At 34.7% G+C, this 135,703-nt stretch overlaps 20 protein-coding genes and 1 non-coding gene across 50 annotated transcripts; 9 read left to right on the forward strand and 12 right to left on the reverse strand.

Annotated features, from left to right (window-relative positions):
- The first annotated feature begins 482 nt into the window (after positions 1-482).
- Positions 483-4,321, forward strand: LOC102626494 (anthranilate phosphoribosyltransferase, chloroplastic). Its single transcript, XM_006476741.3, has 10 exons — positions 483-808; positions 891-1,034; positions 1,367-1,528; positions 1,626-1,709; positions 2,304-2,492; positions 3,124-3,214; positions 3,363-3,422; positions 3,534-3,652; positions 3,797-3,931; positions 4,047-4,321. The coding sequence occupies exons 1-10, from the start codon at positions 578-580 to the stop codon at positions 4,071-4,073; spliced, it is 1,242 nt and encodes a 413-aa protein (XP_006476804.2). The 5' UTR covers positions 483-577; the 3' UTR covers positions 4,074-4,321.
- A 1,283-nt stretch (positions 4,322-5,604) lies between these two features.
- LOC102626795 (glutaredoxin) lies at positions 5,605-7,161 on the reverse strand. Its single transcript, XM_006476742.4, has 4 exons — positions 6,988-7,161; positions 6,608-6,696; positions 6,233-6,331; positions 5,605-6,142 (listed from the first exon to the last, which is right to left on the reverse strand). Exons 1-4 carry the CDS (start codon positions 7,083-7,085, stop codon positions 6,063-6,065), a joined length of 366 nt encoding a protein of 121 aa, XP_006476805.2. The 5' UTR covers positions 7,086-7,161; the 3' UTR covers positions 5,605-6,062.
- A 2,064-nt stretch (positions 7,162-9,225) lies between these two features.
- On the reverse strand, positions 9,226-15,543 carry LOC102627072 (uncharacterized). Of its 5 annotated transcripts, none has more exons than XM_006476743.4 (13): positions 15,009-15,543; positions 14,414-14,549; positions 13,899-14,035; positions 13,566-13,767; positions 13,115-13,353; positions 12,870-12,981; positions 12,434-12,578; positions 12,150-12,292; positions 11,851-12,020; positions 11,366-11,674; positions 11,217-11,269; positions 10,805-11,019; positions 9,226-10,569 (listed from the first exon to the last, which is right to left on the reverse strand). In XM_006476743.4, the coding sequence occupies exons 1-13, from the start codon at positions 15,210-15,212 to the stop codon at positions 9,395-9,397; spliced, it is 3,240 nt and encodes a 1,079-aa protein (XP_006476806.2). In that variant the 5' UTR covers positions 15,213-15,543; the 3' UTR covers positions 9,226-9,394. The 5 variants fall into 5 exon arrangements, with proteins under 5 accessions (XP_006476806.2, XP_024954949.2, XP_052294567.1 ...); XM_025099181.2 differs by having other exon boundaries at positions 14,469-14,549; positions 15,009-15,067; XM_052438607.1 differs by having other exon boundaries at positions 13,895-14,035; positions 14,469-14,549; positions 15,009-15,067.
- A 5,003-nt stretch (positions 15,544-20,546) lies between these two features.
- On the reverse strand, positions 20,547-22,531 carry LOC102627551 (uncharacterized). 2 transcript variants are annotated; one of them, XM_006476746.3, is made up of 4 exons: positions 22,444-22,531; positions 22,148-22,329; positions 21,709-22,023; positions 20,547-21,538 (listed from the first exon to the last, which is right to left on the reverse strand). In XM_006476746.3, exons 3-4 carry the CDS (start codon positions 22,019-22,021, stop codon positions 20,817-20,819), a joined length of 1,035 nt encoding a protein of 344 aa, XP_006476809.2. In that variant the 5' UTR covers positions 22,022-22,023; positions 22,148-22,329; positions 22,444-22,531; the 3' UTR covers positions 20,547-20,816. The 2 variants fall into 2 exon arrangements, with proteins under 2 accessions (XP_006476809.2, XP_006476808.2); XM_006476745.4 differs by lacking the exon at positions 22,444-22,531 and having other exon boundaries at positions 22,148-22,426.
- A 7,407-nt stretch (positions 22,532-29,938) lies between these two features.
- Positions 29,939-36,295, forward strand: LOC102630848 (homeobox protein knotted-1-like 6). Its single transcript, XM_025098445.2, has 5 exons — positions 29,939-30,820; positions 30,958-31,083; positions 31,221-31,350; positions 35,686-35,933; positions 36,028-36,295. The coding sequence occupies exons 1-5, from the start codon at positions 30,401-30,403 to the stop codon at positions 36,184-36,186; spliced, it is 1,083 nt and encodes a 360-aa protein (XP_024954213.2). The 5' UTR covers positions 29,939-30,400; the 3' UTR covers positions 36,187-36,295.
- Positions 36,296-38,521: 2,226 nt separating this feature from the next.
- LOC102631157 (cysteine-rich receptor-like protein kinase 1) lies at positions 38,522-42,158 on the forward strand. 2 transcript variants are annotated; one of them, XM_052438306.1, is made up of 6 exons: positions 38,522-39,970; positions 40,061-40,171; positions 40,264-40,605; positions 40,701-40,935; positions 41,022-41,199; positions 41,298-42,158. In XM_052438306.1, exons 1-6 carry the CDS (start codon positions 39,184-39,186, stop codon positions 41,634-41,636), a joined length of 1,992 nt encoding a protein of 663 aa, XP_052294266.1. In that variant the 5' UTR covers positions 38,522-39,183; the 3' UTR covers positions 41,637-42,158. The 2 variants fall into 2 exon arrangements, with proteins under 2 accessions (XP_052294266.1, XP_006477547.2); XM_006477484.2 differs by having other exon boundaries at positions 38,524-39,970; positions 41,022-41,166.
- A 1,693-nt stretch (positions 42,159-43,851) lies between these two features.
- Positions 43,852-48,922, forward strand: LOC102628048 (serine/threonine protein phosphatase 2A 55 kDa regulatory subunit B beta isoform). 5 transcript variants are annotated; one of them, XR_008053534.1, is made up of 14 exons: positions 43,852-44,138; positions 44,222-44,325; positions 44,407-44,517; positions 44,765-44,884; positions 45,196-45,357; positions 45,475-45,566; positions 45,859-45,977; positions 46,183-46,306; positions 46,446-46,607; positions 46,788-46,856; positions 47,654-47,745; positions 47,832-47,909; positions 48,481-48,557; positions 48,678-48,712. XR_008053534.1 is itself a non-coding variant. In XM_006476748.3 (14 exons), the coding sequence occupies exons 1-14, from the start codon at positions 44,045-44,047 to the stop codon at positions 48,812-48,814; spliced, it is 1,500 nt and encodes a 499-aa protein (XP_006476811.2). In that variant the 5' UTR covers positions 43,853-44,044; the 3' UTR covers positions 48,815-48,922. The 5 variants fall into 5 exon arrangements, 3 of the variants coding, with proteins under 3 accessions (XP_006476811.2, XP_006476810.2, XP_006476812.2); XR_003065668.2 differs by having other exon boundaries at positions 43,853-44,138; positions 46,446-46,572; positions 47,873-47,909; positions 48,678-48,749; XM_006476748.3 differs by having other exon boundaries at positions 43,853-44,138; positions 47,873-47,909; positions 48,678-48,922.
- Positions 48,923-56,858: 7,936 nt separating this feature from the next.
- On the forward strand, positions 56,859-69,384 carry LOC102629094 (protein MICRORCHIDIA 6). Of its 2 annotated transcripts, none has more exons than XM_006476752.4 (20): positions 56,859-57,135; positions 61,577-61,951; positions 62,241-62,315; positions 62,415-62,449; positions 62,994-63,072; positions 63,185-63,274; positions 63,358-63,433; positions 64,317-64,398; positions 64,470-64,598; positions 65,363-65,461; positions 65,559-65,660; positions 65,755-65,901; positions 66,049-66,141; positions 66,692-66,749; positions 66,855-66,966; positions 67,387-67,637; positions 67,722-67,831; positions 68,385-68,464; positions 68,731-68,773; positions 68,911-69,384. In XM_006476752.4, the coding sequence occupies exons 1-20, from the start codon at positions 57,129-57,131 to the stop codon at positions 69,004-69,006; spliced, it is 2,139 nt and encodes a 712-aa protein (XP_006476815.2). In that variant the 5' UTR covers positions 56,859-57,128; the 3' UTR covers positions 69,007-69,384. The 2 variants fall into 2 exon arrangements, with proteins under 2 accessions (XP_006476815.2, XP_006476816.2); XM_006476753.4 differs by having other exon boundaries at positions 64,320-64,398.
- A 3,453-nt stretch (positions 69,385-72,837) lies between these two features.
- LOC102629573 (LRR receptor-like serine/threonine-protein kinase GSO1) lies at positions 72,838-76,546 on the reverse strand. Of its 2 annotated transcripts, XM_006476755.4 has the most exons (2): positions 75,536-75,675; positions 72,838-75,335 (listed from the first exon to the last, which is right to left on the reverse strand). In XM_006476755.4, exon 2 carries the CDS (start codon positions 75,333-75,335, stop codon positions 73,005-73,007), a length of 2,331 nt encoding a protein of 776 aa, XP_006476818.2. In that variant the 5' UTR covers positions 75,536-75,675; the 3' UTR covers positions 72,838-73,004. The 2 variants fall into 2 exon arrangements, with proteins under 2 accessions (XP_006476818.2, XP_006476817.2); XM_006476754.4 differs by having other exon boundaries at positions 72,838-76,546.
- Positions 76,547-77,260: 714 nt separating this feature from the next.
- Positions 77,261-82,036, reverse strand: LOC102630236 (uncharacterized). 5 transcript variants are annotated; one of them, XM_006476758.4, is made up of 6 exons: positions 81,357-82,036; positions 80,582-80,648; positions 79,937-80,335; positions 79,382-79,725; positions 78,841-79,022; positions 77,261-77,820 (listed from the first exon to the last, which is right to left on the reverse strand). In XM_006476758.4, exons 1-6 carry the CDS (start codon positions 81,438-81,440, stop codon positions 77,796-77,798), a joined length of 1,101 nt encoding a protein of 366 aa, XP_006476821.2. In that variant the 5' UTR covers positions 81,441-82,036; the 3' UTR covers positions 77,261-77,795. The 5 variants fall into 5 exon arrangements, with proteins under 5 accessions (XP_006476821.2, XP_006476822.2, XP_024954382.2 ...); XM_006476759.4 differs by having other exon boundaries at positions 77,262-77,817; XM_025098614.2 differs by lacking the exon at positions 77,261-77,820 and adding an exon at positions 77,986-78,004.
- A 138-nt stretch (positions 82,037-82,174) lies between these two features.
- On the reverse strand, positions 82,175-86,131 carry LOC102631155 (uncharacterized). Of its 6 annotated transcripts, none has more exons than XM_006476762.4 (5): positions 85,972-86,131; positions 85,330-85,397; positions 84,329-84,462; positions 83,557-84,018; positions 82,175-82,887 (listed from the first exon to the last, which is right to left on the reverse strand). In XM_006476762.4, exons 2-5 carry the CDS (start codon positions 85,354-85,356, stop codon positions 82,494-82,496), a joined length of 1,017 nt encoding a protein of 338 aa, XP_006476825.2. In that variant the 5' UTR covers positions 85,357-85,397; positions 85,972-86,131; the 3' UTR covers positions 82,175-82,493. The 6 variants fall into 6 exon arrangements, with proteins under 6 accessions (XP_006476825.2, XP_024954383.2, XP_006476824.2 ...); XM_025098615.2 differs by having other exon boundaries at positions 85,926-86,122; XM_006476761.4 differs by having other exon boundaries at positions 85,918-86,122.
- An 834-nt stretch (positions 86,132-86,965) lies between these two features.
- On the reverse strand, positions 86,966-96,428 carry LOC102631465 (protein MODIFIER OF SNC1 1). Of its 3 annotated transcripts, XR_003065572.2 has the most exons (11): positions 96,159-96,428; positions 95,140-95,216; positions 94,455-94,535; positions 94,286-94,330; positions 93,728-94,103; positions 92,748-92,850; positions 91,950-92,030; positions 90,481-91,816; positions 90,135-90,399; positions 87,406-90,053; positions 86,966-87,321 (listed from the first exon to the last, which is right to left on the reverse strand). XR_003065572.2 is itself a non-coding variant. In XM_015529819.3 (10 exons), exons 2-10 carry the CDS (start codon positions 95,169-95,171, stop codon positions 87,495-87,497), a joined length of 4,878 nt encoding a protein of 1,625 aa, XP_015385305.2. In that variant the 5' UTR covers positions 95,172-95,216; positions 96,159-96,428; the 3' UTR covers positions 86,966-87,494. The 3 variants fall into 3 exon arrangements, 2 of the variants coding, with proteins under 2 accessions (XP_015385305.2, XP_015385306.2); XM_015529819.3 differs by having other exon boundaries at positions 86,966-90,053; XM_015529820.3 differs by having other exon boundaries at positions 86,966-90,053; positions 96,114-96,428.
- Positions 96,429-96,946: 518 nt separating this feature from the next.
- LOC102607240 (probable apyrase 7) lies at positions 96,947-101,499 on the forward strand. 3 transcript variants are annotated; one of them, XM_006476767.4, is made up of 4 exons: positions 96,947-98,482; positions 99,408-99,990; positions 100,066-100,258; positions 100,457-101,499. In XM_006476767.4, exons 1-2 carry the CDS (start codon positions 97,336-97,338, stop codon positions 99,950-99,952), a joined length of 1,692 nt encoding a protein of 563 aa, XP_006476830.2. In that variant the 5' UTR covers positions 96,947-97,335; the 3' UTR covers positions 99,953-99,990; positions 100,066-100,258; positions 100,457-101,499. The 3 variants fall into 3 exon arrangements, with proteins under 3 accessions (XP_006476830.2, XP_006476829.2, XP_006476828.2); XM_006476766.4 differs by having other exon boundaries at positions 100,100-100,258; XM_006476765.4 differs by having other exon boundaries at positions 99,408-100,258.
- Positions 100,624-101,978, reverse strand: LOC102606954 (uncharacterized). Its single transcript, XM_006476764.4, has 2 exons — positions 101,714-101,978; positions 100,624-101,352 (listed from the first exon to the last, which is right to left on the reverse strand). The coding sequence occupies exons 1-2, from the start codon at positions 101,914-101,916 to the stop codon at positions 100,899-100,901; spliced, it is 657 nt and encodes a 218-aa protein (XP_006476827.2). The 5' UTR covers positions 101,917-101,978; the 3' UTR covers positions 100,624-100,898.
- Positions 101,979-104,769: 2,791 nt separating this feature from the next.
- On the forward strand, positions 104,770-104,965 carry LOC112498436 (U2 spliceosomal RNA). Its single transcript, XR_003065752.2, has one exon. It is a non-coding gene; the product is annotated as a U2 spliceosomal RNA (small nuclear RNA).
- A 58-nt stretch (positions 104,966-105,023) lies between these two features.
- On the reverse strand, positions 105,024-107,620 carry LOC102608422 (CRAL-TRIO domain-containing protein C3H8.02). Of its 2 annotated transcripts, XM_006476771.4 has the most exons (6): positions 107,287-107,606; positions 106,729-106,881; positions 106,415-106,561; positions 105,945-106,097; positions 105,490-105,612; positions 105,024-105,388 (listed from the first exon to the last, which is right to left on the reverse strand). In XM_006476771.4, exons 1-6 carry the CDS (start codon positions 107,413-107,415, stop codon positions 105,311-105,313), a joined length of 783 nt encoding a protein of 260 aa, XP_006476834.2. In that variant the 5' UTR covers positions 107,416-107,606; the 3' UTR covers positions 105,024-105,310. The 2 variants fall into 2 exon arrangements, with proteins under 2 accessions (XP_006476834.2, XP_024954920.2); XM_025099152.2 differs by lacking the exon at positions 105,945-106,097 and having other exon boundaries at positions 107,287-107,620.
- A 149-nt stretch (positions 107,621-107,769) lies between these two features.
- LOC102608128 (plant UBX domain-containing protein 10-like) lies at positions 107,770-110,043 on the reverse strand. 2 transcript variants are annotated; one of them, XM_015529914.3, is made up of 4 exons: positions 109,372-110,043; positions 108,756-108,968; positions 108,383-108,589; positions 107,770-108,258 (listed from the first exon to the last, which is right to left on the reverse strand). In XM_015529914.3, exons 1-4 carry the CDS (start codon positions 109,942-109,944, stop codon positions 108,028-108,030), a joined length of 1,224 nt encoding a protein of 407 aa, XP_015385400.2. In that variant the 5' UTR covers positions 109,945-110,043; the 3' UTR covers positions 107,770-108,027. The 2 variants fall into 2 exon arrangements, with proteins under 2 accessions (XP_015385400.2, XP_006476832.2); XM_006476769.4 differs by having other exon boundaries at positions 108,383-108,574; positions 109,372-110,038.
- Positions 110,044-115,997: 5,954 nt separating this feature from the next.
- On the forward strand, positions 115,998-119,266 carry LOC102609103 (uncharacterized). Its single transcript, XM_006476773.4, has 7 exons — positions 115,998-116,807; positions 116,917-117,003; positions 117,110-117,322; positions 117,487-117,651; positions 117,751-117,804; positions 117,894-118,040; positions 118,685-119,266. Exons 1-7 carry the CDS (start codon positions 116,493-116,495, stop codon positions 119,060-119,062), a joined length of 1,359 nt encoding a protein of 452 aa, XP_006476836.2. The 5' UTR covers positions 115,998-116,492; the 3' UTR covers positions 119,063-119,266.
- A 1,140-nt stretch (positions 119,267-120,406) lies between these two features.
- On the reverse strand, positions 120,407-124,164 carry LOC102609392 (arginine-specific demethylase JMJ20). 2 transcript variants are annotated; one of them, XR_370484.4, is made up of 10 exons: positions 123,836-124,164; positions 123,284-123,454; positions 122,957-123,119; positions 122,662-122,779; positions 122,375-122,444; positions 122,199-122,279; positions 121,776-121,832; positions 121,542-121,653; positions 120,770-121,421; positions 120,407-120,616 (listed from the first exon to the last, which is right to left on the reverse strand). XR_370484.4 is itself a non-coding variant. In XM_006476774.4 (9 exons), the coding sequence occupies exons 1-9, from the start codon at positions 124,046-124,048 to the stop codon at positions 120,955-120,957; spliced, it is 1,452 nt and encodes a 483-aa protein (XP_006476837.2). In that variant the 5' UTR covers positions 124,049-124,164; the 3' UTR covers positions 120,631-120,954. The 2 variants fall into 2 exon arrangements, 1 of the variants encoding a protein (XP_006476837.2); XM_006476774.4 differs by lacking the exon at positions 120,407-120,616 and having other exon boundaries at positions 120,631-121,421.
- A 211-nt stretch (positions 124,165-124,375) lies between these two features.
- Positions 124,376-129,003, forward strand: LOC102609758 (cell division cycle protein 48 homolog). Of its 2 annotated transcripts, none has more exons than XM_052436502.1 (9): positions 124,376-124,608; positions 125,060-125,259; positions 125,342-125,570; positions 125,682-126,448; positions 126,558-126,779; positions 127,073-127,144; positions 127,242-127,523; positions 127,992-128,351; positions 128,467-129,003. In XM_052436502.1, the coding sequence occupies exons 2-9, from the start codon at positions 125,077-125,079 to the stop codon at positions 128,758-128,760; spliced, it is 2,409 nt and encodes an 802-aa protein (XP_052292462.1). In that variant the 5' UTR covers positions 124,376-124,608; positions 125,060-125,076; the 3' UTR covers positions 128,761-129,003. The 2 variants fall into 2 exon arrangements, with proteins under 2 accessions (XP_052292462.1, XP_006476838.2); XM_006476775.4 differs by having other exon boundaries at positions 125,094-125,259.
- Positions 129,004-130,169: 1,166 nt separating this feature from the next.
- LOC102610072 (leucine-rich repeat receptor-like serine/threonine-protein kinase RGI4) lies at positions 130,170-134,795 on the reverse strand. The gene is made up of 2 exons (XM_006476776.4): positions 131,381-134,795; positions 130,170-130,893 (listed from the first exon to the last, which is right to left on the reverse strand). The coding sequence occupies exons 1-2, from the start codon at positions 134,232-134,234 to the stop codon at positions 130,394-130,396; spliced, it is 3,354 nt and encodes a 1,117-aa protein (XP_006476839.2). The 5' UTR covers positions 134,235-134,795; the 3' UTR covers positions 130,170-130,393.
- Positions 134,796-135,703: the final 908 nt, after the last annotated feature.

The following is a 135,703-nucleotide window of genomic DNA, read 5'->3' on the forward strand; positions in this document are numbered from 1 at the left end:
GGAACTTACTCCTTTCTGTGTGCTTGCTCATTGATTACGTTTTAATCCGGTTGTTTTTTGTCCCCGATAAAATAATAACTCGTGAGTCTTCTTGACTCTTGATTATGGGTGTGTTTGAAATTAAAATATTGTAACTTTTAAATTATAATTATTGTAAAAAAAAATTATAATTATAAAATAAAAATTAATAATATGTAATAAATATAAATTTTAAATAATAATTTTAATAAAATTATTAAATATATAAAAAAATTTTCATGATACAAATAAAAAATCACATTAACATAACTTTTAAATTATAATAATTAATATTTATTAAATATTTTAATACTATAACTTAAAAATTAAACTGTCCAACTTCAATTCCAAAAGCACCCGTAACTTTTTGTTTCTCGTCGTGCGCGGCCCGCCACTCTCTCATTGCTTGGCATCTCCGCCACTCGTTTTCTTCAAACCATTTTTTAGTGTGAACCGACCAAACACGTCAATTTTTGTTTTATCCAGAAAAAAAAAAAGAAAGGGAAAAAAAACACCAAACACCGACCACTCTGTTTTCTATTTTAACCACAGTTTGCACATGGAGAATGCAACAACAATGACAATGAGAGCGTTGTTGAATTTAACTGCAGTTTCTTCCTCTCCATTTAATAATAATCACCCAAATCACCGGCCTTCCTTACCGTCGCTTCGAAACTGTGGATTTACGACTGCGGGTAATAATCCGAGATGCAGAGAATTAACTGCTATTCAAACCCCTCAGCCGGCTGTTTCTGATAATACTCGTCCTCTAACGCCCTGCTTTAATGAGGTACTACAGTACAATAACCTCTACTTTTTTTTTTCTTTTCAAATTTTTAGTTTTCCGTTTTTGATTTGTTCTGTTTGGCAAGTTGATCGATTGCTTGATAAGTCGAGTGGATTTAACGGAGGCGGAGGCTCAAGCTTCGCTGGATTATTTGTTGAATGAAGCTGATGAGGCCTTGATTAGTGCTTTTCTTGTTTTGCTCAGAGCCAAAGGAGAAACATTTGGAGAGGTACATTTTTTTTTTTTTTTTATTGTTACGGTTCAACGGGGGTCACACTACAGTCAACTGCGGTTACAATTAAGCAATTAAATTCATGTCGCATCATCTTTTATATGTCAAGCAAAATGTTCCTTTTTCTTTTTTCTCTTTTTAAATATTTCTCTTAGTTGTTAAAACAATTGGAAATCGTGGAGAAGGAAACCAACTGCAAGAAGACACCAAATTTCTCAGTTTTTAGCCCCCTTTTTTTTTTTTTTTGGTGCATTGGCTTTTGGAAATGGGTAAATCAATTTAGGCGGAAATAAACAAGAAAATAATTTCAAAAAAATTTGTGCAAATAGATTGTGGGATTGGCCAGGGCGATGATAAAGTATGCTACGAAGGTGGAAGGGCTGGGTGATGCAGTTGACATTGTGGGTACAGGAGGTGATGGTGCAAACACAGTGAACATTTCAACTGGTGCTTCAATTCTTGCTGCAGCTTGTGGTGCAAAAGTTGCCAAGGTGACAATTTTCTTCATCCGTGACCTTTTGTGATACTATGTTTTCTTTTTTGACCTTTTTCTTTTCACATAATATTTTGTGGGTTGTTATATCTCAGCAAGGGAGTCGGTCTAGTTCTTCTGCATGTGGAAGTGCTGATGTGTTAGAAGCTTTGGGTGTCGTTATTGACTTGGACCCAGAGGTAGGTGCAATATGAATTAAGTAATTTATTATTATATGTGCCCTTTCGTGCGAGTAGTTGTTCCTGAATGTGGCTGTGGCATTCTGGCTGTTTTTGGAGAGGGACATATGTGTTAAATGCTACAAGAAGTCAATTACGACATGAATATCGTTTTTTTTTTTAATTTTTTGGGCTTGTGAATGCAAGCTGGACTGTGCTTATTCTAATAGCTATTAGTTGGTGGAATTCAAAGGATACAAAGTGGTCAAGGTCCCAACATGGCATCATTTTTGGATTTATTAATCTCCTTTGTTTGTTAACATGAGGCCATTGTGGGCATACTTGGATCAAAACCTTACCGAGAATAATTTATTTGCTTTGTCTTCTTCATGCAGCTAATCTGGTTTTTTTCTTCAAGTGGATTGTTCCCTACATGGTTCATATTTCATAAACTAAAAGATAGGTTGAAAATATGTGCATTAAGTTCGAGGTCTGCTTGACCTACTGAACGTAAAAATAGATAACAAACTGGTACAATAATGATATGCATTATTTGACATTCTTATGTTGGTGGAATTTTTTTTTTTTTTTTAATTTTTTGGTTCTTGAAAACAGGGTGTAAGAAGGTGTGTGGATGAGGCAGGAATTGGTTTCATGATGTCGACAAAGTATCACCCTGCAATGAAGTTTGTCAGGCCAGTGAGGAAAAAGCTCAAAGTAAAAACTGTATTCAATATATTGGGTCCTATGTTGAATCCTGCATGTGTGCCATTCGCTGTGGTTGGTGTTTACAATGAAAACTTGGTAAGTGTCTCTGGTGCATTCTAGCCTTAGTAGAATACTATTATCCTATAGGAAGATTTCTTAATAATTCAACATCATTATCTGAGAGATTTCTTAGTCATAGGCTTCTTTGAGCTATTCGAACTTTTTAACTTGTTCATTCTTAAAATCCTATGCTTTCAAAAATCGCCTGCAGGCTTCTCTCTAATTTGTAGAAAATGTTTTGGGCAACAAGTGTAAGCCTTGATAGTTTGAAACCTCATGTGATTAAATATGGAAGCTTCTCTCGGCTTCAATTTTTTCTTTACTTTTCAATTTCCTAGGTTAATGAACGAGACTAAACTAACAGAAAAATTATAAGGTTTTTTATTTTTCCCTGAATTTTTGTAAAAGTTTTTAATATGTGTCAGATTAGTTCATATATGCATGTATTTCATGATGCTTTCTTTTCATTGATTCCACCTCTATGAGGATATTAGTATAGATTTTGCTTTGAGTAATATCTTTATAATATATTGTCAGTTGTTTGAATTGTATCATGTAAAATAGTAGACATATATGTGTTAGGAGTTTGGCCATGTATTTTGAGTAACTTGCCATTTGTATCCATGAAATTCTCCCTCATTGGAGCTCTCTTCTGTTTGTTGGATAGGTACTCAAAATGGCCAATGCACTGCAACGATTTGGCCTGAAAAGAGCATTGGTTGTTCACTCAGAGGGTTTGGATGAGATGAGTCCCCTTGGTAAGCTTTCTGCTGTCGGGTAGTCAGCATATGTTTATTTAGCATTCATAGATTTTAGCTTTATTTGATTCTTATAAGCTTTTACATTTGGTTTTTCCTAATCTTGTGCTTAAATTTCATATGATTCAAACATAATGATTGAATACAGGACCTGGTCTGATCCTTGATGTCACCCAAGAAAAAATTGAGAGATTCTCATTTGATCCATGTAAGGATCTTGTCACTGACCTATTTTATTTCCTCTTCATTAATAGTTTCCTCATTGTATCAATACTTGATTACCCTACTAAAATGACTGAATGAGTATGGTATTTTATAGTGGACTACGGCATTCCTCGCTGCACTTTAGAAAGCTTGCAAGGTGGAGGCCCAGCATATAATGCAGAGGTCTTAAGGCGTGTACTGTCTGGAGAAAGAGGGGCAATAGCTGATGCATTAGTCAGTTTTCTCCTCTAACACTCCCAATCTCAACTGGCTGCTCTCTCTTTGTCTCTGTGTGTGTGTGTGCGCGCACGCACGCGTGATCCTTATGTAAGAAGAACAAATGGACTTATTAAATTTAATCTGATAATGATTGGACAGATCCTAAATGCTGCAGCAGCACTCTTGGTCAGTTGCAAAGTGAACACCTTGGCTGAGGGTGTAGCCCTGGCGCGTGAAATTCAATTATCAGGGAAAGCTCTTAATACGCTGGATTTATGGATAGAAGTCTCAAAGGTAAATAAAACCTGTTCCTGAGTTGGCTGCTTCTTTAGGTATTGAAAACATAATGAATCCATTTTGTTCTTTCCACTTTATTAAAGCAGAGCATTAAACAGATATGTCTTTGTAGGGGGCGCCAGCATTTGCTTGTGCATGAGTAATGGAGTTTTGAAGACTAAGAAAGACTTCATTGCAGTACCATGAATAACAGGTAGGTCAAAAGTTGGCTTGCTTATGCACGTCTCGTCGATCAACTATTAGAAGAAATTAGAAGGTCCCTAAAATTAATATTGTTTATTGTAGTGTATCAAAAGTATTGGCTTATGGAATGTATTATGTTATGTTGAATACATTTTTTGGCACAAAGTCAAATGAAGTATAATTATTTTTGCTATTATCATAAAATTAGGTATTTAGTTCTTTTACCATTTTATAGAATAATATACAATTGTATAAGATATATTTGATGATTAAGTTAAATGGCCAGAGTTCACCGTCCTAATCAAATAGTCTGTGAAGTTAACGCCGCAAGTTCTGGAATCCTCGTATTATAGGCTATGGCTATGTTGGATCAAATCTACAGTGGATCACGAATCTAAACCACACACACGCAAAGTGATAAATATTAAAAAATTCATTATAACTTTGATTGTGTTGTTATGAAGGGGTGTTTTACCTTAGAGCAATTCCAACATAGTCAAATCCTTTATTATATCATATTCCATTTGCAGTTGACAAAATGGATTATTGTATTGGTTTTGTGTCGTGTTAAATTTAAATTGATCCAAATATTATTTAATTAATAATCGTGTTAAAATATTAAAATTCAAACCCAACATAAAAGATAAACTAGTGACTCAACACACATTTAATGATCATGTAATCGTATTACCCAACATAATACAATCCAATAACTTGCTTAATACATATTAAACACATTTAACATCAAATGTTGTTTGCACATTTATCACAAACTGAAATTTTTTATATATCTAAATAATATTGTGTATTGATATTTTAAGAGATATACGTCTATTAAAATATTATACCATGTTATCTATAATCATATAAAATTAAACACATTATAAATGTTCATCCTTTACCATAAAAAAAAAAAAGAAAAAAGAAAAAAAAGAAAATCATGTCCAATGTTTGAGTTCTAATGACAAGACTTTGCATATTAATTTGTAATTAAAACATAAATATAAATTAAAATTTGTAAATATGAATTAATTTTGATTAATTATTTAATAATTGTGTCAGTAAACAGATAAATAAGTTAAGAAATTAAACCCCTTATTGACACGAAAAAAATCGCATTGACTGAACCAAACTCATTTAATAATCGTGTCAATTGTCACAATTCAAATTCATTTATTCTAATTATATTCGTTCAGTAAACAAGTTGTGTCAAATTTTGCGAGCTCTAACCCACATACTCAAAAATACTTTATTAAATTTATGAGTTGATATTCTACCCTACAAACCCATCAAAGTGCACAAACATATTTCGAAGATAAGTTCCTTTCATTTCATTTTCATTTATTTTCTCACCTCCACGCCCGTGAAATGGAAATTATTTTAGTTTATTACGTTATTTCACAGCTATTTCTATTACAATTTTCTTTTAGTGAAAATATGGGATTGAAGAGCGCCCTTTCCCTTGCGTACATATAATCCTCCCTCAATTAAACAATGAAAAGAGATGTATTCCAAAAGTTAATAGAAGTAAACTACAGAGAAGAAATTGATCATGCTCTTTTCTTTTCCTGATATATAAATATGCAACTTAACTTTTCTACCGCATGCTAGTTGAACTTGAAAGCCAGCGTTGCCGGTTGCGATAAAATGTGAATGAACCAGAGGCGCTAGTTGGTGTCTCACCAACAATACAAACCTCTGAAGCCGCTTCCCGGTCGAATGCTTCCCTCCTTATACAGAGAGCAGCAACGCATGCATATCTCTCATTTTACTTTACAATCAAGCAGAGAAATGTCTATAAAACACACACACACACACACAAATAAAGTGGACATCGATTGTTACTTTTACACACCATATAATTGGTCACTTTAATATTGTTGCATTTCTTCACTTCAGCCCATGTACACGAACTTGTGGTTCTGATCTTAACGGAGCAAAATTATCATTTGTCAGCAAGGGCGAGGGCACCGGCATCACGAAGAAGGGGGACCAGCTTTCCTCCTTGGTGCTTCTCTACTACAGCTGCAATGATTTTTTTAAGAAACAAATCAGTTATGGATTATTTGCAGAGAGAATAGGTGTTAGCAATGAAGAGAAGTAGAATGGGCGTACTGTCGCAGCCACCGATGTGTTTTCCCCCAATGAACACATTGGGTACGGTTCTCTGCCCAGTCCACTCTGCCAGAGCTGCTTGAATTTTACTTCCATCACCTTCAAGAATCAAAACATGCAAGGATTTCAAGAATTTGTTGTTTGTTGAAGAAAACAAAACTAGACAAAAAGCATATGATTCCAATGGAGGGCTGCAAGCCTCATTCACATAGACAGCACATTCATTCATTCAACATACATAACCAGACTGTCAGCATAATCAGCGAGAGAGAGAGAGAGAGATTTCTTCATTCACAACATCAAATATTTCAAAGGCAACAAAGAAAAAAAGCAAGCAAGCGGTCTGAAAAATACAGAGAGTCTGTTTGCTCTTACTTTCAATATCCAATTCTACGACTTTGAAACTCGTTCCAAGCTGTTTAAGCAACTCCTTCACCCTTGTACAATAACCACAGTAGGTTTTGCTGCGAATAGAGGAACAATACGAACGAACATTCGTAACAAGATCGAATAATCAATACTCAAAAATTTTTCTTGATCTCGTAGAACATAATTCCCAAAATCGAATAATAATATTTATTTCAAAATGGATTTGGAGCTTAGACTAATATTCGACCAAACGTAATCGATTCATAGAGGCTACAAAAAAACGAGCCGATAAACAGAGGTATCTCCGAGGTCGTTAATCCGATTAATACAAATAAAATTTTCAAAAAGAAAGAAATCCAAAGTCAAAATAAACAGGAATTGCACACCTGAAGACGACGACGGGATTGGAGGAGACGATTTCCTTGGCCTTGTTAAGCGCGATTTCAAGCTCTTCTTTGCTTATTTTGCTTTGAAATAAACCCATTTGACTTGATTTTAGTTTTCGATCCTTTCCTTTGTTGTTTGGTATTGTTTATTACCACTAGTTTCTGCTGACTGGCTGATGGTCTTTTAAATACATATACACGGACGCATAAGGATGGCAAAAATTTCCATGGATCGGGATTTTTTGGGGATTTCTTTTTTATTTTAGAGGGTACGAAGATAATTTGATACTTCATTTCTTATTCGGAAAAAAAATGAGAATAATCTTTTAAGTAGTTTTTTATTTGGGGAAATGATGAGGATAAGGTGAAATCTTTATCCTCTACCATTTTCTCATTTCCTCATATTAATTTTTAATTTTGATTTTATTTTTTAGAATTATTAATAAATAAATAATGAAATTTAAATTATATTAAATATTAGTATAAATAATAAATATCAAAATATTTATATAAATCTATTATAAAAATTTCGAGCCTACTTAACTAGCTGTAGTCCTGAATTACTATTCGACCAAACCTTATTTTAAATGTCTTGGCCCAAAACTGTTTTAGATTATGAGTCATATTGCTTATATTATTTTATTATTTTAAATTTGAAACCTTATGTTATCTCTCAATTTGTCACATTTCTTGAGGAAGAACACGAGGAGCATGAGTGAAAGAATAAATGCTTTTATTAAAAATATTAATTTTAGTATCTATACCCGTTTCATTTATTTTATTATTGATATAAAAATAATTTTTTTATTATAGAATTATGAAAATTGACGAAGATAATTAATCTAATGATTTATATTTTGTAGTATGATTTTTGTAATGCATTAATGTTAGTGTAAGATATATTGTTAAACCTTATTTTTATTTAAATTTTTATTTTAATATGATTAAATCAAGTTCATAATTTAAATTTAAAAACGTATCAGTTATTCGGGGATCGGGGATCCTCTCTTATTATTCAGGGAGGAGACGAGGATCTCTTCAAGCAATTCTAATAGGGACAGGAAAGGGATGAAGATATATGCAGAATATCGAGAATGGGTGTGGGGATGTCGGTTCCCTCCCCTCCCCCATTGCCATCTCTACGAACGCAACAAGCTTTTAGCCAAAATTACGTAAATATCCGTACACATAATTTCGTTCAAAATTATTTCTTTCAAAGTATGTATAACCTGCGGTGCATTTAACACACACTGTTTTTATTGCATTAGGGTATATTTTATTAACTCATAATATAATATTTTATTTAGTTAGTATATATTGTATTATGTAAAATAACATTATTTTATACTAATGTTAAAATTAGACTAATATTATTTACAAATTAGACTAATATTATTTACATTTATTAATAATAGTAATAAATCTAAATATTTAATAAATAAAATGTTTACTTTCATTAAAAAAATCATTTTAATTAATATTTAATAAATTTAAGTTTCCTATAATTTATTAAATAATAAAAGTTAAATGATTATATATAGATTATGACGTATTTTAATACCATACAGTCTAAACATTATCCTATAGGTTTATTTTATATACCTTTTTAATATAGTGCAATATAATAAAAAATTACGGCAAAACAAACCTCACAATTGTGAGATCACGAGTTCAAGCCCTCACAACCCATTGTGGGGACTTTAATTTCTTTTCTGAACTTGAGTGAAAATAGTCTTCTTCCTTTCGAAATGTGAGTGGAGTAAACGTCTCTCGAATATTAAAGAGAACTATACCATATAAAATTTGTAAATTAACCATAATAATTGTTTAATTGTAAACATCAGTGTATTAATCTCATAAAATATGAGTTATAATCTAAACAATAGTCTCCCATAATTAAAAAAAAAAATTACAGCAAAACATGAACTACACAATAATAGTTTTTTGATACAATAAAATACAGTGTAACGAAGCTGCCAAACGCACACTAAGACCACTGATATTTCAACCAAAATAAAATATATATATAAAAAAAAAGACAAAATATAAACAAAGACAACGTCAAACCAGGTTGGATTTACGCCGACACAACAATACGGTTGGGTACATACAATAATTTTGTCAGCTTTCAGTCTTATTAATCGTTTTTAGAAACCTAAATAACAAATACAATCTAAAATTTAGTTTTATTATTTTTTTTATCACCATACGGGACGAGAGCATGACTACTCAAAAAAGTGAGATAATCTCCGGGTTTAATTATCAGATGAAATTTTCCGTTTCCAACAAGTAGGATGTGTTGGATATACAGCAGCTGTCTGTTTGAATCACAATTTGATCAATAGCTCTGCTGAAACTAATCACACTTCTTATTATTACATTGTTCAGGACAATTTTAGTTCCCGCTTCACTTGGCTGCAAAAATTGCTTCTAAGTCTTTGTACAATCCTTTTGATTTTGACTTGAAATCCGAAGATGAACTTGAACTCCTGCTCCTTTTGGCGCTCCAAAAGCCATTCCATTTAGTCTGACTGGTCGAAGGATCATTGATAGTTCCACTTCTTTCTTTGCTAAAGCTGGACTTAGCCATTTCTCTCAGTTGTTTTAGCCATGGTTTGTCTGTTGACCCTGAGCTTCTGCTGCCTGAGCTCCTGATCCTGTCGGCAGAACCCGTATCAACAGCAACTCCTTCCCCACATCGATCCAATGGAAATTTGCTTTCCAGGTTTCTAGTCAGCTTCTGTGGGAAAACGAGCAGGAGAACTCCAAAGGAAGCTACTTTTAGGCCTGACAAAAGAGATTTTGTAGTCGGGTCCAGTTGCTTTACTTGTCTGTACAATGCATACCATTCGTTGATCATCTGGGCAAAATATCCGACTAAGAAAAGCGCAAGCATGGAGATTCCAACTTTAGTCTCTCCCCCGGATGAAAATTCCTTCTCTATGAAAACTAAACAAAGTGTAAATAAACCCACTTGGCAGGAAATGGAAATGATCTCAACCAACTGAATCTTTTTCTTAATGAAAGGCTTCTTAAGAACCATGAAAAAGAGCTGAAATGAGGTGATGCATAATAGAACTACTGTTGGAGTTTTAGAGGACCAGTCATCCGTATAGACACCAGCTAGAATTCCTAGAGAAACTCGTTTCACAGATTCAAGGAGTGTGTAGTATATTCTAAGTATTCCAAACAGCTTTTGTATGAAAGGTGCTTCTGCATCTTCTGTTTCATCATCAGAGGCAATGATACGATCACGTTCCTTGTGGGGATTGCCTCCGGAAATCTGTGAGAGCATGTATTTTGGGGGACCTCTCAGATCTTCAAACAGAGGGCCTAAAATGGTTAGATAACTGGAGTCTGGTTGGTTTTTCCATGTCCATTGGCCTCTTTTACCAGGACCTAGAGTTACTCTGACAATCTCTTGATACCAGTGAAATCTCTGGCCTTCTTGATGAACTTCCTTGTATTGAAGCAGCTTCCCAAGGGTGATTCCAACTGAGAGGAACAAGAGCAAGGACAGCAACAGAAAAGACACCACAGCCAACAGAAGAATGCCAAGTATTAATCCAGATCGCGCTCCACCTTAAACATTAGCAGATAAGTTAACATCTTACACGTGTGCTTGAAGTTATCTACATTTGCTTGAAAGTTCTCTACAAAACTCATAAGATTAAGATACTCATTATAAAGAGTTTATAAATAAATATTACTTGCAGTGACATATAGATAACACTTCAAAAAGTAATGGATATCTGATGCAGAGCTTTTTCATGTCAATGTCGATGATAAAAAGGGAAAAATGAATATTTTAACTTACCTTCAACTAGAGCAGCAGAAGCCTTGCAAATACAAGGCAGTGCAAGAATTATAAGAAAGATCTCAAATCTCGGGAATGTGACTGCTCCATAGCCTCTCTGCTTTTCAGAGTTTTTCTTTCTGAATTTTACAATTAGGACGAGTAAAATATGTAGAAGTATCAAACTACCGCCAATCACAGCTAACCAGAACATGCTTCTGTCGAATTCCCTCCAACTACAAGAGGAAATGAGTGCTGTAATATAGTGTATCAATAGACAAATGAATCTTTAGAACAAAGAAAATAAAAAGAAGGCTAACTCCTTCGTTAAAATGTTCTTCTTAACCAGAACTAAACACCATATACCTTTGGCAATCTGGAATGTCTAAACATGTTCATTAAAATAATTAAATGAAATGTCCCAATAACTTACCCATTCATGTGATTCGAATCCAAATAATCTGCTTCTGGTTTAATATTTTGGCTCTGCATACATGTGATACATTTGATCATTCAATGTATTCATAACATTCCGTTCAAAGCTGAAAAATAAGTGACGTAGCAGGAAAATTTTATTTTTACCTCGAAAAATGACTCGTATTCCATTGGAGTTAGAGGTGAGCCATATACAGCTGCGTCAGTGTTTGAATTCCCTGCAACTGGTTGCTCACTTTGAAAAATAGCTAAATGATTAAATTTGGAAATGTAGGAATGTGGGCCATCTGGGGAACTTGAGCCCACCATGACTGGGTGACTCTGCCCTGTTTCCCATGGTAGATTGAAGTATGGAATACTCCACTGAATACCTCTGGCAAATTCATAATATTCAACTGGCAACGTATCCACCAACCATCTTGACAGTGCAAAAACCTGGATGTGGCATGCAGTTCTCTGCGTAAAAGGAACACACGAGGTGATGGATTTCAGTTTTATAGCTAAAGCTGACTTTAGACAATCTTTGAGGATATAAAATGGCAATGGCATCTTATATCTACTCTGATTCTAAATGTTATGCTTCCACATTCAAGAGTAAGTCAAAAATCATACAAATAAGTCAAAAATCATACAAAAAGGTTCCTTGCAGGATCAGACACCAGAGAGTACGGTGGTTTCAAAAATGCCCCGACAGATAGAAGGCTTGATGTTGCCACAGTGAGCAGCCCAGCAGCAACAGATGTTGCCACGAAAGCAGCGGTTACGAATGTAGAAATTGTAGAAGAGATTGTAGGTACAGAATCTGCAGATATGTGTCATAACTTTCATAAGAAAAATACTAAAGAAAACCATGGGGAACTGACAGTCATCCAAAAATTGGATGTAGCATATTAATTGAGCTAATAATAAACAAGAAGAGAGGAATCGTTACAGTGCTTCACTTGTAGAACATTAGAAGGTAGATTCTTGTTTCCAGCAACATCCCCAGTTACATTTTCGGGAACATTGACAGAAACAGTATCAGCATTAGCTTGTATCTCTAAAATGTAAATGCTCCGTCTTATTTCTTGAAAGCTGGATAGCATTAATAAAAGAATTAAAATTAAAATAGACTTGAGTTCTAATCTTTGAAAAAACGATCCAAAGCTGCTTTGCTCATTTTCATGGTATTCCATGGTAGGTGTTTACAGAAGTTGCTAATAATAAATAACTTGCCTCTGCAAATGCCCTCCTGAGATCGATATCAAAGAGGAGTTAAAGCCAAATACAGGCTTCAAGAACTTGATTAATATTGGGATACTATCCTGCCTAGTCCTTGTACTAGATGTTGTACTCAATCTCACAGCAGGTCTCTGAGAATCTGAGAGTCACATCTATGCTTATGTCAGGAGGAAAACCCGCATTCACAAAGTATTCCCAGAAAAGAAATAAAGTCTAGAAATTTTTATGCTCAATTAATTGCAGAGACTCTAGAAGTTTCTTACCAATCTTTCAAACTTTTAAGTCAATAGGAACTGAAAAAATAATGGAGAATCTAATTTAATTCAATCTAAAAGTTTCTTACCAATCTTTCAAACTTTTAAGTCAATAGGAGCTGAAAAAATAATGGAGAATCTAATTTAATTCCATACGAAAAGAATGCACAATATACCATAAAGGAAAGTAACTGGATCAATTGGTGAGACAGGAGTCCCATATCTGCTTATAATGGAGTTTGATTTGAGACTTACAGTGATAATAGCAATGCTAGATATATTTGCAACCTGAAAAGAAATTGCAAATGATATGAACACCCAATGTGAAATTGGTTTGCGAATATTTGAGCAAAATAATATAATAATTTGAAGATTATCGATAGCAAGGTCCCAATTTATGTAAGGTATATATTCAAATTACCATAAACCCAAATCTGTGATTTCCACGGTTTTTTCCATTGATTGGAACAAGTGTTCCCTGACTTGAATTCAAAGAATTTAGAATTTCCGCAGATGAATTGAGAACAGCTTCTGAGAAGTACAAGTACACCTTCAACTTCTCATCATCATTAGTTGCCTGCACAGTCCTGGTTTTATTATTTAGTTGAAGCAACTTTTCAGGAACATGAGACCTTAGGTCGACAAATAAACTTCTTCTATCTGTAGAAAACAAATAGCAACAAAATGAACTGAGTAAGTTACGTAACAAAAAAGAAAAAAAAATCTAAAAAAAGGAAGATAACATTTACCAGTTAAGAGAGCTAAAAATATGAAAATGAATACTCATGTCGTCATAGCGACAAGGTAACTCTATAAGAATGTCGAAATCCAAATTTCAACATGAAGATTGAAGGACAAGATAACAAACTCACCAAAATGTACATAGAAACTGGAATTTTCTGCCCTTGAAAATATGTTCCCTGCGGTGTCAGTACAAAAGCTTTTATCCATTACCAATATCACTCTCCCATACTGAACATTAGATGATAAGCTCACAAGAAGAGAATATTCGAGGCTTCGTTGTACAGTGATAAGAGAAGATGGTATAACTTGGCCCGCACCATAGACCAGCAGCTGAAAAGAAAGATGAGAGTATTTAATGATTTGGCCCGTTGATTTATAAAAGATGAATCGATCGTGTATCAGCAACTTTGCAAAATGAAATTAGTTAAAACATTGATATATTTTGTTGGCCACCTACTCACGTTGCAGGCATTCACAGAAGAACATCCAAAACCTCCTCTGCTGCAACAGGGTTCGGTAAAAGAAATATTTACAGAGACATTTTTGGCATTTGTAAAAGATGATGATGCAGTTATATATGCTGTAGGAGGGACTGTATCTGCAAAAGTGATATGGAATTGAACATTAGCATCCAGAAATCCAAGTCAGTATAACTAGCAACATTCCAAAACCTGAATGTCAGAGCATCTAATGCCACAAGAATTGGCAATTAACACTTTCAACAGTAAATGGATCATAATCAGATCTACAGCAAAGTAAGACTGGGATCTGATGGAAATCAAAGACAAGACTCTAATTTTCTTATCTTCAGTTAGACGACATTCAGTGACAAGCATAATATATAATCACATTTTTACACTATTCCAACTGATATCAAAGGAATTCTACCAACAAGTCTCTTGTGCATACTTAGTAGTTAGTACTGAAGTAACGATAACAAGAACTCAAAAAAAGATCAAAAGTAAGTCTTCTTAACCAACAATCCAGTTATGGCTAGAACAGCCAACTCCTTGAGATCCATAGCTGCAGACCTCAAATGTGTGATTCCCATCATGCAAGCCTGTGTATGAAACTTCCCAAGTTCCACAATCTGAAGCAATGCCATCATCCAGCTGCATGCATGGTATAAAAAAAATCCATCAAATTTAGTAAATTAAAAATTTCAAAACAAAAATACCATCTTAAATTGTTACAAGTTCTAAGAAAAATCATGTATGGGCAGCAGTTGGCTAGCTAGAACGACGAACCATCCAGTCTTCTTTATTCCTTTTTTCCAAGTAAAAAACCTTCAATTTGTATTTCAACAAATTCTCAACAATCAGGAAATACAGATGATGTTATTAATAAATTATTTTTGGGCATTTAATAGGACAGTTTAATCGACAAGACTAAAATAAAACTTCAGCCTTCAGGTGCAAAAATCTCAAAGCAAATTCATTGCAACAATGAACAACTACCAACCCATTTCAACTTATAGACAACAGAACATGAAAAAAAGCAATTGTAAAGTCTCACGTTGCAAAGCAGACCCAAAAAAAAAATTATTATAACCAATAAACAATTCAACAAACCTTGCAACTGATTCTACAGTCAGTGCAATTGTAATTTCCAGCGACCAACACTTGAAACAAAAATGTGGCTGAGTTCAGTCGTGAAAATAACTTAGGAGCCTTCAAGAACTTCACAGAGACCACAGAATCACCATGAACTTTGAAGAACAGAAGTGAAAGAACCCAACATTGCAAAACATACCATGTAAAATTTTTCAAATTCATTTTGGAGAGGGAGAGCTTCAAACAGAAGTCTCAATTATGCAGAGGCCAAAAGAAACATTAGTGGGGTTTGTGCAGTAAAGTTGCAGAACAGAGAAAGCAATGCAGTGCAGTGCATGGAAATAAAAAAGGAAAGAGGGAGAGAGAAATTAGAGGAAATATATAAAGGCCAAAGAGTGGTTTTAGAAGATGAGGCGATGAGTTTAGCGGCTGATGAAGATTATCAGTTAATGATAGTGCACATGAGGCTGACAGTTCAGAACAAGTGTGTACTGTAATGTGCTTTCTGACGATAAGTTAGAGAGAGAGAGAGAGAGAGAGAGAGAAGAATTGTAAATCAAAATAGAGACAAAAGAAGCATCTCTCTGCTGTTGTTTTGCTATTAAATAAAGTTAAAAGAGCAGCTATGCAAGTACAGCTAAGTAAAATTTTCTCTTATTCCATTATTTTATAACTTAAGAAAGCCTGGTACACAATGGAAATGAAATTCAATAGAAAATTTTCAATTTAAGTTCTTAAATAAAAAAAGTTCTTTGTGCATGAAATGTAAAGATTTTTACCTCGTCAACTTTTTGAGGCATGCAGGAATTGAGGCAGCTTTTTGGTCACATTTATATGGTCAACCTCTAAAATGCAAATCGTGTCTTTTAGACCAATATCATGGCCAATAGAGGAATCGATATCATGAATATGTTTTTTTTTTTAAAAGAAAAAATAAACAACTGAAATATTTTTTAAAAAAAAATTGCAAATGCACATGCATTGACTGCTTCGAAGGACTGATGACATGTTCTTCATTCAGAGTTGTTAATGGAGTTTTTATAAAAATGATTAGCGGAACAGTACAGAAAGAAGAGATTCCCCATTTATCCACCTAATGTAACCTCTCTGTTCACAACATTATATATATAATGCCTGATTGTATTTTTATTAGTGTAATTTGATGCATAGCACGTTTTTATATTCGTAAGTTTTCAACACTTTCTGCACTTAAACTGTGACTTCAATATTGCATAATTTGAGAGGTGGGGCAAAGCAATATGACGCCGTCATTTTCAGTAGTGAATGTAAAGCCAGAAATTTAAGTAAACGAACAAGAAAATCCAGTTGTTAATTTTTTTTTTTCTTGAATATCAAGGCCCCACATTTTGGGGGCAAAAAAAAAAAATAACGGAGACAAAATCTTTATCACAATCTGTTTACTTTTTGCAGCAGTGGCAGTCGCTGAGAGAAAGATAACAGCTCTTTGAAGGCTGAAGCTCAACCTCATGAACATTATCCCTTACCTCACTTCACCATGGTACTCTAACGTGTCCCCTTCTCTTCGCGTCTTTTAGTGTACGTCAATATTTTGGAAATAGCGGGGAATAGAAATGAAGAATAAGCCATGACTTGAGAGTTTGAGCAAAGAGAAAATAGACGTCTGTTGCAGCAGCCGTCGACAAGCGAGCTGGACTCAACTCAATCGCAATCTATCTAATACATTATGAGATGATGGATGGCAAGCCACTTCTTTCAAAAACATGCAGACGCCTTGTCATCCACCCTTATGATATTCTTCTATGTACTCTATCTATGGTTGAAAAGTAAAAGAGGGGCGCTATTTGCCACACCTCTAATTCACTTAACAATTACCTTCTCTTACCGCAACCCAAACCAAAAAGGGTGAAGGTATTTGACCCCATTAAAATATTTTTTCACCTACATTTGAATAAATAATTTTTTTATTACTAAAATATTCATTCTTGAAATTACTATACTTTTTTTAAAGAGACTATTACTCATGATATTTATGATCATACATTTATTAAGACCAGTTTACATCAAATTTTATATGGCACTATTACTCAATTTAACTAATACTAATTTACATTAAATTTTATATGGCACTATTACTCATTATATTTATGATCATACCGCTCATATTCCTCTCAAATATTCGAGGGACGTCAACTCCACTCCTAGGAGAAAGACTGTCTTTACTCAAGATTTAAAAAATGAAATTTAAATTAAACTCGTACAATGCATCTGTGGAGGCTCGAACCACTTTCCTCACAAGTGTGAGGGAATGACTCTAGCCACTGGGCCAAACCCTAGTGGTATGAAATTACTATATTAGACAAAGTATTCATTTAAAAATATAATTAGAATGATAATTATTTTTAGGGTGGGGCTATTTGCACTCTAAAAAAATACTCAGAACACTAATTTACTTTGAACACTCATTCATTATATTTAAAACATTTAACTTGTACTATGTACACTCTTAAAATTCCAAACATACCCTTAAAGCTTCCTCTTTGTTTCTTTTCCATACATTCATAGCACCAAAACTTCTTATATGCTTTCAATATTAGTTTATCTACGATTTCATAAAAGCTCTACCCGTTATACAATAATTCTTGTTCGTACTGCAAATTATTTATATTATTATTCTAAGATCTTGAACAACAAATAAGCCATTTTTTTCTTTTCAGATTCAAAAGAATAAGCAATTTATGCCAGGCCTTTAGCAAACAATAACCAATAATCGGGTTTAATAATTGATTTAATATAATTATGCCACTCTAATAAGTAATTAAGTGGCAGAATTTTATTGAGTTTGAGAGAAAATTTGATTAGTATGATTTCTACCACATCATAAAAGTGGAGAACTTGCGTTTCATGATTTCCTTGATAAGAGTGCGAATGATTTGATTAAGTTTTAAAGATTAACACTAGTTAAAAATTAACAAATGCGTTTGTTGTGAATAAAAAATAGGATTTAAAATATTATAGTTACATTACATATTGCACGGGTGCACATGTGCATTATATGTTTGTCTTAATTAATTTTGTATTTATTTATACTAAATGGTCCTTATTAGTAAATGACATTATGGGTATATTCGTAATATAAAATTTATATAAAATTATGAGTATACCAATTATTTTTTAGAGTGCATATAGTCCCACCCTTATTTTTATCATCTTCTTTTTTCCTTGAGAGAGAGAGAAGTATGTAGAGCACAGTTATAGGGCTCATTGGGTCGTTTCTTTCTCTATTGTTTGAGTTTTTTCTTTATTTTGTTTATCTTTGTTTGATTGTTTCTCCATTTACAATTATTCTTCCGTTCTTAGTGCAAATTAGGGTGTCCCTTGGATTGAAAGAACTTAAGATGAAATTTATATTCAAATTGCCTTCTAATTATCTAAAACTTAAAAGAGTTGCTGATTGGGCTTCTTTCATATTAGCCCAAAACTTCTCCTCGTTCAAGTTTTTAGTAATAATAATACTACTCGAGATGAATAAGTTGTTTTAGTGTTTATATTTGTTGTTCAATCAAATTCAAATATAATTTCTTGTTCAAGCGTTTTCTTTCTGACGGTAGATAAAATTTTGGGACTTAAGGTAGTGGCAACATGGAAAAGATTAGAAAGAAAGAGTTAAAAATTAGTTTTTATAAAAAAAAATTATTTATTTATTTATTTTTTGAACATAGGGGTATATTAGATATGAAGGTGGGTTCATACAGTAAACGGGTTTAGTGAATATTTTTATGGGCTCGCCCAAAAATAAATGGATGAATGCATATTAATTTTGAAATTCGTATTTGATTCCGATATTGACCCATTCTTCTTCTTCTTTTCTTCCAATTAAACTCTCTCTCTCTACGGCTACAATGGTGGGATAAAGTTGTTGCATTTTCTGGTTCAAAAGTTGACAAAGACCCCAATTTTCTTCTTCTTCAATGGAGATTTTCATAAACCAATACTAATTCCTCAATCGTTCACCACCATTTCTTTTTAATGTATCTCTGTGGCTCATATCAATTTTGTCTCTTTTGAACTATTTCAAAAGAAAAGAAAAGATTATGATGGAGCACCATTGTACTATTGTAATGAATAAAATTTGTATGCAGTACAATTATTACAACAAAAATTGTTAATTCATACTTTCCTGACAACAACTCTTTTTAGCAAACCGGATGTTGGTTGATCAAAAAGTTAATATTTTTTAATTCTTTATTAAAGCAATAAGATTTAAAAAAATGAATAAATACGGACAATAAAAATTTGAAAGTATGTTTGAAGTGAATAGATGGGGAAAATTTTGAAATTAAGGTTGGGGTACGAACCATATGTATAATGTAAGAGTAATGATATTTGATCTTTTCATTGTATTTTACTCGATTCTATTTCTTAGTCAACCCATTAAAAATTCTAAATTAATCCTTACTTTTTAACATACTCCAACTTATCCTTAATTTATCTTCTTTTTTTTTTCATGCACTTATTCGTACAAAACTTATAAAATATATTTAAAAAAGAAAAAAAAAGATCTCATATTTTATGTACGTAGAAACAGGGTTGATTTAGGAAATCAAAGGGGTGCTAGTAGCTCAACCAAAAGCAAAAAAGCCCAGAACATCTACGTCAAGCGTCAATGGCCCATTTTCAGGACTCTATGCAACGTGCTGTCGATTGGAACGTTACAGAATGAATGATGCCATGATGGTCCCAGAAATTTGTCGGCCAGGTTCAGGAATTACAACTGTGAAATTGCGTTGTTTATGTTTATGTTGTGTTTGAATGCGAAATGCTTTTGGAGGATTTGTCAGCAATAGAACACTGAATCTCTGTTTTGGCTCCAGACATGAGTCCCATAAAACAGGTTTGTAGGTCGGTGGTTGAGCACGTTCTTGATAATTGTGTATTTGTGTTATGATGGCTACGCTGTGACGTGAGAGGTCTCACATTGGGTTATAAAACAACCAAGATTTATGCTTTGTGCTTCCAGATGTTCATGTGTGCTGTGACAAAAGCAGCTTTCGTGTGAATCATGTAGCGTAACTCTTTTTCTTCAGGTAACAGCTTAGTACATCAACTGCAATAGCAAAACCAGTATGACCACAAAGATGACCGAAATGAACAAGGTCACTTCGTTGATCATACGATCAAAACCGCATTCAGAAGCATAACCTTATATAAATTATATGTATATTATCCATACATAACTGGATATTTGACATCCCTACAGTAGTAGTGAGTGATATACATATTGCCCAGTATTATATTGCTCAGTGCTCATATAGCACATTTGATGTACGAGGTTCACTCTCCATTTAGAAAATGCATGTTGAAACGATTATGTAGGCACTTTTCTTAGTATTGATACTAAAGCAAACTGGAAGCTGCATCAAAAGAAAAAAAAAAAGAAGAGCAAACTGGAAGCACTACTTGCAAAGCATCTGATGAATTATTTAAAAGTCGGCTATTTTGTCTAGCATGCATAAAGTTGTCGTAAACATTTTTCAATTTTGGCGGAGAATATTTCCTTTTCCCCATAAAAACATAAGCATCACAATTTAATCTCTTAAATTAAAAAACTAACATGGTAGGCGTAATCGGCCCTTGTTTTAAGGATGGCTGTCTGACCTCCACTTTAGAACACAGTTTGGTATATAATTGTCTAACATATCGAGAACTATAATATTTTTCGCTTAATAATTGATCAGATGCTATGACTAAGACATACCAAACCAAATAGGAACGAAAGATTCCCAAAATCAACTGAACTGGATCCTTCCAACCTTATATAATGGAAAACATGAGGCTGAATGAAGCTCATCTTGTTAGGCAATCACTTTCTGGCATCCATATGCGGAGAAGTTTATCATAAAACGAGCAAGTAGCCACTACACTATTCTTTCGTTTGCCTTCCAGGGACAATCTCCCTCTCTGCCAATCTGCTCCATATGCGAGAGAGCCGTGCTTAGCATAAGTTTCAAGCACTTCAGCTTTCTCCCCTCCAACCTTGACAACTGCAAATCCATTGTGCATACATGCCGCCAAGACCAAGCCTGGTATAAAAGGGTGGTGCTTGATTCTCCAGACTCCTCCCCCTAAACAAACTGAAGTTTCATTTACCGGTTTTGAGATTGACCTTACATCCCATACCCTCAGGTATTCGTCGTAGCTACCAGTAAGTAACGTATTAGAATCACCGGGGATATTTGCAATGCAACAAACACCCATCTTATGGATCTTGGAGTTCTGAAATGCCAACTTGAATGGACTCTCCCGTATATCCCAGCCACTGAACTTACAATCATCTGAGCCAGTGTACACCATATGTGGTTGGTGGACGTCGAATGAAGTTGCCCAAAGCTCGAACTCATGAGCTTTCCATTGTTGTAAAACTTCAAGTTGTGACTCAACAACGGAAACAATCGAGACAGAACCATCGGAAAGCCCCACTGTGATGGATGTGGCTGATGGGTTCCACTCCAAACAAAGACACAAGGAAGAGCTGATTTTTTCCCCAGTGATGTCTCTCAAAAGTCCCTCTGCAACATCGACAAATAAGAAAAAAACCACAAGGCATAGCTAACTTTGTAGATTTACAAATTAAATTCTTACCTGTTAACTAACATTTTCATCACAAGTACTTAGACAAAAACCCAAATGAGAATTACACTAACAGACAAAACAAGATGAAACCTTTTAACTTGTATACCATTAGAATCCGTCTCCAAGCCGTAAACTTTCACGCAACCATCAGCATCGGCTTGAGCAAGAAACGGGCCTGCATTACCGCCAACGGGGCTCCATTTAATATCGAAAATTCCCGCTGTATCCATTCTATATAACAACTCAAGATTTTTTTCTTCAGCGTTGACATTGAATAGCGAGATGCTTCCGTTTCTACTCGGCTTATCACCTTCTTGTAAGGTATATGTTGAAGCTGCAAGCACGTGGTGATACGAATCCTGCGGACAAAACTCCACGGCGTCTGCATTACCGTCTAGCTCGCAATGTGCCACATCCATGCCTACGTTATTGTTGAAAAGAAAACTATAAATTTACAAGTGACATTCGGTTTGGCATTTCGTCGAACAGCTAGTGTGCGTCGTGACGAAGAGAAAATGCTTGAAGCTGGGAAAGAGGGAGCTTACCGTTATGTCAGCAGCGAGTTGGTGGTAAGTGCTAATTACGAACTGAACCAGTTCCCAAGGAAATTATTTTGGACTTTGAACGTGAATCAAATGACTAGATGAGCGAATACGAATCGTTAGCTGAGAATTGATGCGTACGCGCCACCACACTTTATCCAGGCCAGATCGCAGGGTGGGTTTGGCTGCGCGAGTCGTGTTATAATTATTATTTTTTTCCCTGATCTGTTAAATTATTTTGTCAAACGAAATTTATCATCTAAATTTATAAAATAAGTAATATAATTTATGATACTCACACTGAGATAATATCAGCACGTGAAAGCATATAGTCGATATCCCCAAAATAATAATGTCAAGCAAAATAGAGCCACGACAGAAACGCATGAGTCAGGTGTCGTTTTGCTGTATCTTATAGTTTGGGCAAAGCTTATGTTACATTGGCTGTAACAAACAGCCAATACACATGGGTGGTTAGATTTTGATATTTCTTAATCTAATGGATTAATTATAAGAGATATTATATGTCATAAATATATTATGACTCTAATAAATTATGACTCTAATAAATTACTTGAAAGATGTTACAATGTATAAATTATTAGAACCTCTAATAATTTTACAAAATATATAAAGTAATAAGTTACCACATTCTAACTATATACAAAAAGGATTTTCTTATGAAAGATTTTAATCATTTGATCCGATCAATAATTCAGACATGTGAGAAAATAATCAATTAAATTGAATTTCACTATATTTATAATATAAATTAGGAAACCCAAATTTATTTATAAATGAAATAGAAAAAGCAAATGATACCACATTCTAGCTATATACAAAGAGGATTTTCTTATGAATGATTTTAATCCTCTAATCCGATCAATGATTCAGACATGCGGGAAAATAATCAATTAAATTGAATTTCGCTATATTTATTAAATAAGTTAGGAAACCCAAATTTATTTATAAATGATATAGAAAAAGCAATCGAAATGTTAGAAATTAATAGTTTTAATAAAGAAAAAATAAAACAAATTAAAAGTTAAGAGATCAAATGAGTAAAAAACTTAATAAAATTTAATAAAAGACTTCAACATTGAAGATTATGATATATTAAAGTAAGAAATCATCAATATAATGAATAAAAACTCAATAAATATAAGATTAAACAAGTTAGAGATTCAATTAGATAGAACTTGGTACTGAATTTGCTATAAATATAAATGAAAAACTTAAAAAATTAAAGTACAATTATAGTGCAGCTTGGTTGTAGTTTGGGGTTTAAAATAAAACTTTAAAATTTATTGACATTTTCATAATTATTAACTTTTCGAAGGATTCAAAAAATTATAGCTGTAACGTACAGCTGATGTACCATAAGCTTTGCCTTGAAGTCTATATTTCACTTTAAAAAGATAAAGCCCAGTGGCCCACACGTGCATTTCCTGTCTCCGCTTTTGTTTTGCTGAAGGCCGAATGTCATGGCTCGAACGCCGAAGTAGGGATATTGTATTCAACCATCATATTATTATTTTTTCAATATCTACGGGGACTCTCCAAAATATAGGTAGATTTCTCTTATTTACATTCAAAAAATGTTTGGCATTGACTCTACGATAAGGGGTGATTAAGTTACATTATTATTCGTAATTTATGTTTATTTTAATAGTTGCATCCAATAACTCAATACTTAGTCACAATCAAACAACACCTTTAGCTAATAGGCACAACTTTTAAGTGGATATAAGTTATATAACTATAAACCTCATATAAAACATAAAAGTTATATAGCTATAAACCTCATATAAAACATGCATGAATGCACTATTTTTCTTTTTTACTTTTTTGAAATTCGTGAATGGATAATTTTAAATTCTAAAAGTTGATAAGTTCAAACTTGCTCCTTCTCACCCAATTCACGTGGTTAGCCACACACCCAAGATATACACATGTCCAATGAACATCAAAATTGCAACAATTCTAATTGGGCTATACGTAGTAACTCAAAGATTTAGAGTGCGTTTAATATTGATGTTAGACAGTTGTAATTTAAGAATTATAATATTTAAATATTTGATAAACACTAACTGTTGTGGTTTAAAAATTACGTTGATATAATTTTTTACTTGTATAATAGAAAATTTATTATATTTTTAATAATTTTATCACAATTATTATTTAAAATTTATAGTCACTACATATTATTAACTTTTGTTTTATAGTTACAACTGTTTTTCATAGCTATTATAATTTAAAAGATATAACATCTCAATTTTAAACAGAACCTTAATATGTAAACTTACAACCATTTAGCTTTTCTCTCTTTACGACATGGAATTTTTTGGATGGGATCTGCTTAATGTGTGTGTATGAACAACAGGTATAAAAGCTTACACTTTTTGTGGATAGTTCATGCCACAAACAAAATAAATTGGAGACACTACTTGAACATATGCAGATTCGTGGAGTCAGTTTATCTACTAGCTACCCAACATATGACCTATGGGTTGTCGTGAACTTCTTTAATGAAGAGGAGATTAGTTTTTTTTTTTTGGAATAGAAAATAATTCTTTCATTGCTTAACAATTAATAAGATACCGAATTTTTGGAGGAATATGATCTTGCCAAACAATACCATTTTTCTCCAAAGCCAATTTGGCCAAAGCGTAGGCTATGGTATTAGTTGATATAATAACATGCTAGGCTTTGAAGTTTTGAAAACCCTATTTACTGGTTTAAACTTCAGTTATTACCCAAAATATTTTAGATCTGCTACCCATCTTGTTGTTTATTAGGTCTACAACATCCTATGAGTCTGATTCAATGATCAAATGAGTCTCACTGCTTTTTTAGCCACTTGCATCCCCAGTCCACTGTTGTAGCTTCAGAAATAGCCACATTGCCATAGCACTTACAAGTTTTAGTTGCAGCTGCAATTAGATTGCCAGAGAGTCTCTAATCGCAACTCTTAAACTTATCAACTACTTATCTTAAAAAAACAACAGCATTCACATTTGCTTTTAACCAACCATCGGGAGGAGGGCATCACTACTGCTGTCTAGGATTTTCCTTTCTTGTAACATAAGCTATCTTGGGTTGTTTAATTCTCTCGAGATACTCAAAAAGCTTTCACTAAATTAACTGAATCCTGTCTTTTGCCTTCAAAAAGTAGCTTGTTCATTGTTATCTAGATTACCCAACATAAAGTTACCATTATCTCCTCATTTAAATTGCCTTGTTGTAGAGACAAAGAGTGAAGCATGTCAGTAAGATCAGGTCTTCGCCTAACTTGAAGATCTGCTGCCAACTGAGATTTTTTTTCTAAACTTTCCTAGTAATCTTACATTTTCATAAGGCATGAGAAATACTTTCCATACTATCTCGATAGCTTTGGCATGTTGGTTCTTGGAGCACCTTTTTCTTCCATAGCTTCTCAGCAATTGGTAAGAGATCTTGTGCTGCTTTCCACAAGAAGATTTTGACCTTTGCTGGTAATACAAGCTTCTAGATTGCTTGCCAAAGAGTTGAACTATGGCCTAAGTACTTGGGAAATCAGGATGTTTGAGTCTCAAGGCCACATGATATCTACTTTTTACTAAATATTGACCTCTCCTACCATAATGCCGCATCACCTGGTGTTCACTTGAAATTTTAGCCCGAGGAACTTTAACAATTTCATCGACATATTCACTCTTAAACACCTAGTATATTATTAGATTCATATTTCACTGATTCTGAGAGTCAACTAGGTCAGCAACTATAGCTTCATCAAACATTGAAGTGGTAAGGATTGGCTTGAATGTTGTAGGTCTTGAGATCCAATTATAGCCAATTCTTCATTTATAGCCCTGTTGAATCACCTGTCTCCTCCATAAAATTACTTCTCCATATGAAAGAAGGTTTGGAGCCCATTTTTGCATATAAAAAATTTGTTTGTCTGAAGTATCTAGCCCTCAAAAATTGTCGTAAGGGAATCTGCAAATTGGATGATTCTCCATCCTTGTTTGGCTGCAACGGTTTGGTTGAAGGTTGAGAAGTCTCTAAACCCCATTCCACCTCTCATCTTTGCCCGACTCAATATGTATCATCTAACCTAGTGAATGCTCCGAAAGAGGAGATAAGTTAAGGTTAAGCGTGTAAGCTTATGAGTATAGCTGATTTTATGTGTTAATTAAGTATACGTGTAACAAAAGAACAAAACTAAAGCAATTTTCAGTTGGTGCGACATTTTATTTCTATGCTCTTGGATAATTTTTTTTTTTTTAAAGTTTAAAAAATTTATTTATTTTTTGTATCTGGGTTTTATTCGTTGGAATGTAACAAATATGATATTTTAGGACGACTTTAGTTACTCAAATTGTTGGTGGATAAATTAGAGAGAAGTGCAAGATTTGTCACATTTACGAACATAGACAAATGACAAATTGCACGTACTTTCTTCTTGACGGCGATATATGTAATATATAACTGGATTCTGATATGGCAAATTGCAATCTAGCTATCATCATGTTGTTGTTATTCTCCACCTCCCCTTTAAGCTTTCTCTATTATTATTATTATATTTTTTGAAAGAAAGCTTGCTCTATTATTATTAGATGCATAGTGATTAGTGGACTTCACTTTTCATTAAAAACTGGAAAAAAGGAAGAGATTGCCATTAAGAGCACGACCTATGACCGTTGAATGACCTTTCATTATTGCTTTGTGTTTGATCCGATCTTTCAATTTGTAGGAGCTTCTTGTCTTACATTATTATCTAAGGTACATAAATAAAAATTTAATAATTGTGAAAAATAAAATTATATTATTTTATATTTTTACAATTGTTCGATTTTTATCGAACGGTTATAAGAAAATTGTGTACCTCATAATATTATGTAAGGTAACAAGTAGCCAGTGCCCAGTTTTTTAATGATATGTTTTTATATGGTACTTGAAACAATTAACAATAAAATAAAATAAAAATAACTTATATTGAGAATGATAAAATTACAACTACGTTGTATAAATAAATGTGTACAAATTAATGTGGTACGAGAGCATTAGTTATTTAAAATTATTAGTAGCTTTTATCATTAAAAAAAATTATTATTACTTTTTAACCAATCTTTTCATTTCACATTAATTTATTTGTATAAATTTTTTCCTAATCATTATTCTTGAAAGAGCCCAAAATCGTGAACTAAATTTCTTAACTTAAATATTAGCCACTAGCAACCGAAATACGTGTTGTGTTATTGAAAGCCCATCCCCGATCACCAATTCAGCAAACGTGAATTACCAAGTAATACTTTTTCCTTGGAACATATTACTTGCTTTTAATTAGTCAAAAAAACTACTCTTAGGGATTGTTGGGTGCACAAGCATTATTAATTTTATATGGGTGGTGCAGTTATCTTAAGCTAATTATAATCATGACCGTGTATTCTTTATTGGAGAATAATCAAGAACAAAACATGTTAATGCGGTCATTCTCCAAAATTATTTTATAATAACACCGCGACAGTAATATGCATTTTAAAAGTGAATAATCCTGCCGATTAAGACGGTCCAATAGTTTGATAAATGTGCGTGTTTTAAAATCTAAATAAACTCTCACAATGGAGAATAAAACTTTATCTCATATCATATGATATATGCTAGCTTCGCCTCCAAGAATAACATCGTTAATCTCCTATTCAATATTTATTTCAATGATTTTTGTATTAATTTATCTAACAGTTGTTTTTACTTTACTCTTTTAAAGTAACTTAAACAGTCATTAAAAAAAAAAAAAGTACTCGCAATCTAATCTAATAAATTGTTGTAGGAGTCATGGTATATATAACCTACATGAATCTAGTAGTTGCACTTAATAACTTGATGTATGACATTTTTTAAGATTTTAGAATTTTATTATTTTAGGTGTTTTCATATCTTTTATTTTTAATTAGAGTATGTGTCTTATTATTTTATTTTCAATATAATTATGATTTAGTTTCCTTTCAAAATTAATTTGGAGAAGTATGTTTATTTTATTATAAATAAAGAGTCATTGTTATTGTTTTCATAACTATTTGATTAATAACATCCCCATTTATTTTATTTTCTCACGAATTCTTTATCCTTAATCTCATGCTATTGAGTGGTTTAGATTAATACGATATCTAATCCATCACGAAATTGGATTAGTTTGATACAATAATTCATTACCCCACATCAAATCATAAAATTGGATTCGATTGATAAAGTGATTCACTACTTCCACATCATACTTAGACCGACGCATCTGCGTCGAATGATTGATTTTATTTTACAACTAATTTACTTTTACTGCACGCTCTGTCATAACTCAAGAATTGTTTGATTATTAACATGTTTAAAGTTATTACCTACAACTCTTAAATTGAATATAAGTTGCAAATAATGTAAATTAACTACAACTACACCTTTTATTTAAAGTTACACGGGCAAGCTTTTCAGACGGCGTTAACTGAACTACAAAGTAGTAGTATGTTTTATTAAGACTAACGTAAAACGACGGTCAAGCAATTCTTGTAAGCTTGTCGCTAGTTGAGGTTATATAAAAGGGGTTATTAATACTAACATAACAGATGAAATTGTTGTTAGTGTTGAAATCTTATTCGTAAGAATAATCCATCAATTGGTTGTCATTTTGTTTTTTTTTTTTTTTGTTTTTAAATCAAGAGTTACCGTTTTAGTCGAAGAAAAATGGTAAAGAAAAGTTAGAAATAAAGAGGAAAGGCAAGTTTTATGGTGTGTTTATTTATTAGGAATGAGAATGAGAATTAAAGAACGAAAATAAATAATGTGTTTATTTGCTTAAATAAGAAGTAGAATGAAAATAAAAGTGGTGGGTTTCACTTAAAATTAGAAATAATTATTAGAGTTTTCATTTTCATAGGAAGAGATGGAAATAGAATTTTCATTCCCTAAAATGACCATATTGCTCCACATAAATCTTGAGATTTTCATTTTATCTTCCTTATATTTTTATTATAACGACGATGAAAAATTTATTGTTGTTGATGATGATGATGATGATAAATAATAATATTATTGATTATTTTTGTAGTAATTATCTCATTAATTTTAATTGTTATGAATAATAATTATAATATTATCGCTATTATAATTATAATAATTACTATTACTATTATTTGGAATAATAATAAGTATTACTTGTAATAATAATAATAATAATAATAATAATAATAATAATGATAACAATAACAACAAATAGTAATAAAAATTATTATATTATAATAGTAATACTATTATAATTATTAATCATTATAATTGATATTATTATTATTATTTTGTTATTAATATTAATTATAGTGATTAACAATTATAATAGTATTGCTATAATAATAATAACAACAACAATATTAATAATAATTGTTATTGTTGATGTTGTTATTATTATTATTAAGGATAATTATAAATATTAATTATAATAATAATAACAATAAGAATAATAATTACCATTATTAAATAATGATTATAAATAATAATAATAACATTATATAATAAAATAAGATTAATTTAATAACTTATAATTATCCATTCAATATTAATGACTATATAATTTAGTCTTACGGTTAAAATAAATACTTTATTCTAATCCTTATTCTCCTTTATAATTTTACTCCATTTTGATTAAAGTCCCATTTCAATTAAGATCAGTAAACACACAATTACTATGTTTGACACCGGGGTGGAGATGGATTTAATTTGACGTGATGCATCATAAATGTTGATTTGTTTGGACTGAGCAAGTAACCACGACGCGCTTCATCAAAGGATTTGTTCTTCTCCAAAGTCAATGAATATTGAGTGAAATAATATAAAGCGAGAAGAGAAACTTTCTCTGTTCCTGGATGACTGACTGATGAGATTGAGGGGATGGGCTCCCTTCTCCTTGTTCGCACTCTCCGATATCACTCATTCACTTACTGCCACTCCATAGTCCAGTTCCATTCCCCCACCACACTAGTAGAGTAGTAGTTACTAAATAGTATTACTATCTCTCTTTCTCTGTTCATTTATTTTACTTGACACTTGACAATTTTAAAAATTTCTCCAGCTTCGTTAATAATAAAATTTTAGTATTCCATGTGTGTGTGTATATATGTATAGTATATTACGACTTTAGTGAAGTAACTCTCTCACTCTCTTTCTCTTTCTCTCTCTCTGTGTCTGTCTGTGTGTCTGAATTCTAATAATCTTCTTAAGAAATCGGAAGTTTCGATGGATGAACTACTGTACGGTACTTTGCACTCCACGTCGGTTGATTATTCTTTACAACAGCAGCAGCAGGAGGCGGCACTAGGGAATATGGTTTCATGGGGAAGCTATCAGAATAATAACAACAACAATAATAATAACAATGATGATGATGATGATGATGATAATATTGAGGCCTACGGTGGTGAGCATGAGATTGGGAATATTTCTGCGGTTTATGGATCGGAGCCGGAGCAGATGGGGTCCGGTAATAATTCATCGTCATCATCAGATGCTGCTTCTTCATTAATGGTGGCTGTGGCTGAGATTCAAAGGAACAATACTACTAGTTCTGAAGAACAAGTTTCCAGTGCAATCAGAGCCCAAATTGCTTCTCATCCTCTTTACCCTAAACTGCTCCAAGCCTATATTGATTGCCAAAAGGTACTTAATACTTTCCTAAGTCATTTTAACCCATTTTTATGAGCTGACAATAATTTTTTCCAAGGTTTTTGTTCGTCTCTTATGCTTTTTACTTATTTCACTTATAATGACATTCGATTTTTTTTTTTTCCTTCAAGGTGGGCGCGTCACCGGAGATAGCTAATGTGTTAGATGATATCAGGCGCGAAGGTGATGTTAGTAATAGAAACTGGGTCGTTTCAAGTTGCTGCTGGGGCGCCGATCCCGAGCTCGACGAGTTCATGGTCTCTCTTTCTCTTTGAGCAGACCCGAACCCCCACACACACACCCTCATACATACAGCTTCTCTCTCTGTAACACCATAGTTACCCGTTCGAAAAGCACAAACCCTAATTTTGTTTTATTCTTTTTTTTTTTGAAGGGAACTTACTGCGATATATTGGTGAAGTACAAATCAGATCTCTCGAAGCCTTACGACGAAGCATCGTCGTTTTTGAACAATATGGAGACGCAGCTAAGCAACCTCTGCAACGTTGTTTCCAGAAGCCATGGTTCTGGTTTCTCTCTTCTCTCTCTCTCTCTCTCTCTCTCTCTCTCTCGCTCTCTCTAATATTAACATGCGTTGCTCAGAATTAATTTCGATTATTGTTTAATGAGTTTGTCGATAATCGTGCAGTAGATCCTTGTTGCCTTCTTTTTACTTAATTTGTTGAGTCATGTTGCGAGACAGCTGCATGATCTCATTCTCATATAAATTAGGAACCTTCGTTTCAATTCTCGTATGGGAATAAAAATTGGGCGCAGTTTAGCAGAAAATGTAGCGCACTTTAGCAAGGCGAATCGGCTAACTCGTGAGAAGAAGATTTTAGTCAGTGATTGCTTTACTAGGGCAAGTTCCTATGACATGATGGCTTCTGAATTTGCAGCTGTAGTAAGCATTTAATCTTTAAGATTTAGGGATGCGCGAGATCTGATTGTACTTCACCTATTATGGCATAGTCTACAGGCCAAAAATAGAACCCTGGAATTAAGAAATTTTATGCCCCCTTAAAAATAAATGGACTTTTATGTCACTCATGGGATACAAAGAAACACATAATTTTAAGAAAATGTAAAACCAACTTATTTGGAGCCGGGTTTTTAAATGATTTGATATGTCAAGATTGTATCTGTTTTTCTTCCTAGTCTTTGTTAGAAATTGTTTATAGTGGAACAAAAGTAATAATCGTGATACTTAATTGAACAGTAAGTGATATATGAGTTAGAAAATTAATTTGTGGATAGTTTCGACGGGAAATGGAAAATACATTAGAGAGGAATTTTTGTTAGAGCCTTTGCCATTGCTTTCATCTATTCTGTCCCAACTGGCAAACTGATCTTGCAGTCCTGAAACCTAATAAGCAAACAAGTTGAGGCATTCTCTTCTTCCGTAGAAACTTCAAAGGTCATAATATATCAATCAATTTTAGCAACTTGTGAACAAGTTCCTTGTACTAGGTGGAGAGAATGCTGGTTATTTAACTTGTGTTACATATTCTTGGTGAGTGTAGTCATGATTGTCATGGTATTTCTTTTGTTTACTAACAACTTGTTTTAGTAAGATATTTTTTTTTATGTATCATCTGTAATTGAGTGGATCATGAATTGCTGTGCATGCCATCTCTGCGAATTAAAAATTCATTCTTCAAGATTGGTCTTGGGACTGCAATGCAATGCCTTTGGTTAGTTTAAGTATGGGATGTCTGAGAAATATATATATATTTTTTAAGCATAAAAAGGAACTCATAGAGAATAGTTGCTAGCAGTTCATATGTATAAAATAAATCTGACATGAAAGCAAATCTCATTTCTCCACAATTATCCACATCATCACCACAAACATATATCTGATAGAATCTTGCAACTAACACAAGATATTGTGTCAGAGTGAAGTACAATGAGTCAATGAATTAAGTTCCCAAAATATTACACACCCAAATCTTCTGGTATCGATATCACTTTCTTTCCTTTCCCGTTTGTATTTGTGTTGATCCCTTTTGAATGTGTCAACTTTGAAGCTGTGTGAATCATAGAATAATAGCTTGATTTATAAGCTTTTGCATTGGTACAGATGGGCTTTGTCGCCAAAAATGTTACTTTAATTGTACTTTTGTACTGTCAGGTTTGCAATTTTACACATATAGTATGGCCTCAGGCTTTTCAGCATTACTTAATGGGAAAGATACTTTTTTTTTTTGGTAATTACTTCGTAGTTGCACGATTACGAGGTTGTGGTTGTGGATGTGGATGTGGATGTGGTTTGCAAGTATGAACTTTGGGTGTAGAAAAGTTGGTGAATTTAATACTTGGTTTGCTTATGAGTGAATTCTAAAGATTTAATTTTAAAAGAGCACATCATCGTGGAGCCATATGGCCGGTTAGTCTCGAAGACATTCAATTGGTGAACCTTTTTTCTTTTTCAGTGATGCATGCTGGAGCATGTTCTTTGAATTTTATCATGTTGCACTATGGCTGCTTTAGACAAAACTTGGAACGAGCTTTTTGTTAAGAAGGGTTGTATATTACTTAAATTACTTAGGGAGTAATTAATTCTAGCAACTCTGGAATTGAATTCTTTTGTTGAAACAATAAGATCAAATTCATTATGACTAACTAGTTTTTGGCTAGTTAGAACGTTCACTCAGGGTTTTGCCAGTGTCTTTTTTTTTTTTAATTGGGTGAAAATGTGGCCTTTCTCTAAGTTCTAGGAATTTGATTTGTGTGTCTTGCTGAAACTTGAAGTACACAAAAATGCGAGTTGCTACATGCTTTAAAATTTAGGCTCTCCAATGGTAAGATTTGTGGGGCAGGACTCTTTACTTCAGGATGACATGATTTCAAAGCATCCAGGCTAATTATTCATTTCATCTACTTTTTGGAATATGCTTCCTAAAATTATATTTTTGTACATCCCAGTAGTCTCATGGGAGGAAGTATTATATGAATGGATGGTTTATTCTATTGCTGAAGGGTGTATGCTGTTTGTGTAGAACCTCTTAACCTGGCTGTTATAATACATAATCTCATGTTACACGCGTTGACCAAACTAAGCAGCTGTCTTTATGTTTCGGAGTGCTTGGGAATTTCATCTTAGGGTTTGTGTCATATTATGTTAAGAGTTTGTATCCTCAACTGTACACAAAATTGTTGTACTCAGTAGTGCAGTGAAAATGGCTTTCAGATCATAACTCTTAACATAATTATTTTCTATGGTATTGGAGTATTATTTTGTCTCTTTGCGCCTTCCAGTGTTATCGTTTGTTTCCTTGTGCTACGTAAACATAGGAATCCCCATTGCACATGCTTTCTGGTGCATGTGATTTCAAAATGTTTTGAGATTTTCATCTACTTCCATGCTGAGCTCATTGTTTTCTTTGACTCCTCATTTCTTACTGAAGGCATGAGAAAATGTGGTATTTTCATGTTGTAAATTTGATGAGAAGCAGGTTCTACACTTATATGGATTAGTAGTTTGTATTAGGGATATCTCTAGGTTTAACTTGGGCTGTAGCTTAGTGGTTCTAGTTATTTTACCAGACACGTATGTACCGTACGTGCCCCGTGCTCTTTATTTTACTTGGTTATAAAAATTGTTAAGTGAAAATAAAATCAGAACTAATGAAATTTAATTAAAAAAGATGCGTTTTGGGGGAACCTGCAGCCGGCATTGACTCCCCCGCAGTTGCCGCTGCCGCTGCATGCATATGAGAACCACTCTCAGTCTCCGGGTGCGAGTGGAGTATTCTTCTTGTGTCTCTGGTAGTAGGCTATGGTATCTACTTTGCATCGTTGGACATCACAACGGTTGATAAGTCAATGTCAGAGTGATTTCTGGCTCAGGTTGATCGAACACGTGATGTGACAGTAGATTTGGCTCTCCCTTGCAATTCCCAATGCTTGATCTTTGGACTTTTGGTGAAAGAAAACACAGTGCACGGCAATGACTAGTCATGACTTCACTCATGACAGAGCTTTGGAAGATGAAAAATAGTGCGTGCCTTGCGGGGTACCTCTTTACTTTTTAATCGTCTAAATGGTAAAAAGTCCAAGTCTCTCATCCATCACTGAGACTATCCCGAACTGACCCTGCCTCGGCCTTTGTCTATGATACGACATATCCACCCGCTCAGATATGTGCATGTGTGTGTTTTTATATATGGTTTAACTAAGGATCAACCCGCGTTACGTTTAACTACACACACTCGTAACAACAGTAACAATATCATCTTATTACTGTTATATTCTATTACTGTTGCTGTGAGTGTGTGTATGTCGTAACATAGCACTTGCCCTTAACTAATAGTATATGTCTTAACTAATAGAGGATTTTTATTATCTAATAAGGAAAAAAAGTAAAAATATGTAAAAAAAAAGTATTTTATCATAATGTATTTTATGTTTTATAGTATTTTATAGTATATTAAATTGTATAAGTTTATTATTTTTAATTTATTTTATATTTTAATAATCTAAGGGGTGTGTGTATTGTGAATTTTCTGTTGATGCGACCTGCCATCGCTCTCTCCCCTCCCACCCTAACTTTGTTTTAAATAATGCTTCCGCGTGAGTCTGTTTTTTTGTGTTCCATTCCGTCTCCATATGTTTTACTGTGTCACTTTATTTGGCCGCTGCGGCCTTTACCTTTCTTTTACGTGCCCGTTTTACCCTTTTCTTTTTAATTATTAAGCTGAAAAAAGAAATGATAAATCCAATAAACCTTCGTAACAAAACAAACCAAATATAACGAGATGATACATAATGGTTGTTACTTTTCTCATTCTAAATGTATATGCATTAAAAGTTAGTTAAAACGTTACATACATGTTATTAATGTCTTTACTTACCAGATGAAGCTGATCCTGGTGGATCATGGGAGGAAGATTTAAGTGGGGGCGAGACTGAAGTTTCCGAGTGTTTTCGGATGCCACCTGTGGACCGTGAAACAAAAGACAACCTCATTCGTAAATATGGTGGTTATATTAGCACATTGAAGCATGAATTTTCAAAAAAGAAGAAGAAGGGAAAGCTGCCTAAAGAAGCTAGACAAATCTTGTTTGACTGGTGGAATCTTCACTACAACTGGCCCTACCCCACGGTAAAACAAAATTTTATTTGTCACGACAACAGCATATCAGTTGGGGCTTAACCCTCTCGGAACTAGGGTTTGCTAATGAACAATTTTTGTGCAGGAAGCAGACAAGGTTGCGTTGGCCGAATCAACAGGTCTAGACCAGAGGCAGATTAACAATTGGTTCATAAATCAAAGGAAACGGCATTGGAAACCTTCAGAGAGTGTGCAATTTAATCTTATGGACAGTGTATGTGGACCTATTGTCATAAATGATTGAGGTTGGGCTGGTAATTGCCTTTTATTGCTTCACTTTTAATCTGTGTATTCTCCCTAATTCTACACTCTGCTCATGCTGCTAATGCAATGCTTACGTTTTAGTTTGGCACTCTTACCCTTTTCCGAATGTGTTGAGTGAGCGCCATTCTTGTGGCCTTGTGTTGTTAAAAGACATGATTTACTAATTAATTAAGCGTTGTGAATATTGATTGCATGCAACTTCGAAATGTTGACTTGCATCTTATCTGAAGATTATCCCCCGTTATTGTAAGTATCAATATGCATTAAATAAACCTCTGTAATTGAGTAATCTATAAATCAATAATCTCTATTATATAATAATTTTTTGCGGTTGCAACTTGTGCTAAAGATTAAATTAATAATTTTGATAAATTAATAAGTTTTTTTTTAATAAAAACTCTTATATAGCTTTGTGATTAGATTCATATCATAAATTGATAATGTGCTGAAATTACAAATATAATTATTATGATATTTTATTAAATAAAACACGAGTTTATTATAACTTTTTATTTTTCTTTAAATTTACGTATAATTGGATCTCATTTCTAATTTTGCTTATTGCTTCTAGAATTTTCGGGATTGAATTATGAAATTGCAAGAAGTTTTAAATTTTTTGTTAATTTAATTTATATTTAGTGGATTAATTCATTTTTAATTGATTATATTAGTAAAATGCAATGAATTTTTAGTTAATTAAAATATATGTTCATTATATTATATATACATTATGAATTAATAAATTATTAAATTAATCGATTAATTATTTTTAAAAAAAATTAATATATTAAATGATTTTGATGTTATTAATTTATAGAGGTTTTGATGTAGGCCCAAATTTGAGTATCTTTGCCTCTTTGGACTTGTTTAACAAATGCTTGTATAATGGGTTGCTTTCCTTATCTCTTGCATTGTTGCAGGAGTGGAGCTTTTAGTGCCCCTCAAAAGTCCTTATGACACCCCCTTTCAATTTTGTTCTTTAAAGCACCCGAGATTAATTTATAAAATACTAAGGTGTTGTTTGTTTTCTCGTCTGAAGTCTGAATTTAATTTTTTTTTCAGACATTTATTTATTTTAGGTTATTTTTTTTAACTTATCACTTATTTTCAAACAATTTTATTTGAATAGAAAAAATTCACTTTTATTTGAAGTCTGAAATCTAAATACAAAATTTTAATTTCAAATCTCAAAAATACCCTTAACAATTCATGTATTTCCAATATTATGTATAAACCTAATATTTTTGTATTATTCTTGAAGCTTTTTTAATTGCTTTAAAATTTTATTCACATGATAACATTAGTTAAACTCAAATATTGAACAAATCAATTATGTTCATTGTGATGAATCAAAAATGAAATAACAATGTTGACTTTATAATAAAATTTGATGTTATAATTATATCTTTCATTAAAAAAATTAAATTAAAATCAACAATGATAATATTTTTTAAATGCTACCAAACTAATCAACATGCGAAAATTATAAATTATGAAAAACAAATATATACACAACTTAAAAGGATATTTATGTCAAACAAATATCTTCAGATGTTGAAAAAGAAAAAACAAACATATCATTCAAACATTTTCATTCAGACTTATTCATATTTCAGTTAAATTCAGATCTATTCAGATTTAAGTCTTTGCTTACGTTAACTTTTCAAACAAGTAAATTATACTAACTCATAAATTAAAATCCATCGTCTTATTATTAAATGTTACCTTCAAAAGAGTATTTCTTCTAAATATTTATTTGTAAAATGTATATAAATACTAAAATCTTAAATTATTTTCTCCTTATTATATACTTTTTATCTCTATAATTCTAAATTCTTAAAAGTTTATAAGAAAAATATATTTTCAATTAAAGTTTCAAATATAAATATAAATTATGAAATTAGCTAAGTGTAAAAAACTTGAAAAGAATGTTTAATTACATTTTTATTTAAAATTAAAAGCAAGAATTCTTTTTTGATTATTTAATTATGTAACTTTAGTTGAAGAGGGATTTTATAAAGGAGTCCAGCTATGTTGCAACAGTGGTATGGTAACACTGTTGCTTTCAACTATTGGATCTTGCTAAAACAACTATACAAGTATAGATTCAATGACTGGTTGCAAATGTGGTATCATACCACTGTTGCAACATAGTCTTGCCCTTTATAAAGAATTAAAAGGGATTTCAAAATGCCTACTCTTCTTGCATTATTATTGAAAACCCAACCAAAAAAAACATCGTCATTCTGTTGACTATATATATATATGTATGTATGTATGTATGTATGTATGTATGTGTTGAAGGCATGCAAGGGTTTCAGAACTAGCATTGCTTTATATCTTAAATTATCTGCAGAAAAAAAAAAAGAGAATTGATTCATTGCAGAGGATATATCTATTTTGCAGTGTGAAATTCATTGAGTCCACAACCCAGGCCTCTGAAATGAAGAGATTCCTGCCACTTTCGGGCTTTTGGCAGCTTAAAATATTGTGTATGAAACACAATGCTGCCATGTGTAATGAAATATGATATTAACACTTCTCCATCATGCAAAAAAAACTAAAACTCTATGTTGTAATAACAGTCTTCTAAATAAAGAAAAAGGAAACAAAATCCAGTTCATCCTCCCCTTTTGTTTCTTCTCTCATTTCCATCTCCATCTCTACGCCCTCTGCAAACCCAAATCTAACCAAAAAAAAAAAAAAATTTCCATTATGCATTCAAGAAACAGAAAACTATTTTCAAAAAACCACTGCATACCTCCGTAGGAGTTGATTCATTCTCTCTCCTTCTCCCAACCCACTCTATAATTCAAATAAAAAATAAAAATAAAAAGATAGTGTGAGCGAGGAGAAAGAGAAGAGAACGGAGATAATCCATAGAATGATAAGATCACTTTGTCCTGTTTTCAAAGACAGAGCACATTGAAAACAGAGCGCCACCGCCACCGCCACCCCTGTTCTTGAATTCAATTCAATGCAATTCCTAGTCCGGATTCCAAGAAATCTCATCTGGGTAATTTGGATGTTCATAATCACATTATCGATGTTCGTTTCTCGCAGCCATTCCAGCTCTCGTTCCTCTGAAAGCCTCTACAAATGCGGACCACCAGCAAAAGTCTCGGACAACAGAAACTTCAGGCAAAATTTTGATGCTGTAATGGGAAACATCTCTGAACAAATCATGGACGATCATCATTATCATTTCGCACTTCATTACGTCGTATCTCCGGCTCCACAGGTCTACGCCTACATGCAGTGTCACGAAGATCTTTCACAAACTGATTGCGAATCCTGTTTTTCTGCACTCAAACAAAAGGCAAATCGTTGTCTCCCTTCTGACTCTGCTCGCATTTTCCTGGACGGATGCTTTCTTCGTTATGATAACTACGACTTCTTTGGTGAAGCTGTTGATCCTATTCACGATAAATTCAACTGTAGCGCTCGACATTTGGATGATGAGTCGTTAAGCAAGCAGTTCGAAGAAAAGGTTATTGAAGTCATCACGAATGTGACTATTGTCACAAAGCGCAATGGTCGCTTTGGACAAGTGGAAGGGAAAGGAGGAATTGCTACTGTCTATGCATTGGCTCAGTGTTTGAAGTTTTTGGATAATAAGGGCTGCAGCCAGTGCTTAGACGAGGCAGCCCTCCGGTTGAAGGGCTGTAGTAAATCGGGAGAAGGCCGAGCTATGTTTGCCGGTTGTTACGTTAGATTTTCTACTGAGAGATTCTTTAATCCTAATTATCAAAAGAAAGAAACCCGTAAGAATAACACCAAACTTATTTTATCTAATGTTTGACAATCAATTTGTTACTGTTTTCTTTTAACAAAATGGTTTTGAATTTGTGCAGCTGAAGGCGATAAGATTTCCAAGTTAGTGATGGCAGGAGTTTGTGCATTTACTTTCCTTTCCTCTATTGGCGCTTGTATAGGATATAAAAGATTATCAGAGATGCGAAAAGGTACAATTTCTGTTACAAGAATGCCCCAAATACGACGTCTCAACTTTCATTGCTCTTTGTTTTGATACAATCATTTCTCCCTGTTTTCGTAGGTCAAGTTTTACTTGGAACTGTTTTGTGCACTTCCAGTCTGAACTTTAAGTATGAAATACTTGAGAGGGCAACCGATTTTTTTGATAACTCGAGGAAACTAGGCCAAGGAGGAGCTGGTTCTGTATTCAGGGGGACTCTCCCTGATGGAAGAAATATTGCTGTTAAAAGATTGTTCTTCAATTCGCGGCAGTGGGTGGATCAGTTCTTTAATGAAGTGAATTTGATCAGTGGAATTCAGCACAAGAACGTTGTTAGGCTTCTAGGTTGTAGCATTGAAGGCCCCGAGAGTCTTTTAGTTTATGAATATGTACCTAACAGGAGCCTTGATCAAATTCTTTTCGGTAAGTACTCAGTTCTAAGCAGGGAGGTGTCTGCTTATATCTTATATCATGTGTAATATCAAGAGTCACAAGATATATACTTCATGTTTATGCAGTTAAAAACACAATCCATATCCTAAGCTGGCAGCAAAGATTTACTATCATATGCGGAACAGCTGAGGGGCTTGCACACCTTCATGGAGGTTCTGGGATAAAGATTATCCACCGAGATATAAAAACCAGCAACATTCTCCTTGACGAGAAGCTTACTCCAAAGATCGCTGATTTTGGACTAGCCCGACATGTTGCTCCCGATAAAACCCATGTTAGCACTGGAATTGCAGGAACACTGTAAGTAACTGGATATTCTCAGTTCTGAGCTCTCTTTAGGCATCTTACACAGAACTTCATACCTAAACAATCGCTGTTTGTCGCAGGGGATACATGGCTCCTGAATATCTTGTTCGAGGACAACTGACAGAGAAGGCTGATGTTTATGCATTTGGGGTGCTAGTTATAGAGGTTGCAAGTGGTAGGAGAAATAGTGTTTTCTCGGAGGGATCAAGTTCAGTTTTGCATACTGTAAGATTCATATTCCTTGTAGCGCTCAATAGGGTAAATTTTCATGTTACTTCTTAAGCAAGTTATTCATTTTTCATGGAAACAATTATGTGCTAATGCTATTGGGTTTATTTTCTTTCTTCTAACATCAGGTTTGGAAGCATTATAAGGCAAACAGAATAACTCAGTCTATGGATCCGGGCTTAACTGGTAGATTTCCTGAAAACGAGGCATCAAGGGTGCTCCAAATCGGGCTTCTGTGCACACAAGCTCCTGTTGCCCTAAGACCATCAATGACAGAAGTAGTTCACATGTTAAACAACATAGATTATGAAATTCCACCACCGAAACAACCTCCATTTTTGAATGCTAGCGTGATAAGTCCATCTGACAACAGCAAAGATTCTATGATGAGCTCCTTCAAATCCTTTGTTGCAGAATCTCCAGAAATGGACCATTCTTTAAAAATGAAAGCATTTGAACCAAGCTAGCATCAACTCATCTTTCTCCATACATCTGGAGAAACAGGTTGGTTTTTGATTCAGGAAATGCAGGTCAGAGAGATCTCTCTTTGTGGGAAATGAGTTCAAAAGACCACATAGGGTGTGCGCTGCACTGCACTCAAAGTTCATCTTCTTGAAGATTGTGAATTACAATGTGGCAGAAGCCAATGAGATGGAGCAAGTTTTGTTGCCCAGAAATGTAAAGAGAGAAGATTTGTTACTCTAGGAGGCTTATGTACATACCATTTTTCCAATGCGATATAGCGAGGGGTCGTAGATTTTTTTTTTTAATTTCTTTCTTTATTTTTTGGCTATAATTTATAGATTAATATCCCGAATATGGCATATACAGCGATAATTCGATTCTGACAGATGTTCATATTCATTTTCTTCTTTTCCAGAAGCTTTTCAGGTTGATAGAGTACTCCATTAAAATTCTGCGCTCAGTAATTTCTATCGTCTTGAGTAGATTATTATTATTTCCAGTCACCATGAACATGGCAAAATTTTGGTACAACATAGGTGGACAAAACTAGAACACAAAATAGGTTCTTTTCATTTTTCACTTGGCTTCTGTTATACGGTTAAGTTGCTGAAAAATAATGGTTGCCATTGGTAACTGCGTTCAATAATATAGAGTTCGTTGGGAACAAGTGAAAGATATGCATGAAACAATCTGAAGTCAAAATGACGCCTCATTTAAATACCAATAAAGAAAATGACCAGTTATTTATCTGGTAAACAGTACAAAGATATTGACATTGTATGTCTGCAATAAGGGGGAAAAAAAAAGGGGCACATGCATACTAGGATTTAGGGTGCATTTGAGATTGAGTTTAGACAGCTGTAGTTTAAAAATTACATCATTAAAATATTTGGTAAATATTAATTGCTGTAGTTTGGAAGATATGTTAATATAATTTTTCACTTGTTTGATAGAAAATCTATTATGTCTTTAATAATTTTGTCAAAATTATTATTTAAAATTTATATTTACTATATATTATTAACTTTTATTTTATAATTATAACTTTTTTTTCACAGCAGCTGTAATTTTTATAGAACCTCAATTCCAAACAGAATCTTAAAGTCACCCAATATTTACTCTTATTAATTTCCAGCCTTTATTATATGAGAAATTAATGGAAAAAGTAGTAGTCATTTTAAAAATACACATCTAAACACTTTCTATTAATGAATTATTCCATTTACATAAAGACAATGATGTTAATGTACTATAATGTAAGTCAAAACTAGTAATTAATGTACTATAATGTAGGTCAAAATTGATGTACTATAATTGCCGAGAAGTAGATGACATTCATGACTTAAGGATGGTAAAATCTTCCATGAATTTGAGGTTCTATAGGGCTCCACTTAAAATGGGGTGAATTTTGAATAATTTTTGGGGAATGAGGTAGGGGAAGGGGAAAAAAATCCCTAAATTCTTAATGGAGTGCGTTTTGATTTTGTACTTCCCACCCCACCCCAATCCAATCCCAATTATATATAATTTTTTTAATTTTTATTTAATAATTTTTGTTTTATCAATTATAATGTTAGTTAATAAATTTTCTTTTTATTTTTACTTGACATAAATGAGCTATAATTAAAAGAAAACTCTACAATATAATTTTTATTCAACTTAAAACATTATTACATTTTCTTTTCTCTCTTAAAATACTGCATTCTTCAAATATTTTTCAATTTTGATATCATTTCAAGATATTATTTTAAATATTTAGAGATTTTTTAAAAATAATTTAAATACTTTATAATATGATAATGATTTTATTTAAGTATTTAATTTTTAATTTGTTAAAATCATGTATCTACACATATTATAAAATAAATAAATGAAGGAACGGGTGGGGATGAAGAACTAATTTCCCACGTGAGAATTTTTCATCCTCATCGTACTAAATTTATTAAGAAATAAAATAAAAATAGAGATAAAATTTTTAATAAGATAAAAAATAGAGTAAACCTCTCAATCCCAGCCCCACCCCATTGCCATCCCTGCGACACACGCTGGAATGGGGTTTAAATAAATGTTTTGTTGTCCATTTCAGAAAAATGTGAGGTCTAATTGAGTATTTGGACATGTTTTGGGTGTCGTTTCCAAAAATAAATGGGCTCTAAGCTGGGCCTACAGGCCCATTAAGCTGAAACTAGGCCTAAATGTAAAACGTACTGGCGCGTGCGCGAAATTCGAGCGGATAATGTACCGAGCTGCAAGCACAGCAGAAGCTTGAGGCATTCAAACAAGAATCAGAATCCGAGTCAGTGATGGAACAATTTCCATTTCCTCGTTCTGTTGTTGGTTTTGTCTTAGTCTGAAGATGTGGAGCATGTGAAATCAACAAACGACGCCGTTTCTTCACAAAGCATCATATATGATTTTTAACAGAGAAGAGGCTTCTGCTTCTCTAGAGTGGAAGTGCTCTCAGGCCTTCGGCGAAAGAAATCCCGATGAAGAACTTCAAGACGGTCAGTGTTTTAACTTTATGTTTATGTTCTGACAATTGTTGTCGGTTTAGTTGAGTTTTTGTTTTTGTTTTTGTTTTTTTTAGTTGATATTGTATCAGCAATTGAATTCGACAAGACCGGCGATTACCTTGCCGTCGGAGATCGCGGTGGCCGTGTTATTCTTTTCGAAACAGTTGGTGGCAAAAATGTAACAGTTTCTCATTTGAATAGGATTTTTATTTCATTTTATCTGTTTTTTGTTTTTAAATTCACGGCATTTGATTTTTAGACACCAAACCAGCACATTTCGAGAAGTGAGTTGGAGAAACGAATGGATTTTACCTCCGCAAGCCATCCTGAATATCGATACAAAACTGAATTTCAGAGTCATGAGCCTGAGGTGTGTTTTAATGTTTATTTATATCGCGAATATATTTGCATCTTCATGTGCTAATTTGAAAGGCGTATTCCATAGAAAATTTAACTGCATAATACGCTGAAATGGCCACTGGTCCGTTTAAACTCTGCAGTTCCACTTTTCCATTTCTTATTGTTAAATTGGAGGGATCCACTGTAATTTATCTTTTTTTTTTTTTCAATCTTCATCTGGACGCATGTTGAGATCCTGATAGCATTTCTTTCTTTAGTTTGATTACTTGAAGAGCTTGGAAATTGAAGAGAAGATCAACAGAGTGAGATGGTGTGCGGCACCAAATGGATCAATGTTTATCCTTTCTACAAATGATAAGACAATTAAACTGTGGAAGGTATGACTTTTATGACGAACAATTATAACACTTCCACTTCACATACTTCATCCTATCATACTTTAGTGAACACCATTATAAATAGTATGAAGTTTGGACTTTTGCTGAGCAGATATAGAAGTCAATGCCAAAAGCCATTGATTGTATGAGCAGTAAGATTTGTTGGATTATTTAGTAGACATTTGAACGGTACAACGCATATTGTAAATGGATTGGATGAGCAGCATAGGGCCCATTATCTAAGATAGGGACTGAAATCTAAGGATTTACCTGTTATAAAGGATATCACCAACAGTTTATTTTGTGTCCAGGTTAGGGATCAAAAGGTGAAGAAAATTAAGGAAATGGATCACTTTCCATTTGTATCTTCAGAAAACACCCTTTTAGCTGAGAAGAACTTCATGAATGAGCATAATCCACCATCTTTTGCTCATGGCTACCATCTGGAATGGACAGAGAACATGGCTACCAAGGTAGTTGTTTGTGAGTTATGGCAATAATTTTTAAAATTCTTCAATATCGTTTTTGTCTTTATTTGCTATGCTTTGTGCAGTATATAACATTATTTTTCAAGTTCTTGTTTTTGCTAGATTGCTAATGTGGGAAACTGTGTTCATGCAAGATGTCAAAAGGTGTATCCTCATGCACATGATTTCAATATCAACTCAATATCAAATAATAGGTAAAATTTGTGATTTGTTTCCTATATTTCTTTTTTCCTAGCTTAAAATTCACCTTCCTCTCCTATCATTAAAATAATAATAATAATAATAAGATATGGCGGAAGAAACTACAGTAATAATAAGATATGACGGAAGATACAACACTCTTATTTGTATATGCAAATCCCTTTTTTATCCTTGATTTAGTCTTACTTTTCTCCAGAACTCTATAGCAACATGAAGTGATTAACTATAAAGTTATGCAGATATATTGTCGCTCTAACGATAATCAGCTTCTTAAGCTGTGTACAGTGACTGTGAGACCTTTGTATCCGCGGATGACCTCAGAATAAACTTGTGGAACCTTGAGATCAGTGACCAATGTTTCAATATTGTTGACATGAAGCCATCAAACATGGATGATCTTACTGGTGATTACTTTTGTTAAATGTCTTCCATTTCTTTTGTTATTTTGCATCTTATTGCAATGATTGTCAAGGTGTTGAGAATGGGAGGGTCTTTATATTTTTGGAAGACAAGCAACAGAACTTGTTAAGATAGGGAGGGATGAAACATCTAAGCCATAGAATCAGAAAACTCTTAAACTCTCTGTTGATTTCCTAAGTTTTCATGCAGAGGTCATAACTTCAGCTGAATTCCACCCTATTTATTGTAATCTGCTTGCATACAGCAGCTCAAGAGGTTTTGTTCGACTGGTTGACATGCGACAATCTGCATTATGTGATCACAGTGCAAGAATGTGAGTCTTAGCCCTTGATCTGTCCATTCCCTGGTTTGTGTAGAGTTCATGATATTAAGTTAAGCTTGTCATCTTGGTTTACCATTCAATGGTGCACGGGGATGTACTGATAGTTGTCTTTATATTTCTCATCACACAGATTACGAGATGCAGCAGAATCCCACGGGTCAAAATCCTTTTTCACAGAGATTATTGCATCCATTTCTGATATAAAGTTTGCAAATGATGGGCAGCACCTCTTAAGTCGTGATTATATGAATCTAAAGGTCTTTAGATATGAGCCAGTCATGACTCTTTCATTTTAAATTCAAAAGTGATTCATCCAATTATTTTTCTGGTCAGAAGAATATTGTCTGTATGTGTATTTTAGCTTTCAGCCTCATGATAGTTGATTGGTCATTTGTATTCAATTGTTAGTTTGTATTGCAAATGAACCTCTTGATGCTTTTCTAACTGATTTAGCTTTTAATATTTGTCTTAGTTGTGGGATATACGTATGGATTCTACGCCAGTTGCAACATTCAAGATTCATGAGCATCTACGCCCTAAGGTAAGAGTGCCCTTTCCTTCTGGGGAGAGAGTAAGGATGGGATTTTAGGGGAATTCTTGTACTCTATATTCTGTCTTAGGTTCTTTCGGTTATTTTTTTTTATTTTTTATTAGAGGTTCTTTCGGTTATTACTTGAACTGATTTGGTATCATGATTAAATTTTCTGTTTATTGGTATGTTGATTCACTTGTTTGACTTGATAGAGTAGGGAATTTACTTAAAACTTGACCTTAGCTCAGTGGAAAGAGCAGAGGATTGATACTTAGATTGTTGGTTCGATTCCAGCAGGTCGAATGGTTGAATTGTGGACAAAAATGTAGGCTTTGTACCTCTGAGTCATGGGTTATTAAAGCAGGGATAGTTAAGAGCTTGTTGCAGGAGTACTATAAACTGTTGGTCATTATAGATCCATATATAATCATGCTTCTTTTATGATGAAATATTTTGATAAATGAAATGAATTTGAGTAGTATTGTATGCTACAGAAAGTATTCATGTGAGGGACCATGTGTTAATGTTTAGTAAATTCAGAGATTTTCACCATTCTACGTAGAATGAGTAACGTGTGTGGCTCCAACCCAATACCTGTGTGTATGTATGTGTATATGTCTTGAGTTTTCTAATCTAGCTGTCAGTTATGCCATTAATTAGTTGTATTAAAATTTCAATGAGTAATGTCGATAAGTTTCAATAAGTAATGGTAATTTCCTTGATTCCCCTTGTAAAATAGAAGTTTTAATAAGTCTTCATCAAACCTATGTCACCCTATTGTTGACAGCTTATCGGTGTTTGTGCAGCTGTGTGATTTATATAATAACGACTCTATATTTGATAAATTTGAGTGCTCTGTCAGCGGGGATGGACTCCATTTTGCAACCGGATCCTATAGGTTTGTCCTTTTGACTCAAATGGTTCTTCCACATTTAGATATCATAAATATTTCAATCCTAATTGCACAATCTCATTTTGACTTAGCAATCTTTTACGTATCTTCTCCCATGGTGTTGGAAGTGCAGGAGGGATAACAGTTGAAGCTGGCAAAAATGAAAACAGGTTAGGGTTTGTTTTATTCATGGTATCTGTTTCCCGCTATTTATTAGTTTGACCATTTGCAGATCTGTGGGTATCTTTCTCCTAGTTATATGTGTCAAGACTTGAAAATATGAAGGGGCGAATAGATAGATGTTTACAAGTGCTTGAAGTAATTTACTTCCTAGAGGATTTATGGTCATCTTCTTTTTTCTCTTTATTATTTCCCTTCATTGCAAGATTGTATACTTTCCTGGAGAAAACACATTTTCTCATTTGTTAGGACTGTGTCAAGAGGATTTCACTGCTTGAGTGGTTTTCTCAAAAGCACTCCTGTAGAATGGATTGTTTGTAGTCCTGATTTATGCTGATTACATACAATATCCCAGTCAACCTTTTGTCATTTCACTTGCATTAAAGGATCATCAACCAAAGGATCATCTCCTTTTAACCTGATGTTGACTATGATATGGATAAAATTTTTGAAAATAACTTGTCAGTTGATGATGGCAACACTGTTATTATGTCATGCTTGATGCCGTAATCCATCTCGTCAACTACACTGAGTTTTACTTTTCTTTGTGAAATTAAACAGGAAGCCAATTCTTCAAGCTGCTCCCAGGGCCAGAAGATCTTCTTTAAGTAACCTGACACGTGGGCTTTATCGACAAGGTTAGAGTTCTTAATTTCCTAATCTCCGTCTTCTGACCTTTGCCTTTTTAATGTTTCATGTGTTTCCTACTGCTCTAATATATATATATATATTTCCTGTTTGTCTTTCTCATTATGTAGCGCATGAAAATTCAAGCTCAGGTCATCATGAACTTTCCTATAACTTGAGCTCCAAGCTGCTGCATTTAGCATGGCATCCTACAACAAATTTGATTGCTTGTGCTAATGGAAATAGTTTGTTCTTCCATTATGCATAGTTGTCTGTATATTCGCACTTATACAGACTTGAAAGAGCGTAGTTCAGAACTCAGGCCCTATTTTGTCAGGAGTCAAATTGAAAAGCAAAATACATGCACTCTCTCTCTCGCTCTCTCTCAATATTTGCCTAATCATCTTGTAGAAAATGACGACAATTAAAGAGCAAACCAAAAATAAGTCTGATTATAATAAAGAAAAACATAATTTTTTTTCTTCTACCAATCGTTTAGGGCCCTCAAACTTTTACATAATTCTGCTACAGTCCACCGAATCACTTCTACACATGAATTTCTTTTTTTAATTTGTTTATTTTTTTGTTGGGAGGGCAAATTCAATGCCTTAAAAATAATGGGGTTTAATTGTGCTATATACTAGTTTGATTCTGAATATAAAAGCTGAAATAAGGAAGCGAATTATCTTGTGTTATTTATTTGATCATCATAAACAATACCAACAATATTTTTTTATGATTTTTTGTGATAATCTAATTCAATCATGCGAATCGAAAAATTCGATTCAAAATTTGAATCGTTTCATTGATTTGAAAAATGAGTGAATGGAATTTGATTGAAATTTTTGTGAATCACTTTTAGTCGACCGGTTCGCAAATTTGCATAAACCACTCCACTAAATTGACACTACTCATACTTAGTACACCATATAAGAAAAATGGTGAAAATAATTGAAAATAAAACATTATAATTTGAGGAAAATTTCTAAAATTAAAAAAATTTAAAACCCAACAATAATAACATATCTTATTGGATTGTATAATAAGCAATGTACCTCCTATCAGTTAAAGAAAGAGTTAGGGTTTAAAGAAATAAATACGTAATTGTATTTGTGTAAGAAGTTATGAGAGATTTTGAGAGAATTTCGGCCGTAAGAAGAGATTTGGGTGAAAAAATATGAAGAATACGGTGAAATTAAGTGAATTTGATGTATTCATTAAGGGCATTTAAGATTTTACCCATATTTATTAGGGTATTCATAAAAATAAAAAAGGGAGGGGGTATTTAAATAATTTTGTAACTATTAAAGAGTATTTATTTACAAAGCCCGGGAGGGGATCGTGTGTTGAAGAGAGTTTCTTTTTTCTTTTTTCCTTACTCTAATCATGCATAAACACACATTGCACTTGAGCTTAGATAATGCGTATTTTGAGGTATTACAACAATAGAACGATGTAGTGTAATAAAAGATAATTTTTAACCCAAATACAATATTGTATTAGCTTAATACTATGCAGAGTTCTTATGGTGTGTTATGTGGTGTGCTAAATATATCTTATGGGTGCGTTTGACACATTGTATTGTATTATATTATATTACACTATTTTAATATAGGTGTATTATATTATATTATATTGCATTAGTATTGTACTATAACAATATTATAAAATGTTTATTACTACATTGTATTATATTAATTTTAACTCTATATTTAGTGCTGCACTTTATTGTATTATTTTTTTGTAATTATTTTAAATTATAAATTTAGAAAACAATATTAATTAATGCTTAGAAAACTACTAAATATAGAAATTTTAAATTTTAAAGCTTTTACATCATTTTTTTAGTATAAATAAAACATTATATTTTAAAATTAACAAATTCTAAAATTTTAAGGCAATCTCTATCTTACATGCATGTAAGATACATTCCCCTCACATGAATAGTATATATATGAGACCCACACACTATTAATGTGAGAGAAATATATCTTACATGCACGTAAGATAGATGGACCCTAAATTTTAGACCCCATACCACTTATTTTTTTAGCGTTTCCCAAATATATCACAAACTTCCCAAATACATCACAGACGAAAGCCATTCATTCACTAATTCATTGGGAGATTTTTTTTTTAAAGCAAAACTATAACGTTCCACAAATTATGTCAACCATTTGTCTTGAATTTGACCCTCAGGAAATTTTTTTTTTTTTAAAGAAAAAGGAAAAGCCTTATTGTTTTGGAATCTAAAACGCAATATCTGCATCATTATGTAGAATTGTAGATACAGAGTCATCGTGGGTGGTAGCTTTGCAGGGCCACTAATCGAGCACAAAAAAATACAAAAACGCCATCATCGCCTGCAACCCACGATGGCTCATCTTCATGACAATCCTAAAGAGCTTGAACGATAATTTCGCAACAACTTTCCCTTCGAGATGTTGAACATGATGAACAGAATGAGGGTGATAACGACGTCAGATTTGAACATAAACAAGGACAAATCGTGATTGGATTGTTTGAGGCTGGTCTTGACGCGATCGATCTTTTTGATCTTGGACTTTTTGGTGGAGAATTTAGCTGGGTTTTCGATTTTCATGGTCTTGAGTTTCTTGGAGGCTTTGTTGATGGAGGATTCAAGGGATTTATAAGAGTTGGTTCGGTAAATGAGAAGTCATGGAAATTGATTTGCAAATAACGGCTGTGGAAAATGGGTTTAATTAGAGGAAAAGGATCTTTCCTGATTTGATCTCATGAGACTTTTTAAAGATTTTTTATCACGTATTTTTTAATAATAATATACAGATAATATTTAATTTTTTATTTATTAATTATTAATCAATAATTAAATTTTTTATTCAGCATATGATTAAATTAAGAAAAAATTCTAATTCTTAATTACAAACTCATGTAAACTCGACTCCCACACATGTTTAAATTATGCGAGTTTGACCGCATAATCTAAATATTTGACCACATTACAATATTTTCCATGATAATTGTCAAACATAGTATTTTTACACACTAATACTATGAGGGGTCCTTAATACCTCTTAATGAGGAACACCAAACATGCCCTATATGTATAATACTACACTTATCAAATAGTATAGTTTTATTAAGAAAAAGAGAATCATAGTATCATAATATTTTCATTAAGTATTAATGTGATATTCATTAATAACAATAGTCGTTAAAGGGTGGAAAAATTGCTAAGGATTGGCTAGGCTCTATGTATATGAACCTAATCTATGCTTCTAATATGAAAGCATGATGATTAGTGAGTACTTATTTTTATTTTATTTTTTTGTTTTCTTGAGGCCAGTGAGTTAATTTTACTTTCCTTTTCAAACTTCTTTTTTCTTGATATTTTCTTAAAATATGTTTTACTGAGAATGTTTTACATATGACAATTCGTGATAATGCATTTGGAATATATGAGACGGAGTTTATGCAATCTCCAATTCATATAAAATTTTGCAAAATAAAGTATGTATAATTAGATTTATTCGAATAAACCATTAAATTTGTATTACTTATCCTTGTTTAGTCTAAATTAGAAGAGCTGATTTCTTCAATTACTATCATGCTAAAAAATAATATTAGGGATCCTAACTATAGAGTCTCCACATATATAGCAGTTGATGTAGCATTTATCTATTGAATTATAGAACATTAATGGGGCTTATTTAGAATCTTCTGAGTTGAGTTATGACTCACTCATCTATAAGATAATAAATTTAATAATCAATTAATTTTTTTTTATTATTGAATAGATGAACATTACGTAAATGAAGATATAAATTAAAAGATTATGATATTTTAATTTAAATTTTAACAAAAAAATTAAGGAGAAATTTATCCATTTGACCACTTTCCAAACTTTTAATAAAAAAAATATCATACTTTAACTTTTCTTATAATATCAACTATTTACAAACCTTTTGTAACAAAATACCCCTCAAACTAAGCAAACAAAATATTTTCCAAAACCTATTCTTTCACCCAACAAAATCTTTTATCGCCCCAACTACTGCTATGTTGAGTTCTTTCACACATTTCTTGAATTCCAGCAAGTTCCTTCATTTCTGGCGGTGATTTCATGTGAGTTATTGTTTCAATTTTCAACAACCTTTAGCTTAGGTATTGTTCTATTGTCTCAGTTTTTCTCATTAATTTAGATTAAATTTTGTTTAAATTGCTTGGTTGATTGATCGTTGATGATAGTTAAACATAAAAATATATATTGAGCATGAAAATATTAGAATTTTCTTAAGATTAGGATTTTTAATAAATGGCCAAGTGCTTGTTTAAATGCCTTTAAGAAATTATTGATTTAAATTTAATGTTAGTTTGAGATTAAAGAGAAGGTTGGTATACCGACCAATTAAGAACGTAGGTAGTTACTTGTGTTGCCAAAAATTTGGCCATGCCAAGCTTAGGCAACTCAAGTGTCTTGCCCTCGTCGCCTAGCCAAATGCCTATTTATGGCATGAGTTGTTGGTTGGGCAACGTAGGCATTCACCCAACAAAATGCTTAAGCATTGCATGGGCTATTGGCTGGACAACACAATTGACATGCCTGCGTTACTTAGTAAAATGTCCAAGTATTGCAAGGGCTGCTAGTTGGGTAATGCGGTCAACACACCCACGTTGCCCTAGCAAAATGCCCAAGTAGTACAAGGGGCACTGGATGGGCAATACGGACAACATGCCTATGTTAGCCAATCGATATCTAGGAGACAACATTCTTTCACCCAACTAAAGTTTTTTAAATTTTTAATTTTTTTTTTTGGAAAATTTGTGCTAATGTTGTCCTAATTTATATTTTAGATATACTCAACGAGAAGATTCATCCCTAGTCATTGAAGACACCAATCAAGAATTACTTCCTAGATTGTCTCATGAATTTAATAAGATTTAATTTTGTAACTGTACATATACAAACCAAGTTAACTAATACTCAATTTGAATTGTTCAAAAAGTCAATTTTCGGTCATTTTCTAGCCATAGGGGGTCCTGGATTTAGTGATAATCTTGTACACTATTTATTGATCAAACCAGTTGTGACAACAAGTTGATAATGATAAGTATCAAATGCAATTTAGAATTGGTAATGAGATGTTACAATTCTCAATTTGAGAATAGCCCATTGTGACATGATTGAAATGTGGTAACGTGAAAAATATGAAAAAAAAAAAACTTTGGTTGGTGAATACGTGATCAATATTTTGGTGGACCACGATACTTTAAGCTTAATTAGATAGCAGGTTTGATGATTTTGATTTCATTAACTTTTGTGTTGACAATATTATTATCGATAGGAACATTATATGAATGGAATAAAGAGTAGTGAAGTTTAAATTGATGGCATCAATGAGGTTCTATTGAAACTTTAAGAGTTGTCATCACATAAATAGGAGTGCACCCATAGTTATTTGGGAAAGAGTTCATACACATCTAATATGTCTATAAAAGTCAATCAATGGGTTGTGTTGGATGAATTGATTTCACATGTGTCTTCACCGTGAAGGAATATTCATCCAGGCTTTTATTCAGAATTCTATACAACCTTGTAATAAATTGTTCAAACATTGCATCCTTCTAGAAACAAAATATGATAACTTTTATATTCTCGTACTCTATATGACCATCCTTCAAAGTTCCCATGCTCTATCAAAATACATCTTAAGCACAATCGGCTCCATGAACCTGGTACAAAAAAAATAATACTCTTTAAATAATATTATATTAATTAAATAATTAATTATGAACTAACTCAAGTGATTCGAGAGACAACACCTATCGCCCAAATTACATGACATTGTATGTTTGGTGTTGTGCAAATTTTATTGAACTCATAAGTGCATGGATCTATTGTAAAATAGATTAACGGTGATGAGTGTCGATCCCACGAGGAGGTGAATTTTTATTGCTTGTAGAGTTAATTTTCTAATTGGGTGATTGGATTTGTGGTGAAAGTGATTTACACTATCTTAAAATTTAAATTAGAATGGTAGGAATAAATTAAAGTGAATTATTAGAATGAAGTGTTTGGGTCTCTAGATCTGTACTCAACATGCACAATGAGTTTAATATTCATTATTAATGCCAATTAAATCATGAGGAGTGTTTCCACTCCTCAGGAACCTTACTCAAATAAATATGGTGCTAAGTGCTTATTGTGCCAAATAGTAATAATCTTGCACTAGGGAGACGGTTATACCAATGCAATATCTAGACAAGATTATTATTATATGTCAACGAAAAGTCAAAACATCCACATAAATAAGAGGGGAAGAGAAAATAAATTTACCAAATTAAGTTCATCGAACATGTTGAGACTTCGCCTTCAACCCAAGTTTGAAAGAAAATTAGTTACTTATAATTGAACTACGGGTAAAATGAAAATTTATTAAAATACGTAAAAAAATACAATAAAGAGAATGAAATACAGAAAATAGAGCTTAAAAATGAATTCAGGGGTCCCAAATTAGGGGGAGCCCCCTATTTATAGATACAATGAGTAAATCATAACCATCGAATTAAAATAATTTGGACGCTCAGGATTACGATACGTGGCAAGTTCTGATTGGATAGAACACATCATCAAGGCTGTCATTCAGTGTATATACATGTACCGTACTCATATTTTTCGGTTCACTAACATACTGCCACGTAACCGGTCAACGCCACATCAACATTTTAGTCCAATAGGATCGTGACACATCATCGGTCAACGTCATATAAGCAGTTAATGTCACATCATTCGTCCAATAGAATATTGCCACGTCATTGGCCAATGCCACGTCATCGCGCCGTATATGTGAACATTATTGTGAACAATATCGTACATGTGAACAATGTCGTTTATCCTTTTATACTCCTCCTAAGGTTTTCGACTATCAAGAGTTCAAAATTGCTATCTGATCTCTCGTTCATTGTGAAATGACTATGATGCCCCTAAAATATATAAAATACTTAATTTTAATAAAACACACATAATTAAATCACAAATGACTTAAATACATAAAATTAAAGATGTTAGTGAGACTTGGAGTGTAAAATGACGATTTTTTCCTTTATAAATATACATTTTCTAGCATTGAACATTTGGCGACGCTAGCACCAATCACCCAACATGCAATATCCTATCACCCGAGTGACAACTACTTGTTGCCTATATTATAAGTTTCATCTTCAACAGAGTTAAACACCCATTTTTGCAAGATTTTAAAGAAATTTTACTAATTTATAAATCTATAAACTCGCATTACCTATTTAATAATCCACAAGAAAAAAAGAAAGTTGAAGAATTACTAACCTTAATTTCTTGTTACTCTTTAAATTATTACTTGATTTGTCTTCAATGCTTCGATAAATATTTATAGTTCGATGAATATAGGTTGAGTGATACTTGGTTAAACAATTCTATTTGACAAACGTGAGATAAATGAAATTGGAGGCGTTTTGTTGGTGTGTGAAGATAGGGTTTTGTTGTTGCTTGAGGAGTTGGGGATTTGTTTGTTTAATTTTAAGGACAGTGTAGTTTATAAGGCTTGTAAATGGTTAATATTGTAAGAAAAATTGAAGTGTGGTCTTTTTTATATTAAAACTTAAAAATTGGACAAATGGATAAATTTCCTAATAATAAGTGAATAATTTCAAAAAATTATGAATAAGTATCAGTAGATATTATTTTGATTTCTAATATTTATCATTGCATTACTTGTAACTAATAATTCTAACTTTATGTTAAAAGAAAAATTATCTATCAACCACTTTTGTTTTATAATATTTATATCTAATTGTCACAAAATTTTGACATATTTTTTACACCACCTGCGTTTTTAAACTTATATGAATTAATCATTTTGACACTAACAAATTATTATTTTACCTCTAAATGAATTAAAAAAATATTTTATTTAACAAAATTTTAAAAAATAAAATATTATAATTATAAGAATATTCATAAATTTAATAAAATAAATAAATCTCAAAATTCATATGTTAGTTTTTTATAATTATAATTTCATTTAAAAATTATCAAACTAATTTTTGTAATTTCATTTCATTTAAAATTTGCGCAAATCACTTTCAAAACTCCATAAATGCCCTTTGAATATCACGTTTTTAATTGAAGACCTACGCTTTCGAAGTTCCAGCGAAAATTATTGACCAACATGGGTGTGACAATTGTAAATTAGGTAATACAGCTGTCAATTTAAATCGGATTTCTTTATTGTTGACATTTGCACCTTTGATATTTGGACTATAATTTTTATATATTTACATAATTTTGCCCTTCAAACGGAAAATATATGAATAGGGCTTAGGGCAATTCAATTTTTGAAATTAAAAAAGAGCATAAAAGTACAAAATCTTGGTGAGAGAGGAAAAATTTTATGCAGATATAGAAGGAGGAAAAGCTTTATAGTGCTCTGCTGGACTGATTACTGGTTGGTTTTGGGAAATTTGATGGTATTTTAGAAGATATACGAAGAAGAGATTCTGGTGTCAAGGTTTTGTTTGGTTTTAGTCGCAAACACAGAAGAGATCTCATAGAAACCCTAATTATGAGAGGTAAGGATACTGCATTCTCTTTTGCGTTGCAAGTTCTACTTGTTCTACTTTTTGAACAAGTTTTTATTGGTTTTTCTTCTTTTTTTCCCCTTTTTTGCATTTCTTCTCCATCTTCTTCTCCTCCTCTCTTTTCGTTTGGCTAATAAGTGCGTTAATTTGATCGTTAGTACGGGTGATTTGATGGGTTTTTGGGTTTTCTTTGTACATTTGTGTGCAGCTTTAGCATTTGTTTAGTTTTAACATTTTTGTAATTATTCCTTACCCTTTAAAAATCTTAACTTATTTTATTTTATTATTTGCCACTTGCTTCATCTATTTTTTTAAAAAATTATAATTAAATTTATTTAAGCTTTAAACACATATTTTGATATATTTATATTAAGAAAGAAAAAAAATGATGAATTTTATAATAAATTTAAAATTTATTTTTTTTTATTTTCTTTATTTTTTTATTTTCTTTATTTTTTTATTTTTTTTCTCTCATTATTTTAAAGACCTACCTTTTTTTTCTTTTAACTAAATATTTGTTTATAATTTAATTTATAAATTTACAAGATGATAAGAGTAAGATAAGGTTGTATATAGTATTGAAGTGTTGTAATTTAAAAAATATAGTTGTTGTAAAAATAAAAATTATAAATATAAAATAAAATTTATTAATGTATTATAAAAATAATTTTTAATAAAAATAATAAAAATATTATAGATTTGTGTCATAATAAATGTTAAATTAAATCAACTTAACTTTTAAATTACAAAAATAAATATTTATTATATATTTTAGTGTTATAATTTTTAAGTTATAGTTATTCAGTCACACTATCAAATAAGCTCAAGTTAGCCATATACTTTTATTAATATTATTATCCCAATTTTTTTTCTTTATATAGGGGAAAGAGCTCCATTAAAGCTAAAATTGGTATTGAAAGCACTAGTCTATTAGCTTAATTCTAAGTGTTGTGTGACTTTTTTCGATTGGATTATGAATTTTATAATGAAAAAGTACTTATTACTCTATCTTTTTTTAATGGATAAATATTACTTGTAATTGTTAATTCTAAACATTGAAATATTATTTGGAATTTTAAAGTTTAGACCTTAATACACAATTTTTTTAGAACCTTCTATTTTTTTTTGTACAATTTGTTACACTGGAGACCTATTATATTAAATTATGAGTCTATTGAGAGTTTGAATGTTTGGATTTAGATGGGCATAGTGTTTGAATTTGTATGACCATACTTTAGAGGTTTAACGAGTTCAACTTGAGAACTTATGCCCACTAGAGTTGAGATCTACCGTCGGTTTAACGAGTACAACTCAATGAGATATAGTTGCTCTTTACATTTGGTGTTTATTATAGAATGGGCTTGAACTTATGTCCTCAATGTCAATAAAGTTAAAGGCATTAACTTATCACTTAGCGAATGCCAAAATGTGTCATGGGTTATGCTATGAAGAATGAAGTAAAATTTTTAAAATTAAGAGTATTTTTTACAATCTAGCCTTTTAAAAAACATTAAGAAATTACTCTCAATAGTTTAGTGCATGTTTGTCCTTTGGTTGCAATTAAAGTAGAATTTTTGGGGTTCAAAAGGTTATTTTTTTAAATTTTGGGCTTTTAAAAGTATAAATTGTAGACTTTTTTTAAAAGAGTTAAAAGGCTTTTCTATTATAATAATTATACAATATAGAGACTTAGTCTTATCTTCACTTGAAGAAGTTTTGTATGAAAAGTTACACCAAACGAAACCTTAGTTTTCTTTAAGCTCTTTCATAGTTACAACCAAATGATAAGAAAAGGCAAATAAAACCTTTTGTTAATAGAACTCACTCTGAATAAGCACAAACACCAATAGAGGTTTTATAATCTACATGAATTTTGTCCATCACAACTTTTATGCAGATAAGCTGTAATTACCTTAGGAGTACATTTCTCAAATAGTATCTTCAAAGTTTTCATTTCAAGGGCTAAGGTGGCATTCATTTAGTGGATAGTCAATTCCATATCTTGTAGAACTATTTTTAATCCCTCACTATCTAATGAATAAATGCTACTTCACTTGGGATGAATAATTATCTTTTGTAAATACTCACTTGGGGCGGATAATATTCACTTAGGACGAATGAAGTTGGTATATTGCTTGAGAGGTGTAATATTATTCTTTTAAAGTTATGTCATGAGAGGCATGATGTAAAGGTATTTTAAATATTTTAACCTTTCTAAATACTCAAAAAGGTCTAACCCAAATAGCCTAACATTTGAGCTTTTGCTATTACACGCGAAACAACTTCTTTTAATCTTTCGTAAATTTTTCTCCTACTACTACTAAACAGCAGAAAAAATATTAAAAAAAGTCTTTGGCCAGTTGAGAAGACATGCCAAACACCACTTGAACCACTTATAAGTGATTTAACAAATTAGACTGTCTCTTTTGAAACTTAAAAAGGCTCCTTGGTGACACCCTTGATTCTAGCTAAAGTTAGAGTTGCATTTTGTACTTATATTCGTACATAGTTGGGTATAAACATGGAGATTTCCATTATTGTGAAACATTGAATAATGGATGTAATTTCAGTGGAGATTTTTGAAGAGATTACATTTGTTTTAATCATTCTTGCTTTCATCTCAATTAATGATCTTGAATTCCGAAACACTCTCTTCTTTAGTGGCTTTTAATGAAAACAATAGTCCTGAACTCAACACCTAGTTATTCAAGAAACTACCAATTGAGTTAATCTACATTGATAGCAACATTTAGGGATGACAAAATCCTCCATAGGTTTGGGGCCCCATGGGGCTCCACTTCAAATAGAGTGAATTTTGAATAATTTTTGGGAAATGATATGGGGACTGGTTTTGTACTTCCTACCCCACCCCCACCCCAATCCCCATTCTATATAAAAAAATTTGTAATTTTTATTTAGTAATTTTTGTTTTATCAATTACAATATTAGATAATAATTTTTTTTTTATTTTTACTTTATAAAAATGAGCTATAACTAAAAGAAAATCCTACAATATAATTTTTATTCGACTCTAAAACATTGTTATATTTTCTTTTCTCTCTTAAGATACTGCTCTCATCAAATATTTTTCAATTTTGATATTATTTCAAGATATTGTTTCAAATATTTGGAGATTTTTCAAAATAATTTAAATATTTTATATGGTAATGATTTTATTTAAGTCTTTAATTTTTAATTTATTGAAATCGTATATTTATATCTATTATAAAATAAATAAATGGAGAATGAGATGGGGATGAAGAAATCATTCCCCACGTGGGGATTTTCCATCCCTACCCCACTAAATTTATTGGGGAATAGGGTGAGGAATGTAAGCGAAATTTTTAATGGGGTGGCAATTGGGGTAGGCCTCCCCACTGGCGAATGGGGTAGGCCTCTCCACCCCCACCCCACCCCATTGCCATCTCTAGCACCATTACACCAATTATCAACTTGAGCTAGAAAACATCTCGGTGCATGACAAAACCAAACAATGACACCTTTATGATAATATGGAATGTTATAGAATGATTATCTTTTGTAAGAATTATTGTTTTTGCTCTTTTGATCACTTTTAAGCAGGGGTGTTCAGAATCTAATCCGATTTGCTCAATCTGTCTGATCCATAAAAATCCGATCCGTGGATTGGTGGATTGGATTGGATTGAAATTTTGAAAATCCGCAATTGGTGGATTGAATATGAATTTACTTTTGTAAATCCACGAATTCCGCAAAAATTTGCAAAAAAAAATATTTATTTAACAAAAAAATTAAACTTGAAAATATGACATTAGTACTTACTAATAAATTAATAAGTTAGAATATAGTTACATTAGCACCATATTATATCTTATCCAATAATAATATAAAATAAAAATAATTAAATAAACAAATATAGTTTCCTATGCAGTTAACTTTCATGTACTGAGTTAAACAAATGAGATTTTTTTCTTTTTGATGTGCTATATTTTGAAACTTTGAATGTATTTTCTAGATTTATTTAAATAATTGATTTATTTAAATTTTATTTAATCTTGAATTTGATTGGTAGAAAAATTATTTTTATATTAATTTTTTTATTTAGTTAGTTTGTGGATTGGATATGTATTGGGTCTGCATCTGATCCGCAGATGTATGGATTGGATTTGAATTGAATTTCACCAATCCGTGGATTGAATTGGATTAAAAGTTTATAATCTGCAAAATTGTAGATTGGATATGGATTGATATCCAATCCACGAACATCCCTACTCTTAAGATCTCTGAAAGTTCAAAAAATGGATCGACAATTTTGTAAGCAACTTATCTGGGAAAGAATGAATAAATGAAGCTAATATAGTATTATTTTCTGATTACTTGTGTTGTTTCTGTGACTGTTGTCTCTTCTGCCTCAAGACGTTTCCTGGTTCTATTATCCATTTTTTTTTTGCAGAGTTCAAGATGAGCAATAGAGACATTGTGGACTTGTGTAGTGATGATGAAGATGGACAGGTGGATGAAATATCTATCAAGTTGGAGCCAGATTCTGTTGGGGGAACAATGCAACAAAAATACTACTATAAAGATGATCCAGCGGAGCATTGGAAGTCCAAAAGTCAACCCAGAAAACAAGACTCTGAAGAAAAGAAAAGCTCAAATGCTTTAAGTACTGGTCAAAGTAGTAACAGTGTATTGGAACAAGGTCAGTCACCAGTGGATGACACAGGCATCTCATCTTCATCGTCTATATGTCCAGCACCACTTTGTCGGCAGTTCTGGAAGGCTGGAAACTATGAAGACAGGCTTGGTTCCAAGGCCACACTACAAAGTATGCAGCAGCTATTAATTGTTAACTAATTGTTAGGGGACATGTATGTGGTGTTTACTGTTTCTGGTACATAAATTACATGCTTATCTGTTTAGTGGTGCCTAGAGATAATCAAATGGACCGCTAAAATTTATTACGTTATACGGAGCATGATACTTTCTCTGGTTCTACCATTTTTCTCTGACTTTTTGGTTGAATGATTTTCATAAACATCACATGAATGTTTCCTTCCAAGAATTTTTATTGGTGCTTTGTTAAATGTTCCTGACATTACATTTTGGTATAACAGATGGCAAAAACTTTTTACACGTACACCCTATGTTTCTTCATTCAAATGCCACTTCCCATAAATGGGCCTTTGGCGGTATGCAAGTTATATTTCTCTATTTCACTTCTACTCTTGCTGGAATTTGGAAATGAGTGTGAAATGCTGAGATGGTTAATTATTTCCTCCTTTTTGCAGCCATTGCAGAACTGCTTGACAATGCAATTGATGAGGTGATTATTTTTCTTTTGATTTGCGACCCCCCACCCAAACACAAAAAAAAATAAATCTTGCTCTGTTGCATGTTCACATGGAGGTTTGGGTTCACAAAGGATTCAAATGCTATAATTGATTTTCTTATAATTAACTTTTCTTAGGAGCAAGTTTCCTTTCTTTGGTAGATTGCAATTTTTTTTATTACCTATGATTTTATTCGTTTTAATCTGTTGGTGGAGGAGAAACATTAATTTGGCATCTGATAATGATGTTTGAAGCTTGTGGCTTCGTATACTTTATATTTTTCTTGACTGGTAAAAATTTGGGCCTTTGTTTGCACATTTGTTTTACATGTTTTCACAAATAAATACCTATATTGTCATAATTTGAGAGATAAGATGTTCTACTCATATTTAATTGTCCATTTCATTTGTTGGCACTGTTTGCTATATGTTCATCAGGGTGGGAGTTGAAATGCTTTCACTATTTGTGTCAAGCTATCATGATGATGACTTGTTCATGCTTTGCAATTCATGTTTTACTTGTTTCTTAATTGGATAGATCCAAAATGGGGCCACTTTTGTCATTGTAGATAAAATCTCAAATCCAAGAGATGGAACTCCAGCATTGTTAATTCAAGGTATATTGCATTGAACTGTAACAACCTTCAAAATGTCTTATTATGTCGATTAGTTTTTTTTTTTAATAAATGAGTTACCTAACTCGTGCTTTGGAAACATGATTATGTGCAGATGACGGAGGTGGAATGGACCCTGAAGCAATGCGGCGTTGTATGAGTTTTGGTTTTTCAGATAAAAAGTCAAAATCGGTGATAGGACAATGTACCACTATTTTCTCATTCAGCAAATTATCATGGTTTTGTTGTTGCATATTTATTGCTTGAGACTTGTGTTGCGGCTTTCAGATGGTAATGGCTTCAAGACCAGTTCTATGAGACTTGGGGCAGATGTTATTGTCTTCAGCCGCCATTTAAACGACAGGTTTGATTCTGATGTGCTAGTCCTATTACCGCATGTATATCAGGATTTATTTATTTATTTATTTTTATATAAATTTGGGTTGCCTATGTCTCAACAGGCCTTGCATCTCAGTAGATTTTACAGCAAATTAACTTGTAATATATGATAGTTCTAAGATGAAAAACTCATGCTGTATTTTCCTAAGAATTAGTGGGAAGCTCTTGTTATGTTTGTCTTACTTTGTAGTTTCTCGCATCCCCTTTTCTATTTATAAGGAATTTCTTCCAAATGAGGTTCAGAGGATACTAAAACCTCAAAAGCTTTTCTGTTGCATATCACATCCCTTAAGTGATAGGATTTAATATTTTATGAAGTTCAATGGCCTTGTTTAATGGATTTGTATGTTTTCGACGTTTATAATCCCCCATTAGAAAGTTATCTAACCTTTTTTGGGGAACCAAGTAAGAGATGAGACAAGGTTATTTAGAGTTTTTCTGGGTAGAATGAAAGGGAAATTTGAAAAGGTTCACATCAATATCCAAATTGTTAGCTGCAGTTTGTAGGACCAAATATTGGACTTTGGAATCCTTGTGAATTTGAAATTTTATGGCATGCTAGGCTTCAAAACAAATGACCATGCCATGCAGCCGTTATTTTGCACTGCTTGCTCGTGTGAATTGTGGACTGTTGCCTGAGTTTTTTTTTTTTTTTTCAATTTTTTCTTTTAGCAGATAGTTTATTCAGTTTTCCATTAACTTTCAATTCCTTCTACCAAATCTTTTGGATGTTTTGTTCGACTTTTATTTACCAATGGAATGTTGCTGTTATATTTATTTGTTGATTTACTAGTTCGTAATTAATAATTGGCCATTCGGACTCAAATTTTGTTGGTTTATTGCATCAGCAGAACTTTGACTCAAAGCATTGGTCTCCTCTCTTATACATTCTTGACTCGAACTGGCCATGACAGAATTGTAGTACCAATGGTGAGTCTTCTCTGTCTACAGAAGTATCCCTTACTTCCAATTCCTACCTTTGATCTTTGTGTCAATTGCAGGTGGATTATGAGTTGAACACATCAACTGGCACAGTAAATGCATTGCATGGTAGAGACCATTTTACGTTGAATCTTTCTCTGCTGTTGCAGTGGTCTCCTTATTCATCAGAAACAGAGCTTTTGAAGCAAGTAAGATTCTCAACCCCCCACCCCCTCCTCTTCTTCTCCCTTTTTTCCCACTTTTTTGGGAATTTAGGAATGCGTATTACCTGCTATCTCAGAAGTTTGCTTCTTGCTCTTTTAATGAGCAACAACCAGTCCAACCGCAGATTCTCTTCTATCTTCTATTTCTCTTTACTTTATATTAAGCCAGGTTCTTTGATGCAATTTCAATTTTTTTATGATGATCATTCCTCTTTTTGTTGCTACTTCCTCATATTTACTTGTATTTAATTAAGCAGGTTTAATTGATCAATTGTGTATAAATTTCACTCTAGCTATTTTCTGCTCTCATGTTTGTTCGTATTGGTGCTTTTGGACTACCACACACCTTTCATACTGCTTCTGTCACGTACAAGTATCTTTAGTTTGTAGGCCTTTCTATCTGAGAATTTCAATCTCCGAATTTCTTGCTGATGCTTTTAACATTATTTCTCTTTTCCTTATCTAACCGCTTGATTTCTGTACAACCTCCATCTAAATCACATTCATTAATTTAAATACTTATAGCCTTTTATGTTTTGGATAGAGAGGGAGGCTGCTTACTTTATCATAGTTGACTGGATTTGTATCTGTAGGATTGTGGAATTGATTGGATTACTATTCTACTTAAGTAGCTATATAGTGCAATAGAAGTGATGTTTCTTTCTATATTGGTGGTCTCCCAATCCTGTTTTCCTTTTTCAAGAGGTTTCATTTGATATTTACCATATCTTTTTAAATTCTGATGGCAGTTTGATGACATTGGGCATCATGGCACAAAAATTATTATATACAACTTATGGTTCAGTGATGGTGGGAATATGGAGTTAGACTTTGATTCAGATACAGAGGTTTGTACTCCATTTTATATTGGTAATATTTTCTCATTTAAAAATTCTTATGCTTTCATTTCTACTGATTTGTGTTCTTGCGGTTTGGTGATTTTAGGATATTCGTATTGCTGGTGATGTTATTAATAAATTTGACCCAGGCGCTTTTAGGCAATTGCATGAACAGCACATTGCTAACCGATTCCATTATTCCCTCCGTGTAAGTCCACAGAAAATAAACTTTCTTGAGTACATAAGCACGTACATGATGATTTCTCATACCATGCTAAGTCTAGTTATCTATCACTTCGCAGGTATACCTGTCTATCTTGTACTTGCGGATTCCCGAAAGTTTCAGCATAAAATTGCGTGGGAAAGCTGTTGAGCATCACAACATTGCCAATGATCTCAAATATCCAGAATTCATCTTGTATAGGCCCCAAAGTGCTGGGTGTTTGGAGGTGATTTTTAATTGTTTCCTAGCTTTTCATTGTTGGTTATTGTCTTTATCATGAATGAAAAAATATTTAACTATTGCCTTGGAGTCTTACTAAGTATACACTGATCAAAATACTTAATGGCGATTGTTTACATTGATGATTATATAGGGAACAGTTATAACTACAATTGGGTTTCTAAAAGATGCCCCACATATTAGTATCCATGGCTTCAATGTCTACCACAAGAACCGTCTAATTCTGGTATCTGTCTTTAACTTAATTAGTTCTATCTCCCTTTGCTTTCAGTTTTTTATTGATGTTTTGGTAGACTGTTCCTTGATACTATGATATAAAAATTTGCACCTTTTTTGCAACTTTAGATTAGTGAAGGAACATCATATTTTTATTGTCTGGTTTGTGGCACTCTTACCTTTTTGAATTCTTTTTTCAACAAATCTGTGTTGCTCACATATCATTTGGAGGATGCAAGTTTTAGAGTGGATTGAAGTTGATATCTATATTTGATCTTCAAATTGGATATTAAAGAGCTTACCTTGCTGTCATAATTTATAAATATTCACGGATAGATGATCCCAAATGATTTCTTTATAAGGTGGCATTCTGCCCCGTATCCCTCTGTTACATGCAAAAATGCATGCATGCATGTGTTCGTAAAAAGGCAACCGTTTAGTTGAATCGTTGCATGTACTCTGCTTCAATATGCTTTTTTTCTTATCCAAGTGATATCGGAGTTTTATCTTTATACATATTATTTTATTTTTAATTTTTCATCTCCTCTTTTCCTTTGCAGCCATTTTGGCAGGTTGTTAGCTACTCTTATAGAGACAGTAGGGGAAGAGGAGTAGTTGGTGAGAATGCTAAAGCGAAGCATTTGATTTACCCCATTTTTGAATGTATATGGTTACTTAAATTTATGATGTGGACGTGAGATGATTTACTGCTATTATTTTCAGGAGTTTTGGAAGCAAATTTTATCGAGCCAACTCATAGCAAACAAGACTTTGAGAGAACCTCTCTTTTCCAAAAGCTTGAAACTCGGTTGAAGGAAATGACATGGGAATACTGGTAAGCAATATTAATCTCTGATTTGCAGTTCTTCATTAGTTTTTGATAATTACGGAAATCTTTGTTTGAAGTCCTCTTTCCACCTGCTCAAACAAGTCCTCTTTCCACCTGCTCTTAACTTTCTGCCTTACTCATCCAGCAGCCAGTGGATTTTTTGGTTCTTTTAGAGACGCTTGGATCCTATAGTGATGTTAATTTGGTTCTGTAACATAATACAACTAATTACTTTGAAGCTAAATTAGCTTATTGATGCATGAATTAATATTCTTTCGTATAAACAGTAATCACATAGTTTAAAGTGTTAAACAAAACCACTTTTATAGTGCCTCATCAGTTTCTGGATTGTTGTGACACATGCCCCAACTGATGAGTATGTAGCTTTCTTTGATACCTGCCCGATGCATGTTATTCAACTGGCAGGGATTATCATTGTGAACTAATTGGATATCAACGCAAGAAAAAGCCTCAACCATCCATTTCACCACTGGCTTCATCTTATTCTATGCCCCGTAGTGGTATCCACCAACCTGTTGTCTGGGATCAGAGTTCCACTGCTACTGGTATCACAAAAGCACCTGCAGCTGCACCTTGCCAACTAGCAGCCCCTAATTCCTGTTTTGTTGAGGGAGCAGGGCCATTGACGCCCAACTCTGAAGGCATAATTGGACAACGTAAAATGCTTGAACTAAAGTAAACTGATTTCATCTCTAGTTTAAACATTTTATGTTTAGATACGATGTCTTTTGTTGTGACAGGATCGCGTAAGAGGAAGGGATGTAGAGATTCATTGGAATTTGAAAAGGTGAAAATGCAGGCTAGTAAGGGAGTTGATGCGGTTGATGATGAGCCCAGTGCAGAAACACATGTATGTGTAAAGAACTTTTAAGTTGATCCTTTGGATGGTATAGCATTTATCATGAGTGTCATCTATAGCTTCTCCACTTACATTACTGCGAGCAAGATCGAACTCTTAGGCCTTATGTATTCCCACCAATGCTATTTAATTTGATTTTGATGGTGTGAGCTGAAGGTAGGAGGACGAATGATGTAGCAGATTATTCGATTTATAGTTAGTATTTCAGTGTCCTAGATGGAAGTAGGCTTGATTATATTAATTTTTTAAATTATTTTCTTTAGGGTTCCTGGGCTGATTGTCTTTTTATTTTCCTGCTTGTTGCAATTACATTGCTTACTTTTTGGGCTTTGCCCAACCCACTACCTTTTAAAAAAAATGATAATTTAAAGAGACACATTGCTCACTTTTTGCCCGGTGGTTACCTTGCAAGCATAACTCATCATCTTCAGAAGCATTATATTGTTATGATTATTCGTTTTCTTCCCTTTTGTTTCCTACTTCTGCAGTACATTCACTTTTTGAGGTCTAATTATTTCTCTGCACTCTGTCATCTCTTTTGTAGCCTGCTGTTACTTCGACAGATCAATTGAGAGATTCAGCAACTATAATCTTGATGCAGGAAAACAAGAAGCTTCGTGCAAAGTGAGTTTGTTAGAATCTTAGTTTTTCCATTGTTTTCTATAATTTGATGTTCATCATCGTTTGAAGTTTTGCTCTTTTGTTAAAATGGTTTTGTCGTCTGGACACTTATTACAGCTAAGGGCCTTTTTTAGGATGAAAATTAATTGAATCTTCATTTATATAAACCTTTGCAGCCCATATCTTGAGACTAAGAAATGCATTATATTCACTGTTTTTTAAATTTCTGGTAAACTGTTGTAATTAAATTTATATGCTCTATTTTTCAGATGCTTAGAGTATGAGAAGAGGAGGGTAGAACTTGATCAGAAGGTAACATTATATGCAATTTATTGGTGCATGCTGCCCAGTATCACCTAGCTGAATTTATGAAAATTTATTAATGGCAACAAACAATTTTTTTGAGCGATTTATCTGATCTATTGAGAGTGATTGTTCTTATTATACAGGTTACACAGCTTAAAAGTGAACTCGGAGAGTATAATTGTGAATATGAGCGGCTGATGGCTGAGTTAAAAGCATTGGATCCCATAAAAAACGAATAAAATATGTAAATTTTGTAGAGTTGTGAATTTTTTGTATGTAAAGCCAGTAACCATAGTTGTTGAAGAGTCCGACTGTTAGGAAGTGGTGGCTGACAGGCCTCTGTGAAGGCTTAGGCTTTTAGGTGACAAGATTTTTTGTTCTTTTTGTTGTAAGTAGAAAGCAAATTGGACTACGAAATCTGCTGGTCAGTTCTGCTAAAAGGTTACTACTAACCCGAACTGGTTACTGCTGTAGTATCCGCGACTACTGTTGTACTGCTTGCTGCAAACCAAATTTTCCCCTGTAAAGTTGATACGCTTTCAGTGCATCTTGACTGATACATACATTCAGTATATTTTGATTAGTACGTTCAATGCACATTGGTGTATATTCGATTATCTTATTCTTTTTTGTTTTAAACCCAGTAGTGGTTTTAACAATCAGAATTCTGTGATTTTAGTATGACAATCAAAATTATGTGGGTTAATAAAGAGCCATATTTGATTCCATGGGCAAATAACCCCATTTGATCTAAAAAACATCGCGTTCAGATCGGATCGGATTATTCTCCCAATTCAATCGGATATCCGACCATCTGATCGGGTTGGTCTAAAAAAATTAAAAACAAAACAAAAATGTAAAACCTAATTGAAATTGAATCATTGAAACATGCTGCATGGCACACATGTTGCAACTCATTTCTGTCTTGAGTCTCAAGTCTCTTCTTCAGTTCTTCTCTTCACAACACAAAAGCAATTAAGCAAAGCGGCAGTCGGGAGCACACCATACTGCAGCAGCACTCACGATTGGAGACCGCACCGCAGACGTTGCCAGTCACCGACGCAACCTACAGTCACCGCTGTTTACGAATCTGTTGGTCCAAACCAAATCTGCTCCTCCAAGCTTCAACTTGAATTTTTGATGGTATATGATATATTAATTGTAATAATATGTATTGCTAATAATAAAATCTGAAAAATTCGAGTATTGAAAATTTAGAACTTGATTGATTAAATCCTTGTAAGCTTAAATCAAAAGTATGAATTAATTTTTTTTATTTTTATTTTTGTATAGATTAGACTCTTATGAGGTGTCTTAAATATAATTAATAATTAATTAGGTGAATAACTATATTATTTTTTGGGTTTACTGAATTTGATCTGATCCAAACTCAACCATATTTTTTTATTCAATTCAATCATGTTCGGATTGGATCGAATTACATATTCGGTAGGGTTGGCAATGGGATGGGATTTATCAATCCCACTCCCGTCCCGTATATGTAAGTGAGATGAAAAAACTTCCCACTCTCGTCCATTTTTTTTTTGGACAAAAATATGTTCCGATTTCGTCCCAAAAGAGATGGGATCCTGCGGGATCCCATCCCAATTGGAAAATTTCCATACTTAGTCGGCAATGAGACGGGATGAGATGTAATTTGTGAATTATACTCCCGTCCCGTATATGCAAAAAAATATCTCACTCTCGTTCCTAAATTTTTTTATGGGACAAAAATATGTCCTAATTTCCATTGAGAAAAATTACCATTCCTAATATTCGGGTCTAGTTCAGATGAATTTTCCCTAACCTGAAACTCAATCTGGTTGATCCAAGTTCGATTTTACCAAACTCTACCAAACATCTTGAAAAGATATCAAATGAAATAGTGAACAGCAAGCATTAGAAATAGAGAAAATATTTAATATAGATGAAAAATCAAATAATGATAGTATATGTATTCTTAGTAGACATGGTGAAAATTGTAATGAATCAAAAACTAATAATAGCACATATTGATTGCAGTGTTTATATCTAGATTAATTATTCTTAGAGCACGTTTTAATATTTTTATATAAGGGTTATTTAGTATCCAAGCATCAGAATCATTTTTTAAAACAACAACCAAATATTTAATAGGCAGATGAATTTTTTTAAATATTAGAATTCCTAGACAAAATAGAAGGTACTAAAGAATTACTAAAATTTGTAGGCTTATTAAATTATAGTAAAAAAATTTTATTCTAAATTTTAATCCATTAATACAACCTTTATATATTAAGAAAGTAAAAATAGATAAAAATATTTTAATAGTGGTTCCAACAAGTGTTAACCTTAGAAGCGCCATTATAGGAATCTTTGGGGGGTTCTTATTCATCTTAATCTCATCATTAGTACAGCTATTTCTTCGCTAATTACAACAGCCACTGCCAATTACCATCCTCTATTCTAAGTACAAAGGAATACTTCAGAAGTACGCCTTGCCCTTATTCATCCGTTTGCCATTTGCCAACATGTAGACGTAGAATATACAATATATTTTCAGTTGTATTTGTATCAACTCCACGTCAGAAACGCAACGTACACACATATCGATATATGACAGGATAAGCTCGACCAAAACTAGCAACTTGCTCATTTAATATATTTAATATTTGGGGGGCAATGGTTGCCCTAGAGCAGCTTAAGAAACCTCTATAAATTCCTCTTTTAGCAACCCTGATAGACGCTGCCTCCTCTTCTACTATCTTCTGGCTAGAGCTCTCTTTTTTTCTTCTATCTTGCTTTAATGACTTTATGTTGCGTTATGGGCACTCTTTGAGCTGTGTTAATAATTTGTGTGTAGCGTAAGTAAATATGGGTTGTAGTTTCTCTTTCTATATATATGTTTGAAAGTTTAAAGGATCGTGTCAAATATCAGCATCTGGTGTTTTTTTTTTTTTTTTTTTTTTTTAAATTTTGTTTTGGGGACAAAATAGAAGGTTTTGATCAATATTTGTTCAACATATACGTACGTGCAAATAACTTCCATCCGCATGCAGCACTTTATGAATATGGGCAGAGCGGCCATATTTTGCACAAAATAATTTAACAAATTTGCTTTCAGCTAAGGGTTGGTGTATATTTTTTTGGCCATATACATTAACCGAGCTAGAGTTGGTAGCATACATAATTTTTAACTTTAAACTGTTTTTTTTTTTCTGCTTTGTCTTTCTATTGGCCTGGGGGATGCATGAAAACTTGCAACTTGTTATTCGTAACTCGTCTGTGCTAATCTTAATGATTTCTTTTGTTGAAAATGGAAGATAAGATACAAAGAAGTCAATTTGTGCAATTCATTTCCAAGAAATAGCTTGATGGTGGACCATTTGATTAGATCGGAAGTGTACACGCAAAATCCGTGTAGAAAAAAGTGATATCGACCGAAAAAATTTGCACGTCTCTGAAAATGATAGCTAAAAGTGAAAGCTACTGGTACCCACCCCTTTCTAATGGGCTTATAATCACTTGAAAAGCTTTTTGGGCTTCTTTATGAGCATCGGCCTTGTTTGGGCTTTTAAATTAACCCCAAAAAATGAACAAAAACAAATTAGAAATTCTAAAATGAGATAAAAATAATAAGACATGGACTGAACAATGATTCAGACGAAATAATTGTACAAATATTTTTGTACATAAAATTGTCTAAATTGGTTGAAAAATAAAGACAATTTTAAAAAATTAATAATGTGGGTTGTATAATACATTTATTTAAACAATTCACATACGTGCCATACCAATTCTCTTTGTATTTGATTATTCGTTAAGAATAAGTTATGTTCATCAAGTCAATGGGCTAAGTTGCCAAATAAGGGTGTAAGTTTGAGCCTCGGGGAGGAATTATTTCTCTTGTTCCAAAAGCTTGGATATAAAAAGAAGCACATACGAATGTATTTTTAGAATCTAAAATTTTGATTGTAATATATATTGCAATTTTCTTTTTTTTTTAAAAAAAAAAAAAAATCATGTTCGTTAAGGCTCTAGACTCTAGTGATGCGTTGCCAATGTAAAAAAATGAAATTTCTCCCTGAAGCCTGTTTAAAATATGCATTATCCATTCGGTGATCAGAATCCTTCATCCTCTCTACAAATCGCTGACACTCTAATCAAAAGAAAATTAACCAAAATGAAGAGGGACAGAGAAGAATTTTACGACAAAAAAGGACATGAATAAGAAATAGTAACCAAAACTCCTCAAATTTCAGACTCGGACCAGTGTGTTGTTCATTGCTTTACTGTCCATTTTCAAGTGCAAAATATGATTTTGCACTTCACCTTGTGACTGTGAGGGCACCGTTACTCTCCAAAACTCCCCATTTCTTCTTTTATGATCATCTTCATAAACCAACTTCTCTTCTTCTCTCTTCTGTTGATCACTTCCGTTATTGCCATTATCAGAGTTTGAAATGGAGACTTGTCTCCAATTTAGCCAGATTCTTAGCATAATATAAAGCATGATTAAGCATATTACTGCTGAAGTAAACACAATGGCAGTTATTATAACAACAACAGCAGTGTTGGATAACCTTTTGACTTTCTGACCCGACAATTCGGAGCACGATAGTAATGGTGGGCCGCAGAGCTTGGCATTACCCAAGAAGGAGCTCGGTGGGAATCCTGAAAAGGTTAAGGGAAGCTGGCCTTGCAGATGATTATTTGATAAGTTCAACACATGCAGGCTGGTCAGCTTTCCCAGTGAGGCTGGCACTTGACCTTGGAGTTGATTGTAAGAGATGTTCAATCTCTCTAGCTTCAACAGGTTTCCAAGAGATGGTGGAATCTCACCTGAGAAATTGTTTTTGCTCAAGTCCAAGATTACTTGAAGCTCTGTCAGCCTCCCTAGATCAGCTGGTATTGAGCCTGTGAAGAAATTCTCTGACAGCCGAAGCTCGTAGAGTTTCTTGCACTGTTGGATTGTTGATGGAATGTTGCCTGAGAAGCTGTTTCTTTGTAAATTAAGGACATTGAGAGCAGTTAGATTTCCAATCTCTGGTGGGATTTTCCCCGAGAGGTTATTGCCGCGGAGAGAAAGCTTGAGTAATTTTGAGCAGTTACCAATCTCAGCCGGGACTGTTCCATTGAAATTATTGGATGAGAGATCGAGTTCACCAATTTCTTGTAAGCTCCCTAGCCAAAAAGGAATTGTGCCTGTTAGCTCGTTGTTGCTTAGAAGGAGGTGTGCAAGTTTTGCGCATTTTGAGAGCTGAGGTGCTATTTGGCCTGTGAAACTGTTGAAGGATAAATCAAGAAAGTTGAGCTCTGTGAGTTTGCCAAATTCGGAAGGTATGTTACCAGTGAGATGATTATGTGCAAGGCGAAGACGGCTCAGGTTTCTTGACATGGCTAGTTCAGAAGGAATGGGACCTGAGAAACTGTTGTTTGTTAAGTCTAACGCAGTCAAAGAATTGGAACCAGTGAGAGGATAGATGCTGCCACTAAATTTGTTGTGAGAAAAATTTATGATTCTGAGTTTTTTCAGCTGGAAAAGAGATGGGGGAAGGGGACCTTTGAAGGAGTTGTTATAAAGAGTAATGAGGTATAATTCTGAAAGGAATCTGAAAGTCAGCGGCACAGAACCTGATAGTTTGTTATCAGCCAAGGCTATTTGCTGTAGCCTTTTGCAGTAGCCCAAGCTTGCCGGAATAGGACCTGATAAATCATTCTGCCTCAGTTGAAGAATAACAAGATTTTTAAGCTTCCCCATAGTCTCAGGAATGGACCCTGAAAAATGGTTACCAAAGAAGTCGATTTCTGTTAACCCTGAGCAGTTTGTCAACTCTCTTGGTATGCTTCCTGACATTTGGTTATCATAGAGGTAAATGGCGCTCAAAGTCTGTAACTTGCCAATTTCCACTGGAATTTTTCCTGTTATCATGTTGTCAAAAAGAAAAAGATTTTCCAGTTTACTCAAGTTTCCTATTTCAGGAGGAAAACTTCCTGTAAAGCTGTTATTATTTAGTAGAAGATCTGTAAGCTCTTCCAGCTTGTCCAGGCTGCGTGGTAGCTCTCCTTTAAAGCTATTATCAGAAAGGTCTAATTGTTGAAGTGACGAGCAGCGCAATAGCTCCAAGGGGAATTCACCAGAGAGCTTGTTTCGAGCCAGAATAAGTTGTTGCAGGCTTGAATTGTTAAGGCAGAATTTGATCGGGATGCTTCCTGTGAAAGCATTATCAGACAGAACCAGAGTTTCAAGATTCTTTAACTGGGTATTTAGAAGGCTTATGCTCCCTGAGAGGTTGTTTTTCGACAAGTCAAGTTCCTCAAGCTGAGCCAACTTGTTAAGCTCTGAAGGAATTTCACCATCGAATATATTACCCAGCAAATTCAAGTACCTCAAATTGAAGAGATGGCTCAACTCGACAGGAATTGATCCAGAAAGGCTGTTGTTGGCCAAATTAAGTATTTGAAGCGATTTAAGCAAAACAATTGAAGAAGGGATTGTTCCTTCAAGCATGTTGTTTGATGCTGCAAACTTTTGAAGCTCTTCACAGCCATGAATTGCTTCTGGTATGAGGCCACTGAGTTTGTTCATCTGCAAGTCCAGAGATGTCAGATGCTTCAAATTACCAATCTCTACAGGAATGCTCCCATTTAATTGACAGTATGCAATTGCTAATTCTCTCAACTCAGTCAAGTTACCAATGTGTGGTGGAATTTCACCCCACAACAAGTTATCTCCAATTCTTAGGACTTGCAACTTATTCAAAAAACCAATCTCTGGAGGAATCTTACCAGAGAAAGAGTTTGAATAAAGAAGAAGTATCCTTAGATTTTGAAGCTGTCCCAGCTCAGAAGGAATCAAGCCAGTGAGGGAATTTGAGGACAAATCTAGTGTTTCAAGTGAAGTGAGGTTTAAGAAATCGCGTGAAATGGAACCTGATAGTCTTGAGCTTGATAAGTTCAAGCCCACAACATGCTTTTGATCATCAGAACATGTTACACCATGCCAGCTGCACATATGAGCTCTTGCAGACCAGTTCTCAAGAATTCCTGTAGGATCAACGAGTTCCTGTTTGATTCTCAGAAGCCAGAAGGAATCTGTTGAGATACCTCCAAGAGCAACAGCAAGTGTTACAAAAAACAGCATGATATGAGACATTTGAATGCTGCCCATTTTCAAACAAATAACCCAGAAAGAGTTTCAAATTTATGTATCAGATACTGGATTCCAAAGATTCAGTATCATTCCATGTAGAATGAAAATGAAAAAACAAAGCAAGAGAAGTTCATGGAGCTAACAAGAATCAGCAGAACTAAAGTTGATAACGAATGGAATAGGAGTATACTAGGAGGGATTAGAATGAGAGAATCACAATCACAAAGGTTTAGACTGCTAGTGATATGATGATAAAAGCACGGAGTTTAAATAGTAAGGCTACCAGATGATGTTGAATGTAAAGTTCTATTAAAAAATAACCATGCATCAAAAGTTGTTAAGTTTTATTAACAATAAAATTTTTTATAAGATAGCAGACAATTTTTTTTTTGGTTTTTTTTTTTTCTAACCAATGCTATAAAAGGGTAAGTTATTTTCTCCCTTTTCATCTCAAAGCAATTATGAAATATTTGAAGCATGATTTAATACCTTGTGGGATTGAAATTGTTTGTAGATAAGAATAGGAAAGAGTGACGGCAATTGTTGAAAACAGAAAAGAGGAACAAAAAGTTTAGAAGGCTGAGCAGACCCACACGAAAAGTGGACCCTTCTAGGCTTTTTAGTTGGTGTCATGTTTAGATTGGATGTATCTATAAAAATCCATTAATGACTTAGTAGTATATTGTACTAAGAAGAATTTGTAGGAATCCATTGAGATTGCTCCAAAAGATTAAGTATGATTTGACTTTCTAAAGAGATGTTTGGTCAAATTTACTTCTAGAGATTGTCAAATATATTGGTATGAACCCATTATGTTATTGAAATTATATGATGCTACAAAAGAGTACAGAAATGGACCATAAGCATGCACCCTTGCGGTCCAGTTGTCTTAATCATAATTCCTTTGATGTTAGATCAATGGCCCAGCCAATGGCAATATATAGATCACTCATTAAAACAAAAAGAAAATGGAATATTTGGGCTCTCCTTTGATAGCTACAAATCAATTTTCATAATGCTTTTTTGGAGAGTATTGTTTTCTTTCTAATTCTTTTGCTTTTGTGGAAAATCTTATGGTTGAAAGTTTTAGATGACAATACTTCTTCTCCCTCAACCAAAACCACCTAACCAAAATTTAAATAGAGCAAGAAAACAAAAAGATGGCAAACAACCCTAATCCAATTCACAGTGAGGACCGGCTTTATTAAAATCTTGTTGAACCCTTTATTGGACCAAGACCATGTGAGGTAATTCATTGAGGAATTAGTCTATTTAAATCTAGTCGAGTGAAAGGCTTCGCAGTAGCAGTTTACAGCGAGGAATCTTCATTAAAAAGAATAAATAAATAAATAAAATGATTCTGCTGATATAGAACCCAAGGAAATGAGGACAAAGTGGTTAATTTCACCGATTGGATTTTCTTTGATAGACTATTCAGAATTGTGATTGCCGTGCGATCAAATTCAATAATACCCTTTCTTTTTGTTTTAATTCACATTTGCTTAACTTCTCAGGATTTGAAGCAGAGGCAAGAAACCAACAATCCAACATGGATGAACATTCAATGTCCCTCAAAATTTCCTGGAGAAAGAAACAAAGTGCTTAAACACCTGGACCATTTGTCAGGATTAACCTAGAAGTGCTTATAATTTACTTTTGGCTTTTGCTGCGATGCAATGTCAGATTGAGTGCCTATATTATTATATATTCATTCAGCTTTTGCCTTTGACTCCTCTTTCTCTCCACACGCAAAATGTTGTCATTGAGTCAGAAGCATCTTCATTCATGTTTTGCATAATCTGCCGGCTAGAGATATGTTCATATCCTGCTTTCTTTGATGCAATCAAATTCGATTTTGAAATAACATTTGACATTCTCACCATATCTGCCTCTTATTCAGTGTATCCCATAAAGACATCTTCTGTGTGAAAAAGACGTCCCACCGTTACCGTCCAAAATATAATGGAATGTAACAGTAATACAACTTGTTTCAGACTAATAATATAATATGCCATCATTTTAAGAGAATTTTCTCATCTACCTAATCTGAGTGTCTTTTCTATGGAATCTTCAACTTGAAGTCAAGGAATGCTATAAAAAACTACCTACTCCAAAATTGAAACAGAAATATAGGACAGTCTGTGTTAACATATTACGACATCCAAGGTCAAAAGGCAAGACAAAACGAACATACTATACAGCCAACGAAGCAGGTACGTCATTGATGATAATATATAATAACAATAATACCGAATGTAACAGTATAATTTAAAGAACAATTGCCATGCAAAACGATCTTGTCCCTTGTGAAATGAGTTTAAATATTTCTATCAAGAAAAAGACAACCCATGACTTCAAGGCAAATGAAGGATGTAACTAGTTTGAAGTAATGTAAGGACTTAGCTGCCTGCATTCATCAAAGGACACGACCAACTAAAAGATATATACAGATTACAATTCATTCATTTTCATCAGTGGATTGAAATAAGCCTGGATGTTACCTGGGCAGTCAACATGCATTTAACCATTCCATATATATTTGAAGAAAATTTTCTAAATATGATCAATCTATAACGAAGAACAATAAATTTACACAACTGATTCACAAGTCAAAAATAGGTCCTGGCAAACATAACCTGCAAAAAATTGCAGTATGGCAGTTACAATTTTACTCTCTCTGGCCTTTAACATCTTCATTAAAGTTATCCTGCAACAGCCTTTAAAAATCTTTCGGACAACTTAGATGCTTCAATAACCACAGGTCCATTTACGAGCAAAGCAGAACCAGTAAAAAGGGAATCAGAAACTCTTGAGTTCTTTAAATCATCTGAGATAAAACCTAGTTGCAGTATTCTACCTTGTAAAGCAAGAAGATAATTCTACCAATCCTAGATTAATGTTCATGCCTCACTGAATGCTTGTGGCAGTGGGAGGAAAATACCTCATTAGGAAGCTTGAGAGTGACCAAATGCAGATGACACCGAGGAGCTGAAGGACATTCAATAGTGCACCCAAAGAGTTGTTTATTGCCAAGTTATGTGAGGTCACTTCAGCTCCTCTCACTGTAAATGACAGGGCTGTCACCAGTTGTGCTGCTCTATTCAGTTGGTGCAATCTATACACCTGCAAATCATAAAAATTCTTTTCAAAATACAGGCATACAAGATAAATCACAACCATTTGCCCCTTCTAGCATCTCTATCATAGATCATAAAGAGAGCTTTAAGTAATTCTTGGCCCCATAAAAAAGGGGGTGGGAGAAAGAATCATGCATGTATCCACATATGATGAGAATACCGAGGATAGCTGACAGCCAAAAATGTATTAAGATGAAAGACGCATCCAAAAATTTAGTAAACAGTGAAGAATTTAAAAAAAAAAAGGAAAAATACTATAAACTTTAGGTTTTTTCAGTTCTCCTAACTGAACATAAATGTCACGAGGGAAGTGGGTAGTAAAAAATAAATTATAACTGCACTTACTTGGAAAATAATTGGAATGACTGGCCATGAAGGTGACTTCCGATATCTTGCATACTGTTCAAATGCAAATTGCACAACAATACCAACCAGATATGGAGCAAGAGTAGCAGAAGCTGCAGGGCCAGTCCATGGCCAGACCAAGCCCATAGTCACCATAGGGATTATAAGACTGAGTACAAGCGCAGCGACAGAAGAGATCCGCTGTCCTAATTGGGGATGCAGGGCTCTATTATCATCTGTGGCAAAATATGGCCTAATAGACCTCCTCATACGGTCTATTAGCAGAAGAAAAACTGCAACCCCACAGTAGAAAAGAGCTTCCGTGAAGAATAATATCAAGAAATCTGCAGATACAAAACAGAGGGCAGTTTAGGAAGAAAATAAATTAACTCCAGGTGTAAAAGCAAAAGTATATACATAAATGTAATGTATAGCAAGAGTAAAATGGTTTTAATTTGAGGCTAGTCAGAAGGAAAACTTATTTCGTAAGAAAGATGTAAAATGAAAAATAAAACAGAACAAGAATGGCACAATAACATAAGAATGTTCATTCACCTGTCAGCAGAGAGTCCTCAAATACCATGGAAATTATTTTGCGCAGATAAAGTGAGGGGAAAATGAAAGAGGCCACAAGGACAGCAGGACCAACAAGCCATACAATGCTGCTCCGACTATTTTGCACAGTGGATATTCTGATCTCGTCTTCTCTTTTATATGGACGATTATAAAATGATATTAAACCAGGTTTTCCATTGCTTCCCTCATACTGGATAGATGGACTGCCAGATGAAGAGATATCTTGCAAATTAGAATGCTGACTTAATTGTTCTGGAGCATTAGGATTGATCTCAACGTATTCTGACTGATCTTCAGAAATTGCAAGTAGCACACTTTGCCTCTTTTGAAACCCTCCCTGTAACTTCAGCGGTCCATATACGAGGTGGCATGGATTGACTACTCAAAATACCATAAGGAAAACATTATAAGAATATTTAAACAGCAGTAACAATTGGCACAGCAGCAATAAATTCAAACTTCAAAACAGAGAATACTAAATTACAAACAAATTGCTGATTGGAATCTAAACAGGGTTATGCTATAATTGACTCCTAAGAGGACAAATCAAATAGAAGCTGGTATTAAAGCGAAAAAAATAAAGTTTGAAGCTTTGAAAATTATCTAACATGTCATGATAGTCACCTTTAGAATTTTGAAGTTGAAGAATATCATATCCCTGCCTGTCATATGGTCTCTGTGACAAGGTCATCTGAACAATAAAATATGCACGTTAAAAGATTATAAAATTAGAGAGTTTTTTAGCTACTGAGGAATCTCGCATTCAAAGATACCCTGATGGATTGAATGGAATGGCAAGAAGTCAAATGGAAGAAGCTAAACAAGACTCATGAACAGCGTCTGAAAAATAAAAGAATCAAAATGGGCAAAGCACAGTATTTCAATTTCGATTATATTGCTGTGCTGAACTTTAGCCATTTGAAATTCGAAAACCGGTCGCGTTCTACTTCAAAACACACTCTTCAGTGTATTTTGAAATTTGAAAAGTGGCCACATTCTACTTCAAAACATACTCCTCACTGGATTTTTTTTTTCTTTTTATGTTGGACATATCTTATGCTCTCTTAGATATACCTGGAAGAGCAATCAAAATGAAAGAGCCACAAAGATACCCTTCTTCCATTGAATCAGCAAAGATACATAGCCAAACCTCAATGGCCTCTACGAAAACTAACGGGTCCTATTTGACTCAAACGTTTGAGCAGAGAGCTTTCATGATAAACTTGCAAAAAGACCAGTTTGGGGTCCGTAAACTGCTGACTTACATGCATATAGCTATTGAGTACCAATAGATGTCAGTCAAAAGCAATTTCATATCATCACTACCCAAGTACATTGTTGAATTTTCATAAAATATCCTCCAAAGAACGGAAACAAAGAAAAAAAGAAAAAAGCATACCATGGAACTTAATCGGGATAGAAGAGGAGAAGAAAGTGAATTGGCCACGCAAGAGACTGAAGAAGAGCCAAATTTAACAGCCATAACCGTATGTAAATGTGATAGGAAAGACCACACAATAAGCAACCTAGCGTATTAGAAATTAGATTTGTGCATTTTAGTTGATTTTAAGGCATGCCCATTGGAATTGAAGAAAAATTAAAAGTACCCAAAGGAGAAATTCATTAGAGCAGGGAAGGAAAAGGTGGCAAAATTGAGGATTTCGGAGAAACTGAGGTTATGGGATTTTCATTTCGAGTGAGGTTATGAATGATAGCGGCTTCTTTCTCAGTTTTTGTATTTATATCTTCTTTTGGGTTTCAAGCGGGTGATTTCGGACAAAACTTCGTATAATTTGGGCCTCTCACTGATCCTCTCGCTGACGATCTATCTTTTCTTCTCATTTTTATTTATCCCTTCACAGCAATGATTTGGTTTTTGACAAAAGCTTAGCAAACACAGCAATGAATTGGTTTTCGATAAAAGCTTAGCAATTTTTTTTTTCTTGGAGGGGAAAATTTAAGCAAAATTAAGTCTGCCCGTTCATCTTTCTTTGAAGCATCACCCTTTCGAGATTGGCGAACACAGGATCCAATGAACTATTCAATTTTTAAACTGTACCATCCATACAGTACTCTTTACCCAAATCAGCTTCTGCCTTCATTAATGGCCAACTGGGTATTGTTCATCGAAGCACCGATAATGTACAAAGCAAGCTATCAAGGCTGTTGCCTGTTTTACTTTGTATCATCTTCAACAACCAAATTGCCCATTAATAATTCTGAGATTAAATCAACTTCCATTTGATGATTATAGAACCTCCATAACAACTTAATAACAAACAAATAGCAAGCACCTCAAGCAAGGATTGACATCACGTTACAGGAAAAAAAAATTACAGTAATCAGAAAACTCCTTCAATTTCATCCTTGGTTTGCTTAGGATATACGAAGAATCCACACAATCTCCCCTCTCACCCCCAGTCTAAAATGGGGATGCCAGCTCTGATTAAAAATTTCAACCATTGGAACATTTTCAGAGAACTCTAAATTTCAATCTTTACTAAGCTAAGATTTTTCTCAAGTCACAATCCCAGACCTATATCAGATGAGCTCTCTTCAGGAACCTGATTGTTCTACAATAATGCGGCCAGATTGATTCCACGAAATCCAAGTAACTCTCTGTTAGCCACTTTTTAAATTCTTTCAGCATTTTTCTAAATAGCTGTTCCTTATCCAAGTTATTGATCGGATCCCATACACGAACTTGTACATCTTCTTTGAGCTTCCCTTGTGCGACGTACCTACACGCTGCTGGCAAATTCTTAATTACTTTAACCGTTTGCTTGAAGCTGAAGACATAGAGTGCACACAACCATTGAAACATCTTGATGTAGAGAGCAACAATTAGAGGTCCGAATATCCATAAGGGTATCAACTCCTTTGAAACTTCAGCCCCATAAGCAACATTAACTGCCAGGAACACTGGTACACTGTAAAATACAGCAAAGCAATCAGCAGCAGTTTAACATAGTTGTGTGTAAATAATAAAGAATTAAAGGTTGAACAACAATCATATTAATAATCTCCATGTGCTAGAGTACAACACTGCAGATTATGGAGCTAAATTGATATCAATTATAATTGCAAATCGAGAATGATTCTCTGGCTATTACACCCTTTCCTATTTTTATTTCGTGATTGCTGTGATCCAATTCAGTCACAAAAGCTCCATTGGTTCAATACAGCAAAATGCTATGAATAATTAAATTAGGCTTGAGCAAATAACAGATGAAAGCATTGTTCTCCCAGAATACACAGTCTCAACTTTTGGCCAAGCATGGAGATGATCTAATTCGAAAGAGAAGGTCAAGAAATAAAGACATTCCAATTGCAAGAGGGTTAATGTTGGAAGAATGTTAACCTCTATTGACAAAAATATAACAAATAACTACCTTACAGTTGGCAATGGGTTGCCTAAAGAAAAATATTCATGTCAGGACCGATCAATGTCTTATAGCTCATAATTTTTGAGATATTAAAAATAGAGACTACCTAGTAATGTCACTAAATGAGCAAGAATGCTTAGCAAATCATGCAGGCAACCTAGACAGAAAGAAAAACAAGAAGACAGAGAATCATATATAAACAATCATACTTACAATATCAATAAGGGTATCTTTACTGTTGCATCCACAGCCCAAAATTGGCCCAAAGCTTCCTTTAGAATCTCACCTCTTCCCTTGTTATGAATCTCAATATTAGTTTCTGGAATCTCCCTTGGTGGCTGCTCTTCTCCCAAAACTTCATCTACCTCTTCGCTTGGTGATTGAGTGCGCAACAATGTCAACCATTTCTTGAATAATTTACGAATAGCAGGGGACCCTGCAATAGACTCATTTGTTTTGGAGGCATATGAAAGCGGAACATTATGTGCCTCTGAAGATTCAGTTACAGTCTCCTCACTCTCTTTTGGAATATATGAGAGTTTAACCGAATTCTTGGGATCCTTTGATCCACTTGCTCTGCCTCCTGATTCATCATTTTGGGCACTGCCTTTAAATGCTGTGAATGAAATCTTCACAGATTTAACTTTCACTCCACATTTATGAGGAGTCCCTACACTGCAAAAAATAATTTTCTTAATTCATATGTTGAAGATACATGAGAATTTCAGGACATGAAAATGGCAACATTCTAGCTCTACTGCTAGAGAAATGAGAAAGAATGATATATTTGGTTAAATATATTCCAAAAAAGAGTACCAGTATCCTAAAATAACAGGAAACAGATCATAACTTGGAAATTCAAAAGCAGATGATGGGTACCCAGAGATAAACCACAGGTTACTACAATGTGCAAACCGTCATTTACTTCAACAAGTTTTAACACAAAAGAGATGACGATCAAACAAACTTCATAAGGCACTCTTACCTTAAACAAAAATTACGCTTCCATGATAAACACTGCTCTTTTTTGCCAACCATGTGAACTGTTGTTACACAGCGCCTTAGTATCAACCCTTTGTTCCATGATAAACGCCTTGAGGGAAATGCCACATATGAACCCTGAAATGCAATAAACAACAAAGTTCTACAGGTTTCGCTATACAAAAGAAACTTAACATCCAACTTCTAGAAGTAACTTGAACGAATGCAAATTTTCAGTAGGTAATCCACGCCACACAGAAAGAAAGTGTCAAACGTGGAAACATTCAAGACAACTTGTCATCAACTCACAGGAATGAACTAACAGCTCATGGATGGAAATAAACAAAAAGTGTCCAATATATAACCAGAACACTAAAGTGGAAAACTATAAAGTTGTTACTCAGACACACACAGATAAAACAAAAACATTCAAAAGTCTGCATATTTCCCTGAGTGATAACTAAACCTTAAGTCGTGAGCAGAGCGAATATCCAAGATGTTTAGAAAGGTGATGTACATCTAAAAGAATATCAAGTCTTGGTCACTACAACATGTTCAACTTAAACTAATATATCTTTCAAACGAAAAAAGCAAGAAAATATACAACATCACCAAAACATAAAATGTACTAATGGTTTGCAAAACAATAAATATCACTTTAAAATTTAAAGGGACAGAAAACAGATTCAAGTGATTTCCCAAGAGCCAAATAGTGACATCTATTGACTCTATCCTAATCCATGCAAAACTGAGTCACTAATCCACCATTGTTTAAAGCAAGACAAACTATAAGTTAAATTCTTCAATTGTTTACATCAGCATATTTTTAAAAAAAAATCCACAAAAATTTTCCCATACACATAGGATTAATGGAATTTGGACAATCACCCAACAGCTGCACGGAAAATGCCTAATTTACCATGAATAATCATCATATAAATTATTTTTCTCATATGTCCCTAACCGTTTATATCTAAATTACAAGTCAAATTCCTCTTCACTTACCTGCAACTGATGGGTTACCAATACCATTGTCTCTACCCTACGCACGCGATCATTTACTCAATAGGTACCTAATCAACAAACCAGCACACAATGAGCACTTCTTTTCTACAACAACAGTTAAACATCAATTTCAACAAGATATTATGACAAAACAAATTGTTAGCATTAACCAAAAACTAACCATTCCAAATGCTTAATTTACTAAAAAAAAAATTAAAAATATTAATTATCAAATTACAACAGAAACAGAGAATTGAATTAATTCTTATACTAGCACTTAAAGTACAACTTTTTCTTTTTCGTTTGATAAGCAGCATAACTACAGTATTCCACATTTCTTTCACCCTAATTTTGTCCTTTTTTCTTGGTTTTATCAGCAACAAAAAAAAAAAAAAAACCTACAAAAACTAAACCACAGAAAATCCAAATCTCCAATTGAATTTCCCCATTTGTAATTCAAGCAAGAAACCAAGTTACACAATTACACACCCGGAAAGATTCCACAGCACAAAGAGCAGGAAGAAGAAAAAAAAGAACTTAAAAATTTGGAGCTCAACGTAACAACGAAAGCATGAAATTCACCGAAACCTGTGTACATGAAATCATGAGCAGCTTTTAAAAGCAATGAATACAATTCCTTACTGAGAAGGAAGCGAAATGGATAGAGGGGAGGAAAAAGTGAACTTCTAGGCGGTGAGTTTAGGGTTTTTATAGAGAGGATTTTTTTATTTTTATTTTTCCTGAATTGATTTTGATTTTTAACAGTGGATAGTAATGACACACCAGAAACCGGGGGGAGGACAAGGGTAAGGAAAAGTAAAGCCGTATAAAAAATATTTAACAATAACAAACAAATCAGTGGCTTTCACGCATTGACCCGTTTTTCTTAATCGGGTATTTCGGTGACCTTTTTTGGGTGCACCCCATTTTTTATCCTAATCATACACCGTTAATTCGAATGATTAAGAATGTTATTTATTTTTATGTATTATTATTATTATTATGACATCATCATCATCTTCTTCTTCTAATGCTCATATTGTTATATATATGGCAGTGTGGGAACAAAATTTCCGGTTAAGAACAATTTGGAATTGCAGTATCCCTGCTCCGTTTAGGAACCATCTTGATACGTGCCTGCTGAGGAGAATGAGACCGGTAACACCCAAAGTTGTTGAAATTTATGACGATTAATCTTGTTCTGATGCGAATCTACACTTAAATCAGTTTTTAACGGCGCATTGCAATGCATTTACATCTTATAGCCAAATGTTGAGCTAGTCATTTATTTCACAGGATGCATACAGATTCATGATTAATGCACGCGACAGCATTTCCAAGACTGGAAATAATACATTTTGCGAATGCATGTGTACTTTACAAATTCAGACCACTCATACGATGATGCCACAATTAAACCATCAATTGAACTCAAAACCTTACAAAACCTAACATCACAAGGCTAAAATCTCTTCATACGCCAAAAATAAAAGCAAGAAGCCACAAATAAAAGCATTTCCAACACTAGAAATAATACATTTTGCTAATAATGCATGTGTGCTTACAAATTCAGTCCATTCATATATCAAGCCACAATTAAACCATCAATTGAACTAAAATTCTTATGAGCCTAGCATCACAACGCAAAAACCTGTTCATACGCCAAAAATAAAAGCAAGAAGCTACAACAAGTTTTAGACGGAGGTAGAAGTGGGAGAACCAGAAAATTTCTTCACTACTTCATTCACCTCTCCAGTTCCATGTATTTTGAGCAAAGGAATTATAATCAGTAAATACAAAGCTCATGGATAACGTTAAAGGATCCATGGCGAACCAACAGTCTACCAAATTACAATGTTCATATCAGATACAACTTTAAAAGATAAGGTGAGAAATCATCCACATAAAAACACCTCCAATCAAAATTACCATTCATCATCTCCCCCCCCCCCCCCCCCCCTTTCCTTGCCACCACCTGCTTTTGCTTCTACCCTGGTCAATTCACAAACCATCAGTTTACTAGATGATTTGATTTGATAATATCTACAATTGAAAATAAAACCTAAACTAAAGTACCTGGAAACTCAAGGGATTAAGCCACTACACATCATGGAGGATTGGTTTCCCACCAGACAAAAACAAACCCAACAAAAGAATTTTCTCCACTAATCATAACCATCAGCTCGAACAGTGCCACTTGGCCTTCCATGGTAATTCCCTCCACCACGCTTTGAGTGACTTTGACCCCTCTCTCTATATTTACCACCTCCATTACTAGAAGCATCCTTCGGTCCTTCAAAGTTATTTACTCTATTATTACTGTAAGGTCCAACTGGCTGGTACTCGTAATGAGCATTGTGTCTCTGCCTGTCCCGGTTTGTAGGTTGGGTATGTTGCTTATCTTGTACAGATAAGCTCCATTCTCCACGAGATTCTTGTCCTCTATTAAAACGGCTATTCTGGTTTCCATTCCGACGGTACCCTGAAGGCATTTGTTGCTCATTCCGAACATCTATATTTGATGGAGAAGCATTTTCAACTAGACTACCAGGGACTTGGTTTGGGGAGTCTGGGCGTCCTTTGGCTGATGCTATCTTCCTTTCTCTCTTGGGTTCTTGATGGCCAACATTTGATGTGGCTTCCACTTTGCTTATTATAGAGGCAGAGTGACCATGGTGAGGCTGAACTACGCCTTCACTGGTCTCCTTGCCTGATTGAGGTGGGATTGGCAGCCCACCCTGGGGAGTGGAATCCTTTTTGTTAGACCTGCCAACTTCAGCCCCAAGATTTAGACCACTGTTGAGCCTGCTTCCTCGTTGACTAGATGCAACAGATGCCTGTGGCTTTGGTTGCCAGTGAGAGGTTGATCGATCCCCTGTAGCACGATTTTCCTTCAAAGCAGAAGGTAAGTCTGTTTGACTTGTCTCAGGCACAGGTATTGAAGATTGCACATAAAGTCGGTCACTGTCCACACTATTAGTCTTCTTGTGGTCATTATCATGATTATTTCCAGTGCCTTTGTGTCCCTTGAACTGATGCCGCTTTCCTCTGGCTATCACTCCCTGATCTTTGACAACATTGACTGGTACAGATGAGTCACAATTTTCAGGCATGTTCCAGCCATCAAAACTCCATTCATCAGAAGACTTCAGCTGCTCTTTTACTAAGCTTACTTCAGGCCTCTGGTTTCGCTGATGCTCAACCGACTTTTGAACATTTCTAATGGTGTTCGAAGAATGTACATCTTGCAAACCCTGCACAACGGTTGACTCTGATGAAGCCCGCTGGCGCCATGATCCATGAACTTTCCCTTGTTTATTCTGCCTATGATCCCCATTCTTAGACTCCAAGAAAATCCCTTTCTTTCCACTAGCAAACCCGGCATGTTGTGAACCTTCCACACCCTGAGACCCAGAATCTACTTTTCCATCCATCTCATCTGACCTAGTCTTATCAGCTATAGAAGCCAGTGGTTGTTGTTGACCATTACCCTGCTGAGCCATTTCTTTGACCACAGGCTTTGGAACGTACCTCTCCATTTCAGCCCTCTTGTTTCTTGAATTATTATGCACTTGACTATCGCTGTTTACAGATGAAGCCTCAACAACGGATTTGTGGCTGGATTTATCAGTCACCTCAGCTTTGTTCTGAGATCGCACAGGTGCCCAGATAACAGCTTCATTGGTGTGGAATTTCTCCGACGATTTACTAGTTTGTGCATTTCGTGCTGCCCTACGAGAATGCTGAGATTTCCACTGGTTATTTGCTCTAACATGGTTTTCTTCACTAGGTGAAGATAAGTGCAGCTCTAAAGACTGACTTGCATCATTTGAATCAGTCAGTGGTTGAACTGAAATGACATCCAACTCAGATACAGAAGTCTTAGTCTTACCACTTTCAGCCGAAGTCTTATTCAGAATATTTGTTTCTGTCGATACCATAGAAGGTAAGGTGGTCCCAGATGATGCCTCCTCCACTTTGTGCTTCTTGCCACCCCTGTTATTTCTCCTCCTTTGTTGTGTAGAGGACTCAGCCATGATATTTGGGTTCACAGATGAAGTTGACTCACAGCTAGGAGCAATTTGATTAGCAACAACCTCCCGAGATCCAGCAGCATTTACTGTTAAATCAGTATTGCCCTTCAGAGGCTCAGTTGCACTAGTAGCAATAAAATTCTCAGAGTAATTCTTTTCAGATGGAATATTCTGCTTTTGATTATAGTTGAAGCGCTTCTGCTTAGAGACACTGCTGTCACAAACCTGTGGAGCATTGCTATGGTGAAAAACATCACCATCATTAGCATCCTGCTTTATGGGCACAGATTCACCGTGTTTGCGCATTCCAACAAATTCCTTGTGGCCACTCTTTGGTCTCTCTAGAAGTTGCTCATTGGACAAAACTGTAGATTTTTCAACTCTCGTAGTGCCACTTTCACTAATTTCTGCAGCAATATTCGAGTGTGAAACCAAAGCTGAACCTGATTTTCCAGATTTGCTAGCAACTATGGTTGATTCAGCCATAGAATGAAATTCTTCTTGTTTATTCAGGACAGCAACACTGGGGACGACCTCCGGCTTCTGAGTTAAGCCTTCCACCGCTTGTGTACGCCTGTTTAGTTCCTCCAATTTGGCAAAAGCCTTGGCCCTCTGGTCTCTTGCTCGTTCTTCCTCCTCCTCCTGACGTTGTTTGGCACGCTGCTTGGCTAGTTCTTTCATTTTAGCACGCTGATGAAATAATACCAAAACCGATGTATGTAAAATTTCCAATGCATAAATTAGCATGCATATAGTACAAAAGTAAATTACCTGAGCCTGGCTATCACTGGCTTCAGACATGGATGGCATCGGCTCACCCCCATCGTTACCTTGAGGATTAAACTCCAACTTAACCGTACCTTCCTTTGCTGGATGGTCTTGAATGAGAATATTAGAACTTTCAGAATGTGCAACAGACATGTCAGTTGAAGACTCTGCAACAGAAGATTTTCTCCGCCACTCATCAGCCTCTTGAGAACTAGGTCTCCCTTTGCCACGGTGATCAGGTCTGCCATGCATACCATGAGTAGATCTCCTGTGCATCTGTAAGTTAGAATTTGTCCAACATTGGAAAAGAAAGACATTGCCAGTAGAAACCTACAAATTAGAAACCAACCTGGAGATAACCGGTCCACTGATGGCTGTTGACTCCGAGCTCTGATCTCCAGCGGCAACACTGCCTTCATAAGCAGCAGGATTTTCAGTTCCAGTGGCGTGATTTTTCCCTACATGTACAGATCCAGTAGCAGCTTCACCAGAATTAGCATTAACAGCTTGTGATGTATTCTTCTGCTGCTCCTTACTGGAAGCAGACATCAGATCATATCTTCCATCTGAAGCACGCGCCTTTGCATTTAAACCCTCAATCTTCTGAATCAGACTGGAATCTTTGGGTCCAGCTGGGATCTCTGGGGAAGCATTTGCCACATTTTCCAGCTTCTTCACAGAAAGGTCATCCACTGCCTTTGCATTTCCCATATTTTTTGGAGATTTAACTTTGACATGCACAGATGAACAACCTCGCTCATGGTCAGACACCCGATAGGATACTTCTTCACCAAATGCCTTTCTTTTTAAACCCATCTGTTCATCCTTTTTATAATCTTCTCTCCAATCATCATCCCCTGACAACAGTTTCTGTTGGTCACCCTTCTCAACATGTGATGCAATGGCCGTTACAGTTTCTTCCCACTTCTGTTCTTTGTCCTTCCCCTCCCAACCATCTTGTTGCTTCAAAAGAACTCTATACGGTCCTCGAGCATCAAGATAAGGACCAGATTCCACTTGTTCTGAAGCCAATGCTTTGACATTAGGACCACATGCACTGGATCTGCCATGGGAATTGCCAGCATCATGAGCACTTTGGCCTGAGTATCTGTTATAAGAATGGGGGCCAGCCGCCATTCCCATAAATGGTACATCTCGTTCGTTGGAATTACGATAGCCCATTGGAGGCCCATAGTAGCCCTCATAGGCTACACGACCAGGATAAAAGCCAGGCCTCATAGGCATACCCGGGCGCATATAAGCATCAGGCATAGGAGGTCTGTACATATCTCCATTTTTGGGATGGTGTGCCCTTGGTCCGGCTCCTGGTGGAGGAACTGGCTGTGGATTACCAAGAGCATTAGCTGGAATCTGGGGACGATAAAAATGAAATGGTTCCATAGGGAAGCCCCCAGGAGGAACTGGGGACCCAAATGGAGGACCTGGAGGGCCCCCTGGAGGTCCTCTATACCAAACACCTCCTGGATGATTATTTATTGGAGGACCATGCCAAGCCTCGTAATGCTGATGGGGAATACCAGCATTTGGGTATGGATGGGGTCCTTGGGGGTCTGCTTGCCACTTCTCCATACTAGGCCTAACTCCATCTTCACCATACGGATTATTGTCCCTTTTCCAGGTATTTGCAACTTCACTCTTCAAGTTTACATTTAAAGAAACATCACCTGAAATATGGACAAAAATGTGCATACCTTCTAATGTTAAAGAGAAATCCACCCATAAAACACACATCAACATCATGAGAGAAGAAGATATCATCCTCATTCAAACAATCAAATTGAGTTCATGCATACAAACCAGCTATAGAGGTTCCAATCCTATCTTTTTCTGGCACTACTCCACCAGAGGATGAGTCAGGCCAACTGTGAGAACCAAGGTCTGCAATTAAACATTTGATCAAGCAATCAAAAATTTGCAAAAGATGCATCTCTGAATATACATACCTTAAGCTTTTATTTCAGGTTCCTGATGAACAACCATACGACTTTTGACATCAATGGATTATGCAAGGAATAACCAAACCAGCAAAAGGTTCACTAAAACTTTTATAATAAAACAAAATGCTTAAAAATCCTTTTTACATAAAAAAGGAAAAAGAAAAGCTAAAAGTTCTTAAATCTTAAAATTGAATGTATAACTGGAACAAAAAAGACAAACAAAAATATAATGTGGAAAACAATAACAGGTATAAACAACTGCATGAAAATGCTTACCCCACATATATCACAAGCACAAAAACAAAACTATAAACAGCATAATAAATTTATTACCAACAAAAATAATCAGCACTGTTGTTAGTTAAAGGAGATTTCCCTCAATAATACCAAGCCATCATCCCACACAATGACACATCTCCACATCCCTTCAAACCCAAGTAGAGACCTCATTTCAATAAGAAAAATTACTGGGTATCAACTGATCAATAAATGTAAAGGGATATATGAACTCAGACCTACAAACGTAATCAAACTATAAAGAACAGAACCATAAAACAAGATGTAAGAACCTTTCCAGAAAATTTGCCCCAATCATATTCATACAGAAAACCAAACTTCAAAGATGGATATATATATAAGAGATTAATGAGAAGGCAACCTTGTGACTCCATGTTCTTTCCAGAATTATCTTTTTCTGAACCAAGTGTAGGAAAATCTCCAGAGGCCAGCGAAAACCCATCATTCTTGGAGGATGCAACCCCCTGCACGTGTAAGAATGAATAACTAGCATAAGTCAGGAACGTGGGGAAAAAGGCTGTTACAGGTCAGACAATAGAAGAGTGACCATGGATTGATGGCTTCTTTATTTATTTTTATTCACAAGGAAAGAGTCACACACCAAGTAACTGAAAGTTTAATGTAACTATTAGGCTTCTCTAACAGTTAAATATATGCGTCCGCATTCGAAATAATAAAACGTTTTACATGATTTATTAGAAACTAAGAAACAGGAAATCATAGTAAACTATGCAAGATATATCATATTGGATCAAGATATATCATTTTATTGGATCAGATATTAATATCATACAAAGATTAGTTACAGATCTGATCAGGGAAATACTTCTAAGCCACAATTTTCAGGGATAAGATTAAGCTACTAATATACATTGCTGCCTCGCTTTTTTCTTTTAGATAGGAAAATTAAAAAGTTTTGCGGACATTTCCTTTTTCCATAATATTTCAAGAAGCATTGGAATAACATACAGTCAACAATCACTAACAGCAGCATACAGAAAAATCAATTGACCATGAAATACAATATTTGATAATTAACATTGGTAAATGCAAAATCACTCTTCTTGTAGAATCATCCCAAGACCAAAAACAAAATGATATGCCAAATTGTGCATCATCAGATGTTGAATCAGATATTCTTATCAGCAAAAGCCACTGAAAGGAATTTTACTTATAAATGCTAATCAATAAGCATGGTATTTTATAATTATGTACTGGAGCATATTCTCAAACAAAAACAATTAGCAAAAAGAATCATTCAAAAGTTCAACATTCTACATGAATTTCACATTTTTTCACCTCATGATGATTACAATGACTTAATAAACCACATGGCCATACCAATTTTTCTGCCGTCCCAGCCATACCCCAAGGCCCTGAATTCTCAGACAATGGTTCGGCAAACCGAGACAACTGTGAGCTACCAGGTCTTGTTTCAGCACTTCGAGGACGCAATGATGCAGCTGATGTCTGACTTGATGTCAATGCACCAGAAGCTGATGATGGTCTAGAATTTGAACTCCATGCATTAGCAATAGGTTCATGGGCTCTATCACTACTCCCAGTTGATGGTCGAGTGCCACTACCACCAGATGAAGGGCGGCCGCTAAGATGGCTTGGTGAGCCGGTACTGCCATCAGCTTTGGGAGACAATGTTGAGGAGCCCCATGGATTTGATGCAGAAGAAGATGACCTACTTCCCCAGCTAACGGTACCCCTATCAAGCACCGGAAAAATTATTATTATCATTTATATATAAGAAATTATGAATTTATCCAAGTGCCACATTGGCATTTATACACTGGAAGTATCAAGTGGTCTTAAATGATATGAATGAATAAACAAGATAGGATAGAGCCCGGAGGGGGAGGGAGGGAGGGAGAGAGAGATACTACTCACTTGGGCACAATTTCCACATTAGGGTCAAGTCCATGATTTTCTAACCTTGAAACAGCAGAGAAAAAACATAAACTTTAAGAAAGCGCAACACAATCACCAAAATATGTTATAAGTTAGAAATAAGACAGAACAGAAAAATAATTGCAAAAGTATCAGTAAAATGAATTACTTTTGGCTGGGTAGGTTAATTGGTTTTGGAACAGCGACTTTCCCCAGAACAGTCATGCCACCTCTTCTTACAGAGGCCCACCTGCAAAAATTTTACAATTAGATTACACATCTTTTTTCTAAAAATAACAACAACTACAACTAAAAAAGCTCTGAAAATAGACACAAGCTTGTAGGAGTACACACCAAGCAGGTCTCTTTTACTTCACAAGGATGAAAATAAATTCAACAATATTTCACTTACGATAAAATTGCATGCCAGACCAAAATTCAATTAAGGCACAACAGAGAAAAATAGCGGTTAATTAGTCCGACTCTCTAACTATTCTTACTGCATTTGTGTAAAAAATTATGAGATGCAAAAGAAAGAAAACTAGCATGCTCTTAACATTCCTGTGAACTGAAAATTCCTTTTTCTGGCTTCTATTTCTCTAGCGATGTAAAGTCTTCATAAAAAACTTTGCCAGGTATTTTTAATCTCCAATGATATTCCGAAAGAATCAAGTGCCAAATAAGGCTTTATGTTTGTCACAGCAATGGCAGCTACCAAGCAATGGGAAGTCAGTAAAGAGTTACAATTAATCTAGACTGCAACAGCATTCAACTTTGACATGCAACTAGGACCTTGATGACCGTATTTTAGTATTTGGGGGAATTTATTCCTTAATTAAGCTTATATAGTGTACCTTCGCTCTCCAGTCATCATACTTGAAGACATGGTTCAACCGTCTTTGCAAGGTCATTCAATCAAATCTGAAGCAATCTGGGAAAAGGATGGCAGATTAAATCAATCACTAAACATAATGCAATTAGAAAATACAGTTTTGGGGAAAATATGAATCAGTCCACCGTAAAAAAAATGTAAACTCCTTGAGAAGCAGCATCCCCCATTTCCAAGGTAAAATAAAGGTACCACATATTAAAGAATCTCAAAATACTCTACGTTCACCCAGCCTTCTAAATATAGACATTTTAACATGCAAATGTACATATATGAAGAGCAAATGATCACCATCAAATTGTTGTTCGTCATATTCAGCACCAATTACAATACCCACAAACATGTGTTATGCATTGATTAAATTAAGCATGGAAAGTAACCGCACAAACAACTACCATGTCATTTATGTTTTGGCATGCTAAAATCCATGTAAAACTAGTTTGACAACTAGTATAAAAACTAAGGTTGAAATTCAACTCATAAAACCTCGTGGATTGCATAAACAGTCCATATCCTCTTCTTTTTCAGTAATAGCATAAATAACATAAAATAAATAAAGAAAATACCTAATTTAACTAAAATTGAAAGGCAATTCTATCCTTCACTTAAAAGGCAATAGACATCATTGTGCATGATAAACTTAATCAAAATTTATGCTGGATTTTGCACAATTTTTTTTTATCATCTACAAACTCAAGAAAATCCACACACTAACCAATCCAATTAAATTACCAAACAAATTAAACCTCCAGGATTAATTTCTCGCATGAAAATAAAAATCCCCAAATCTCATCATAAAAAAAGTAACAAGGCCAAAAACATTTCGTGGCATAATTGATAGTGGATAGTTGCTAAGGTTCCATAGGATATATAATTACGTTCTGCCTTGGAAAGAAAAAGGGAGGGGGGGTGTTAAAGAAACAAAGAAAAAGTACTGACACTGTAAGTTATTATGGAAATAAATTTCTGAAGAGACGGACTTGCCTGAGACGGGATAATACAAGAGTTTTTTATGGTGAATAATTCGGTGCGTTTCGAGGAAACCCTAGAGAAAGAAAGAATATGAGAGAGCGCGGGTAGGGAGATCGAAGAGTCACGGGAGTTGAGTGATCGCAACGGAAATAGGTTGAGTGGAGGGAGATCTGTAAAGAGTGAAAGCAACGGATTACAGTGTGGTGATTTTCAGATCGGCAAAGAGAGAGAGAGAGAGAGAGAGAGAGAGAGCGACCCAGAGAAGGAGAAAGAAGAGAGCTGGAAACGTAGCGGGTTGCTCCTAGTTTTTAATACAATGCTTTCTCTCAAAAAAATAAAAATAAAAATAAAAATTATTATTATTATTACCCGTGAAAAGGGAAAGAGAAAAAATTAAAAATTAAATTCCTCCACCAGTCTAATTTTTTTTTAAAATTTTTTACTATTCATAACTTAAATAAATAGAAATTAGGTTTTTTATTTTCATAATTAATCATAAATGTACTTTATTTCGAGTTAAAAAAATAAATGTGAATAATAGAGAGTGAGGTTCTCTCCTATCAAAATCTTAATTTTAAAATAATTTATTTTTTTCCTTTTTTCAAAATGTAATTTAATTCTTTATTCCGACCATAATGCGATTTTTTTCCAGATTTAGTTATTTTCTTTGCCCTTTCGAATTTAATTAAAAATTGATATTAAAAATATAAATAATTAATTTTGTCCAAAAGCTTATTTAAAATTAAAGGTTCATTTTCTAAAAATAATAATGTTAACCGACGTAATTCTTAAATATTAATTTTGGTTAACTGACTGGCCAGCCGGGCCACCTTGGTCCTTGGCTTCTTTCAAGTTTCAACAGCACAAATATAAAGCTCTAGATTTCATATGTCAATTGTGTGCGGCACTGACTGTGATCTCTCGCTCCATTCAGAGGGGTAGAGAGAGGACGCCGTGATTGGCCGGGCTCTGGTGCGACAGAAGCAAGGTACATTTGGGTTCGATAAGCATTTGTTTGACTCATGATCTCAATTTAACAATTTTTGCTGCTTCAATACAGTCCAAGAATCGACAATTGATAATATGATCTGGGTTTATGCCTTTCTGAAATTTCCTGCTTGATCGATTTATTCAGTAGCATCTGTAAATTGTACCAGTTGGAATTTTTGTTAAAGCTGATATTTGAATCATGGAATCGGAACCCAAATCCCCTTCAAAACAGAAACTCTCAATCACTGAATTCTCTTTATTTAAATGGGTATTTAAATTTTGTACAGTTGTATTAGCTGTAGTTTTGTTAATTGTTGGTGTTTATTGTGTGTTTGAAAAAGGGAGGGCTTATAATGTAGTAAGTGGGTCGTACTATACTGTTGTTGTAGATTGTGGAAGCACTGGAACACGAGTGAACGTGTATGAGTGGAAAAAGAGAGGTGTAGAAAGTGAGAATTTGCCAGTTTTGGTTGGTACTTATCCAGATAACTCGACCAAGAGTTTGCTTCGGAAAAGTTCTTGCCAGTACCATTGTCTGCAGACTGAGCCTGGTTTAGATAAGCTAGTCGGTAATGCTTCAGGAATAAGGGCGTCTTTGGAGCCATTGATTTTGTGGGCAGAATGGTTGGTACCTCTTGAGAGACAAGAAGAGACTCCTATATTTGTTCTGGCTACTGCTGGACTAAGAAGGTTGACTGTTGAGGATGCCAGATGGGTTTTGGATGATGTGGAAGCTGTTGTAAAGGAACACTCATTTATGTATGAAAAAAGTTGGATAAGGGTTTTGAGTGGGAAAGAGGAAGCTTACTATGGCTGGGTTGCTTTGAATTATAAAATGGGGAGTCTTGGAAATTCATCAATTACTCCAACCTTGGGGCTTCTTGATCTGGGAGGTTCATCCCTGCAGATTGTGATGGAAGATGATGGCACAGGAAATGATGAGCACTTAATAAGATCAGAGATTGGCTCTATTGAACATCGGGTATTAGCATACTCTCTACAGGAGTTTGGTTTGAATGCAGCATTTGATAGGGCAGTTGCTATGCTCAGCCAAGTGCAGATGCCCAGAGAAGGTGCAGGGGACAGACTTGAAATCAGGCATCCTTGTCTCAGTTCTGAACTTTTGCAAAATTATACTTGCAATGGTTGTGTTGGACAAAATGTTGCTGATAGAAAATTGAGTAAAGTGAAGAAGACTGCATTCACTTCTACTTATCTGGCTGGAGAGCCAAATTGGGACAATTGCAAGGGGATTGCCAGGGCTGTTGCCATCAACTCAAGCAATTTAGATTGGTCACTGCCTACGGGGGATGTAAACTGCAAAGCCAGCTTGTCGTCTTCTGACAGTAAGTTTCAAGCATCGCATTATTTTAATTCTGCAATCACTTGTTGCAACCTTAATGTCTTTGTCAATACACGAAAGCTTTTCAATATTCCTTTGATAAGCTTAGAAATGCATTTCTAAATAGAACATAGTTATATTTGCTAAGGTACCTTCTCTAGGGTCCGTAGATATGCATACTCTGCCCTTGATAAGAATATACTTCTGATTGGAACTCCAAAAGCAGAAGTGCAACTTTTACAATGTTCTCCGACTTATTTTCTTCCCTATCATGTCTGCATTGCCACCATGAAATCCAAGTCAGAGGTCGATAGAGTAATCTTGAGCCAAAACATTTTTGTGACTCAGTCGTTGACTGTAATCAATGGATTAAATTTTTGTCCCAGATTTGCTTTCTGAATCAGTTATGTCTTGTTTGTTATCAGAAACAGAAAATTGTATTAATGATGTGGAGTCATAACAAAGAGTGGACCAGCTGTCCACTAAGAAAGCAAAAGAATGAAAACTTTTTTGTGCTATACAAAATATACCAATCATCCCCTCGACAATACTAGACCAGCCTATACACCTATCTCAAAACACGCTCCCAGCTTAGAAGATGAATGAAGAAAGAAGATGAATCTTGGAACTCCTTAGAAACTAAAGCCCGCAGACCACAGCAAAGCTGGAAGATGGGACTTTATCCCACAATTCTTTAATGTTATGCGCATTTTTCCCTTCTAAAAATATGAAGATATCTTTCCTGCCATGTTACCCTAAACAGAGCTGCCACAGCATGGTTCCTGAATCATTTCTGTCTTTGTCCCCAGTAGATCATTTTATACATTAGTTGTGTCCGTAAGATAATTGCTTTCGTTTATATTTTTATTTTTCTACTGGTAGGATGAGAAGGATTTCATCCCTGATAGCTTCCATACTTGTTTATGCAGGCAGAAAGATACTTAATTCGACAGCTGTCAACCACCAAACTGAGCGCTTTCATGCTTTATCAGGATTTTTTGTTGTCTACAACAAACTAAACTTGAGTTCAGGAGCCAATTTGACAAGAATTTTGGACAGAGGCCAGCAGTTATGTTCAAGATCATGGATTGATTTGAAGAAAGCCACCGGACACCAAAATTATACCGGACAATATTGTTTTCAGGTGCCTTATATGACATCACTCATTCAGGAAGCTCTGTGTCTTGGTGATGCTGAGATTATATTTGGTCCTGCGGATCTTTCTTGGACGTTAGGTGCTGTGCTGGTTGAGGGGAAATATTTATGGCAAAGCAGTACCAGAGCTCAAACATCCTTTTCACTTCTCAAGAACACGGGGCTCATGTCATCTCCCATTTTTGTTTTTGTTTTCCTACTCTTTCTTCTATTTATTGTATATTGTGGTCAAATCAAGCTGCCTATGCCAGGCAGGAAGGGTCCTGCTGTTGTGGCATCTTTGCCATCTTATATTCATCCAAAACGACGGCCTAACTAATATTTTTTGGCAACAGAAACATAGAATTAAGTGAGCTAGTGAGTATACCATTGTTATACTTTTTTTTACTTCAATTCCTTCATTCTTTTCGATCAGACAATTTTTTGATAAAGAAAGTGTTGTACTCGTTGCATGTATTTCTGGTAGTGATAATCAATTTGGTCGGATGGGTTTGAGCTGCAAGAATGATTGCATATTTGTTGTTCCAAACTTTGATGTGACTCACATCATGTGAGAAGTCGATCACTCCATCCTCTTTTTGTCTTTCCAACCTTCCATCCAGTGGTGTGAACTTTGATGAGAAAGGTGATTATTATGATAATGAGATTACATAAAAAAAATGTTTGGTATACGTCAAGTAGAATGGGCTTGTTTGGATTCTTGATCTAAAGTCCTTATCTTTTTTCCCCTTTTTTTTTCTAAACGATTTAAAATCTTCCTTAATGTTATCTAATATGACATATTGACATTTAACTGCACCCTGCTTGTTCTTCGACATGGCAGTTGAAACTTTTGCTAAAGCTCTGCCAAACCCATTGCTACGAGCATCATCAAGTTTTAGCTTTGAAGCAAAGTGGAGCAGGAGAGGGAATGTTGATGAACATGCAGTTGGCAAGTGACACCTAGGTAAGTGCTTCCAGCATGTAAAGAATAATCAAGAGAACTGGAAATCAACATCAAATGTTGATATGATATCAACATAGAAGAAGACAAGTGTCTACAAATAAACGATGCGATTACTAATAATCTTCACCATAAGCATCAAGGTTTCAGAGAAACCAAGTAGTAAGTACCATCTATATTTTACACAGACTTTGATTATATATACAATATAGATAGATAGAACTTAGAACACATTCAATCTAGTTTAGCTCAATCTTCATGCATGCACATATGACCAGAAACCAACCCAGTCAGCCCACTTATTCTGCAGTACTTCTTCAATTTAATATGAAGCTACAGCACCGGGTTTGCAGCTGTTTATTCCAGAAACATCAATATCCACCCAGATCTCATTTACACGACCAATGAACTGCAATGGAGGACTATACTGTGCAACCGAGTAAGCATAACCGCTATCTGAAGAAGTAGAGTTAGCCCAAGGAGACCTCCTCAAGCTGAAGGAAAGGTTATCTGCCTCTTTCACGATGACTTCATCAATTGCAAATCCAGAAAACTTCCTGACAGCAACACAGTGACTGTCCCATTCAAAGGGATTCAGATGAATTTCTGGTAAGGGCGTTGGAGGATCAGATTGGAACTTGTCAGGCAAGTACAAAGTCACAACATAGGCATACGAGTGAAGAGGACCAGCTCCTGGAACTAAGCTTGTAACAATAGGAGAGGTCATTGCAATCCGAGAGTTGTTTAGATTGGCACCTTGAATGTATTGGAACAACCTGCAAAAGCAACAATAAAGAACATCATGGTCGTGCTAAATTGCCAATACAACAAAAAGTGCTAGACCGACGGTAACTGTTGTGCTTGTATTTAATTTTGAAAAACACGTGCATTTGACAGCTATTTACTAATCTTTATTAGTCACCTATCCCGCTTATTAGACTTGATGGCCGCTGATTCTATTTCAAAGCAGGTGTTATAAATCAACCAAACACAAATTGCTTTGGTCATAATTGTATAAGATGAAATCAAAACTTGCAGCTTTTCTATTATAATTGAGAGAATTCAGACAAAATTGATCTCCAATGATAATAACATTTAAAATTAAACTCGAAATATACCAAATAGGAGGTGGGGTACCTGTGGAAGCCGAGTAAGGTGGCTTTGGCAAAGGAGAGTTCTTCACGAACACAGGCAGACATCCACGTGGACTGACTATAAAGTCTGACTTCGAAATCCGATTCTTCGTGTACAACCGCGTACTGCGGCGACTCGATCGCCTTACATAGTACCACCATACACAGAAGAGTCGCCAGCTTCATTAACTTACTCGCTCCCTCCATTGTTGACCCCTCTCTCAAATCTCATTTCTCAAAAATCATACAGTACTCGAAAAGCCTCGAAACTAATAAATCTATTGGACCAGCTTCATTAACTTAACTCAGCCCAAAACAAAAAAACAGAATGGGTGTAATTTTACGGGTTTGTCCTCCTTTTCATAAGTCATTATCTTTGAGTACGTACGCATTACTACTATGGGTTAAAATTGTAATCAACGTTACGATAATGACATCTTCTCGAACTTTTGCCACGTGGGGGCTTACGGGCCCCATAGTTTTGTTTAACTTATATTTTCTGTTTTGTAAACAGTAGTAAAAAAGTAGTGGGATCTGCACGAGGAGCTTTGTATAAACTATAGGTTACACAAACTGTAACTTAATAGAACCCATTAATTTTTAGATGTTGTACGGCACTCAAAAAATGTCTTTCTTTTTTTTTTTATTTAAAACCTTATTTTTTTAATAAAAATGTATATCATCAGAGAGCAATGATATATATATATATATATATATATGATGGAAAGTTTGTGTGTTAAAATTCAAATAATTTGACACTTAATTTTAATTTATTCGTATTTATGAAATTATCACAGTAATAAATAGTATGAACATCACTTATTAACCGATAGATGACAAATTTATTAAATAATTTGACGTTCGATATTCATTACTCATTATCGGAAGATTAGTTATCAAATTATTTCAAAGGACAAACAATTCATCTTATTTTTATTTATTTTTCCTTTTTTAAAAATTCTTCATGGTTGTCATGATTAAAATTACAAAACAACGGTTTGATTTGCAGGCCGCCAAGATGCCTCCATCATTCAACTAAATCATGTCATTACGTGAACAATGAAGTCTTTGATAAATTATGGCCAATTTAGTACTGTTGTGGGTTACTATAGTTACAAAGAATTTGGTAGATATTTATAGTTGTCTCTTTAAGAACCTATTTGAAATTACTTTTGAGAGTTTCAAAATTGATTTTGAAAAATTAAAAATTAATTTTAATATTTGGTAATTTTTTTAAAAAAATCACTTTGACAAAGAGTTTTGAAAAAAGGGAAGGGATAATTTTTAAAATTTTGATTTTAAGAATTAGTTTTATGTTTAATACAATTCCATATATATTCTCATATATTTGATAAATATAGTATTATCATTATTAATTAAGAAATATATTCATTTACTTTAAAGAGATTATTATTATTATTAGAGATCATTATAATTACCACTTATATTGAGATAAAACTTTCATCACCTTTCTGATTTAGAGCCTCGAGATCTGATCTTTTTGGTTTGGCATCTAAGTTGTAGGAGTACTGATTGATGAACATTTGAGATAATTGCTTTAAAGAGATTAATTATTTTTGCCACTTGTATTGAGATAAAAATAAAATAAAATAAAATAAAATAAAAAATATTTATTTTAGTTATCAATTATTATATAAATGTTTATAAGTATGTAAATAAATTTTATTCAACATTATATCTAATTTTTTTCATTTATATTCTTACAGCAGTTTAATAGTAAGATTTATCAAACACATACTACTGCTTTTAAAACTCATAACACTTTTAAAAATAAAATTTATCAAACATTAAACTGATTCTCTTCACAGCTGATTATTTCTAGAATATAGCTAACAATAATTATTTTAAAAGTTACAGTATTATCAAACGATTATAAGTCAAATTGAATCTATTTAACTGTTGTTTAATGAAAAACTTATAATACATTACTAGTTTTGTAATATATATATATATATATATATATATATATATATATATATATATATATATATATATATATATATATATATATATATAATTTATCAAACACAATATATTTTTATACAACATTCAGGATTTTTTTTTCAACGGTCGTGGCTTAAAATAAATTATATTATCATCCATCACTTTGTTTCTTTTGGTGTTCATTATTTGAATTTTTGCTAAGGAGTTTGTTTGAATAACATCTTTTATATTAATAATTCAAAATTTCATATTTGGTATCCTACAGTTTATTTGTTATTATCATATTGACGGGAAAGCACAATAAGCGAAAGCTCACGCGACATGGGTTAAAATCATATATCTGAACCTAAGAATGGAAAGCGCCATTGGTACAAAAAGGAAGATTATTTGGGGTATTCTAAAACCGTAAAGAGTGAAAAATTAATATCAACAACTGAATATTAAAAGAAGAAGAAGAAGAAGAAGAAGAAGAAGAAGAAAGATTTTTTAGAGTGATTTCTAAGGTGCATATAGCCCCCGCTCTATTTTAAGTTCGTTGTTATTTTTGAATATAACAATGCCCTTATATTTATAGCATTGTAGATCTTCTATACCATCATAAATCTATGGCCTCATAGTCATAATAATACATACATCCAGGCACTATGAAGTCTGTAATGATGATCTTTAGGAGGATTTGCGACAACATTCACAGTAATGATAGGAGCATTTGTCAAGCACTCACTGTAATATTAATAAATGAATACATGTTGCCAAATCAGTTAATTATTCTTTTTTTTTTTTTTGTGTTAGACACGAATTTTTGGGGAGAAAGCACTGCCGTATGATGGTGATTATGTTGCCTTGATATTTCAAATCAACGGCAATTAGTTCTAACTCTCGATTTTCTATCACCGCAGTGAATCAGACCGAGATATATCTTACTTAGTAGAGAGGAAGAAACTCATACTAGAGAACTTATTAGTGGTTTCGTTTGGTAACGAAAGACTAAGAAAACCAAAAGTACATGCTATGTTGTAATCCCACATTGCCGTAGAGAGACAAGAAGCCAAAGACAATGGCCTATAAAATGCAAATTGCAGAGGTATAGAAGGCATACCTTTCTCGGCCTTTTGGCTAAGATCAAGTGTAGTATCTGTTCTTATCAGTTTAATATCTGATATGTGGACCATTGGTCCACGCGATATTAAATTAATTTTTTGAGGGGGAGGGCCCGTCACAGTAGCTTGCTGCTGGGGTTCTCATGCGTCGCCCATGCGTTGCACTACAGCAAGGGCCGGGCGCGCCTCCCCCCAACCCCCCACCCACAAGGCACAGTCTAAATTTATGAATGAGCGCCCTCTCATCGATTGAATTAATTTTTTTCTGAAGAATCACTTGAAAAATATCATTAAAAGGAAGTTCTCAAATGAATTGTGACAATGTTGTTCAAATAATGATAAGTTACAACGATAAATCTGCTTTCCATAACTCTCATCCAGTTCCTTGTAACTTGCAGCAGTCAGCAGACACATGCAATACCAGAACAAAAATAGATCGCTATAAACCTTCTACAAAATAGTAAGTCTTAACAGTCTGAGCAAAGATTAGCCCAGCTAATGCAGCAAGACAGCTATGAAGGTTTTTTACCAACAGTCTACTCTCTAAAGTTGCCTGGCACCGTTGCTTCAGTGAAATATTCCTTCCTGACGGTTTCTACAGAGCAGAATTTTACCTTTTAAGAACAAAACAATGAGTCATATCAAATGGTAGAAAGAAATGGTCCAAATATGCTTGTTAAAAATAAATTCATGAGTAGCATGACTGGTGAAATACCAGAGAAGCATATGATTTCAATAAGGGCTTGGTTAGCTGCCAAAATGGCTTGAATACAAATGGAGCTTCTACAAATAGGACTTCGCCCAACCTCTTTGGATGATAATAGTAAAATACATCAAACTGCATAAGAACAAGTAAAGAGAGAATTAGGTAAGAGTGTTCATGTTCCAAAAGGAAATGGATGGAGATGAGGTGTTTTCAGACATCAAAACTCATGAACCAGTTATCAACAGAACCAGTGACATTATTGGTCTGCCCGCAATGGTAGTTTATTAAGAACCGAAAGAATTATGCCATGTTGGTAGTTAAATAAATTTATGCTTTTGTTTGTCTTCATATGCAGAAGTAACCCTTTCTACAGAGAAACAAAGCAACAGCTTGGAAGAAACAATGCAAGCAGTTAGGATCCAAATTATTCATGTAATAGATCAGCACTAGTATATGAAAGTTACCAAAAAGGTTAAGAATTTAAGATCTGCATTCTCAGTTCCAAAGCCTCTGAGATCAATTATTCCAAGTATTTGCTCCTTCCCAGGCGGAAGCTTGCTCAATGCTTTCTCAATGAAAAATACACAAAGCTTCTCATCCTCAACAGGATCATGCACCTGTGCAATGCCAACTAATCTATATCATCAAACCTATGCCAGAAGCACATAGGCAGTCAAGAAATTTGCTTCCCCAACACACAACCCCCCCCCCCCCCCCACCAAAAAAAAGTAAATAAATTTTTTAAAAATAATGCTACACGAAACAAGACTTTGAGATTTTAAAGTACTTGTCCAACCACTAAGGAAGTTAATGTATCTGCAAGAGAGTGATTATAATTTACACATGAGGCTAGGAGATGCTGATTGGAACCATAAAACAAATTCAACCAAAGACATAAGCAGTAAAAGAGGGTATTCTGCAACTCAAAACTCACTGCAGGCAAGTGCTTTGATGCCACCACTATGAGCACTGGTCTTTCATTTATGTCCAGAAAGTCATGCACATACGCTTTTCCTGATTCAGCAATACCTCTTACAGAGTCTTCGTTCAGTTCAGACACTCTAAATTCTTGACGCCATTTCTAAAGGGAGGAAACTTAGTAGGAAACAGTACATTGTACCAGTTCACAAATCAGTCTTTCAATTTTTGATAAACAAAATCAATTATTGTCTGTAACCCATAAATGGATTCCCTCAACATATAAAAAGATTTAGCGTTATGAAGACATAAATTGATGGCTAAGGATACAATGGCCTTAGTCAATTTTGCTAGAGATTCTTCGATAGAGAACTTTCGATCCTTTAAAAACCAGAGGATCATATCTTCATCATCTCTACCATTTTTACCAACTGGGAGACTGTTATAGTCTTTTTCAAGCCTCTCCTTTACTTGCAAAACCAGCTGCAAATTTCAATGACATGAACGACGAGGATTCACCAAAAGTGTAAACAATGCAGAAACAATCAAAACAAGATTGCATATTTTCAACAGTTATTTTTTCCCTTTCTAAATTACAAAAGCTTGTGAAACAAACTTAGCTGACCGAAAGTAAGCATAAACTAGAAAACCCCCAACCACCAAACTTTGGTACCAAATAACAAGAAACCCATAATTTCTTAAGGCAGTAAATCTTAGTGGTCCGTTTGGTTACTGAGAAAATATGAAATAGTTCAGCGTCCTAGGCAGAGAGAAAATTTCTGAACCGTAATTCCTTTATGCAAAATTCGTGGAAACCAAACAGAACCCAGGTGCACCAGAAACTAGTGGGACAATAAAAGAGTAATTAACAGAGAGTAGAGGCAGTACCTTACGCGATTCATTTGGGTCTGACTGGCAATTTTTAACTGGAGCTTTGAAGTTTCGAATGGGTTTTTTAGTCAATTTGATTGAACTAACGAAAGGAGAAGCGAAATTTTGACACGTGCGCAGCGCCATTTTCTGGTGTTCTCTCTTTTCTAGGGTCCAGAGTTGGGACTTGAGGCTCGAGTTCGCGATGGGACGATGGTGATCGGGCGGTTCGCTCGATTTTAGCTCGGGGGGAGTGAAAACGACATCGTTTTACCGTGACCAGATTTTGTTATTAGTTTTCAATTTTTATTTGCATATGGCAGAAATTTGATAAGCAGCAAACAATTAACAACCTTGACCTTTTTAGAAATTTTCAAATTTGTATTGAACACGAATCAGTATTCTCTCCTATCTAATTTTTTTTTTTTAGCATAAATATATATAGGTGGTTGGTAGTTAATAAAAAAAATAAAAAAATTAAATTTTATACATACACAATCATTTAAAAACAAGTGTCATGAGATCTTTAAAAACTCATGAAAACTCAAATTAAGAGAAGATCTTTGTCTATGAACACAATGTTAACTAATTAAGCACGTCAAAATATGACACGCATCTTATCATAACAGTACTTATGGGATGCGACATATATACAAAATTTATGGAGTGTTATTATTATTCAGGCTACAGCACTGGATTTCACTCACGCACGTGGGAAGCACATGCCGGCACTCGAATTGTGATGCGTATTTGTATCTGTCATTCAGACGGCTCTAGGAACAGGCTTGCTCTAGGATGAAGGCCAGCGTCTTCGAGAGTGATACCCATTTGATCAACACCAAAAACTCTTCTTGGAAAGCTTGATATCAATTTGTAGTTTCCGACTCCAGGTAGCCCTAATGAATCAATGTATCTGTAAATCGACTGGATTTTATCCGCGCGCAAAAAGCTTTGCTCTCTTCTCTCTCCATTTGGAAATCGTATCAGTATCTGAAATTTCCATGATCAGAATATGTATTGTCATCATCACTTCTTAATTACATTTTAACTGTAATAATTAACCCAAAAATTAAGAAAAATTCCTGTTGCGCTATTAACCATTAATTGTTTGTACCTTTGTGACCTGAGGATCCTTTGCCTTATTAGACGTAGTTTCCTCGTGTTGAGTTTCTCTAATTCTACTGGGGGCTATTTTACCATTACCATACTGTTTTTGTGTAGCGTTGGGTCTAAACTTCTCGTGATTTGCTTGTGCTGGTTTCTGAGCTCTTCCTCCTGATGGTAAATGCTTGAGCTTTTCCTTTTCCTGTAATTGTCCATTCTGAATTTAGAGAACGACTTAGTGATACAGTTTGTACCGCGATATTATACTGTGGTGGTGAGGTTGGCTAATTACATTTTATCATTTGCAGTTTTGCACCATAATGGCGAGACGCATTACTTTTCTTTCGCTTCTAATTCAAGAGAAAGTTTTAGGTGGCACATACCCGGTCTAGCTTGAGAGCTTCAAGATATGCAGAGTCTTGTTCTTCTCTTAGCTGACGATCTGCTCTTATCTTTTCTTGTTCCCTGGCCCTGGCTCTTGTCCTTTCTTCCTCCTTTACCTGAGCAGCAGCACCACCACCAAAAGCCAATCCTTGTTCCTCTACTGTTCTCTGCAAGATCTCCACCAGCTCTGCTGGGGAAAGTGGCCCTTCCATCTAACAATATACAAGTCAGAGTTACACAATTCAAGTAACCATAATATTAAAAAAAAAAAAATCTGGATCATAAATTCCCTTTTGTAAAGAATTGCTAAATCAACGACAAAAATTTGTGAATTTCTGTGCATTAATTGTACAACTCTTTTTACTAAGAGTTTGACAAAAATTTTAACTTTCAAAAATGTTGTTGTGAAGAATCTTTAGTCCGAATTTTTAAAACTACAGATGCTGTAATGAGAGAACTGTCCCATTAAAAATTTGTATTAGAACTTGCCATATGATTGTTTCGCTACAGGGGATGTAACATTCATAAGCATGTGAACTAAATAATTTATTGTCATTTTTTTTAATTTTTTTAAATTTGTTGGATCAATTCATGTAACCTGTAATTTCAACCAACCTGCCGCAGCACTGCTATGGTATTACCAGGAGAAGGAGCCACTACAGCACAGAAGGGGAAGCTGGCAGCGTTCAATGTTGCAGCCATTTGCAAGCCCTCTCCTCTATCAGCGAGTGCTCCCCAGCAAACAAAGTTAGCATCAAGAAACTGTGTTACAAGCTCTGAACTCAATGTCTCCCTACAAAAAGAGGGAGTGAAAGGGTGCTGTGGTGAGTGAAGATACATGAACACAAACTTATGTTCATCTTCAGCTATCTTCAGAGCCTCCATGAACTGACATGCATAAAAGAACGGATGTGTTGAGCCAAATTGCTGCTCAAAACTTGTTAAAAATGCCCATTCTTCGGGTACAATTAAGGGTTCTTGTGGATGTTGCGGCCATTGAAAGTTCATTAAAGGTTGATGTTGGTTATTATGTCTTCTTCCTCCTATTCCAACAAGATCAATACCATGACCCATTGCTCTTGAAAGCCCCCCTATAATGCTTCGAGGTAGGCTTACCATACGGCGCACAATTCCATTGCAAGAAGCCGCTCCCATTGCTCTTGCATTTCCCCTCGTTGTTGATGACATTGTGCTTAATTAGTTAGTGAAGCTAAAATGGGTTGTACTGTTTTGCACTAACTCAGTCAACTTAATTAGCTTCCTAATCCTTTGCTATCTGCTTTTATTGACCTTTATTCAAAGTAATGTGAAATGCAATATGTAAGGATAAGAAGATGCCTTCTTCTTTTTGTGGTTTCTACAAAGTTCAAAGATAAGATGCTTTGCTTGTGTAAGAAGAAATGAACATAATTACAGATTTCTTCTGCAAGAAAACAAACTGAAAGAAAATTTAATGTTGAGAGAATCAAATTCCTATTCTTGCTATTGTGATCCTTTTTATCATTCCAATTTTTGCAAGAGAATCGATCTTTTGAATGTAATATATTTTATCTTATCCAGATGACATTGCAGTATGAGGACCAAGAGCAATCGTTCTTTTGGTAAATACGTATCATTGATTTTCTTGTTCTGCTTCTGCACATCAGCATATGTACCAGTACAGTTTCAGTCGGTTGAAAACATTAATGCCGAAAAAGTTAGAAGCTAAGAATTTGATCACGAAATAGAACCTTGTAACCGGAGAAGAGTAACTTTCGGGAAGTTTCAGGCATTGAATTTTACTAATTTGAAGCGTTGTTGTTCTGGGATGGAATGAGTGGCCGTGATTGGTATAATTTTTTAAATAGAGTGAGCATGTACTTACAGAGTTTTTATAAATATAATTTTTTTTAAATATTTTAATTTTTTTAATTATCAATGAAAGTTTTTATTAAATATTATAAAATTACTTTAATAGATAAGATTTTTAAAGTTATATTATTAAAGGAATGAAGTAAGGTTGTGAAAGAAATTTTAGATAATTTAATTCTTTTAAAAGGCTCTATAACATTTACTCGCTAATGTGCAAAATTTAAAATTTTAATAACAAAGGTAAATAACTTATTTAATTCTTAAAATATCTATTTAAATTAAAAATGATATTAAAATTAAAAACAAACATTTAGGATTAAATAAACACTTTTAGTTATTAGGTAAACCGCACAAAATATACAAACAGTTCTATGACTGCATAAATACTTGCCCACAATTGCGGGTTGTTGAGAAGAATAAGAATAAGGGATGCTTCTTTGGCTTTCATATGTGCACAAATTAAGTAAGAGGCAAGAAATTTCCTGAACTTCGAAGGAATTAATGCAAAGGCGACATACAAATTAACTAAGGGCTTTTGGTAATTAGATAAACCATACGAAATATACATACATTCCTAGGATTGCACGTATATTTGTTAACCCACGGCGACGGGGCCATTGCGAAGAATAAGAACAAGGGATGCTTCTTTGGCTTTCATATGCACACAAATTATGTAAAGAGGCGAGAAGCTTCCCTGAACTTCGAACGAATTAATGCAAAAGCGACATACACATTACTTTAATTTTGAAAAATAACGAGGGTGACTTCATCACGAGCCGAAGTTTTTTTACTCCACTGCCACGGTATATAACAAATTAAGGGAAAAATATATAATTAGCTGGTCTCATCAAATCTGAATCTTTTGCTATGGTTGATGAGGCCAGGCTATGTGATGAATGGTACTCAGAATTTGAAGTGCGTTCTGGCTTGAATTTAGTGGCACTTTTAAAAAGCTACAATATTCAGCTTTCCATACATAAAGATAATGAATTTTTTTTTTATTTTAAAAAAAGGTATTTATATATCAATATAAGATGACTTCACATGGTCGCCACATCGAAATCAGATGACCCATCACCATCTTCAACCACAAATTATACAATAAAGCAAGCATCAGTAGTATAGGTATATTGATATGTATCTGGCTCCCAGTGGCATTCTTTTCTCTAGCCAGGCACATTGCTGATGTTTCAGAACATTGAAACGAAAGCAAATAACACCCTCTTGAAAGTTTAGCATGCTTGTACTCAAATGATTTTTCTTTGCATTTGGGGCTGCATAATGTATGCCTTTAGATGACAAGTCAGTTAAAACAATTATAAATCCTTCAATTCAAAATTGGGTTGGAAAACAATATCTTTGCGAACTAAATATATACTTGGAATTTTTGGACTGATTAGCCAAGGAACATGATTGAAAATTTTCTTCTTTTTCTTCGGTGATTCCAATTTTCTTTTTAGTTTCTCTTAATCAACCCAGCCACAAAATTGCTTTTTTCAATATGACTACGCATGTGTAGACTGTAGAGGCATATTAATAGACAAAGTGTTGTAGGTCTTTCTTGTAGTTGATCCGTGATCACTAAGTTAAGCTTATTTATATTATTATCAAAAAGTATATATTAGGGGATGTAATGAGTCTCAACCCTCTAAATAATCATAAAATTAAAAAAAAAAAATTAGCAGGGAGAAAAACTTTACGGAGAGCCAAGAACAACAATAAACAAAGTCAAGAGAAACGATGATAACACATGAAATCTATTAACATCTTTGGAGAATCCTTGAAATGAAGGAAAACGATATGTCCCATCAAGTAAAATAACCACAATGAACACCCAAGTTAACTAAGGCATCAACTATCTACTAGGTACTCTGATGTAAATGTTAAAATCTTTTAATTTCTTCATTTGATTGTTAATAATCATTTTTACAATCCTAGTATCTAAAATATTTAGCAAAAATTTCATTCGTGTGGTCTGCTATAAGCAGTGGCAAAATTAGGAACTTATTTTAACCCGAGCTCAATTAAAATAATCTTTTAATAAACATTTATTGAGACTAATTTGAATCTCTTTTAGTTATGTTTGTAAATATTTGTTGGGAAGTAAGATGAACATTATCAGTTTTATAGACATTATAAAAAATCGTGTTAAAAGATTAGTATGAAGATTACTTACTTTTTTTTTTTTAATACTGGTGACACACCAGATTACTTAATATTTACAAATAGCTATACATTACATTATTACATTAAATTTTATGAATTACATACCCAGACAAAATAATCCTCACAAAACAATCAGATATACATTATATTATTACATTAAATTTTATGAAGTACATACCGAGACGAAATAACCCTCACAAAAGAGAAATGTTTATACTGCACTTGCATTTCGCAAGAAAGAAAAGTTTATAAATGTTTAGATTTCATAATACTTTTGAGAGCTTGTGAGGACAGCAACCCAACCATTTGGACAAAGGCTTTGGCATCAAGATTACTTACTATCACTAAAGCTGATAAGAGATTTTTGAAAAAAATGTTGGGTCCCAAAGAAATTTTTCTAGGTAGCCAGGCTAGCCGTAATGCCTTCGGCTCTAACTACAAGTCTAGGAAGATAGGGCACCAAAAACACTTGCTTTGCTTTTGTAGCAATTTCACTAATATAACTCATAAAAGCATAGTCCTCCATTGCTGCGAGTGTCAATTGTCTCAATCCCACTTCTTTTTTCCGTTCCTTTACGTTTCTTCCCCACCACACCTTCGACTTTTGGGTGCTGTTTATCTTTACAGTTACAAAGCATGGCAATGGCAGCCTTTTCACTTATACGAATCAAAAGCGATGTACCCACATCAACAATAATCACAAAATTGCAGCCACTTTATGCATATACACGCATCGCTTACACAAGATTTAAGAAAATGGGTGCATGCGTGTTACTAATATTCAAAAATATTTTCAAATCTAAATGCAAAATTCCTTTATAGATTGTGGGGATGGAATCTATTCCCTCTCAGGCCAGCTTTACAATGAAGCAATTGCTTAATGATCATCAATATCGCCAGTTGTTTTATGATTAGAGTAACTTTTTGTGGACCAATATTCCTCAACAGTAATGGTGTCTGAAAAGAAGAGAGAAATAAAGAATAGTCTTTCATTTGAAACTTGGAAGTGGCAAGCACCATAACCCAGAACCCCGAAAAGAGAACGACGCTTAGGGCCCATCCTCTTGTGCCCCCACATACGGATGATAACTGATAACCCCATTTAATTATAACTGAACAATTGGGTTATATAAAACAAAAAAAATTAATTTGTAGCTGCATTATTAGTTAAGAGTGTTTATTATTGTATGCCTTCTCTATAATTTACTTTATCTTGTATTATTGCGATTGCTAGCTTATTTCCTAGGTAATAGTGTTGCTAACATAAAGAATATGCTATAATTATATTTGTTTACTTGTAAACAATAGGCTAATGGTGAGGCACAATCAGAGAATATGACACAACTACCTTGTGTCAATGACATTCAATTGTAATAATGAACTTTTCAGAAACTACCCATTAGTCGTGTCTATTGAGGGGATTGACTGTATACATTCCAGCCACGCCAACATACATATTTTTGGACGTTGCTACCCTCCTTTTTTTAAATTTTTTTTTTTTTTCTGATTGAAAATATTCTACCTAGGTTGATGGTACTCTCATAACATATTTTTGCTTTAATCGTATAGAGGAAATTGCAAATATGCCCCCATTAACGTCAAAAGTATTTACTAACTCACTCAACCTATCTAGTATCATAAGTTATTCTAGTTAGCTCTTAGTTTTGTCGTGTAAGTCGGAAATATAGTTCAGTATTCTCAACTTTAACTAGTGACTTTATCTGGCCACTCCGCCTTTGACCGAGTGGGTGAGAGCAGTGGTTCAAACTCCCATTAACTCAACTTCCCTCAATTAATTATGGTTGAGTGAAGTTAATTTGTAGTCTTTATTTTTTATGAAATGGGAATAAAACATAAACATCTCTTATTTATGAGGTTTATTGGTCTGGGCAAGTATTTCGTAGAATTTAGTGTATATTATAGTACTTTATAAAATTTAATATATATTGAAACTATATTGTAGTCTTAAGTATATGTCTGATTGTATATATTAGTATAATTATCTATTGTAATAACAGTTGTAAATATCTGATGCAATATCAGTAGTCTGATATGTAATCAGTATTAAAAGAAAAAAGCTAATGACTTTATCCATTGTATTTTTCGTCTTTTCTTAGAAGATAATTATGTAACATGATTTAATAGGGTATATTTATAAAATAAAGATAGTCAATATACTGATAGTATACAAAGATCTTTGAAAGCAAACTAAATGGTCTGCATTCACTAAATCATGTGACATGGATGTTAATTCATTTGAATGCTGTGAATGTAATATTTTTAGAATTCTAAGGAATTTGCAAATTTTATTAGTATTCTATAATTAATATATTTTTGTTGGTAGCTAATAAATTTAATTTATAGTCATTTCTTCTACATAAAGAAGAAACCCATCGGCTGCCCATACGGAGAATTTATTAGGATCAATTACAAACCAACAGCTGCTGCTATTTCAGTTTCTCTTAAAAATTCGGAAAGAGAAGAAATAGTATTGGAATTTTCTGGGAAAACGTCCCTTGACAGGTTGACCATTACATCAGAATCAGACACCGTTAATTTTTACATCACCGTACATTACTAGCCCGGTCTGATTGACAAGTTACAAAAGGGGTGCTATTGCTAATGCATGGTCCCCTACTGCATCATTTAGTTGAGCAAAATTATGACAAATTCAATCCTGTCTTTTGGTACAATTTCAAAAAGTAAAACATTAACTTGCTATTAGTCATCATCATTGAGTGATTAGGAGAAATTAATGGGAGGAATTTGTGTTATGGCTAATAAACAATTGTTTCGAGAGGCACATGCTGAGCTAGTTTGTTCTTAAATTAACCTGGTCTTCTGGGAAATAATTAATCGGACCCCCTCCCCCCTTCTTTTGGGGGGGAAAAGAAATATTTAAGTTTATACAAATAGTCAAAAGAATTAGGCACAAATAAAAGTAAATTTTTGCCATCATAATGAATTGGTTGACATGATCATTTAATGTGGACCATCAAGTGTGCAAAATGTGCACTATTTGTAGTCCACTTCATAGTGGCAACTGGCAACAGCACCCAGAGATAGATCTTTCTTCTTTCGTTAAAAGATTTTACAGAACCCCGGTCTCTTTATTACCCACTGCGTTGAACAAACAAAAAATGTGATAATTGAAGAACATGCCATAAATTCCTTAGCTTGACAAAAATAAATAGCAAGATAAAGTGTAATCTGATCTTTCATCAAAGTCACAAACGGAAAATCAGCTGTTATTGGTCCAATTGAATCCAGCTCAAAAGTAAAACGCTCAGTTTCGGCATTCCCAAAATTTGGATTAAGAAAAGAAAACAATCTTTCTTCCAACGCAGTTAAACAAGCACAGACAAATTCTGAAAATTTGGGAACCAAAAAAAAAAAAAAAAAACTGAGTTTTGACCACAACCCATTATGGGTAAAACTTAGAGAAGTACAAGCAGACTATATAAATTATGGTCTATTTTAATAAGCCCGTGCCTGACGTTGTTTCTTGTGAGTCAGAAAACTCAAAACCGAGACGCCAGAATCTCTTCAATAGAGAGAGAGAGAGAGAGAGTTTATAACTTTATATGTTGAAAATGGCGAGGCAGCAGTGAAACAAAACAACAACTGGGTTTCATTTGAATACTTGTCTTTCTATTTTGTATGTACATGAAGAGAAGTTAGGAATTAAGTTAAGCTAGCAAGTAGACACCAACACGGCCATGTTGTTTTGTATCTACACAAGAAGACAACATCAATGCATACAAACAGAAACCCTTCCGCCAAAACAAACAACACAGGAACATTCCACAAAAATGGCTGCTGCTTCTGTTTCAGTGTTTCCTGTTTTTGTTTCTTTTCTCCTCGTTGTTTCTTCGCTTAGCCCTGTTATGTCCATCTCCATCCCCATTGTGTCAGATTCCGGTCACCGGACACCGGCGAACCAAACTTTCCGGCCGAGTAAGCATATGCAAAAGCTTAAGAGTGTCAATGCTTATTTGAAGAAGATCAACAAGCCTGCAGTCAAGACAATTCAGGTTTTTTTTTTTCTCTTTTGTCTTTGCTGGTGTTCTTTTGCTAAAGATTTTATTTTCCTTGTTTTGTTGTTGGTTTAGTGATCTGGGTTCTTGTGGTTTTATTCTGTAGAGCCCTGACGGTGATGTGGTTGATTGTGTTCTATCTCATCTTCAACCAGCTTTTGACCATCCTGAGCTTAGAGGCCAGAAGCCTCTGGTAATTTTCTGTTTGTTCCCACTAAAATTCTCTCTGAGACAAAAGGAAAAAAAAAATGAAAAGAAGCATTTTCCTTCACTATTCAGAAAAGATTTCGTTTTCACAGGATCCACCAGCTAGGCCAAAAGGCGATGAGAGGGAAGAGACAGCGACAGAAAGCCTTCAGCTGTGGACTGATTCGGGAGAATCATGCCCAGAAGGAACTGTTCCAATCAGAAGAACAACAGAGAAGGATATTTTGAGAGCAAGTTCCATTAAAAGATTTGGAAGAAAATTAAGAAGACATGTAAGGAGAGACTCAACAGGCGGTGGCCATGAGGTTAGCACTAATTTTGAAAATATTTTACTTTTTATTTACTCAAGAATTTGTTGCCCTGTGTCCTATTATTTCCCCTTCATTCTTTTTTCCATCGATAAGGAAAATTTGCTAAAACTTGGAAAAAAGAATTTGCTTTGAGTTGATTATATTACTTCGTATTACAGCACGCAGTTGTGTTTGTAAATGGAGAACAATATTATGGTGCAAAGGCCAGTCTCAACGTGTGGACGCCCCGTGTAACTGATGGATATGAATTCAGCTTGTCACAAATATGGGTCATTTCTGGTTCATTTAGCCATGATTTGAACACCATTGAAGCCGGCTGGCAGGCATGTTTTTCAATAGTCGGAACAAGCTTCTGTTCATTTGAGTAGGCTTTTGCCAATGTCAATCATAAAGTAAAACACTTTTTATTCAAACTTCTGCAGGTTAGCCCAGAGTTATATGGAGACAATTATCCAAGATTCTTCACATATTGGACAGTAAGTCTTATCCAGTTCTCTTCTATCTTCCCTTCAAGTAAAAGCAAACATACATAACCACAAGTTCTCATTGACTAATAAATTTTCAGACTGATGCATACCAAGCCACCGGATGCTACAACCTACTCTGCTCTGGCTTTGTCCAAACCAATAACAAGATTGCGATTGGAGCTGCAATATCTCCAAGATCCTCTTACAATGGCAGACAATTCGATATTGGCTTAATGATTTGGAAGGTGAGATTAGTATTTTACAGGAAAAATTTCTTTCAGTTACTTGAGTACTAAGGTAGTCTTTGTTGTTACTTAGTCACCTTCATAATTTGGCTCCTTTTGACAAAAGTCTTCAGTGTCCATTATCCAATTTTAATTTTGTGTCTGACTTCTTAGTTGTTACGTTGCAAGGCAGGTCTTAATAATGATTAAAAAAAAAGGATTGGTTAACAGTTATGTTTGACATTTTTTTTTCCTTGATTCTTTCGCATGCTTAATATTAAAATGAAAGATTCCTTTCATTTTCAGTCTTCTACTTTGTCAAAGGGTTCATTGAGCATCGGCTTCTGTTTTCTTTATTCTTCAATAAAGTATTTTACTTTGACTCCAGTTGGATTTGGGAGCGTAAACAGTAAAAAAGAAAAAGAAAGAAAGTATAGTCCCCACGTCTGACCTCCTTAATTTTCTCTTGCACTTTATCATTTTGGCATCTCATTATGTACTTTGATTAAGAGGACAATTAGGGACAGAAAGAAACTCATCATGTTTGCCATTAGGCAGTCAATGGAATAATGAGAATTGAGAAACAAGACCCTTGTCCTCCATCAGCAACTTAGCGTTTTTCTTTTTGCACGTAAAAATACTAAAGTACAAACACATTATGGCAGGATCCAAAGCATGGACATTGGTGGTTACAATTTGGATCAGGACTGTTAGTCGGATATTGGCCTGCATTTTTGTTCAGTCATTTGAGAAGCCATGCAAGCATGGTACAATTTGGAGGAGAGATAGTGAACTCTAGATCATCAGGTTTCCACACGTTTACACAGATGGGCAGTGGCCATTTTGCTGGAGAAGGATTCAGAAGAGCAGCCTACTTCAGAAATTTGCAAGTCGTCGACTGGGATAATAACTTGCTTCCTCTAACAAATCTTCACCTCTTGGCTGATCATTCAAATTGTTATGATATAAGACAAGGTAGAAACAATGTTTGGGGAACTTACTTCTATTATGGAGGTCCTGGTAGAAATAACAGATGTCCATGAGTAAATGCCTTGCCATAGAGTAAAAATCAGCTATTATTTTGTCTATTTTTTATTTTTTTGGGTATTTACATTTTTCCTGTCTCCTTTTTTTTTTTTTTCCGGCCTAACAGGTTAATCGTCCCTGCTTTGTGAGTTGTTTTAATGTAAATATTGGGAGGATACTTAATTGTTAATAACACTGGGTTGTGTGGTTTTGTCTCTTCTCATCTTTTGTTTTCTATCTTCAAAATGGCATTGGTTATTGTTTTCACCATTCAGATACAGCTCCATAAATCTTTTTCTCCACAGCAAGGCAACCCCAATACAAATGATATTTTTTTATGCATTTGCATGTGGAGACCAACAAAAACTGAAAAATTTTAAACAGCCCATCTGGCAGACTTAGCCAAATGAACCTTCTCTTCAGTATTATAATATCTCTCTAGTTGGCACTTAGCGTTCAAAGATTAAATATTAAGTACATTGATGAATCTCAGTGGTCACTAAAATAACATATGAATCTCAGTGGTCACTAAAATAACATTTGAATCAGTAACTAAGACAACAGTATTTTAAACCAAATAGGGTAAAAATGGAGACACCCCAAGGCCAATTAACTGCAGCAGGTTTTCTTCACCATCCAAGCTCATGCATTCCAACATGGACTTGAATTAAGTATTAAAGAAGCATTCAATTTGGAAATATTTTAAATCATTGTATTGTCCTATTCCAAACTCGACGGCTCTTCATATTAAGCCAGATGTCTGTTTCTCAAGAAAGTCAAGTTTAGAAACTACCTAATCTTTGTGTATTGATTAAAAACAGAGCCAGTAAAGTGGAAGTGCCGAATATCCACCCCCCCCAAAACAAAAAAAAATAAATCTAATTTTGTTCTTAAAATACTTATTTATTTATATAATACATTATTAAAAATATAAGCTCTCTGTCAAATGATTCTTTAATGACATATTTACAGTAATTTTCTCTTTTTAGTGACATAAAAAATAATATAATATTATTCGATAGGAGAGAAGAACAATTTCAATTGAAGAATCTTTTATAACCCTGATGAGACTCTTAAAATAAAAAGCGAAGTCTCTTTTTAAGATTCTCTTTAAGGAATAATTTTACTCAAATGGCGCTTGAAAAATAAGCCCAAGTGCTTATTTACAGAGTCCAGGGGAATATCGCAGAACAGATTACACATGGTTAACGAGAGAATGTTTGGCGAAAATTATGATGATTCTGTCACCTGTCTGAACTGACATGAACTGGAAAGGATAAAGAGATGCTTCATCATAAAAAGCAAAGAAATCAAAACTTTGGGGGACTGACTAATCAATCAAAGCAACCATAAAGCAAACCTAGAACCAAAAGTTGGTCTCTCATGTAATTCAAGTGCTTTTTCTTGGGTTCCAAAACAAATGGTCCATTGAGAAAGATGAAGCCTAGAAGAACAATATTAGATAATTTTTAAATTTCACAGCTTTTTCCAAATTAAAAAAATTCTGAAAACTATCTGTATGATTCCACGTTTTGCTTCAAGTGAAACTCTGAAGTTGACTGGCTAAACAACTGCAGCAATAACATCACAAACATTAAACATCCATAACATAATTGCAAACAAAGAAATACAATATTTGATAGAACATGTGGACGTTGTAATGAAAAATGATTAATGTAGCATAGCCTGTCAAAAATGGATACAGCAACGGTTGTGATGCTTACCCATGACAAGACACAGGCTTCCTTCCTTACATCTGGGCTGTTGTAATTTCATCTTCAATTATGAATCAGAAACCTCACAGTTTGTGATTAAACCTTTCCTGTATATTGTAATCTATTTTTGTGAACACCCAAACAGAAAAGAAGCGTCAGAAGGACAATGATGAAACATAATTGATTGAAAGAAGTCAGCCATCTTCCAATCTAGAAAGCAAAATGTTTTCCTCACTAAAATTGCCACTAAATTTTCCCGCAGCAAAGTCTATAAATTTAACAAGATCTTCAGGAGAAGATATCAAAGAATCATAATCCTCGAAATCAAGCATCAATGCTTTCTTTATCTCACAAGTCCATTTCTCCTCCTCGTGTATCATTCCATACGTTCTGCAGAAACCCATACACAATTTAAGAAATTCGGGATCATCCAAAGTTTCCTTTAAATACATGAAAAATCCAAAACTTCCAGCCAAATCATTGACACTTTTCATTTTCAATGCAATCTTCTGTATAGATACAAGATTCAATGCCAAGTGTCGAGCTACTGGGGATGAACTCCAAATTTGATTCTCATAGTCTCTGCGTAGGTGAAAAAGTATGACCACATTGACCAAAGAGAAGCGTGATAAGAAGGAAAAAAAATCGTAAAAGTTCATTCCTGAAAGAAAAGATACAATCAGTGCACATTTTATCTGTCAGAGGGAAAAAAAAGGGATATTTAATTGCACTGGAAACTGTATAGAGATTAGAGAATATCCATTTAATTTTGATGACATACCTGTGTTAGCTGCAAGATTACGTTGACAGAGACCTTCAAAATCATCACAGATGTCCCTTATGTCCTCTATGTACTCCTTAGCCTCATTATAGTCCCTCAACAGTAAATCCCACTGAGAGAATGATGGAAATTAATCAAAAATATTTTGTGATGTAAAATACTAGCTGTCACCTTTATTTTCTTTCAATGGCTAGTTTTACTTAATGAACTGCTTAGCTGCAGTATTGCTCTTACCACCCAAGAAAGGTTATAGCCATTGAACCAGTTGTGGTTTATTGATATTGTGTCTTCCTGAAAGCATCATGAATTCGGTTAAAGAGGAAATATAGCCATTCACCGAGCAAGCACATTTAACCACAAAATAAATAAATAAAATTTTAGTATTCTGCAGTTTCCTGCCAAAAAATCTGAGCCTAAGTATAAGATAAAAGTTGACAAACCACAGAGGGTTGGCTAAATATCAAAGCCTTTCTTTTTTCTTTTTTTTCCTCAATTTTATTTTAACAGTAGAACTAGTAATTATATGTTCAACAAATCCATTGGGGACTTTTCAAAAGCAGCTCCATGCTTTCTTTATCTTAGTAAAAACTGAGAAATCCCAAGAAGAAGCTATATTTGTAATTTACCCCCGAAGAACAGCAAACAAATGAGGAATACCAGATTATGAACTTGATGGTACCACCCACTGGGCACAAATATGATCTCGTTTTGTTCTTGAGTGCATTCCAACCAGAGAGTCTGCATCAATTACATGACCACATGAACTGATAAAACCAATTGTATTGTAATGAGAAGCTACATTTATAAGTTGAAAATAAAAAATTGTCACTCACCTTCTTGAAACCAGGAAAGTCAGTTTCACTTACATCATCAAAGATATTGTAGACACAGCCTTTTAAGTTTCTGAATCAAATAATACAGGCAAGTTAGACAACAAGGCTTAAGACATACAAAATGCAAAAGGTACACGATTATAACATAATATGCACACAATGAGTAAGAAATATCATCTAAGAAAATGAAATTTATGAAATATTGCGAAGATGTGCCATTTGCAAATTAAAACTCCCAACTTGAGGTCTATGTATTTATTCAATATCCCAATGAGTCCTAGTCTTGCCTGTCAAATACAAGATGACATTGAGAAGGAGATAGAAAAAGCCATTTTTTCTTCCCGCACACATTTGCTGACCAACTATATGATCTGAAAACATCAGCATGAAGAGGAGTCCAGGATCCTGCAGAAAAAATAAATAAATGGACAATAAACTTTGGTACTTGTCCATAAGGTAAGCACGCAACCAATCATAAGGGAAACTAAGTATCTATGTTGCAAGCAAACACAAATACAACATATCTATAGCTAACAAGTCCAAAAAGCAACAAAGAAAGATTCAGGATATCCATGCTCAAACCTTTGGCTCCCATATAAACAAAACGATAGTCAGAACAACACATATCATTATCCTTTTGATAAGACTCAGGATCCTTATGCAAACGATAATGGTCCAGATACATATTGAGCCAATCATCACAAAAAATCAGCGGGGTTCTGTATGCTACATATTCCGGGTATTCCTGACAATTAGAATAAAGAGGATAAAAGAAGTAGTGAGACCACTGCCCAGACATGTTTGAATATACACCAAGATAAAATGAATTAAAGCTAGGCGAGTGCCTCTAAGTTGATATGCACCACAATGGGGTAAAGTGGACAGTATCAAAATAACCATAACTCATACCTTCGCAAAATGCCAGTCTTTCAGATAAAGCACGGACTTGTCATTAGCCTCATTGGTGGAAGCATTGCTATTCTCCATAATAGAGTTCTCAAGCCAGTTCTTAACAAACTCTGAAAGAGACATTTCTACTCTCTTCTGGTCAGTGAATTCTCTGATGCCACAATCCGCAACCTATAAGTGCAAAAAATTCAGAAAACACTAACACGAACATTAAAAACAAAGAGTAGTTTGTCCAATTTTAGCTCAGGAACATAGCAACAAATAGAATAATGTGTAAATTTAATTCCAAAGCACAAAGCTTTTTTGCGCACTCCGAACTCAGTTAGCACTCAAATCAAAGCCTCAAACAAATAAGGGGAAACAAAGAGGAAGGGAAAGAGAGTTTAATAACACAACTGTTGAACCATGATTGGACCGAATTACAGGCAAAGGAAAGGAAGATTGAATTTTAACAACAAATGAATAGAATCCAAGAACAAGCTTTTTTTTCCAACCAAAAAAAAAAAGAAGCAGTTACATACATAGAACTTGAGCAATTAACAAAGTAAGTACCTGAACTTTGGATTTACCAAAATGGGTAGAAAAGAATTGAAGGTTTGGTTGTCCATTCTCAGTGACCCAGTCTTTGCAAGCTCTCCAATCATCCATCAAACCGGTTAACACAACCGGCTGATTTTTTGCCATGTATTTCTCCACAAACTCACTATAACTCAACTCTTTCCAATTCAACTTCTCAATTTGTCCCCCTCCAATTCTGATGCCCATATTCTTTTTTATTATTATTATTTTCTGTTTTGGGGTTAGCTCAGGGCACAGAATGAACAAGGGGTTTTTGTGCTTGCTTTGTAAGATTTCAGTTCTGCAGTTTGGTTCAGACCGACTTGTCGTTCATTTGGGCCAGAATTTCGTAAACCGACTTGTCGTTTAAATGAGCCATCTTGGGTAATTTAATTGGATGCACGACCAGGTGGCGCGAAGTCATTTGAACAACACCACGTAAATTTGAAACGACCAAACGGAAACGAACTCGTGTCCCACTCTTTTTCAAACTGATCAAGCCAGACAGGGCCTTGTTTTTTTTTCCTCGTACAGTTTCCATATACCAAACAGAGACTGCCTCTTCACTTAGCTCTCTCTATAATAGATAGAATCTATATATATATATATATATTTGTGCAATCGATCTATCTCTAGCTCACAAAGTTCTTAGCATTGGATTTGGAACCCGAAATCAAAACAGGGACAATTTGCTGAAGAAATTCAAAATCCCAATAAATGGCTGATCCTAGCTCATCTGCGCCTCGACCAGCTTCTTCCTCTGACCCGTACGTGCTTTTAAACCCTTTGTTTCTACCAACCTAAACTTAAAAAAAAAATAAAATCAGTGGCTTTATGCTTCGATTTGCTGTATGGATTTTGCGTCAACTTTAATGGCTATTTGTCCTTTAAATTTGTCTAGTGTTATAGTGTTATGTTTATTATGTGTAATTTAGTTGAATTTTGTTTCTTTGTGGAAAGTTCTGATTTTATGAACTACTCGGTGTTTCCTAAGATGTTAAATTTTGCAGTTTTTGCTGTTCACTCTGTTTTCGGTTCTTGGCTTTAGGCTTTAGGGAAGTTAAAAGTTTTGAAGCTGTGAAAATTTTAGGGTTTTTCATTTTGACAATCATTATTGGGCAAACCGATAATATAATCAGATTTAGCATTCAATTATTGGAAAAGCCTTAAACTTTTTCCTTTTGAAACCTAATATGTGAATATGTTGGGTATTGTTAGGGTTTTGTTCTTATTATATGAATCACTCCAACAGGAAAAGTAGTAAGAAAGATTATTCAACTGCTATTCTGGACCGCAAGAAGTCTCCCAACCGTCTTGTCGTTGATGAAGCAATCAATGATGATAATTCTGTTATCACCATGCATCCTAACACTATGGAAAAACTTCAGTTTTTCCGAGGTGACACTGTCTTAGTAAAGGTGACTTTACCCTCCCATTTGGCCTGCTAAAAGTTGTATTTTCTTCTGAGCATTATTTATGGAGTATCATTTTGTTATTCAGGGGAAGAAGCGAAAAGACACAGTTTGTGTTGTTCTTAGTGATGAACTATGTGAAGAGTCGAAAGTCAGAGTGAACAAAGTTGTACGATCTAATCTTAGAGTTCGTCTTGGAGATGTAGTATCTGTTCATCCATGCCCCGATGTGAAATATGGAAGGCGTGTTCACATCCTTCCCATTGATGATACGATCGAGGGTGTAACTGGAAACTTATTTGATGCATATTTGAAGCGTAAGTATGTTTTGTTTATTTTAAAACAAGAATTACCATAGTTGAATGTCTCCTTTTGTCCTGTTTTTATTAAGTTCTATTGTTTAATGGGGTTTTCTACTATTTCAACAGCTTATTTCATGGAATCTTACCGGCCAGTTAGGAAAGGCGACCTTTTTCTAGTCAGGGGTGGAATGAGAAGTGTTGAATTTAAAGTAATTGAGACGGACCCTGGTGAATATTGTGTTGTTGCACCGGATACTGAGATCTTCTGTGAGGGCGAACCTGTCAAACGTGAGGATGAGGAGAGATTAAATGAAGTAGGCTATGATGATGTTGGTGGTGTTAGAAAGCAAATGGCTCAAATCCGTGAGCTTGTAGAACTTCCTCTTAGACACCCTCAGCTTTTCAAATCAATTGGTGTGAAGCCCCCAAAAGGTATCTTGCTTTATGGGCCACCTGGGTCTGGAAAAACCCTGATTGCAAGGGCTGTTGCTAATGAGACAGGTGCCTTTTTCTTTTTGATTAATGGCCCTGAAATAATGTCAAAGTTAGCTGGTGAAAGTGAAAGCAATTTAAGGAAGGCATTTGAAGAAGCTGAAAAGAATGCACCATCTATAATATTTATCGATGAATTAGATTCCATTGCTCCAAAGAGGGAGAAGACACATGGTGAAGTGGAGAGGCGTATAGTATCCCAACTTCTAACTTTGATGGATGGCCTCAAGTCCCGGGCCCATGTGATTGTTATGGGAGCTACTAATAGGCCGAATAGCATTGACCCTGCTCTTAGGAGATTTGGAAGATTTGATCGTGAGATTGACATAGGTGTACCCGATGAAGTTGGAAGATTGGAAATTCTTAGGATCCACACAAAAAACATGAAACTTGCTGAAGATGTGAGACACTAACTCCGCCTTCTTTTTTTTTTTTTAAAAAAAAAGGCCCTATGAATAACTCACTTATTTGATCTAATATTGCTCATGCTTGATTGATTCAATTTTTCAGGTTGATCTTGAAAGAGTTGCAAAAGATACCCACGGTTATGTTGGTTCAGATCTTGCTGCTCTCTGTACAGAGGCTGCCCTTCAGTGTATTAGGGAGAAAATGGATGTCATCGACTTAGAGGATGAGACTATTGACGCCGAGGTGTTGAATTCAATGGCTGTAACAAATGAGCACTTCCAAACTGCATTGGGGACATCAAATCCTTCGGCCTTACGTGAAACTGTGAGTGTTTTATTTTTTTTTGTGTCCTAAATTAGTTGCTTAGGGTAAATTGTTGCTGTTTGGGGGTCATTGACATTTTTATTTCTCCAAAGAGAAATAGAAAAGTCTGGTTTAGTAATCAATCATTTTGGAAGTTTTTTACTTGCATCAAATTTGCGCATGCATGCAATTCTACAATATCAAGTTATATGTTGTGGTATCAGTGATTGGTTTATACATGTTTTTATCAATTTTCCCTTGATTGTTCCTTTGATAATTCCCGATGATAATAAATGCATATTCTTGATTGTTAGGTTGTGGAGGTTCCTAATGTCTCATGGGAGGATATTGGTGGGTTGGATAATGTTAAGAGAGAGCTTCAAGAGGTTTGTGACTTGAATTTCTGCTTTCCCTTAATTTTTCTCTTTCAGGTAACCTGTTTTACCATATGTGGACTAATTTCTGAAATCAAATGACATATAGACTGTTCAATACCCAGTGGAGCATCCTGAAAAGTTCGAGAAATTTGGCATGTCACCTTCTAAAGGTGTTCTCTTCTATGGACCTCCTGGCTGCGGCAAAACCCTTCTTGCAAAAGCTATTGCTAACGAGTGTCAAGCAAACTTCATAAGCGTCAAAGGACCTGAGCTGCTGACAATGTGGTTTGGAGAGAGTGAGGCAAATGTAAGGGAAATCTTTGACAAGGCACGACAGTCAGCTCCATGTGTGCTATTCTTTGATGAACTTGATTCTATTGCTACTCAGGTACTTATCTTTAAAATTTCTAAAATTGTGTACATTCTGAATGTTATCTTTGGAAACAGCCTGTTTACATATCTATGCAAACTCAAAAACAGAGAACTCGTGATAGGACTTAGGGTTAAATTAGGGCTGATTTTTATTGATTAAATCAGAAGAAAGAACAATCCTGACTTACAATTGAAGAGGTAGGTCAATCTCTCCCAAAACTCCTAATTGTTCCTAACACTAGATAAAACTCAACATAAATCCTAAACAACCCCTTAATCTCTTATTTATACCTGAACCCTAATTAATAATAAAATTACTAAACTGTCCCTGCCTCTAAAATTACTAAATTGCCCCTGCCTCTTTATATTTGCGCTTAACACAAGTTTTCATTGGTCTAACAACTCACTAGTCACCGGTTTACTTTTACTGCATTTTGCTGAATGGTATTATAGTTTGCTTTACTCTATTCCTTCCAAACTTCAGCGTGGCAGTTCTACTGGAGATGCTGGCGGTGCTGCGGATAGAGTACTGAATCAACTTCTAACTGAAATGGATGGGATGAATGCCAAAAAAACAGTTTTCATCATAGGCGCCACCAACCGGCCTGACATCATCGATCCAGCGTTGTTGAGGCCTGGGCGTTTGGACCAATTGATTTATATACCCCTGCCAGATGAGGCTTCCCGTCTTCAGATATTTAAAGCTTGTTTACGGAAGTCACCCATCTCTCCCGATGTTGACCTATCAGCTCTTGCACGTTATACTCATGGTTTCAGTGGTGCCGATATCACTGAAGTATGTCAGCGTGCCTGCAAATATGCAATTCGAGAAAATATTGAAAAGGTGAGAGGGATTTTCTGGCTGACTTTGGAATTGCACTTTTATAGTAGCTACCAATCTTTGTTCCACAATTTGTAGTCAATATTTCATTCTTCAATAAAATCTTTGGGGATTACAGGATATTGAGAGGGAGAGGAGGAAGATGGAGAACCCTGAAGCAATGGAAGAAGATGAGGTCGATGATGTCGATGAGATTAAGGCAGTACACTTTGAGGAATCAATGAAATATGCCCGCCGGAGTGTCAGTGATGCAGACATCCGGAAATACCAGCTCTTTGCACAGACCTTGCAACAATCTCGTGGGTTTGGGTCCGAATTCCGGTTTGCAGATCGTACCGAGAGTGCCGCCGCTGGGGCTGCAGATCCATTCTCTTCTGCCGCTGCTGCTGATGATGATGATCTATACAACTGAACTAAAACCGACGAAAGTTGAAGACACTGCAGTAAATGGAACATCTAGTGCCATGGGAATATTAATTATTAATTAATTATTGCCTAGGAACACTAGTGTATACTACTTTCGTGTTGACTCAGTTTCATGCTTTTTGTTATGTGAAATTTCATAGTATTAACTTAACATAATGTATCAATGGGTGTTGAAATTTTCCTATTTCAAATTTAGAATCTTAATACCAACCAGACTATTAATGTGTTAGGTGTTTCGCCTCCTAGAAGTGATTATAGCATTCTCATAGTTCATGTTACTAACTTGCTCCTACCGTCATGATGAATGAGCCCGTGTTCTCGTGACGGTCGTCGCATGTCTGAAATACGGAATATAAATGGAAAATACGATGAAAGAATTGAGAGACGAAAAAACTTACTGTGATCTTCTAATGCTGTATGTGTTATTATTATGATATTTTAGGAATGCTTGGTTGAAAGTGAATCCGTTTGTTATTCTTTGTCTTTTTATGAATTTATTTTTCTAGACGCGCGGAATCAACAAGAAGCATCACTCAAATTAATAGAAACCGTGTACTTCTTTATTAACAAAATTTCCTGTTTTGCGTCAACTGAACCACTTCATTACTCATGTATCTTGTACAGTCGGCACCAGACATTAACATTCCAATTTGAAATGTAACTAGTATGACCCGAAACTAAGTCATATGAAAATTTTATACCATAAAAAACGAAAATTAATTAGAAACAAACTAAATAAAAAAAAAAAAAAAAGACATTAACTTGAAGAGTTTAAACTTACGAAAAGAAAAGTATTAAAGCAACCAGCACACACATGCATCGTCCATCCATTTGTTTGAGACCTGAGAAATGGAAGGGACCATTATTGGTTTTGGTTCTAGTTGTTGGAAGGAGCTTTGTTTTTTAGCATTTCATATATGAGCATAATTTTGTTTGATTCTTGTACGTTGTATTATTATTATTATTATTATATGTCTCTCTCTTTCACGTGGTAGGGGCCTAGCTAGAAACACCAATATACGTAATAAATAAATCGATGGCGATACATTCAATAATAATAAATATAATGCGATATAAATAAAATGATGGAGATGGAGACGTCATATTGTCAAGCCCCAATCATTAATCCCACAGCCACACACACATGCATTCCTTTCTTTTTCTTCATCCCTTTCACATCCCCAGAGGCGAGAGAAACAAATCATCCTCGAAAACGCCCTTTTCACCCTGCAAAACTTGTTAATTTCTCTTCTTTTTAATTAACTGAATCGTTATTGTATTTTCCTGTCCATTGCTTGTGATTCAAGCGAAAAACAACAAGTAGTCGAAAATATTATTGTATTTTTGTTGGAAATATAATTAAGAAGTAATAATTAACAATAAGTTGAGCATATATTCAAGAAATGGTCTCATTCACTAGCACCAATTAACTCAAAGTTGCTATACATTGCTGTTGGCATGTTGCCATGCATCTAGTAATTAATGAAGCCACGTACCCAAAACATTGCTACATTTTTTACAATACCTCCCCCGACTCGACTACCCTTTTTAATTATTTTATCAACCTGCTCCTAACGGGCGATATTTGGAATAATATAATTTCCATCACATTCACATCGTCACTGATTCCTTGAGATATAACTACCAGAGGAAGATGAATAAGCAAGTGAGCAATGCGAAGACCCTTGGCCTTGGAGGAGTAACAGTTGAGCTGGGGTCACCGACGACGATGAATACGATGCGGTGTCAGTGCTTTTGGCAGCCGTTGGCTTGTGGGCCTCGCTTCCGCTGGCGGGTTCTTGTCGAATTTCCCTCAATAGTGCGGCCACATCTTTCATTGTCGGGCGATCTTCCGCACGATTGCTCGTGCACAGTAGCGAGATCCCTAGTGCTTGTAACATTTCTTGTATTTGTGTGTCCGGATGGCCTTGCAGCTTCGGATCAAGTACTTCAACTGGGTCCTTTTTGCTCTTTAGATGATCTCTGACCCACTGTATTACGTGCTGCCCATCTGGAAACGATGCGTCCACTGGTTTTTTCCCAGTTATTATCTCTAGAAGCACCACTCCGTAGCTGTACACGTCGCTCTTTTCGCTGATTTTCGTCAAATTGGCATATTCTGTGCATGAAGAATCATTTGAACTGTGTTAAACATACATCTAGTTTTCACATTAGCAATATTTACTTGTAACATTCAGCCGTACATTTTCATTTCATATCCTGTCACACTCACATCATAAAGTTGTGAGCAACTTTATTGTTATTATTGACCTCTTTCCGGATACACATAACATGATTACTCTTGTGTCACATCGTCTCGTGTCCTCCTGTTATTTCCAGCATATTCAGCTAGAATTAGAGATAATTGACCTAACACCTAACAATCATTTCCGTAACACCTAATAACAACAAATTCGAAAACTTTATTCTCCTAAAATCTCACATCATAGTCTTAACCAGTAACCTTATTTGTTAACATATATAACTTACGCTGTTATTGCCGTTATCAATATTGTCGCTCACTGTAGCTTGAGGACATTGCCAACTAAATCGTTTCGTTTAAAGAAAACACAATTGATAATCATAAATAAATAAATAAAACTCACCGGGGGCAATGTAGCCATAGGACCCAGCAAATTGCGGGTTAGCCGAAAATGAACCACCGCTATCATCTTCCACTAATCTTGCTAATCCAAAGTCGGCCAGACAAGACTCGTACCGTTCCCCTAACAAGATATTGTGGGACTTCACATCCCGATGCAAGATAGCCGGTACACAGTCATGATGCAAGTAACTTAGGCCCTCGGCCACGCCCAACGCTATCTTGAACCGTGTGTCCCACTCCAGTAATCCTGCGCACTCCCCGTCGTGTAATAGCATGCCCAGTGTGCCGTTCGGCATGTAATCGTAGAATAAGAGCTTTGTTTTCCGGTTCGCACCCCAACCTAATAACCTAACGATATTTCGATGACGAATCCTTGACAACGTGGCGATCTCGGACGAAAATGCTCCGGTTGATATTTTGTCGGACGCGCGGAACCTTTTGACCGCGACGGTCAATCCCGAAGGCAGAGTTACTTTGTAAACGATACCGGATCGACCTTGGCCAATGATGTTGCCAGCTGTCAGGCTTCTTGTCGCGTCACCAATTGACAAGTCAAGCTTGTTGTACAGTGTTAGCTCCCAAGGTGGTCCCATCTCCACGTCTTCATCACCTTCGTTGTGATGGGACCCGCTGAGGCCCCGTATTCTGGGTCCGAGGATAATGTAGAGAGCCGCCAGGAGGAGCGCGCACGCGGCGCTAAGTAAAACCACCATGGCCACGCGTGCTGCCCCCGCGTGCCTAGACGCTCCGTCCTTTTTGTAAGTGGAATCAGCGCACTGATTTCCAGAAAAGCAGAGGGAAGGGTTTCCAGAGAGGACGCTGAGAGGCAGCTTGGCGAAGAAAGGCGTGTCGGGCACCCGCCCCGAGAAGTTGTTGTGCGAGACATTGAGCACCACGAGATTTTGCAACTCCGCTAGAAAATCCAGGTCGCCGGATAGTTCATTATGCGACAAGTCTAAGATCCCAAGCTTGTTCAAACCCGTTAGTTCCGCCGGTAGCTCCCCGGAAATCTGGTTCCAGCTCAGATTGAGAGCAATTGCAAGCGCGGGGATCTTCCCCAAACTCGCCGGGATATTCCCTGAGAGCTGGTTGCTGCTCAAGTCGAGTAACTGTAGCTTCACACATGAACCGAGTTGACTCGGGATGGAACCGGCAAATCGATTCTTATTAAGCACGAGTTTTGTGAGCGAACTTAGCGATCCGAGATCGGGGCTTAACATCCCTCCAACCGAATTATCCGATAAATCAGCGAATTGCAATCTAACCAGCTGATGTAGACCTGCTGGCAAGTTTCCAGCAATCGAATTGGAATGCACGTCAAGAAAAGTCAAATTTCGGCACCCGGTTATTTCGTCCGGTATGCTCCCGGTCAACCGGTTTGACCCGAGATCTAAGAAATTCAAATTCTTCAAATTCCCGATCTCTGGAGGAATGAATCCGGTCAACTTGTTGCTATTCGCTCGAAAACGAATCAAAGACGAGCAGTTGCCCATTTCTGGCGGGATAACGCCGGAGAGATTGTTGGAGAGAAGCAACAGTTTGTTGAGTTTCTTGAGCTGGAAGATTCCTCTAGGGATGGGACCCGTTAAGCCGTTTTGAGATAAATCAACGGCTTCCAGATTCTGACAGTTGGAGATGGAGGGTGGGATCTCCCCTTCCAACCTGTTGTGCCAAACAAAGAGTAGAGTTAGATTTGACAAGTTACCAAATTCGGAAGGAATGGCTCCCGTGATCTGGTTGTTATCGAGCTCAATTTGAGCAAGTCTCTGACAATTTCCGATTTGAGCCGGAATTTCGCCCGAGATTTGATTGACGCTGAGCTGGAGCTCTTGCAGTGAAGTGAGATTGCCAAGTGTTTGAGGAATGCTGCCGGTCAATGAGTTCATCGATATGTCAATGATTGATAGTTGACTGCAGTTGCCAAGCTCCGGAGGAATGATCCCAACGAGGTTGTTCTGCCAGAGAAATAAGTTAACAAGATTCTTGAGGTTGCCCAATTTGCTTGGTATTGATCCGGTGAGGGCATTTTCGTAAAGGTAAATGTATTGAAGCTCGGTGCAATCTCCGAGTTCCGGAGGGATTTGGCCGGATAGGAGAGCTGTGTAGATGGCAATAGTTTGGAGCCTTTTCAATAGGCCGAGGGTTGGCGGAAGGAAGCCTGAAATGCTTGTTTCTGCTAAGCCAATCATGACCAAATTGGTGCAGTTACCAATTTCGTGAGGCAAGGAGCCCCCAAGGTTCTTGTTGCCGCCAGCTCTGATTGCTTCAAGATTCTTGAGCTTCCCTATCGTTGCAGGAATTGCATCGGTGAGTTGATTGTCGTACAAAAATAGCTGTGTCAAGCTGGAGAGGTTCCCAATTTGGATTGGGATGGCGCCCTCGAGCTGATTGGAGTTGAGACGGAGTTGTTCAAGCCTGAGCAAGCTGCAAAGCTCTCTTGGGATTTCACCGGTTAGGGAATTTTCACTCAAGTCGAGGTAGTTCAATTGGTTGAGCGAGGCAATCTCTTTTGGGATAGAGCCGGTGAGGTTGGTTCCTGATAGAACCAGCCTGTTTAAGGACAATAATGAGGTGAAATTAGTGGGGACATGTCCTAGCAAATCAACATACCTCAAGTCCAATCCCACTACTTGATTGTTCAAGTTGCAGGACACACCGAACCATTTACATGGAGTCTCATCACTAGGACTCCAATTACTTAACCCGTCATCCGATCCTTTCCAGTTTCTCTTCCATGAAAGAAGAGCTTCACCTTGTCGGTTAACTGCGTAAGGTGTATGAGGGAAGAGGATTATAATTACGACGACGAAGGAAAGGATTAGAGAATAGAGGGTCCATGGATAATATACAGGCATTACAGCTATTATGCTGGTGCTACAAACCCCAATGAGAGGAACAACACAACACCAACACGATGGGAGGGTACGAGTCTAGGGAGGAGGTACAATAACAATTGGAGAAATAGAAACCAAATCATGTCTTGAGGGCTATGTCTCTCTTTTTTCTTTTTATTTGTGCATAAAATTTACTAATTAATATGAAAGAAACCCAGAAACTCCGGATCCAAGAAACAGCTTGGCCATGATGTTTGTGCAGGGAGAAATGGAATATTATTAGATGGGGGTGTTTTTAACTTTTTTAACAGTTGTTTACGGAGTGGTGGGGGGAAAGAGCAAATAACTGTTTTTTTTAATTTGAACGAGGGGAGAGAGAGAGAGAGTTGAGATGAGTGACTGAGCGGGTTAAGGGACTTTTGTCTGTATTTTTTTTTTAGTATCCACCTTTTTATCTCTTTTACATATGTGGATGTGGCCTTGTAGCACAAAATTTTTCTTGCATTTTCTCTTGGATTTTACATAAGAAACAAAAAGGAATTGCTCTAAATTATTTGCTTAATGGCACTGTATTGATGTTGCTAGTTGCACCTTGTTTGCCCAATTAGCAATAAGGAATCTAAAGGGACTTTGTCTTGACAGGATTTGGGTGAGTCTGTTTAGTTAATTATAATTAATAGGATCAAGTTCAAAAATTGGGATCCAGAAATTTGACCCAAACGCTTACTCGCCTTGGCAGGGCATTATTAGATATAATTAAAAGAGCATACTGGCATTGGTTTAAAGTCCAAAACCACCCTTTTAAAAACAGAAATAAAAATCTGCAAATTTTTTTACAAAGGAATAAAATACCAAAAAGAGGAACTTGGCGCCTGGCGCCTGGCAGCAGCAGCCCTCATTCAACAGTATTGGATAGGAGCATACATGGATCTCAAATATTCATATCCAAAACAGAACCTTAATGCTTATTCAGATTCAGATCTAAACCAAATTAAATATATTATTATCGGCTCGACAATATGTTAGCCTGCTCAATATCCCCACTCATTACACGATGGTGAGACCTTTGACACTATGTGCATCTGTACAATTGTACTATGGAATCTTACATTATTAGTTGTTATAAATCATGCCCATTTGCGAATAACATATCAAAATGCAAATGCAATGATAAAATTCAAGATTTATTTGGTACCCACCGAATCAGGTACCATTTATTTTACTTCATTATGTAAGAATCCCCCATTAATGCTTTTGATTTGAAGAAAAAAAATGAAATATGAGACATCACGTGATGTCGTGAAGAAGAGGATTTGGTTTTACTTGATGATCTTTTTATACACGCATACATACATACAGCGTCGGTCCACGCATAATGCCTGCCTCGTGACTTTACTGTTGTGCTTGATATTTATTAATTTTATTATTTAACTCAAATTATCTTACGAGTATGTCTAATTCAGGAATCAAAGCACGAGGGCTTGCACATG

This window comes from Citrus sinensis, chromosome 3 (assembly GCF_022201045.2).
Source record: "Citrus sinensis cultivar Valencia sweet orange chromosome 3, DVS_A1.0, whole genome shotgun sequence".
Lineage (NCBI taxonomy): Eukaryota > Viridiplantae > Streptophyta > Magnoliopsida > Sapindales > Rutaceae > Citrus > Citrus sinensis.

What these genes read in the sequence shown, in the direction of transcription:
- LOC102626494 (XM_006476741.3), top strand. Translation starts at nt 578, where the DNA reads ATGGAGAATGCAACAACAATGACAATGAGAGCGTTGTTGAATTTAACT. An exon ending in TAACGCCCTGCTTTAATGAG is followed by an intron (nt 809 to 890) that starts GTACTACAGTAC and finishes CTGTTTGGCAAG; the next exon opens with TTGATCGATTGCTTGATAAG. An exon ending in GAGATTCTCATTTGATCCAT is followed by an intron (nt 3,423 to 3,533) that starts GTAAGGATCTTG and finishes GGTATTTTATAG; the next exon opens with TGGACTACGGCATTCCTCGC.
- LOC102626795 (XM_006476742.4), bottom strand. Translation starts at nt 7,085, where the DNA reads ATGGGTTTATTTCAAAGCAAAATAAGCAAAGAAGAGCTTGAAATCGCG. An exon ending in CGTAGAATTGGATATTGAAA is followed by an intron (nt 6,332 to 6,607) that starts GTAAGAGCAAAC and finishes TGATTCTTGAAG; the next exon opens with GTGATGGAAGTAAAATTCAA. An exon ending in ACACATCGGTGGCTGCGACA is followed by an intron (nt 6,143 to 6,232) that starts GTACGCCCATTC and finishes AAATCATTGCAG; the next exon opens with CTGTAGTAGAGAAGCACCAA.
- LOC102627072 (XM_006476743.4), bottom strand. Translation starts at nt 15,212, where the DNA reads ATGAATTTGAAAAATTTTACATGGTATGTTTTGCAATGTTGGGTTCTT. An exon ending in CTTCTGTGAATGCCTGCAAC is followed by an intron (nt 13,768 to 13,898) that starts GTGAGTAGGTGG and finishes CTTTCTTTTCAG; the next exon opens with CTGCTGGTCTATGGTGCGGG. An exon ending in TGTTCTACAAGTGAAGCACT is followed by an intron (nt 12,021 to 12,149) that starts GTAACGATTCCT and finishes ACATATCTGCAG; the next exon opens with ATTCTGTACCTACAATCTCT.
- LOC102627551 (XM_006476746.3), bottom strand. Translation starts at nt 22,021, where the DNA reads ATGGATGTGGCACATTGCGAGCTAGACGGTAATGCAGACGCCGTGGAG. An exon ending in CTTGGAGACGGATTCTAATG is followed by an intron (nt 21,539 to 21,708) that starts GTATACAAGTTA and finishes TCGATGTTGCAG; the next exon opens with AGGGACTTTTGAGAGACATC.
- LOC102630848 (XM_025098445.2), top strand. Translation starts at nt 30,401, where the DNA reads ATGGATGAACTACTGTACGGTACTTTGCACTCCACGTCGGTTGATTAT. An exon ending in CGTTGTTTCCAGAAGCCATG is followed by an intron (nt 31,351 to 35,685) that starts GTTCTGGTTTCT and finishes TTTACTTACCAG; the next exon opens with ATGAAGCTGATCCTGGTGGA. An exon ending in ACAACTGGCCCTACCCCACG is followed by an intron (nt 35,934 to 36,027) that starts GTAAAACAAAAT and finishes ATTTTTGTGCAG; the next exon opens with GAAGCAGACAAGGTTGCGTT.
- LOC102631157 (XM_052438306.1), top strand. Translation starts at nt 39,184, where the DNA reads ATGCAATTCCTAGTCCGGATTCCAAGAAATCTCATCTGGGTAATTTGG. An exon ending in ACTGGAATTGCAGGAACACT is followed by an intron (nt 40,936 to 41,021) that starts GTAAGTAACTGG and finishes TGTTTGTCGCAG; the next exon opens with GGGATACATGGCTCCTGAAT. An exon ending in TCCTTGTAGCGCTCAATAGG is followed by an intron (nt 41,200 to 41,297) that starts GTAAATTTTCAT and finishes TTCTAACATCAG; the next exon opens with GTTTGGAAGCATTATAAGGC.
- LOC102628048 (XM_006476747.3), top strand. Translation starts at nt 44,045, where the DNA reads ATGATTTTTAACAGAGAAGAGGCTTCTGCTTCTCTAGAGTGGAAGTGC. An exon ending in AAACAGTTGGTGGCAAAAAT is followed by an intron (nt 44,326 to 44,406) that starts GTAACAGTTTCT and finishes TTTGATTTTTAG; the next exon opens with ACACCAAACCAGCACATTTC. An exon ending in TTTGCAACCGGATCCTATAG is followed by an intron (nt 47,746 to 47,831) that starts GTTTGTCCTTTT and finishes ATTTTGACTTAG; the next exon opens with CAATCTTTTACGTATCTTCT.
- LOC102629094 (XM_006476752.4), top strand. An exon ending in ACAAGAACCGTCTAATTCTG is followed by an intron (nt 66,142 to 66,691) that starts GTATCTGTCTTT and finishes TTTCCTTTGCAG; the next exon opens with CCATTTTGGCAGGTTGTTAG. An exon ending in TGAAGGCATAATTGGACAAC is followed by an intron (nt 67,638 to 67,721) that starts GTAAAATGCTTG and finishes TTGTTGTGACAG; the next exon opens with GATCGCGTAAGAGGAAGGGA.
- LOC102629573 (XM_006476754.4), bottom strand. Translation starts at nt 75,917, where the DNA reads ATGGGCAGCATTCAAATGTCTCATATCATGCTGTTTTTTGTAACACTT.
- LOC102630236 (XM_006476757.4), bottom strand. Translation starts at nt 81,440, where the DNA reads ATGGCTGTTAAATTTGGCTCTTCTTCAGTCTCTTGCGTGGCCAATTCA. An exon ending in TATCCCGATTAAGTTCCATG is followed by an intron (nt 80,649 to 81,356) that starts GTATGCTTTTTT and finishes TTTATTGTTCAG; the next exon opens with ATGACCTTGTCACAGAGACC. An exon ending in TGAGGACTCTCTGCTGACAG is followed by an intron (nt 79,726 to 79,936) that starts GTGAATGAACAT and finishes TTGTATCTGCAG; the next exon opens with ATTTCTTGATATTATTCTTC.
- LOC102631155 (XM_006476762.4), bottom strand. Translation starts at nt 85,356, where the DNA reads ATGGTATTGGTAACCCATCAGTTGCAG. An exon ending in TGGTAACCCATCAGTTGCAG is followed by an intron (nt 84,463 to 85,329) that starts GTAAGTGAAGAG and finishes ATTGCATTTCAG; the next exon opens with GGTTCATATGTGGCATTTCC. An exon ending in AAGCGTAATTTTTGTTTAAG is followed by an intron (nt 84,019 to 84,328) that starts GTAAGAGTGCCT and finishes TATTTTTTGCAG; the next exon opens with TGTAGGGACTCCTCATAAAT.
- LOC102631465 (XM_015529819.3), bottom strand. Translation starts at nt 95,171, where the DNA reads ATGTCTTCAAGTATGATGACTGGAGAGCGAAG. An exon ending in AATGTGGAAATTGTGCCCAA is followed by an intron (nt 94,104 to 94,285) that starts GTGAGTAGTATC and finishes GGTGCTTGATAG; the next exon opens with GGGTACCGTTAGCTGGGGAA. An exon ending in AGTGGACCGGTTATCTCCAG is followed by an intron (nt 90,400 to 90,480) that starts GTTGGTTTCTAA and finishes ACAGATGCACAG; the next exon opens with GAGATCTACTCATGGTATGC.
- LOC102607240 (XM_006476765.4), top strand. Translation starts at nt 97,336, where the DNA reads ATGGAATCGGAACCCAAATCCCCTTCAAAACAGAAACTCTCAATCACT. An exon ending in CAGCTTGTCGTCTTCTGACA is followed by an intron (nt 98,483 to 99,407) that starts GTAAGTTTCAAG and finishes TTGTTTATGCAG; the next exon opens with GCAGAAAGATACTTAATTCG.
- LOC102606954 (XM_006476764.4), bottom strand. Translation starts at nt 101,916, where the DNA reads ATGGAGGGAGCGAGTAAGTTAATGAAGCTGGCGACTCTTCTGTGTATG. An exon ending in ACCTTACTCGGCTTCCACAG is followed by an intron (nt 101,353 to 101,713) that starts GTACCCCACCTC and finishes TTGCTTTTGCAG; the next exon opens with GTTGTTCCAATACATTCAAG.
- LOC102608422 (XM_006476771.4), bottom strand. Translation starts at nt 107,415, where the DNA reads ATGGCGCTGCGCACGTGTCAAAATTTCGCTTCTCCTTTCGTTAGTTCA. An exon ending in CATCAAAGCACTTGCCTGCA is followed by an intron (nt 106,098 to 106,414) that starts GTGAGTTTTGAG and finishes GGCATTGCACAG; the next exon opens with GTGCATGATCCTGTTGAGGA. An exon ending in TGAAATCATATGCTTCTCTG is followed by an intron (nt 105,389 to 105,489) that starts GTATTTCACCAG and finishes TGTTCTTAAAAG; the next exon opens with GTAAAATTCTGCTCTGTAGA.
- LOC102608128 (XM_015529914.3), bottom strand. Translation starts at nt 109,944, where the DNA reads ATGTCATCAACAACGAGGGGAAATGCAAGAGCAATGGGAGCGGCTTCT. An exon ending in CCATAGCAGTGCTGCGGCAG is followed by an intron (nt 108,969 to 109,371) that starts GTTGGTTGAAAT and finishes GTATATTGTTAG; the next exon opens with ATGGAAGGGCCACTTTCCCC. An exon ending in AAGCTCTCAAGCTAGACCGG is followed by an intron (nt 108,590 to 108,755) that starts GTATGTGCCACC and finishes CTCTAAATTCAG; the next exon opens with AATGGACAATTACAGGAAAA.
- LOC102609103 (XM_006476773.4), top strand. Translation starts at nt 116,493, where the DNA reads ATGTTGTTTTGTATCTACACAAGAAGACAACATCAATGCATACAAACA. An exon ending in CCATTGAAGCCGGCTGGCAG is followed by an intron (nt 117,652 to 117,750) that starts GCATGTTTTTCA and finishes AAACTTCTGCAG; the next exon opens with GTTAGCCCAGAGTTATATGG. An exon ending in GATTCTTCACATATTGGACA is followed by an intron (nt 117,805 to 117,893) that starts GTAAGTCTTATC and finishes ATAAATTTTCAG; the next exon opens with ACTGATGCATACCAAGCCAC.
- LOC102609392 (XM_006476774.4), bottom strand. Translation starts at nt 124,048, where the DNA reads ATGGGCATCAGAATTGGAGGGGGACAAATTGAGAAGTTGAATTGGAAA. An exon ending in AAGACTGGCATTTTGCGAAG is followed by an intron (nt 123,120 to 123,283) that starts GTATGAGTTATG and finishes TCTAATTGTCAG; the next exon opens with GAATACCCGGAATATGTAGC. An exon ending in TAATCTTGCAGCTAACACAG is followed by an intron (nt 121,422 to 121,541) that starts GTATGTCATCAA and finishes CTTTTCTTTCAG; the next exon opens with GAATGAACTTTTACGATTTT.
- LOC102609758 (XM_006476775.4), top strand. Translation starts at nt 124,559, where the DNA reads ATGGCTGATCCTAGCTCATCTGCGCCTCGACCAGCTTCTTCCTCTGAC. An exon ending in GTGACACTGTCTTAGTAAAG is followed by an intron (nt 125,260 to 125,341) that starts GTGACTTTACCC and finishes TTTGTTATTCAG; the next exon opens with GGGAAGAAGCGAAAAGACAC. An exon ending in TTAAGAGAGAGCTTCAAGAG is followed by an intron (nt 127,145 to 127,241) that starts GTTTGTGACTTG and finishes AATGACATATAG; the next exon opens with ACTGTTCAATACCCAGTGGA.
- LOC102610072 (XM_006476776.4), bottom strand. Translation starts at nt 134,234, where the DNA reads ATGCCTGTATATTATCCATGGACCCTCTATTCTCTAATCCTTTCCTTC. An exon ending in CTATGGCTACATTGCCCCCG is followed by an intron (nt 130,894 to 131,380) that starts GTGAGTTTTATT and finishes CTTCATGCACAG; the next exon opens with AATATGCCAATTTGACGAAA.